Source organism: Molothrus ater, chromosome 13 (assembly GCF_012460135.2).
Source record: "Molothrus ater isolate BHLD 08-10-18 breed brown headed cowbird chromosome 13, BPBGC_Mater_1.1, whole genome shotgun sequence".
Classification (NCBI taxonomy): domain Eukaryota; kingdom Metazoa; phylum Chordata; class Aves; order Passeriformes; family Icteridae; genus Molothrus; species Molothrus ater.
The window spans coordinates 2,906,536-3,048,135 of record NC_050490.2 but is presented as its reverse complement, the minus strand read 5'-3'; the positions used below and the strand labels follow the sequence as shown (position 1 = coordinate 3,048,135).

At 51.1% G+C, this 141,600-nt stretch overlaps 1 protein-coding gene across 1 annotated transcript; it reads left to right on the top strand.

Moving 5' to 3' along the window:
* The first annotated feature begins 35,552 nt into the window (after nucleotides 1-35,552).
* HCN4 (hyperpolarization activated cyclic nucleotide gated potassium channel 4) lies at nucleotides 35,553-140,341 on the top strand. The gene is made up of 8 exons (XM_036389879.2): nucleotides 35,553-36,383; nucleotides 65,592-66,015; nucleotides 97,666-97,827; nucleotides 106,822-107,040; nucleotides 120,975-121,121; nucleotides 122,255-122,495; nucleotides 124,099-124,263; nucleotides 136,203-140,341. The coding sequence occupies exons 1-8, from the start codon at nucleotides 35,677-35,679 to the stop codon at nucleotides 137,732-137,734; spliced, it is 3,597 nt and encodes a 1,198-aa protein (XP_036245772.1). The 5' UTR covers nucleotides 35,553-35,676; the 3' UTR covers nucleotides 137,735-140,341.
* The last annotated feature ends 1,259 nt before the right edge of the window (nucleotides 140,342-141,600 follow it).

Here is a 141,600-nt window from a genome sequence, read left to right as displayed (position 1 = left end):
AGAGGAGCTGGAATTAGCTCTGCTTTTAACTCTTGCACTGATTAACTCTGAACATTTCCTAAAGTAAACCTTTACATACTGCTATATAAACACAGCAGTAAAGGGAATTCTGATTTGGACAACTCTGTCAAAGTTGGTTTCTTCCGTAAAGAAAAATCAAATTTTTTTCCCTTTAGGTTGCATTATACTGATTTTTGCAGTTCTTGCAGTGAGCTTGTAGAAGAAAATACATCTTTGATTCTTTCTTTAAGCCTCAGTCCCAGAGCTGATGTCAGGGAGAGTTATGTGTGCATAAAGAGGAAGAAAATGTCTTGAACTCCTGTGCATTCTCAAAGAAGGATATTCCCTCCTCACCACCCTAATTCTGAATTCTCTTTCTAGACTACTGGATTATCATGTGTTCAACCAAGGATTTAGTGGAGCAGGTGAAGAGAGGACTCTAAATATGTCTAGCTAGTGTAATACATCTGTGCCTCTTTGTGCCTGAATAGAATAAAATGAAACAGAATATTATCTTTCAGCTTCTGTTCCTTATATACAGCCTTTTAAAATAGAGAAAAAAATGTCTAATGTTAGTGACATGAGCTTTTGACATGCACCTGAGCAGCTGCTGTGCTTTCCAGTAAGAAGTGTGACACTGAAACCTGCCTTGCCACGTTCAGCTGTCCCTGACACCTGCCTTGGAGTCTGTGCCACATGAGAAGGAGCCTTCAGTCCCCTGAACCCCACACTGGTTAGGAAGCAAGCAGCAGAATGCTAATAAATTTAATTTACTTGCTTTATCTCCCCTGTGTTTTGTATTAATATGAATAGCATTACAGGAGCAGGGATGTGCTTACATAACAAAATGTTCTCCTTCAGCTTAAGGTTAATGTGGTTACTTGGATTTACCACACACCAAACAGGGGCTTCATCTCCTGCACCAGGAGCAGTGCCTTGTGTGGAAGCTCTGCTGTGTGCCAGGGAATGGATCTCACCTCTGAGTAGCTTCCCAAATCCTGGAATATGAGATCCTGGAGATGTTCCTGTCTCACACAGAGGTATTGTTGTTCTATTTCTAGAATCCCATACTGTTGTTATCAGATTTCTAAAGTCCATACCTCCTTGGTGTGTTCTTACAGCTGCAGATCTTCACAGCACAGACTCCTTCTTCTGCACATTGTCCTCTCTCAGGTCAGGGCTCCTCCAAGGCTCTCCCTGACTGGCTAACCCACCCCCTTTTATCCCAGTTATCTCCATTGGCCACAGCTGCAGCCCAGTGAAGGCCATGGCAGCTGCAGCCCATCAAGGACAACAGGGACCTCTGGGGCAAAGCCTCTATACAGATATTCAAGTACAATATTTCTATTCTGCCACCTCTCAAAGGCCACCTCTGCTATACAGAGGGAATGTGGAGAACAGTATTGATCCAAACATGGATTTTCCTTGTTTGCTTTCATAGCCTAAAACACAAGTAAAGGCCTGATTTTCCTCTGTCACTCAAAGGCTCCTGCCTTGCTATTGGATTGCATATGGTGCAGTGTAGAAATGATGCTGTGCTGTAATGTACACTGGTCTGGTTTTGTTAATTAAAATGAGAGAGATTGATCATTTTTCCTGTCAGCACTGGGGGTCAGGTTCCCTTCAGCCCACCCTGATGGAGTCTCACTGGTGACTGCCCTCAGCAGCCCTGCAATGTTTGTCTGACTCACAGACACCCAAGGCAAGGGGATGTGCCTCGACTTTATCCCCTCTCAGTCAGCACCAGGCACAGGGAATCTCCCTGGTTTGGGGTGCTCTCTTCCTGTACATCATAAGAAATTAATCTGTGAAGCTGTAACAACTTCAGCTATGAATATCCCATCCTCCTGCTCTCCTCCATTGTCCCTGACTTGACAGGGGACATTTGCCAAATGGGCAAGCATGATTAAACTTTGGACATGTCTCCAGGATACAGTTTTGTAACCCAGTTTATCTCTGAGACTGCTTTTGTACCTCTTGGACGTGAGCTGGCTTTGTTTTCCTGTCCTTTTATAGAGCCAAGATAATACCAGCATTTCATAGGCATGGAATAGCTTCTCTGTGCTCCATGTTTTTGTTAATTTTGAGACAGAAGGCAGCTGCTCAGTTCAGTCTAATTTCTTTTCTGCATGAAAATTGAGAGATGTCTCTTGTCATTCTGTGCAGAACCTGGGCATGATTCTCATCATCCAGCAACTTCACAGCCTAATTTTGCCAGTTTCAGCTGATTCCTTCTGATACTGTTTGATAGAAGGAAGAGTGAGAGCCTCACTGTTGTGAGTCTTATTTGTGGTTGTTACACAAAACCTGGATGGACAAGGATGCAAATAAATCCAATCTTAGTTGTTATTCTCAGCAAAATATCAAGTGTGATAGCTGGAATGTCATTTGTGATGGAAGAGATTTTGTTTTCCTATCTCAGCTTTCCAGAGATAGAGTGTTTGCTAACGTTTAACAACAGCCTGATGTCAGTGGGAAACTCAGATGCCATTTGACATAAGCTCTCACATTAATCAAGAAAAATGTAAGTTCTGAGAGGCATTTCTGCTACCTGAACAGAAATGAGGCTTGGGGTTGCAGTGCAAGGTTGGAGATCATTCTCAAGCTGCTTTTTCTTGCCATGCTGCAAAACAGTGTTTTCAAAACACAGCCCCTTTCCAAAAACAAGCATTTTCATGGCTTCACTGCATTAATGATAAAGGTAGATGTAAAAATGTCTTAATCCCAGCAGTGCTGATGTCAAGTAATTATTAGTGCTTTAAGAGGCTGATGGAGAAGATTTTGAGTTGAGGGTAAAGGACTGGAAGGGAATGGTTTTATATTTCCTGTGCTACCATTCCCAGTGCCTCAGAGTCTGCCTCCTGTGCTGTGTGGTGTGACTCTGGGATTGACAGCCACTGCTGCAGAGAACCTGCAGATCACCTAAACTGCCTACCATGCTGGCATGTATTTCTTCCCCCAGGAGATGACTTTGGTGTCATCCCTGCCCATCCTTCAGCAGGGATTTCATGCTCCCTGTAGAAATAAGGGATCACCCAGGCTGCTGGATTAAATTCCCTTCAAGGCAGAAAGCAGTTTGCTGGAATGCTGCAATTGCCTGTTTGTCTGGGAACCAGCCTGGAAGTTGTCTCCAGGATTTGTGCTTCTGCCATCAAAGCCCAAAGTGTCTCAAGGACACTTCAGTGCCACGAGGAAGGTGCTGAGTGAGGTGTCCCTGCCTTTATCAGGGTGAGTGCTGTCTTCTTCTGTAGACATCTCACTAGTGGAGCAAAAGCCATGATACCACAGCAGAGTAACAGAGATAGTAACAGAGGCACTTGGAAAGTTTTGAAGGTATTATTGGACTTGTGTTTGTAAGTGAAGTCCAGCACTGTTCTTATTAAGAAACAATGAACTTTTAAATCCCATTTTTTAAATTCCCATTCCATTCAAAGCCATCTGTAGCTGTTCTCCTCCAGTAAGTTATGCAAGGTTTCTTAAAGTTTTATAAAGTAGGATGCATTAATCTGAGAATTTCTTGTAAAACAAAAATGTATTCTGTGCTTTAAAAGGTTTTATTATTTTTAAGAAAAATGCATAAAAATACAGAGCACACACCTGACTCTACAGAAACAAACAATTCATCTGCTGGTCTCTTTGCCATTGGGTGTTGTGGATGCCAAATGTTTATGTGGATCTGAAAAGTAATTGGAGAAATGCCAGGGAAGAAAGCTGTGATGGGCCATTACAGGTGGAGAGGATGCCCCTTGGAACCAGAGAGCCCTGGAGCCAAAGGTTGCTGAAGGTTTGAGACTTTAGCAGGGAAGTGTTTTCATAGGATTTTCCTGCCAGAGACTCCCAGGAGAGGCCACTGCCCCCTCCTCAGGGTGTCCAGGGAGGTGGGGGATTCTGAGAGGGGTTTCCCAGGCACTTCCTGGTGCTATGGAGAGCAAGCTTGGCTGGCAGGAAAGTGTTAGTGCAGCTCTGGGGTGAATATAAATGAGAAATGGGGAGATACAAGCAGGGCTGGCAGAATGCAGCCTGGCACACCCACGGGGTGTGGTGCTCTCCCTCCTGCCCAGAGGAAACAGGAGTCCCTGTGAGGAGCATCAGGAATGTGCTGGGCTCTAAACAGATCTTTACTCTGCACCTCTATGGCTGTTCATCAACTTCATTAACATTTTCTTAGTCAAAATCCCATTTTTCTAGTTGCTTCTTTGAGTGATAGAAACCATAGAGAAATGTATGTTGTATTAGCCATGTATAATATGCAGGAAATCAAATCAGGCACAAAACCCAGGCACCATCTTTATTAATACTACAGTTGGGGGGCAGGGAGGGAAGCTATTTTATTCATGCTTTTTAAAGGAATGAATAAAATCCCTTTCTTCATTCTTATAAAATATCCAGACAACTCAAACTAAAAGCAACTCTCAGCATATCATACCCAGCAGCTGGGGAAGTGAATTTTGCACAGAGCACACACATTATCCATTCCAGCAGCGTGCACACCTTTATCCTCTGTCTCCTACCTGCTTTCATAATGAGCCTTCCAGAAGCAAGAACACATGTCCTGAAACAACTTCTGAGGGTTACTTAATTGCTCAGTGACCTTTTCTAGATTTGCCAAACCGCTTAAGCTCAAGCACCACTCGTCAGTATTTAATGTATACCACGAAGTGCCACTCAATTTTCAAATACTCCGTTCTGAACTTAGTTATTATTTCCGTGAAGAAGGATTTCCAAATTGCTCCCTGTTGGCAGAATGAAAGCAGATAAAACTGGGTAAATCCTCAGCTACCTGAAATATGCCAGGGGACAACCAGCAGGGTCACTTTGTCACATGTTTTGAACTCGGAATTTTGTCTTAAAATGGTTGTAAATTTGTGGAAATGACCTTCAGAATCAGAGGGTCAGAGACAATGCTTGGGAAAAAGTGTGTAACAGATGATGTGAGCTTTCTCTCATTGAAACACATGCAAAGCAATGTCTGCATGTCAGTATCTGAGTGTTGTCATATGCTCATAGACATGGAAATGAATCATATTTCCTCCTGACCAAGGTCTCTGAAAGAAATACTAATGGAGAACTGACAGGTGAGTGTTAAAGGGTTCAGCCCATTGCCATGACCTCTGCAGCTGGTGATCCCTGAGCAGAGTCCTGTGCTCTTCCCTTCCAGGAGCACTGCAGGCTAACTGGGAGTTGTGAAGTGGCACTGAGATGGTGCAAAGCCCCAGCCTTCCCCAAGTTCCTCTGGAATGGGCACCAGGAGGCAGCTCCCTTGCTCCCCTAAGACCACCTTGCATTTCACATGCACTGATGGACAATTTTCATATCAGCATTAGTGCATGAGCTACTTCATCCCCTCTTTGGATGGCACAAGCTTAGACACTCCTGGTGTGTGCATAACATTTTCCAAACTCCACTTTGTGAGTCTGAGGGCTAGAAATGCAACTTTTATTTACAACAAGGGAGAGAATATCTCTTAATGATGTGACTCTAAAAACTGAAGACCTCAGCAAATGTTATAGCTTCAGAATTTAATCTGGGTCTTGTGCCATAGTGGTCCTGATACTTACTGTTAATGAAGTGTATGGATACATTATTGCAAGGGTGAGAAGAACATTCCAGAAAGAAATGTCCAAAAATGGGTTAAATAGAAAGAAGATAAAATGCTGCTCTAAGCACTTCAAACCACTCCCTAAAGCTGTGAAGATCCAGAAGACACTGGCAAGTCATTGCTGATTAAAGGGAACAAGCCAGGGTGCTCAGGTTCCAGCTGATGACTTTTCTTATATGAGGGTTTACAAATTCCATTACACTCATGTTAACTTCAGAATTGTTCTTGTTACCTTCCTCCATTGAAGTGCATTGCTTGAAAGTTGATAAAATAGCAAAAGTAATTATAAATTTGGCTGGGAGACAGACAGGAGCTATGTCTGCTTGGATCTGTGGCTGTTCAATATTCATTTTTCTTCCTTTTGCACAGTGACAGGGCACAATTTATTTTTACAATTGTATTGAGATATTTTGTGGATGCCCTCAGAGGAGCAGTTTAGTTGGAAATCTTCTCTCTGTACTAAGATGCTGTTGTTGATCAGTGCTTTTATTCATACAACAGGAAAAAAGGGCTGCACTAAGGAAGAGCACAGCTCAGGATGCAGGTTCCTGAGGATTCAGGACTCTGTTGGGAGCATGCAGCCTGATTTGGAGGTGATGTCAAAGTTCTTGAATGAAGTAATGGATCCAGGGAGGCCCTGGCTGATGGCCTGCAGAGCAGGATAGATGGAGCAATTTCTCTGTCAGGCATTGAGAATTTCTTGTAAAACAAAAATGTATTCTGTGCTTTAAAAGGTTTTATTATTTTTAAGAAAAATGCATAAAAATACAGAGCACACACCTGACTCTACAGAAACAAACAATTCATCCACTGGTCTCTTTGCCATGGGGTGTTGTGGATGCCAAATGTTTATGTGGATCTGAAAAGTAATTGGAGAAATGCCAGGGAAGAAAGCTGTGATGGGCCATTACAGGTGGAGAGGATGCCCCTTGGAACCAGAGAGCCCTGGAGCCAAAGGTTGCTGAAGGTTTGAGACTTTAGCAGGGAAGTGTTTTCATAGGATTTTCCTGCCAAAGACTCCCAGGAGTGGCCACTGCCCCCTCCTCAGGGTGTCCAGGGACAGCTGCTCCTGCAGGTTTCATGCAGGTGGCAGCTGCTGGGCTTGAAGCAGAAAGATGTGAGTGTAACAGGATTTCAAGGGAGAAACTGCAGTGCCTCAAAGCTGCTGTGAGTTAGCTCTGGTAGCAATGATTCTTCTGCTGGCTGCTGGAGAAGGGTGATGGAATCCTTGTCCACGTTGTGAGGAGTAGCTGGGGGTGTGTGTGGTGGACATTGCTGTTACCTAGCCAGGGTGCTAGGAAATCTAACAGCCTCCCAGCAGTGAGCTGAGGGGAGGGACAAGTCATGGCAGTACACAGGTGCCAAACCCACTGGAGCCTCCTGGAGGACATGCAGGAAAGAGAAGGGACCAGGCACCTGAGCCAGGCCCTCTTGTGTGAGGCTGGCACTGACTCCTGCCAGGCTGTGCTGGGGTATTTTTACTGGAAAAGCACAGTCTGAAAAGGCTAACTTGTGCCCTGCCTAGCAGATGACCCGTCTGCTGAGCCACCTGGAAGGCCTCTATTTTTAGGCTCTTTCCTGGGAGCAGTTGTAACTTGAACTGACACATTGTTAGCCACAAGCGTGGCACACCAGGCAGGAATATGTCCGCTGATTGTTAGCAGCACTGGGAACAGGGGCTTGGCAAGAGGCACTTTGCTTTTTCCAAGTGGGAAAGCAAGGAAAGCAAGCAGCTAGGTTTAACTAGGGCAGAGCTGGCTCTCAGCAGCCTGAACAGGTCAGTTCTGAGCTCAGGGAGGGGCAGTCCAGTGAAGGACACCTTTGAGCTGCGTGGGCAGAGTCCAGCCTGGCAGGCACCAGTTGCAGTGTGAGCACACCCAGGTGCCTGTGGCCTGGAGTACACTGCTGAAGCCTGAGCTCTACATGGAAGGAATGAGGTTTTTGCTAACATTTTACAGAGGTTTTTATTTTTTCTTAATTAAGACATCTTTTCCCCAGATCTTCACACTTATTCCTCACTCCCAGCTGCTTATAGTCCATGGTCACAGAAGCCCCACAACCTCACACAGGCAGTTCTTTCCAAGGCCCCTGTCAGGGTACAACGCCCTAATCTTCAGATATTTCTGTATTTTCTTTCTGGATGTTTGACTTTGAATATTGCTGTATTATATCACACCCTATTGTGCCGACAGATAAATTGTTTTTTATGACTTTGCAAACCTTTGTTTCATTCCCACAAGGAACTGGCAAAGCTTTCCTATCTGTGGATCCTCAGGAAGTTAATTTGAATTACTTTATCTGTGTGTTTCTCTGTGGGTGCAGGTGGACATTTCTTTTGGTAAGTTTGCTTTCTTACCATTATTAAATGCTGGATCCAGGGAATTTTGGTTCCTTTTCCTCCGATCGGTTTTGACAACTCCACCATGACAGATTTGCTTGGAAATCTGATTTCCTGTTCTTGCTGTGTTTTGAGAACAGGGAAGTGTCATTTCTGCCCCATATTCTAGTTCTACAAGAAGCCAGTGGTGAAGCTTTGCTGAACAGTATCCTGTGCATTCCCAGGAAAGCACAAGCACCTGCAGGTGTTGAGCTCATGTATTACTTGTACAAATGTTTGCAGTTTAAGTGCTGGTTTTTATTAAACTGTAGGCAAGGGGCTACTTTGATTCCACTCAGTCAATTTGCAACATCCTTTCCTTGCTTTGAAGCGCTGTCAGGATCTCAGTAGTCCATACCCTGCCTCTGAAAACATGCATTCATTGAGTTTAAAATGATTTCCACTTAGCTTTCTGTTGGGAAGGCTGTCAGACCAGTGCATTAGCCAGCAATTGGAACTGACTGGAGGAGTTTTTTCCTGTAATACTTCTCTGCAGCAGTAGCAAGGTGAGGAAGTCAGCAGAATGCTGGTGTGTTTGGTCTCAGGCTTTTTGTGGAACTGCTGTGTGTGCTCCAGATGTGCAGAAACAAGGACTGTGAGGCACCTCAGTGCTGCTGAAGTACAGACCTGCTGATATATAAATACATACACACACCTCAGCTCACCAGCGCTGCAGCTGCTCAGAACCCGGGGTAATTGAGGGACACACTTTGACCCTACTTGTCAAAACAATCAGTAACTCAGGGAGAGGATTCTACCCAGGCTGCAGCATATTCCTGTGGGATATGGCAACTTCTCCCGTGTGTAATGGAGGACGTGATTAATTCTGACTGTGCTGACACAAGAAGGTTATTGAATAGGATTTCCTTGTGAGTGGCACATCCATTCCCAGAAAAAACCATTACAGAGATGTCAAACACACTCCCATTGTGTTCTGAACACCCAGCCCAAGGCTGCACTAAACCAGCTCAGGTGTTGGTAATTAAAAGCTGCAGAGAAGCATCTGCAAACTTGTTCATTTCATAGTAAAAACAATCGGAAGACTTATTTATTGAGGGAAATATAAACTCTGCAGCCTCCCCGAGTCTCCTCAGTCTCTGTGTTCTCAGTAGCAGTGCAGCTGTGCCTGCATTGACTGTGGAGAGAGATGAGTCAATGACTTAGACCTGACTGCAGGCACCCGGCCCTGCTCAGACAAATCACTGATGAGCAATGCATTCATCTCTGTTACCCTCTGGAAAGGAGCCAAGGACCTTGACAGGTCTGGGCTCCTCCTGCCTCAGAGCGAGGTGCTCAACATCCTGACATCTGACACCAAAGCTGGGAGCTGGAGCTGGCTCCAGCTGACCTGCACATGCTTTCCCCTGCTGAGAGGATGGAAGAACCAGTGACAGGTATTACTCACGGTGCTCCCAGCACTCTGAAAGGTATTTTGGTGCAAGGTAATGGATGCAGCATTCCCAGTGAATTCCCGAAGATTTAAGTGTGCATTAATGCTGCACTGACACAGCTCCCCTCGGCAGCACTCACCTTGCTGTTGCTGCATTCAGCTCACTGCAGGCAGTGGAAAGATTTGCAGCAATTAAAAACCAGGCAGAGGAATTGTTACCTGTCTGTGAAGTTCTGAAATGCCCCTGCAGCAGCTGTTGGAAAGCTCTGCCCATGACTCACAAAGGCTTCTCTCTCTTTGTTCTGGCAGGGCCATTGTGGTGGAGGGAGCAGGGTGTCCTTGGGGAAGGCAGGGACAGCCAGGGATGCCATGGGACACTGTCCTGGTGCCATGAGAGAAGCAGGGACAGCAGCACAGGGCCCTACAGCAGGATTGTGTCACTGCAGGACCCTTCTGCTGCCTGCTTTATTCCCTTGGAAGCTCCATGTCATTCCCTTGGAAGCAGCTTCTCATGGTCATGGTCATGATACAAAAGGTGCTTGACAGAGCACAAGTCTCAAGCAAGAAAAACAAATGGATTATTTGTGCCATCTCATGCACAGATTGGACACCTCACCAGAACATAAGGAGGATTCTGTGAAGGATCAAGAGATCCTGTGCATTTTCTTTCCATAAGAAGTTTCAGGTATGTGGTAGGGAATTTATTGATCAGCACCCTGAGTCCCTGCTGCAGCTTTCTAGGAGCATCAAGCACCTTAGGAGAATATCCATTAGGATACTGGATCCTAGTAGAAGTCTCATTGTTAGCAGAAGAATGAGACTAAGATTAAGAATTAAAAATTATTAACTGTTCATGCACATTCAAAAACTCAGGGTATAGAGCCATTGGAAAGGAACTAGTTCAGAAAGTTTCCTGTCCTCCAGTAGTCAAGAATTAGGCTGGAAGGGTTTTGAATTTCAAGTACTTCTTAATATTTCAAATACATAAGTGCTGGATATAACCTCCAGGTCACTAATTATTCAGTAGCCACTAATTAAACCCTGTAAATGCATAAATCAACTAAATTATGTTATTATTTTTGTTGTTGTTAGTGTAAAATCCTTGAATCATCCTTTTACTTGCATAGATCTTAACTGATCAAGTAAGTTTTTTTCCAAGTAAGAAGTTCATAAAATTAAATGTTATTTTCAGTGCTGTGCTTATTTTAGAATTTAATGGGATTCCGGGCAGCTGCCTGTTCTATTTATTTCTGCTTTTGTATATTAATTGGTTATATCATTCCTTCTGCCTCTGAGGTCTGGAGGTGGAAGCTTTACAGCTTAATTAATCAGTGCTTTTGCTGTATTAATGTCATTGTGGAATCTGGAATTGGATGGGGTCCTGTTTTCAGCAGTGGTGAGGGCCATTTGTGTGAAGCTTCTTTTCCAAAGCGTGCTCAGCTTCGCCTTCATGGGCTTAGCTCTGCTCTCAGGCTCATTGAGCAAACAGCCAGGAATCCATCCCATCACTGCAGATACTCCAAAATATCTTGCATTAAATCAGATTTTGAAGAATTCATTGATCCACATGCTGTGGTGGCATAAGGAATTCCAATTGCCTGGGGCCATCTGGAGAGGACGCCTGGATCATTTCTCCCATGTAAGCAACAGCACACTTGGAGAAATCTGATGTACTTTGAGTTTGCCTCTCTGGCTGAGCTTGTCAGCTGTGGCAGTTTAAACACAGTTCCTCCAACAACACAGTTAAATCCCAACTTTTTCTTTCTTTTTATTTGGAAAGCATTTGGTCCTTCTTGAATGCAGCACCTTCCAAATTGAGAGTACAAGGTAAACATCACAGATTCGTGTTGTTATTTTGGGCGATGGTGGTGAAAGACAACTTTGTAGATGTGGAAAAACATTGAGTGAATTGTTAGGCAGACATTATTTAAAAGGTTTTGTGTCTTTCATGTGTTTGCTGTTTAATGAACATCACACTTTAGACTCTTTGAGAGTTCTGCTTCCATATCCCCATCTTGGTTTTGACAAGATAAAACACTGGACCACCAATGCTAAGTTCAGCTCGAGCTAAAAGACCAAGTTAGAAAAATCAGAATTTGCTAGTAAAGGAGCACAAGAGGAAATGTATATCAGACTCAGGCCAGGGAGGCATGCAGAGTATTGTCAGGGCTGGGTGGTACTATCTCACATACTTTATGGCTAATATATACCTCAGACAAACTCAAAAGAACCTCAAAAGTGTCACTTCGGTGGGGGGAAAAGAAGTGAAAATACATGGTGTAGAAAATGCCTTTTTATCCCAGTCTGATGATCAACAGGGTCCTCTGTCCAAGACATCATCAATTATACCTTTTCCCCCAGAGCTGTTTACTGATCTATTTTCAGAGCTCTGTGTAGTAGCAACAACAACAGGAAGAAGAAAGGCTCAGCAAACAGGCTGTTTCCCCTTCAGGTACAGAGCAGAGCATCTATTAGTGGGAGGAGATGCTATTTTTGAAGCATTCCCACTGTCCCACTTATTCACTGGTCTCATCCATCCATCTACCTCTCAAACCCTGTAGCAATGCAGGCACAAGCCTTGGCCAGCTGTGTTTAATGGGTGTTGGCTGAGTGAGCTGAGAGGCTCCTTCGTGTCAGCCCCTGGCCCGGTTCCTGCGGGAGGGGACACAAGGATCCCGCTGGCAGGGAGGCACAGCAGTGCTGAGGAGCAGAGATGCTCTGAGTTAATGAACTGCCAGGAATGTCGATTATTCCTAACTGCTCTGATGAGCTGAGCGCTCCAAGAGCCACAGTCCCATGGGTGTGACCCCTGCTCCAGAGCTGCAGGCAGTGTCCTGCTCTAGGGGGCTCTGTGTTTCTGTGTTTCCATGGGGTGTGAGGCTGTTTGAACAGCTGAACTTTGATCCAGGCTCTGTTGTCCAACAGTTCTAGAAGCTGGAAGTGCCCAGAGTTCAGGGCAGGAATCCTGACCTTCGTTTTCTCTGGATGAACTTAGGAGCAAGGCAAGCAAAGGGGCCCTGAGTGTGTGACAAATCATCCTCACAGACAGATCTGCTCTGGCTTTAAGGCAGGGCTGTTCCTGGACATCTTCCCTACACTTGAAATTTACTTTGCTTGGGAACTGTCTATGCTTGGATTGGAAACCGACATGGTGTAACCTTGGGGGAGTCATGGAATTGCATATAACCCTATTTGCAAGTTTGGGATATTAAAATCCTCCTTCTTGAAGAAGGGCAAGAAGTCTATTAAGTTCCCTAGGAGGCAGACTGCTGGGAAATGAGCATCATTGCAATTCACATGCTTGAGTGAGACATGAGTACAATTTGCTGTGAGCTCTGCAGCATGAGCAGCATTTTCTTCATTCTGTTGTACTGAGATTTTATAATTTCATTACTTTAAATTGAATAGGACATGAAGGCAAATCCATCTATGGAATTGAAGCATACTTCAGTGCATGCACTCATGCTTTAATATCTTTAGACAGGGGCACATCCCATTGGAAGTAGTTTGTGCTTATGTTGTGAAAAGCTTAATCTGGGAAACTGAGGCATGCATCCTTCAGATTACTCACCTACCTAAAAGCTTGTGCCTTCTTTTCAAATGATGCTCCCACTGAAAATGGATGGTTTTCATAATGATAAATATTTAACAGCCCTGAAGAATTCCAGAATTTTGCATATTTATCAACTGATTCAAGCAGAAAACCTTGTCCTATCCTTGCATATGCTACTCTAAAAAGGGGGGAAAGTTTGCTTTCCGTGGCTCATTCAGTTCTCAATAGGCAAGGCAGTTTAATTCTGGGAGCAGACCTGGAGTCATTTAGTGCTCTCAGGGCAGTCATCAGGTGCAGGCATTGGTTCTGGCTCTCTGCAGGTGCAGCAGTGTGAGCTGGCTTTGCTCTTGAGGCTCTGGTTGCCATTGCCATTCTCCAGTGGCTTTTTAGAACCCTGTCCCAAATTCATGAAACACTTTTTAGGTATCCCCCACCCCAGTTAGTCCTGAGACCACAGTTTCATTTTGTTACTGACAGTGAATTCCATGAGGAATGTATGCAAAAGGAGAGAACTACAGAAGAGAAGGTGATCATGCAAGAATTGCTTCTTCCACCCCACTCCTGTCAGGCACACACCCCTTGCCCTCAGGAAGAGGTGGAATTGCTGAAGGAGCAGAGCTGTAACACAGGGAAGGGCAGGGCAGCAGCTGAGGGAGCCCAGGCACAGGCAGGGGCAGCATCCTCCCCAGTGGGGCACAGCAGCTCAGCTGGGAAAGCAGGACAGGGCTGGTGACCACTGCAGTCCAGGAAAGTGAGAGAACTCAGGAGCAAACATGGAGACAGCAGAGCTCAGGCAGAACTGGCTGCAGGAGCCAGGAGCCCCACTCCAGAGCTTGAAGAGAGATCTGGTATTCAAAGATGAGTGCTCCCTTCCCTGACTCCTCCTGCAGCCTGCCTGGCACTGGCAGTGCTGGGCTGCTCTCCCTTCATTGCAGTGACATGAATCTCCCAAAGCCAGTCACAGCCTGACCATCACAGGCAATTTATGGGAAAGCACTTCTCTTGTTTGCTGAAGTGTCACAGCAAGCCAATTTGAAATCCAGGTTTATATTCCTATTTCTTTAACTGCTGTTTCCTGCAAATTCACAGCACTGAATAAATGAAGAGCACACAGCAATAAATCACTCTTGTTGAGGCTGCTCTGTGCCCAAACACTGCAGCCAGAAAGAGATGTGACACCTTTGCTGTGGTGACAGTGGAGGCAGTGAAGGATGGTGCTGCCCCCTCCCTCAGCACCAGGCAGGAGATTCCAGCTATCATTATCATATCTCTTCAGCCCTTGATGTGTGCCAGCTGCCATTCATTAAGCAGCACTGGAGAATTTGCATCCATCCCCAGCACATCTGATTTACTGACCAAAGATTGGGAGCCTTTCTAAAGGAACCATTTTTCCTACCCTCCTTCACACATACAGCAGCTTGATGTGGGGATGTCTTTTCTTCCTTAATTCCTAACTCTTTAATTTCGAGTCAGCCCAATAGCTGCCTTATTTCCTTACCACTTTCAGCATTTTCATAATTCACAAGCTCTTCCATGGACAGCTCCTGAGCTATCCTTTTAGACATGGGAGCTTGGCTTCTGCTCCACAGGATACTTTGCTGCAGTTCAAGGCTAAATATTAGGCTGTTCCCCAAAATTTCCATGGGGTGCTGCAGCTGAGTGCTGAGCCCGTTCAGTCCCACACAGGAGAAGCACCACAGAGGTTGCTTGTTAAGGGAGCAGCCACATTTTCTCATTTGGTACTGTTTAGTCATGGGTCCTGTGCCTTGGGGCTGCCTGAGGGATTGTCTCTACAAAAGCTGTTTTAAAACAGACTTTGCATCAGATTTCTGAGAGTTAAAGATGATCTGGCAATGTTTAGTGCCATTACTGTTCTTCTTTGTGCTCCCTATTTTAGCAGGTTCTTAGGAAGATGGCTTTGTGATAATCTCTCCCTAATCCTGCAGAAACCTGGTTTTTCCTGGGCTGCTGAGGGCTCTGGTGAGGAGAGGTTGCATTTGGGATCTAGATGCACTTGGCAGTTTGGTCTTTCTTACACCTGATGGACTCCTCCAGATCAGAAGGATGATCACTCTGATTCTCAGCCTCTTCTTTGTGACTCATGTTTGGTTACTCAGAAGTGTCTTTGAAAGCAAGGGATTCTACCTCAGCTAAGCCATCATGGCTTTACAAACCTATTGGGCTTCCTTTTTGGTTTTGATGGGAAATGAGTCCCACTTCTGCCTTCAATTCAGTGATCAGAGAGGAGGCAGCTGCCTGAGTTGCAGCCCATGTCCTCCAGAAGAAGCCAAACACTCCTGTGGAGGTCAGGACATTGAGTTTTGTACCAGTTTGAACTGAACTACAGCTGGCAGCCCAGGAGCAGAGAGGTGCTGCATCTTTTTGTTCTCCCAAGACATCTAATTTTCTAGAAGAGGATATAAATATTAACAAATAATTGCTGTTCTGGTTAATAAAAGAACCCATTTTCCATCATCCCAGGAGCAGGCATTGATTTTTGTAGAAATTCAGCAATCTCAATTCAGCAATTCAGAGAACAGACCTGTTCACTATTTATGACTTACACTGAATGGTTTTCTAAAAAATAGAGTCAGGGATTTGATCTTGAATGATTCATGGAAATCAGAAAAAAGGTCAGTCCCCAAGAAAGTCTGATAAGTATTTCAGAATTGCAGCAGCACCTTCCCAGACTGTATTCCTGGCTCAGTTATCATCTTTGAACTCTCCATTAGTCCCTGATTTCTTTCTGTCTTGCCCATAACCATCCTGACTAAATCCAGGGACAGGCAATTCCATCATTGTCTCTGTTAAGCTCCCAGCACTCTGTTCCTGAGTTACCACAACAGCAAGGATTACGTGACAAGCAAATGAAGAACCAGTCAGATAATGGAGTTTTTTAAATGGGGATTACTGGTGCCGAAGATGTAATGGCCTCTTTGATGCTGTTACTATCTATAGCACAAATCCTTCTCAGTCTTTGGACTATTGACCTGACACACTGAAAAGGCTCCTTTGCAGCCCCCATTGTCCGGGGAAAGGGAGAAGCTTTGAGCACCGACGCCTTCAAGGCACAGGAAAAACACAAGGCAGAGAGATAAGCTCGGTAATTTGAAAGCATTTGATTTCTTTCAAGCACAATCCCAACGTTTTAGCTGAGGGTGATATCCTGATTTTATCTGTGTTGTTTTTTCTCCAAGGTGTGCACTCAATACTTTGTAATTTCCAAAGATACTCTGAGCTGATCTTCCAGCAGCTTGCAAATCAGATGGAAAGAACTGTCTGAGGAGATTCTGGGGAAAAAGTTGTCCCTGACCCTTGGGCCATTGTTCCTTCTGGGGTGTCTACAGGTTGGACAGCATGACTGGATATAGACCTTTACTACCTAAGAACAAATCGCTGGATTTGGGAATAACTGGGCTGATGGTTCTTGGTTTGGGAGGTTTCACTTAATGGCACAGGATAATGTGCAGAAAGGGGAAGTTTTTTACCCTTTGTCCATAACATAAAGCTGATTGTCTGCAGAGCTGCTAATGTCCAGGGAACCTGAACAAGCATCAGCCCTTTGCTCTTTCATCCAGAGAGTCCTGGGCTCTTTTGCAAATAGGTTATCAAATTCATAATATTGTGAGGAAGTCAGGGTTTGTAATGCTTCCCATTTTACAGGTACAAGGTGAAATTCTCTCCTGCATTATGGCAACATTGTGCTTTCTAGCAGAGTGAGGAAGGCTGCCTGCAGGAACTGAACAGGTGTAGCCGTGCTTCACACACACCCTCCCCTGCTTGGGTCTCTGATTAGTCCCTGCTTTTGTGAGAGCTCTGTGGGATACCAGGCAATTAGCAAGTGTTGGACCAGTTTCAGTTTGCTCTGAGACTGAACACATGTGCAAAAGAAAACTGAGGGGTGAGGCTGAAAGCTGCACTTGTAGAGAAGTTGCCTCCCTCTGTTTTGACTCTGCCCCTCAGCTGCATTCAGGGCCAGGCTCATGGAAGCTCAGCACAGTGGGAGCCATTCAAGTGTCCTCTGAGGAGATCCTTGTCCTCAGTGTCCCCACGAGCTCTGTCCCCAGGGCTGCTGTCCCTCCATGTGTGCACAGGCCTCTGCTGATGCCAACACCTCTGCCTGGGTTCACAGGGGCTGCTGCTTCCTTTCCCTTGGTGCCTCTTCACAATTCAGGGCTCAAAACACTTATCCAGGAGTTTGACTTCTACACCGGCTTCAGGGCATTTTCCCTTCCAGTGTTGCAGTTCTGGGTATCAGAGCTGTTCCAGCATTTGTGGATTTTTATTTCCACAAGCCTTGGCCATGTCTCTCTGCTCAGTTGCACGGTTCATGGAGCATCAATACATCACTGGCAGGAGACTCCTGCCTTTAGCCTTGCTGCCTTTGCTCCCTTCCCTTTCCCTTCTCATGACAGCACTCTGTAACAAACTGGATTGCCCTTCCTGTATTCAAACCCTTCAGCTATTTGCAGGTGGTTTTCAGGACCCCCAGTCACTGCTGAGCCAAGCTCTACATATTTAATTGTGTTAGTTTAATCTTTCTTCACAAGTCAGTCTTTTCAGCTCCCTCATCACTTGTGTCATTTTTTTCTGAACTGCCTACAAACTCAGTCAATAAGGAGCCCATGACAGAACACCATTTTATAGATGCAATTTCAGCACAGTGGCAAAGAAGAAATTTTACTGTTTCCTTCTTCCTTAATGCAGTGTCACTGCAGATTCTCCCTCAGAATTCCTTTGTTTTCTCTTCCCTTTTACTGATATATTTAAGTGAAAACTTAGTGCCAGTTTCTCCTGAGGCTCCAGGTGTTGCCCAGGGTCACATATAGTACATAGGATGTGGGGAAACTATTGGCCTTAAATTCAGAGCACCAGAAGAATGGTGGGCTTATCTGTCAGAGTGGAGAGAGGTGCAGGTAGGGGTCCCCTGGGGCACAGCAGTTAAACAGAGTTCAGGTAATGAGTCACAGCCAGAGCTGAGAACACAAGACAGGAGCTCTGGTTGCTATTTTCTGCAGCAACCTTTGCCCTCACAGCCAGGCCCCTGTGTCGAGTGCATGCTCTGAGCTGCCCTGGCAACCTGAGCAGCAGCACTTGCACCCTGTGTGTGTGCAGGCACACCCGAGCTGGGCACAGCAGGGTTATTCTCAAACGCAGCCACACCCGCTCCAGGCTGCACTGTGGGACCTGATCTGTTCAGACTGGAGCTGCTCTAGGTGTGATCTCTCACAGAGGCAGTGAAATGGAACGTGAGTGTCACAGCAGAGCCTCAGTGCGGGTACATTGAGCTGCCTTGGTGCTCAGGGCACCCTGCCCTGCACCTGCCTCCACCACTGACTGACTGTGGGAGCAGGACTGAAGCACCTTCCCAGCCTTGGCCTCTCTTTGCTCCCTGACCCTTCATCTAGAACATCAGCCCTCTCAAACAGCAGCTTGGAGACTGTTTTTATGCAGTGCCTAAGCTGCAGGGGCTGGGTTTAGCTGGGTTTAGATTCTCTCAATCACTCTAATGAAGCCCATCGCAACAGAACAAACAAAAGCAGAACAGAGTGGTAACCCCTCACTAAGTTATTAGAATTGCAGCAGGACTAAATCCCACTCAATCTGCTAAAGACAAGGCTGGCAGCAAGGGAATTTCAGTAATGTAATACATGTATTTTTAAACAGGGAAATAAGGGACACTACAGGCCAGGCAGTCTCACCTCAGGAGGCAGCAAGATGGAGCAGATCTGCACTACAGCAGATGCAAAGTAAGGAGGTGATTGGTGACAGCCAGCATGGCTTCACTAGGGGCAAATCCTGCCTGACAAATGTGGTGACCTTCTGTGACAGGATTATGGTGTTGAGGGGTGAGGGAAGGACAGCTGAATCATCTGCCTGGGCTTGTGCAAAGCATCAGACACTGTCCTGCATGATCCCAGTGTCTGAGCTGGGAGACATGGATTTCATGGGTGGGCCTCAGGCTGGGTAAGGAGTTGGCTGGATGGTCACACCCCAGGAGCTGTGGGCAGTGGCTCAGTGTCCAGGGGACCAGTGGTGTCCTCAGGGCTCAGACTGGGGCTGGTGCTGTTGAACATCTTTGTCAGTGACAGGGACAGTGGCATCCTGTGAAAACCCCCAGCAGGTTTGCCAAGACACCGAGCTTGTGGTGTGGTGAGCCTGGGGCGCTGGCACAGGGTGCCCAAAGCAGCCCTGGCTGCCCCTGCATCCCTGGGAGTGCCCAAGGCCAGGCTGGACAGGGCTTGGAGCAGCCTGGGACAGTGGAAGGTGTCCCTGCCATGGCAGGAGGTGGCTTTAAGGTCCCTCCCCACCCAAAGCATTCCATGGTTCTGTGTGTGAGTTAACACACACTGGGACAGGAGTACATGGCCATGAGTGCCCCACAAGTAAATTTAGGCTGAAAAGTTGGAGAAGAACTTTCTAAGCATCAAGCCAGGTATGTGCTGGAAGAGTTTCCCCCCAAGGAAGTTGGAGACAGATGACATAACCTTTTGTACTAGCTCTGAACCCTTTTAACTCTAAAACATGGGCAACTAATGAAGTTTAGAGACAGATTCCTACTCCACATGTCCCTTTCTCAAAGCCATCTCAGATCTCCATTTCCTTTGTTATTTTCTATCTTTAATTCATACCAAGCATTTCCTTTAGTTAACCTGAAAAAGAATCTAAAACAAATTTGTTAACCAAGCTGAGGTCAGATCAGAGGGTTTTGCCTGTCCATTCTAAACCTGAGAAACTGTGGCTGCTTAGTGAGGACTTCTAAGAGGATTTTTGTCTGAACCACATTACCATAATGGAGATAATTTGTTCCTTGATTGCAGCAGTCCACTTACGGAGGTTTGCAGCTGAAGTGTGCAAGCAAATGCTCCTTGTTCCCCACAGCAGGAAGGGAGGCTGTGCTCTCCTGCCTGCCACCTCGGGTTCTGCAGCTCTGCAGGCTGTGCCTGTGTCCTAACTAGGTCAGGCAATATGGAAAGGGGAACCTTAGCTGGTTATCACCCTGGAGAAAAGTGCTGGCTTGGGTTTCAGCACGAGCTGCTGATCCATCCTGTGGGGAAAATGACTTCAGTGGAAAAAACTACTTTTGTGAAGGAACAAAGCAGAAGGGAATTGGAATGGACTTTAGAGTAGCTGAGAAACTCCACTTGGTACCTGCCTGCCTTTGTCCCCCTGTCCTTCCTGTGCATGTGCTCTAAAAACACAGAGCAGAACAAGCTCCTTGGAGTGTAAAATGCCAGGAATTCTGCCTGAATGGATGAGTGTCACTCCTGTGCCAGTGGCTTTGACAGGGCTGCTGGATGCAAACATCCAATCATGGCCTCCAGGCCCAGGCAGCACTACCTTGTAAGAGCCAGCTTGGCAGCATCCCCTTCCAGGAGGCTTTGCAGGCAGGCAGAACAAGCTTCCACAGACCCTGCACAGGATGTGGATTGGGAAATGCACTCTGCATCCATTTGGGATCTGCCTTCATTGTGTCTTCACTGCTTGTCCTTTCTCCCGTGATGAGATGAAGGCAGATGCTCTGTGCTGCTTTCCAGCAGTCACAGCTGAAAGCAGAGTCCTGAGCCTCCCCTGAAGGCACCGTCTGACAGTGCCCAGGCAGAGCCCAAGACACAGTGCTCTGCAGGGCTCCAAGCCCTTCTTTCTCTAAACATCCCAGCAGCTTTCCTGGCAAGGAGCCCCTCCCTGGCATCTCCACCTCACCTTGCTATTCTGTGTGGCACAATGAACCCCAGCCAAAGGGGGGAGCTGCATTTCCCCAGCCACCTCCCACACTCTGCTGCTTTTACTGCCTCTGCCTCTCAGCAGGGCTTTAAAAACTGAGGGAGTTTTCTAAGCTGGCAGGCAGCTAAGGAACCAAAACAAAAAACTCTTCCATTTCTGGACTGGGAAATAGAAATGTTAGTGAAAGTTTCCTGAGTGCAAAGAAAAGGGAAGGGAGAGCAGAACTGGGGAGTGAAGAACAATTTCAGCATCTGCCAGCTGGTAAAGTTGTAGTTTCAGCTGTAGTTTCACCCTGTATTTTCTAAAGCATCAGGAAAAACTGAAAAGCTGAAAACACAGAACTAATTTTCATGGTTCAGAGAGATGTCTCTCCTCAGGTTGCAAAAATGCCTACAGTATAATTATCACAGACCACAAAGCACATGAATGCAGTGTCCTTCATTCTAGGTACATTTTGGCAGAGTGCAGCCCCTAATGGTGAATATTCTGCTCCTTGGGTGGCATCTAGGCTAGAAAAAATAAAGAATTAGCTTGTCCCAGTGGAGCACAGGGTGGTGTACTGCTGTGAGAACTCCCACCTGTCACTCTGGATGCAGGCTGTTCTCTCATGCTCCATGTTCACCCTGGAGAACCTTCTCCTGCTCTCTAGTGGTGGAAGCACAAAAAGGCCAAAAATGTTCGGCTTCTTCCCAGGCATCTCACATTTTCACACCTCGTTGTTGCTGCACAGCCCCAGAAATGGTTCCCAGTTCCAAGCTGGATAGTCCAGTGCAGTACATATCTGTGTGCATAGTGCTTCTTAAGAGTGTCAGAGCAATCGTTGTGCTGCACTCTTGAGACTTTAAAGAAGAGTAAAGTCCTTGCCCAGCTCTGCCTTTAGCTCACTGTTCCATGCAGTAAAAGTGGCAGTAGCAGAGAGGCTCCTTGGCTGCCTGGCTGCTGAGGACACAGTCCTTAAACTCACACCTGCAAACACACCTATAAATAAGGGTTGAGTGGTAGATCTGGATTTTAAACATGCAAACATTTCAGAACAGTGTCCTGGATTATAAACTAAACAAAAAGTTCCCTTTAAGGCTTGCTTTAACACAGACAACTCAGAACAGATGAGTCAGTGCTGGAAAATTGCAGATTATTCTCTCATTCATCCCATCCAGTGGAAAATAAGGGATATAAAGTTTTTCCCAGTCATCTGCTGACGTGTGAGTAACATGGTTTGATACCTGGACAGGCAATCCTCAGCTTAACTGCCTCAGTTGCTGAAGTATCCATTTGAATCAGAACTGCACAGCACCCACTTCTGCTGAGAGGAGCTGAGCCGTGGAACTCCCTGGGCTGGCTCTTTTCCTGTCTCTGATGGGCATTTATACACTGAAGAGCAAGGCAAGTATAAAAACTCAATTACAGCAACTAGGGCAGAATCAATAAAGGAATGAGAGGCTGGCAGCTGCATGGATGGGGCTTTATCTCTGCAGCAGAATCCTGACACACGACATTACAAGAACATGGAGTGCTTAGATGAGTTATGAAGATTGATATTTATGATTATGACTTGCAATTGTGCTATTTTAAAAACCCACCTATTTGGTAATGAAAACCTGCTGGCAAGATCTGCTCAAAGAGGTGAAATTGCAGGAAGAGTAAAATCAGATCAGTAAATCAAATGCTCTAAATCATCAGTGAGACACACTACAATTAGGGTTGGATTCAAGCAGGCAGACCTATTGAATTGCAAGCATAAATCCATGGCATGCATGTGCTGCCACTCCTTCTGGGAAGCACACTCTCACCTCCAGCATTCCAGAGTGACCTCTGCCAAGGGCAGGAGGATGAGGACTGTCTCCCAACATAACAGTTCCCATGGACTGCAGTGTGGGTCAGTTCTCCAGAGGATCCCCATTTCCTCACCTCAGGCTCTTGGGGCACACTGGTGGATGGGGCACAGAGCTCTCCTGGAGGCTCAGAGCCCTTGGCTGACTCTGCCTGATCTGAAATGCACAACAACCTTGGAACAGCAGGGCCTTCTCCTTTTCTGACTACAAACCTTGTCTCCTTTTTTTGTTACTCCCACTTGCTGCATTTGCCTTAAGAAGACTCCCAGTTCCTGAAGACCTGCTGGCCAGGGCATGGAATGGGCAGCACAGGAGTGGAAGGTGCAGGAGCTCCTCTGAATAATGCAGTGGGAGCTCCCCTGCAGGACCAGGCTCAGGTCTTCAGGTACAAGTGGTGCAGCAAGGGGCTGTGAGGGCACTGTGGGGTGGGGGGAAATGACAGCTTTACAAGAAAAGAGGAGGAAGGACAGACTCCCTTAGCCTAGCAAATGGTGCCTGTGAGAGGAGATGATAACCTGCTGCCAGCTCACATGAGAGGGATCATGGAGGAGAGCAGAGCTCCTTAGAACAAGGGGCAGCTCATCAGAAGGTGTTGCAGACCTTAAATGCCTAAAAGAACTCGGTACTCTACTCATCTTGCTTTCAGTAGGAAATGGATCTTACCCTTTCCTTACCCAGCCCAGAAAAACATGAGACTGTCAGGTGATGAAACTGCAGCCTGGGCTTTCCCTGCTGCCCAGGGCCACCTCCTCAGGACGTGGCTGTCAGCTGGGGATTGAAGTGACTCTTCCAGTGGCAGCTGGCTCATCAGCTTCAGTGCAAACAAACCTGCCTTGGAATGCATTTAGGGAAATGCTTCACAAAAGCTGCTTTCAGCTCAGTGGCAACAGCTGGATTCTGGGTTTAAGAGGCAGCATTGAACAAGCACAAGTGGAGAGGAATGGTTTGTTCCAGTGGGCTGATTATGGCACAAGGAATTAGGAAATCCTGCATTATAGTTCCTAGCACTGCTTTGCTAAGAGGCCTTGGTGAAATCTTTTAGATTCTCTCTAGTGAGCATCTTCCTTATTTCACCTCCTGTAGCAATAAAACTTGCTTCAGTGAACAGTCACAAAGGCTGGAAGCTTGACACACTACAAATGAGCCTTGCTCAGAAAATTTAAGCAGGGCATATGGTTTCCCTGGTTTAATTTTTAGTAGAGAGGAAAATTGTCCCAGGAGTACAATGGGAGTGATAATATCTGAGAATTTCCTGTTCTCACTGGAGGAAAACACAGATCTAAGAGCACTTTTGTCTGTTTTCTCCTATTTCAGATCCTCTCTCCTTGATCCCTTTATAAAGAGGAATTAGAATAAAGAGTAGATTTATGAGGAAAGACCCCCTCCAGTTAATTGGGATTTTTGCTACAGAATGGTGAGGGATGATTTGAAAGTGACAGCAAGACTGTTGCAGGTTTTTAATCCTGAGTCCAGCATTGATTTCATTGTGGTAATCTGGCCGAGGTAACCATTCTGCCTCAGTTTCCCTACACAGAAACCTCACAAGGTGCTGAAGTGAATTTGTGCTCCTACTCTAAGCAGCACCTTTGGTGCAGAGTAGTTATTTCCGTGGCTCCTTGATGTTCTTTGTGTGTATCCTGCAAAACTGCTGGAGGGAACTCAGTAAATGAATGGTTACTTGTCATCCAGCCTTGGGAATGGCTCCATCAGTTCTCCAAAGTGCCAGTTTATTACTCATTTTACTGAGCTACGAGGCATTAATAAAACATGAAGGCTGAAGCTGACTTCACTGCACTTGGAAATTCATGCAATATAATTACCCAGGCTGGGAAATCTCATTATTTTGCTTTCAATTTCTCCAGGAAAACAAACATTTTGAAGCAACAGAATTTACTATTTGTGGGTTTCAGTTTGGATTCACCATCCCATCAGACTGCCATGCTCCCAGCAAGATCCTTGCAAAAAGCAAAGGCACAATCCCCAAGAATTCATTGGGAATCTTCCTTTGAAGCAGACTCAAAGAATGCTCAAATAGATCACTGCAACCAAACCCAGAATCCTGAATTCTGAGCACACAGAACTCCACAGGACAGGAGCTTGGATAAAAAGGATCTACTTGGTTCCACTTGGGAAGGGTCACAAGGAGTCCTGAGAGTTTCCAAACCTCTTAGGCATCTTTGAAGAGTCATCAATAAATGAAATAGCAAGATCTTATTTATACTGTCCATTGGAAGTTTCAAAAGGCTTTGGCAAATCCATTTTTTGAGGAAACTGAGCAGCCAGAGAGGGCAAGGGAAGGCCCTAACATGGGGAGACAAAGAAAGGGATGGAGCCCCACCATAGTGCCAGAGGGATCCTTAGGGATTTGTGCTGCATGTAAACAGTAGAGCATATTCCCAAGTGACTCAGAAGAGGGTGTGAGCATTCTAGTCACTATTCCTGTTCATTTGCCTCTCTGTTTTCCAGGATTTAATATAGAAAAGAACATTATTAACATTTACTCTGGCTTCCTTTGCTGGGACGAACCCAAATTGATTGCAGCTTCAAATCTAGCATCTGGGATTGAGCTAAGGCAGACCTTTTATAAAAAAAAAATCTAATCTTCTGCTTAAAATTTCCTGTGACAGAGAATCTACGAGAACTTCATCGTGTCAATCTAGAGGTTAGTTGCCCTCAACATGAAAAATTATTAACTGAATTCTGGCCTGGAGGCGTGGAGCTCGCAGGCAGCATCTCTTTTGCAACTCCATCTGCTGGTGTGAGGAGTCCTCCGTGTTCAGGTCTCCACCTCTCCATGTGGGTACTTAGAGATGATTATCAAATAATTACTTACACTTCCTTTTGCTTAACCAGAAGAGATTACACTGCCAGGATCTTTTCTATTAAATCTGTCTTCCAGTTCTTTTCCACTGAACAGGATCTTCAGCTTGAATTTGGTGCAAACACCCGCTCCCACAAATCCTGAGTGGAGTTTAATCACCTTGGTGAGGGTCTTCTGCACCTGGAAACCCTTCCAGCCAAGGGCAAGTGCAGGATCTTTCTCTGTCCATCCAGTCTTGTCCCTGCCAGGAAAACTTAAGCATTCCCTCATACTGAAAGGGCAAACACCTGCTCTGAACCCTTTCCCCTCCTGAGAAGTCTGAATTTCTAGAAGCAACAACACAATAGTGAGCTTTACCCCCATTACTCATGAAGGAGGTGTTTCCATCACCACACGTTTCCAAAGAAATCCTGTCACCTAATCCTAAGTGAAGCCTGCAAATCCAAGGAAGTGGAAGTTTGTTGCTTCACTGAAATGAGGATTTGTGAAAGGTTTTGCAGAAAGGTGAAAAACAAAGAATTAACAAGCCCAGAAGTGGCTAATAACATACACAATTATTCCTGGAACAGACTTTGATCACAGCTTGGCAAGTGTCTGCTGTGACACGAAGTTTCTCTGAAGGGGGACAGCAGTGGCTTTGTTATTGTTCAACCTGAAGTGCTTCCTCTGGGATGTCCCCACTCCACAGGGCTCGTCAGCCTGAGCCCTCTCTGTGGGAGGAGATGGTGGCAGTGTCTGGGTGGGCTTTACTCAGCTGCTTTCTGGATCTGTGGATGTGAACAGAGGCAGCAGAAATCAATGTTTTGTGCCAGACATGTGGGAGCACAGATAACCTGGGGAACTGTGTGGGCACACGGCCTGTGCCACCTGGGGCAGGGTTTGACCCAGCCCAGAGAAGGCTGGAAGGGCAGTGTGTGGGTCCTGGGGGCAGCCAGAGTGGGACACTGGACCTCTCTGTGCCCTGGTGGCTCTCTGGGGACATGCCAGCCTGTGTGCCAAGCAGGGAGCAGCTGAGCCATGAGGGAAATGCTGCCCAAATCAGGTAACCACAAATGGCTGCTCCCCATCATCCACCACAGATCAGCCACATGTGGGGCTGCATGTGCTGTCACACCATCCAGAACCCTGCCAGAAAGACTCAAGCTTTTTTACTAAAACACCCCAAAAACCAGAAGCATTTTCATTCTCCTAAATTGCAGCTGGTGAAGCAAATGCCCCTTCCCTGTTTGCCTGGTGTCCCACAGGAAGCATCTTGGTGAAGCTGCTCCATTGAACAGAAGATTGAAGACACCATCAGGCAGTAGGGAGAGCACAGGAGGGAATTTGATTCTGTCAGATAATGGTTTGGGGGGAAATCAGGAAGGCCTGGCTTCTGTCCTGCTCCAGGAATGTCTGTGCAATTCACATGGGACACAGCCTTGTCTGAAGGCAGCCCAGGAAGGAGCATCTAGAGCTGCTGGGTGTTGTCCTGCCCCTGCCTCAGCAGCACTGAGCAGTGACAGCTGCAGTTTCTCATTGATTCCACCAAAAAAAGCTTCAGTATCCACAGAGGAGCCAGGTGAGGGATCCCTCCCCTGCACAAAAACACACAGAAGGCTGCCATCCACCCAGGCAAATTGATTGCAGTGATGAACTGATACTATCGAGGCAGCAGCCTCAAGGGTCTGCAGAGCTTTGTTTAAACCCTCACACAAAGGTCAGCAGAGTGTTGAAACAAATGAAAGCACAGGCTGTGACAGTCAATCCGTGGGGAGTCCCTGGGTGGGCTCTGGGAGCAGCAGGGGCAGGGCTGGGCTCTCTGCCTCCCTGTGCTCAGCTCTAGAACACCCCAGGATTTGGCATTGTTGAACCAGGATGGCACTGGGAGGAGCAAAGCTCAGTTTGTCCTTGGCCTGGGAGCCAGGGAGGTGCCTGCAGGGTAGAATTGATGAGCACAAGGTGAGGGGCATGCAGGAAGGGCAGGCACAGGCAGGGAACCAGGGAATGAACCTTGTGCCTCCCCCCTCCTGGCTTTGCTGGGCGTTTCACCTTTGTCAAGTGAACAGCACCAGAACTTTCCTTTATTAAGGAGTCCTAATCTAATTTTGTTATTAACCACTTGAGTAATTCACTGCCTCCTAAACTACCATTTTAAAAAGAGAGAAAACCATGTTTTCTCTTGTTTTTTCCCTTTTGTTCACAGACAACCTTCTTGTTTACAAGGCCAGCAGGTTTTGCTTTATCTTTCAAAAGAAGGAAATTCCCTTTTTGGTGAAGATAAGGTGTTCAGAATGTCAGCTTAGATAGCTGAGATGAAGAATGGCCACAAAGCAGCTTCTCATGGAAGTTCAGCTTGCCCTTAATGGTGGCATTGCAGCACAACTTCATCATGCAGTGCAGACAATTCCCCCCCTGCCCTCTTCCCATGTTCTCATGGAGCTCTGCCTCCTCTTCTGCTTTGGATCCCCCTTCTGTGTCTTTTCCCTGCTCAGTTCCTCTCACCACAGCTTTCTCTGAACCTAAACAAGCAAAAATGAAGCAGCTCTCAGCTGGCATTTGGAGCCCATGAGCTTGTTTCCTCTGCTGCCATATTCTGTTCTCTGCTGGATTTTGACATCAGCAGGATTTTCTGTAACACCTAAAATTAAACAACAGCAACAAATGACACACAGATGGGAGATTTTTGATCCAGAATTGAAGGCAAAGCTTGATCAGCACAAGCACAAATGTGCATGTGAAGACACAGGCAGGGGCAAACTGCAGGGAATAACCTTGGCTTTAGGATAACCACAAGACCTTTCTGGTGCTGAGTGGGCTACAGGCAGTGCCACCCAAGGGTGGGTTCTACTGCAAAGCCCAGACAGAGCTTTATTTTAATCTCAGTATTATTTGCAGCCTTATCAAGTGAAGCCTTTTGCCTTTCCTGTCCTTATCTCCTGGCTCCTGAGGCACTGGGCTCTGCTGACACTGCTGCTGAGCCACACACATGGTGGTGGCACAAATCCTCCTTTCCCTGCAGGAGAATGGGGATGGCTGGGGGACTCAGGCTGCCCTAACCTGTTTGCTTGTTTGTAGAGGATGTGCTTGTGCCAGTGAGAACAAAAGGCAGGCAGAAAAAAGTACTCTGTGTCCCTTGGCTGTGTTTTAATGGCAGTGAAGCTCTACTGCACTGAAGAGTGGGAAGGATAACTCGTGAAAATCCTCTGTGCCACCATGGCAGGGGTGAGTGTGAGGGATAACTCCTGAAATCCTCTGTGCCACCATGGTGGGGGTGTGTGCATGGGATAACTCCTGAAATCCTCTGTGCCACCACGGCAGGGGTGTGTGTGAGGGATAACTCCTGAAATCCTCTGTGCCACCATGGCAGGGGTGTGTGTGAGGGATAACTCCTGAAATCCTCTGTGCCTCCATGGCAGGGGTACCTGGGATGGGCAATGACCAACAGGCATCTGCTTGAAGCTCTTCTACTTCAGATGTGCTGAGCAAGGTTGGCTTTGCAGTTTGGCTGTTTTCACAAGTCCAGGGATATTGAGTCAGAATGGAAATACCTTGAGTTTGGTCTCCCAAATCCTGACTTCTTGCTGCCTACCTGAAGAAGTGAACCTTTGCAGAGTCATGCCCTGTATCCATCATTGTGTCAGTTCCCTCCTACTAATATTTCAACCTGTTTGATCATTTAAAACTACTTTGACAGAGAGATTTTGCCTCAAAGTGAGTATCTTCCTACATAGTTCTGGAAGTAGGTGGCTGGAGTAAAGAGAGAATTCCTCCTGAGTCATAGCATTATAGAATTAGAGAGTAATTGAAGTTGGAAGGGATCTCTGAGAATCTTCTGCTCCAAGCTGCTGCTCATGGCACCAGCATCAATAACTGGGCAGACACTGGAGGATCCATGTGCTGTGAATTATGGACAGAATGTTTGTGTTGAATCCTGCACACTGGGCATGGGAGACTCCACTCACAAGGAATTTCTTTTATGGCCATTTTGCTTGCAGAGCATCTTGTTTCTAATTAGTCTCTTATTTCCAATTTTTCAATCTTCTGCCTGTCTTCAGCCAATGGAGGGAGGGAGGCAATGCTAAGGTACATCCCTGAGGATTATGAGTTCCTAAAATACAGCTGTACAAATGCCTGACAGGCTGTAAAACTTTGGGTTGGAAATGTGCTGTTGAGTTTGATTAACCTTTTCTGAGAAAAAGAGAGGTTTAAAGTGAGCCCAGACCGAATGCAGCTCACCAAGAGCAGAGTCTGGACTTGCCAAAGCTGGAGCTGCCATGGCTGTGTGGGAGCAGTGGCACATCTGCCATCCAATCCAGCACTGCCTGGCCATGCAGTGCCTGTAAGAGGAGATCCAGCAGCAGGACAGGCTCCACAGAGGGACCCATTCTTGTCTGGGAGGCTGCAGCTCATTCAACACTGCTGAAAGGCTCTATTTTGAGAAGGACTCTCATAAGCACTGAGCTGATCCAGTTGGAGCAAACCTCTCCTGAATAACTCCAGATCAGGGGAGGAAAAGAAGCTAGTGCTTGGTTTTAAAATAGAAATTTGATGGAATCTATATCTGGAAGGCAAATTTTGTTGAAGTCCAAGATATGTGCTCAATATAAGCACTCTGAATATTGGAGAATTCATTTGGTGGAGTTTAGACAGAAACTTTGTGAGTTAATTGTGACTAAATCCTGCAGCTGCTCTCATCTCAGCAGCTCCTCTGAGCTCTGTCATTTCGCTTCCTTACAGCTCCATCCATGGTTACCTGTGTCTGTTTTCCTATTTCTTCCTATTGTGGAAGGTTCCTATTCTCCAAGGGGAGTATTAAAGGTCAGGTGGCAAGATGCTCATGCTAATCACTCTGTTCCTAGCTGGGATTTTCAGCTGCTTGCTCCAGTGAGGATTACCATCTTCTGCAGAAAATCCTGGAAATTTCAGGGGCTTATTTGCTGCAGAGTCTGGGAATTCTTTCCATAGCCACCAACGTGGCTGAATTTTTGGATAATGTCCTTTTTGCAGTGTGCTTGCAAAGCTGTTTGTTGGTTGTCAGCACATTCCCAGCAGCCCCCTCACACCCGTGACAAATATTCACATTTTGATCTTGGTTAGGAGGCTGCTGTGGATTTATTTCCCCCTGGGAGCTGCAGTCAATATTGCTTTCCAAGCACTTCCTGGGAGCAGCTTTTCCATCCTGCTGTGTATCAGCTCCCGTGGCAGGCTGCTCGCTGGGGATCTGGTCAGTGTCTCTGTGCTCCCACTGATGGACTTTGAGCAGTTCTGCCTCCAAACCCACTGCAGCCCTTCCTTCCACCCTGCCAGCAGCTCTGGGGCTCTCCCTGCCTGTCCCCCTGCCCAGATCCCAGCACCCAGGCATGGATGGATCTCCCTTCCCATTGCTCCTTGACAGTGGGGCCTCTATCCAGGCTACCCTTAAGGATATCCAAGGGATATCTAACCATGTCTAAAGAATATCCAGATATCCTTTCTCCTTAACCAAAGGACATGGTCTTTTATCCAGCCTGGTGCCCCTTAAATCAGCCTGGGTTGTATGTTGCAGTCCCCGACTCTGCAGCTCCTCTAAGGAACAGAGCAGGAGCAAAGCCCAGGCTGAATTTCAATGAGTGCAGTGTGACAGCACACCTGGGTAATGAATAGTGCCAAGGGTGAGTGAGGATTTGTTTATTTATCACGATTATTTCTTCATTATCTCTGAGCTATCAGGGAGCTGTGGAGTGCAGCCTCTCCCACCAAAACTCCAAGGCAGAATTTCCCTGCTTTGTAGTGTTGAATATTTAATGAGTTTCAAATGCCAATTATGAGTTACCTGCTGCCTGCTAGGAACAATAGGCAGCTTTGAAAAGACTTGCTCCATTCTTCCAAGCCCTGCCACATGTTTAGTGACTCCTTTTTTACCTGAGAATCCAGAGGCTCAAGGGTGATGATGGGAACTCTCAGCCAAGCCAAGGTGGGCCTAAAAGACCAGCTTGCACTGCTGTTTCTGTACCCTGAGCCACAGGATATCAGTTCTTATGGCTCTCAGTCCATTCTTCTGTAGTCCTGAGCTCATTTGGAATGGGATTTTTCACATCTGCAGTGTAGCACTGGATTTTTATCAAAATACCATATATATGTATATATATACATATATATATATAAATATGAGCTGGCAAAATTCCTTAAGAAACAAATGAATCATGGGCTGCTTCACCTGCATTCTCCCCACTCAATCCATTCCCTTTGTATCTTTGCCAAGTCCCTTGGAATAGTATTGACAAATATGGTTAAAAAGGACATAATTTCCCTCAAAACTAGTTCTGCCTTATCATGACAGGTGACTTCTCCATCCCCCCATTGAATGTACTGTGCAGCCAGTGATACTCAAGACAGTGAAATATTCCAAAAATCTGCTTCTAAAGGTGCATTTGCTGCCCTGGAAAGCACTGCCACAATGCTGGCAATAAATTCCATCTCTGATAGTGGTTTCATACCATTAGACAAGGATAATTCCCATCCTCTACACTTAGTTCTTGGAAGGCTCTCAAGTAAAATACCATTACTTTGAAGTTCTCTCAACACAAAATTGTCACTACATTTTAAAGAGTCGAGAAATTCCTCTGAGTTTGGCTACCTGGCACTGCTGGAGCCAAGTTTTTAGAAGTTTTTAGGAACCCACACTTGGAGACAGAGGTGCACAAGGAGGCACCTTCTGGATTTAGCACTTTGGATGACTCCATGAACTCACAGAGCTTCCTTGGATTCATCTTTATTACACAGAGGTGTAAAGGTAGCTGTGGTCTGTAGGTGAGGAATTCCACCTGTAATGTCCAGCCTGGCCAGTGGGACTGGGGAATGCCAGGCACAGGGATCTCTGCATCCCTCTGGAATGGTGCAGTGTGTGCCACAGCCTGGCTCAGCCTCTGCTCCCCATCACTTCTGTCCTCCTGCGCAGGGCATGGAGCACAGTTCTGCTGCTGCCTGCCTGTGCTGTTCTCGCCCTGCCTCAGGGCTGGAGACAGCCTGACCCTGTCACTGAACCAGGCACAGCCTGACCCTGGCACCAAACAAGGCACAGCCTGACCCTGTCACTGAACCAGGCACAGCCTGACCCTGTCACCGAACCAGGCACAGCCTGACCCTGGCACCAAACCAGGCACAGCCTGACCCTGTCACTGAACCAGGCACAGCCTGACCCTGTCACCAAACCAGGCACAGCCTGATCCTGTCACCAAACCAGGCACAGCCTGACCCTGTCACCAAACCAGGCACAGCCTGATCCTGTCACCAAACCAGGCACAGCCTGACCCTGTCACTGAACCAGGCACAGCCTGACCCTGTCACTGAACCAGGCACAGCCTGACCCTGTCACCGAACCAGGCACAGCCTGACCCTGTCACCGAACCAGGCACAGCCTGATCCTGTCACCAAACCAGGCAGAAGCTGACCCTGTCACCGAACCAGGCACAGCCTGACCCTGTCACCAAACCAGGCAGAAGCTGACCCTGTCACTGAACCAGGCACAGCCTGACCCTGTCACCGAACCAGGCACAGCCTGACCCTGTCACCAAACCAGGCAGAAGCTGACCCTGTCACTGAACCAGGCACAGCCTGACCCTGTCACCAAACCAGGCAGAACCTGACCCTGTCACCAAACCAGGCACAGCCTGACCCTGTCACCAAACCAGGCACAGCCTGACCCCATCACCAAACCAGGCACAGCCTGATCCTGTCACCAAACCAGGCACAGCCTGACCCCGTCACCAAACCAGGCAGAAGCTGATCCTGTCACCAAACCAGGCACAGCCTGACCCCAGGCACAGCAATGCCAGCCAGGCCAGGGGACAGTGGTGGCATTTTCAGGTGCCAGGCAGAGCAGCTCTAGCACAGAGAGGACAAACAGCTTGGTTCCTTGGGCACGTCCTTTCCTGCTCTGTCATTCCCTGGAACACGAGGGACTACGCTTCAGAAGCTGCATCAGTTTCAGATGTTGGTGCACCTCATTAATCAAAACACATCCTTTTGGAAGGCAGTTGATTGCAGCTGAGGCACAGAAATGCTTACACCTCAGCATCCCTGGTGCCTGCAGGAGGGAAGAAAAACAGGGAAAAGACCTTTAATGCTCTCCCTGGCTTAGTTCACATTATCTAATCTACAGGAGCATTGGAAGAATAAAATTTATTTCCCCATAAAAGCTCATTCTATTAGAAATTGTGATGAAAATAATAATATGAAATGATATTTGCACTGTGGAGTATTTGGAATGAGTCACAGGCAGTCTGGCTGTGCCAGGAGGTGGGAGTAGAAGAGGAGCAGGTAGCACACATGGGAGAGAGGATTGGGGAGAGGCAAACAAAGATGAGGAAGCATGTGCTTGGTGTGCTTGGTGGAGTCACTGCTGAGCAGCGTTTCCATACCCTGGGGCTGCAGGAACGGCAGTCTGTGAGGGATAACTCACCACGGTCACCTCTGGCCAGTGGCTCCTGCAAGGGAAAAGGGGAATATTTGCTCCCAAAGCAGAAGCACAGAGGTGAGGTGGGGATTTCCTCCCTGCCTGCCGTGGGCATTCCTTGCTGTGCTCAGCCTCCCTGCCTGCGCAGTTCACGTGGTTTCCTTCTCCTAGCAGGTAGGATTTGCAATGTCTGAAACAACAAACGTTCTAGAAAGCCTCAGATGCTCAATCTCTGCAAAAATATACACCAAAATCTCTCATATGGACAAACAGATTCCTTATTTTACTCCAGTGGTTTCACAGTCTGGGCGCTAGGAACTATTTGAACCACATTATCAATCTAGAAGCTTTTTAAGCAGGATAAGCAGCCATTCCCAAAGAAGCACAGGCAGGGCTGATTGCCACCTCTTTCCCTCTTTTTCCCCAGAAAAACCCTCTCCAATATCAAAAGGCAGGGAAATGCCAAATTGTAGCCGTTTTCCCCGCTGCTTTTGCCTCGGTTGCAGGAGGTGCCCTGCTCTGTGGTGAGGGGGAGCAGCGTTCCCAGGCGGAGCCGCGTCCCCGAGCAGCCTGGGCGGGCAGTGCTGACTCAGGAGCCCCCTGGGCCGTGGGGTTCCCCCGGCGCGGGAGAGCCCCCGCAGCGCCAGCCCAGCCTCCCGCAGGCCGGCGGCAGAGCTCGCCCAGATGCAGCTGCTTTTTACTGACTGGGGTTTGGATGATTTCTGCACATCCAACCCCGCAGGAGAGCGATAGTACCGACAGCCAGGGAAGAAGGGTCCTTCCAAGGCTCCGGCACGCTGCGGACGGGGGCTAAGGCAGCGTGTTCCCGGCAGGCAAACTTCTGCTAGGGAACACAGGCACTCCCGAGCCCCTGCTTTGCATGCAAGTGAGATTTTCAAGGTGAACCGCTGGTTTTCCTTTAGATTTGGGTTCGCCCCTTCCCACAAAACCCCCCGTGCCTTCACAAGCAAACCTGCCCCCAGCAGCCACACCTCCGGGCGGAGCAGGGAGCGCCCGCATCCGAGAGAAAAAGGAATATTCTCGCTCCTATTTATTTACTTTGTCATGTTTACGATGCTGCTGTTGATGAGCTGGCGGCAGCTCGGCGGCCGTGGCCGCTAAGGCGGGGCGGGCCCGGGGCCCGGCGCTGCCCGGTGCCCGCAGCGCCCGGGGCGCGGTGCCCGCGGCGGCAGCGGCGGAGCCCGCGGTTGCCGGGCGTTGCCCCTTTAAGAAGCCCGGGTGCTGTCTCAGGTAGGCAGAGCCTGTGCGCTGTAGTCGCTCCTATGGCAACCCAATAGAATGGGATCGCTTCATGAATATTCCCAGGAGCAGGGGCTGCATGAGGAATAAGTGATGACAGTGATGTAAGCAAGCAGTGGCCGCTGCAGGTTGCAGTTCATTGTGTTATTGGCCGGCAGGTTGAGGAGTTTGAGGCTTGAGCTTCGCTTTCCGGATGATGTCTGCCCGCCGGGAGCCACGGCACATTTGCATCTCGAAGCCAACATGGCAAGGCGGCTGCTGCCGCCGCTGCCGCCCTCCCTCGCCTTCCAGCCAGAAGTGTGTGGCTCTCCTCTAGACTACTTGCCCAGTGCTCAGCATCTGAGCAGACAGGGATTGCAGTAACACTCACCAAGGGGAGACAAGCAGCAAGTAGCCAAATCGGGACAACGGAGGAGAAGGGGGAGCTTTTTGCCTTCCCTCTTTTTTTTTTTTCTTTTTTTTTTCTTTTTTTTTTCTTTTTTTTTTTTTTTTTCTCTCATTCCCTTCCCTTCTGGATGCAGAGCCTGTGTTTTGATGCAGAGCCTGTGGATGCCACAGCCTGGTAAGGAGATGCCACGCCAGTCCCTGGTCCCCCGTGCCCCGTGAGCCGGGGGCAGGGGCCTGGGGGCAGTGCCGGTTCCCCTCGCTGGGCAGAGCGGGGGGGGTCTCTCCCTGTCCCCGAGCAGCAGCAGCAGCAGCAGCGGCCATGGACAAGCTGCCCCCCTCCATGCGCAAGAGGCTCTACAGCCTGCCCCAGCAGATCGGACCCAAGGCGTCGATCATGGACGAGGAGGATGACAGCGACAAGGACACCCGCAGGAAAAGCATCAGGCTCAAGCCACTGCCTTCGCCCTCTGCTGGGAGCACCCGGGCCCTCGGGGGGGACCCCGGCCGAGGGGGAGACCCCGGCCTGCTGGAGACGGAGGCCGGCGGCAAGGGCGCCAAGACCAGCACCAACGGGGACTGCCGCCGCTTCAAAGGGAGCCTGTCCTCGCTCACCAGCAGGCACCTCCACGACGCGGCCGAGGAGAAGCGGCTCATCGGCGGCGAGGGGGAGCCGGCCTCTCCCGGGGAGGACAAGAGCCCCCCCGGCAGCGGGGAGCTGGAGCAGGGGCTGCCTGGGCCCCCCCCACCGCCCGCCTCCCCCCCGGAGCCCCAGCAGCCGCCCCCCCGGGCCTGCTCCTCGACCTCCATCAAAGTGGAGGGAGGTGGAGGGTGCGACCAGATCACCCCAGATGAGGAGCAGAGGCTCGGCCAGGCCGGTTTCATGCAGAGGCAGTTCGGGGCCATGCTCCAGCCGGGGGTCAACAAATTCTCCTTGAGGATGTTTGGCAGCCAGAAGGCCGTGGAGAGGGAGCAGGAAAGAGTTAAGTCTGCCGGGTTCTGGATCATCCATCCCTACAGCGACTTCAGGTACATCCCCCCCTTTCCAAACCCCCTTTCCCGGCCCACTCCAAAACAGCTGGCCAGCCCTTGCCATGGCACCTCCTGCACAGGGCACCCACCCCAAACAGAACTTTCCTGGGTCATTCTAGCCACAGGAGCTGGAGGACACGGCCAAGATCTGCTCCACTCAAACCAGCTGCAGATTTCCTTTACATTTCACCTTAATTTTAGTGTCCCCACACTATTAGTAATTTTAAATTGTTTTTAAACCAATTGTCTTTGGGTTTTTATGATGGAAAGGCTCTCTTTAAGTTCGTTGTAAATGGGAAAAACTGTTCCCACCTGATGCACAACTTTAGATCTCTGATCCTAACTAGTCCTGCATCTCCATGGATGCTCTGCCTGATTGATGCTTCCCATTTTCACACCTCCAAGTCCTCTCTCTGCTCCTTCCTAAGACTTAGGCAGGAATGTTGCTACTGTTGCTGTTGTGTAGGTGTCTTACTGCAGCATGGCTTTTCGGGATTTGGGATGTGCAGGGGATGGCAGGTTCATTAACAAGGTCCTTAACTGAGAAAGAGCCCCTTTTGCATCTGTGCATCCTCATTTGCAAAATGAGTTTGGATTGGGAAAAGTTAACACTGACTTTGCCAAAGTAATGCTTGCTCTCACTCCACACCAACATTTCCATGCAGGTTAGTAAGGAAATGAACTTGGAAACCCTAGAGCCAGTTTTGGTAAAGTCCTGTATAGTCCTGCATAGAGGGGCTGTGTTTGGGTATTTCCGAGCAAAGTACTGTCTGCTGCACAGGTGAACTGTCCTCTGCAATATGTATGTAAAGCACTGCAATCAATAATTAATTACTGAGTGCAATCAATGGCTAAGGTTTATTGCCTCAACTTTAATTACAACGGGCTTACATCTCACATTTAAAAGCACACAGGAGAAAAATATTATTCAAACATACCTTTGTCACACTACGGGACTTTATTGAATGTGTGCACTCTGCAAGGAACCATGCATGATTCCCACAAATACACTTAGTGAGATAATTGCAGGAAGGAGTTTCAGGGTGGATTTGGCCTCCCAAAGGCAAGAATGACAGAAACCTCCTGACACCACCTATTAGGGATTTAGCAAGCAGCCCACATGCTTAGCAGATTCAGCACTGGCACTGACCAGATTCCTTGATACTTGCTTGGATTAACAAATGTTATTAGAAGGCTCTGTGAGTTGGAAGACTGCACTGTCATTTAAATTCAGTGCATTCAAGTGTCCCAAGCACACAGCTGACTGAGCTTAGGAGGGTTTCCAGCAGCTACAGCATGATGCAGAGTCCTTGCAAGCACAGCCTTACCCAATCCCACGCTGGATCCAGGAGAAAGTTGCCTCCCAGTGAGACTGACCAAGTAATAGCTCCCAAACACTGAAATGTGAGAATGAGCGGCTTTCAAAGGAACAAATCCAGTTTGGTACTCTCAGCTATATTTGCAGTATTTGCCATGAGTCTGGAGTGTAACTGCTGTGTTTTCTTGGGTTATTCTAGCAAGGCGTGCTCTGCGTGTCGCACCCGCAGGAAATTTGGGGTTTAGTGTCTGCGTTGGATCTGGAGTTAGGCAAAAGCAGTGTTCAGCTTCCATGTCCTTCTGCCTCTCTAGTGGGTTTGTTCCCTTCCTTATCTGTGCCTGTTTTCAGCACAGAACCAGCCTGGCAAACTTCAGCAGCAGGAGATGAGGTAACCACCTTGCCCAAGGTGAGATGTACCCAAGAGTTTGGGATTTTAAGCTTCCTACAGAACCAGTGCTTATTCTGTAAGATGATGAGGTAACTTTTCCTTCCTCAGGCACTTGGCTGTGGGGCCTTGCCCAAAGGAATGGAGTGTACTGGTGAGCCCAGGCTCCCTGAGCCAGATGATGGCACAGAGCTGCTGGCACTGAGCTGTTTGTGCGTGCAGAGCTCTGTGGGGACATGGGTGACTCCTGGTGTTAGTAACAGCCCCTGCCCTGATGGAGCTGGGAAGGCACAGGGAGCTGCTGTCTGTGCCTGTGGGCACATTCCAGGTGGGCTGGTTTCCTTCTGAGCTGGTGTAGCAGCCCAGCCCAGCCCAGCCCAGCCCAGCCTAGCCCAGCCCAGCCCAGCCCAGCCAGCAGCACAGGCTGTGTCCCTGCTGTCCCCCTGGGCCGGGGCAGTGGGGTGAGTGTTGGGAGCCATGTGCCAAGGCCAGGAGGAGCTGGATGCACCACTGCCTGCTCAGGGGGGATATTTCCAGGGAGGCTTTGTTCACCCCTGTTTCTAGGTCACCTGCAGCAGGTCTGTTTGGACAGGAATGCTGCTTAGAGCATGGGCTTCCATGGAGAGTGACCTGTGGACAATGGCTGCCTCGAAGGGGAAGAGTGGGAGCCTTCCCACCTTCTGTTTGGCTTTGTGTTCCCTCTTGCCCTCTGCTAAAGCATATCTCTTGGAAACAGCTCCTATGAATATGGCTAACATTTTTTGACCTCTGAAATGCAGCAGATTGCACCAAAGAGCAGATCTTATCAAAATATTTGCAAGAGCTGTATCTGTGCCCCAAAGGAGGGTGTTGTGTGCTTGGGGAATTACGCAGTGCAATTCCTGCTGCTCCGTGTTCCAGCCGGCTGCGGATCCCGGAGCCTCGGCATCCTGGAGGCTCCATTATCCTGCCCTTGGCTGGCACCAAGGCTGTGCAGCAGCGTTTGCTGGTCAAGTTTCAAGTGAGGAAAGGTTCAGACCCCAAGCTGGCTTTCTGTGCCTTTGGAGAGCTGCCTTCCCTCTGTGGGCGAGGTGCATCTCCAGGGCTCCAGCCCTCGTGACTGCCGGCTCTGGGCAGCTGGAGCTGGGAAGTTTGCGTGGAACACTCCAGGCCGAGGCACTGCTGTGCAATGACATTGGTGCAGTTCCCCGACTCCTCGGAGTCGCTGCTCCTTCTGCTTCCAGAGGAGTTCCTGATTTGGAATAGAACAGAGGCTTTCATCATTGTCTCATTAAATTACCATTTTAGCATCTAACAGGGCTAATTCCAGTGGCAAATCTATGACCCTCCAAGAGTAAAACAAATTAATATAGATTCAGGCTCTGTTGATCTCTGCTTTTAGTCCATTGTGAGGGGAAAAGACATCAAATGACCTTTATAAAAATCAAGCTCAGTGCCCCTGAGTACTCCTGACTAATGCAGTGGGCTGGTTCTAGAAGCACTTAAAAGGTGTCTTAGCAATTTCTAATGAAAATTAAGAATCCTGGCTCCCGTTCTGAGGTGCAGATGTGTGTGCTTGCAGCTGGAGTTCATTTGCATCTGTGGTTGATTGCACATCAGTGCAGAGCCACACCGTATTTCCTAGATCAAGATTTATCTGTGACTTTGAAAGCTCTTCCACTGCGTAGACAGAATTGTATTTTATTGCTTAGAGGAAGCATTGATCCAGTACAATTGGTTTAATAAAAAAATTCCAAACAAACAATGATCTGTCTCGTTCGTAGCTGACTGAAGCATATGGTTGGAGCTGCTGCCCAGAATTGCTTGCAAAAAAAGTGTAGCATGCTGCTTTTAGAAAGACCTGAGAACAGATACACTATCTGAGGGCCCAAAATAGTCCCAGCAGTGGATGTAAATAGAACTGCACATTATTCACTGCCCAGTAATCTATTAACTTCCTCACAGTGAAGAGAAGCTGCTGTCTCTCTGAAAACAATGGCAAACATTCCGCTCGATAGCAGACCCAACTACAGATTTTAGAATTCTTCTTTTCACTGCTCTCCATTACTTGTAATACTTGTGTGCAAACAGATCCTTTCTTTGGTTTGCTTCTCTGCCAGCACTCCCTGGCTGCTGGGACCCTGGGGAGGTTTCTGTGGCAGCAAAAACCAGGTGCTCAGGTGGGAGGTATAAGGGGAAAGAGCAAAATCACTGCTTCCCCTCGTGCTGCAGTGTCCCTCAGCCTCCCTTCTCGGGGGGAATCAGTGGGATTTACTAATTATAGTCCTAAGAACTGAACCCTCTAGCACTGTGGGATGGAGCAGAAATGGAGGGATGTGTTTACCTTTCCCACTCTCCTGAGCAGACCTGATTTCCAGTGCCTCTCTGAGCACTGCTCTGGCTGTGCACACTGTTCTCACTGGGAAGCTTTTCCCCGTACTTTAGAAGGGTAAACAATTGCTGGAGAGTCCAGCAGTGCTGACTGACTTCGGCAGCCCCCTTGGGTGGGGGTTGCTCCCTGCTCTGAGGCAATAATGCCCTTTTGTCCATCTCCTGCCCAAAGTGCTGCTCCTTGTGCTGCCCTCCCTCCACTCCTGCCCACACCCAAACGCTGAGTCCGTGCCTTTCCCTTTGCTCCAAGCGCCCAGCACGGAGCAGGATGGGCAGCACTTGGGAGCTGTGGCTCAGGGAAGGGGCAGGGAGCAGTGGCTTTGGTGGCAGGACCTGTGCCTGCCATTGGACTCCAACAGGAGTGGGGCAGCTCCCAGACCTGGCTGCCTTCTCCTCCTCTTTGTGGTGATGGTGTGTCCCTGGGGTGGCAGAGCTCCACACATTGGACACAGATCCCTCTGCCTTTGCTGCAGAGAACTTCCCAGCCAACTCCCAAGGCACTGTGCTGGAGCAGAACAAGGGCACCCCAACAGGAATCATTCAGAGGATAATCCACATTCTGCTGAACACATGGATTGGGTCCCTGTTGTCTTCAGTGGACTTGCAATCAGGCTGCAGAAGAGCCATGGCTCTGTGGCTGTTGTAGTTGAGACAGTCACAGTAAAAAGCAGCACACTCCATTTTCAGAAGGCTTCAAATCATATTTTACTATAGCATGCATGCTTTTTATACATTCTTACAAAACTCATAAGTTTACACTTTATTCATTGGTTGCAAGAGACAAAGTCCTCATTGGAATAGGCAGTTGCAGGTTTCTCTTATTTATCCTTCTTTCTTTCTTGGTTTCTGTGTCAACGACCTTGGTAGGAAACTCTTTCAGGGGTAAACATGGATCCTCTTACCAAACTTCTCAGTGTCTCACAGAAGTCACTGTAAAACCTCTTCCACATGTGACCAAGAGCTAAGGGAGTGAAACTCCTGCATCCATACTTCCCATGCCCACAGGCAAGGCAGGCTTTGTGCCCCAGCTCACTTGTCAGTAGGCAGAGGATAAAGAATCCCACACCAGACAGTCCATGTAGGAGTCCAGCTTTTTGTAGGAAACACCTTCACATGCCTGAGCTGGAAAACAGAAAGGCCTCAGTAAAGGCAGCACCTCAGTGGGTCACCATGGTAAAATATTTTAGGACTAATATTATGTTTTTTTCACGTGGAGAAAATGAGATAAAACAACATAAATAAATAGTAAAGCAAGCATTGAGATTTAACAAAGAATGGTTGAGATTTTTTGCATAAATTTAAGCCAGGCCCTTCATACCAGTCTCTGCCAACAGATGAAGACATTATCTCTCCTAGAGAAGCTCCTCCCTCAGTACACTCAGGGATGGCTCCTTTGGGAAAAACAATTTAATGTTTTTTTTCCATCTCTTCTTGTAAGATAACATATCTTACTTATTATATCTTATTCAGATCCTGATGTGAAAAAAAGATTAATTTTCTCATGGCGTTACAAAATATTGACTATGCTAACAATGAATGTTCAATTCACTTCCTGGCAGCAAGGAAATTGGAAATATCATCCCAGGTTATAGTGAGGTGGCTCAGCCTGGTGGGGATTGAGGTAAACCCATCCCTGGCCTGGGTGTGGTGGAACTGAGGCCCAGTTGTGCAGAGCAGGAGCATCCCCTTGGTGAGAGCTGTGCCCTGGGGCTCTGCAGGGAGTGAATGGGTCATCCCTGGCACTCAGAAGGGCTGATGAGGAGTGTGTGAGGAGCCGTGGGTGCCTCCAGAGGACTGGGCACATTCTGCTTTGGACCATTTCTTAGGCTGGCTCTGTGAGCAGCCAGACTGGGAAATGGGCCCGTCCCTCCCACCCTCTTCCCAAGCCTCTGCTACTTGTTGGTTTGTCTGTTGTTATAGCAAAAAATGATCACTGCTGTAAACAATGACATGGTGTTCTCTCCCATCCTCATCTCAGAGCGTTATTGCAGCTACAGTTTGGGACTGGGCTCCTTGCCTGACACTTCTGCAGGAGCTTTCTTCCAGAGGGGGAGGCCCTGGGGCTCTGCTCACCTGCCCTGGCCATCACACCCCACCTGCAGTTCCTCCTCTCTTCCACTGCAAACCAGGCTGGGCAAGAAATGGGCTCCTACAGAAAATCCCCTCCTGCACATGCCTGCCCCAAGGCCACCCTCCCACCCTGGAGGAGGCAGGAATTCTCTGGGAAGCCCTGCTTTGATCCATGTCCTGAGTGTAACAGCACAACCAAGCTCCTGGCTGCTGTTCCTACCCTGAGCTTTTGACTTTGCAGTCTGATTTTTAATGCAGTGCTTTGTACAGTTGTTAGGATTTTCAGAACAGCTCAGTCTCTGCCTTTGGCATATCTCTGGGTTCATTAGCAGGTGTGCAGCTCTTCCAGGCTGTGCTGCACTGCCCTCTGCTCTGAATGAAGCAGTGCCTGTAGCAGGAGCTACAGCAAAGGAAGAGGCTGCACCACATTCCAGGGCTACTCCAGGCTCCAAAGGAAACACGCTCTGCCTGTTATAACTCCTGCTGGTTTTCTCCTTCTCACCCTCAGCCCCACTCTCTCCAACCTGTTGTCTTGCCCATCAAACTTGAAGTTTGTGTTCCTCATCCCACCAGTGCCAACTCCATTTTCTAGACTCTTTGTGGCAGGTGTCTTGTCCAGCAAGTCCTAGATGCCAATATCCAGCTTCTTTCTCATCTGATCACTGATTTCCACCTTGTTTGCAGTAATACCTCTGCCCCTCACCCTTGTCATGTTCCAGTGTGTTGGGTTGGCATTTACTCTGTCCACTTCCAGTCTCCATCCTTATCCTTCAGCTTTTTCTCTAGGTGGGTCTCTCCAAATCAATTCCTTCTCCTCCTACATATTCTTAGTTGCTGTTGTCCTTCCAGCTCTTCCAACAATCTCAGTTTTCTCCATCCCCTTCCTTAAGAATGGATCATTTTTCCCAGTAATTTTAAACCCTTCCACATTATCCTTCTCCTTATCCTTGGACACTGCCAATGTTTAGACAAAAGCTACCCTTTTTCTAGTTTTTAAACTTGAAAGATCTCAATCCTCAGACCTAAGCATTTAACATGATGAATTTGTCTGGAAGCACAATCTCCACTGCAGGAGAATGAAACAGATTTTATTTGAAGGAAAAATGTGGTTTCTGAGGGTAAAACCCACAGAGTCAGTGTAGGACTTTGCAGCACTATTTTAAGGAGGCAAATTTGGGGTTTTAATCCAGTGTTATTCTGGTTAGGTAACTGTGCTAGTGCTTTCTGTGGCACTGAGGTTTTTTTCTGCTCTAGAGTCGCTGCTGCTGCACTGAAATCCATTTATTATACAGATAAAAGAGTGATCTTTGTCTGGAGATAACAGTGTCATTTTAGCTTGAAACCATTGAAATTTGTCTTTGTTTCTGATGTGTTATGAGCATCTCATTAGCAAGCCCATGAATCCCTCAGTTTGCTCTCAAAACCAACTATCTGAGCTCTCATCTCTGCCAGAGCAGAGATTTCCTCCTTTCTCTTATTTTTGAAAGCTGTGTTGGTGCCAAGGCAGTTATAGGTCAATTGAGTTATTGTTGGTTCTAATTGGCACTCTAACAAGCTATTAAATCAATTTACCTACAGATGAATGTCACTCAAAAAGCAAGGTGCCAGCTCCTTTTGAGAACTTCAAAAAGCCCATTGCCACTGCTGAGTGTGAGGGAAAGGTCAGGCTGCAGGGAAGTGGCTACTTGAGATTTGCCCCCGAAGTGTTTGTGCCACTGAGCACAGGCCAGGCTGTGAGGAGGGATAAGAGCATTCCCACAACTCCAGGCCAGGAGAAGAATTAAGAACATCAGCAGCTCTGGCAGATCTCTTGCATCCCTTGCTGGGTGTGTAACAAAGCATGGGCTTATTTCCATGTGGAAAGATGCAGGTGCTGTCCTGCTCCTTCCCAGCTGTGTGTCCCACGTGCTTTCCTGTGGCTGTGCATGCAGGTGAAGTGTCCACAAGCAGCCCCCAGCTGGTGACATCATTGTCTTTTGAATGTCTGGAGATTCAGGAGATTTCCTCAAGAGTCAGAGTCATTATGGTGAGCAGGGTTGATTTAAGTTCCTTTCTGAAGGAAGGTTGGGTTGAGCTCTCCCCCCAGCAGCACTGCAGAGCTCATCCCCATGGAGCTGAGCCCTCCTTGGCTGTAAACCTGTCAGTCCTGAGCCTGCAGGGCAGGACAAGGGCTCCTGCCCAGGTATCCCTGCCAGTTCAAAGTCCAAGCTGCTGTCCTGGATGAGCATGAGGAGTGCTCAGGCCCCCTGGAGCAGGCTGGGGTTTGCTGAGGCTCAGGGCAGAGCAGGATGCAGCTTGGCTCCGTGCAGCTCTGCAGTGCTGACAGCACCAAGCCCAGGTTTGTCAGCAGACACAGCACTCAGGACTCCAGAAACACAGCAGAGGGAGCAGATGTGTCCTGGGCTAGCAAGGTGCTCTTAGAGAGACCTTTTCCATGCTGAATGCTTTGCTAGCTGGGAAGTCCCTTTCCCAAGTGGAGTTATTCATCGTGTGCAGTATCAATGTGGTCACTGCGTGCCTGGTGTGAGCAGCAGGCTGGAGGAAAAGCAGGCTCTTATCTCCCGAGGAGATGCTGCAGGCAGCAGGGGAACACAGTGCCGTGAGAGCAAAGCAGATGAGCAGCCAAGGGGGAATTCCAAGGTCAGCCTGAGGGCCCACCACTTCCATGTTCCAGGGGCACAGCAGCTTCCCCAGCCATGCAGGGTGCTAATCTCATTTGTGGTGACTCGTCCAAATGTGCTAATTAAGGATTTAACTCGCGGCCTCTTTGGATGGAGAGGTTGTCTGTGTGTGTGCATCCATTGTTCCAGAGCTCAGAGGCAGCAGAGGAGCTGCAGGGTGCCAGCTGACTCGGGGCAGGAGCTCTAACTCCTGGTTTTTTGGGGTGTTTGTGAGTGCCAGGCAATCAGGAGCTGTGCTGGGAACCACGGGGAAAGTTGCACTTTTGGGGTCTCCCCTCCTTTATTGCCATTGTGATGGGCTCCTCTGCTGTGGCTGCAGCACAGGCACTGCTCCCTCATCCCACTGTGAGCTGGGAGCACAGGAGCTCTGCTGGGAGTCACTTCTGCTCCTGCTCAGAACCTGGGCACTGTTACAGTGGGATCCTCGCCCCACCTGGGCACGGGGAGGGCATGGAAAACCCGGGGAGATCCAATTGGATGTGCTGGGTGTGGGAAAGCAGCGTCTGGCAGTTATCAGCTCTTGGGAGGAGATAACAGCTGCATTCCAGAGACTGGGGGACTCCACTCCACAAATCCTGGCCTTCCCAGGGGTGTCAGGGCAAGGGGCTCACCCAGCTCTGCTGACACCTCTCAGCAGGGCAGTCGTGGGGGCACTGGGGGCAGGGGAGCCCCTCCCTGTGCCCCGTTGTGCCCAGGTGCAGAGCCAGCTCAGGGACACCCTGGCTCTGCATTGGGCACAGCTGGGCAGTGCCAGCCTCGCTCCTGCCGTGTCCTGGGCCAGCTCTCCCAGCAGCCCAGGAGATAAGAGAAAAGATAATGATGCCTGGCTCCATGGAGCTTTTTTTAACAATAGCAAACCCACTTTCATTAAGCACAAATTCTTAATACTTCACCTTTCCCCCTTCACTTCAAAGTACTAATGCATGCACAAGTTACACTTCTATTAATAACAAGAGGAATATATTTTTCCATCCCTATTTTCCTGTGAATGGTGGGGAGGGCAGGAGGAGGGACCAGTCTAGACTGCAGATGATGGTCTGTTCTCCTTGATGCCCATACAAAGCACTCGTATGGTGCTCATTTAGCTCTGCATGCTCCTGGAATGACAAGCAGTGCCTGGCAGACAGAAGGACAAGCTGGAAGGCATGTCAGGCATACAGGTTGGACCTGTGAGCCATCCTGAGCTGAATTCTCCATGCCTTGATTGCTCCAGCTTTAAGAAAAGGGCTGAAGGTGCTGCCAGGGGAGATGGAAGATGTTGGGGGACTCTGGAATATTTTAATGTAACAGCAGATGCCAGAGGAGATACCAGCAAGGGTGGGCTTGGTCTTTACCAGGCAGTTTCATGAGGATTTCTTTGGGATTCTCCTTTTCTGTGTAGTGCTGTAGATTTGGTCTCACCTATTGTCCATCTTTTATCAGGACCCCAAAAAGCAGTGGAGCTGCGTACCAATAGGGGATTTCTGAATCATCACATCCTGTGTCTTGATAAGGGAAGAGATTACCAGTACTCTCCAGTTCCATGTATGGTGCTCTATTGTCTGGCAGGTTTAGAGCTAGGCTGGAAAAAGATGGGAAAAAGCCTGCATGGAGAGGCAGGCAAGATGGATTTTACCTTTTATGTCCATAAATGAGAATTGTGAAGCCCCTGCATGGGGTTTGGAGATGCTCTAAGAAGAAAATGTTCCATCTTTGCCTCACCAGTCACGTGTACTGCAAGTGTGCTTCCCTTTGCTTTGGGAATATGCAACTCTTGGCTTCAGAAACACTCCCAAATACCTGGTCTGGCACAGGAGCTGTGAGGTGTCAGTCCCTGCTGTGGTGTGGAAGCTCTAGCAAACATCCCTTAGGCTGGGTGGCTGGTGGCTTGAACCAGAATAGAGCCCTAGTTCTGTTTCTTTCTCAACAATGTCTGTCCTATTCTATGGCATTTCTAAAGGCATTTCTTATTTCAAAGTTTGCATACAGAAGTGCACTATGTGAGCCTTCTGTCAAGCTTTGAGAATTTTCTATAAATCCATTTCCCACATTGGATCAGGAGGTGATGTGCTGTGACCCTTGGCTTTTATTGCAAGCACCAGTGTGCTCCAGGCCAGCCTGGCTCAGGGCGGTTCCCTGTGTGTGCTGTGGCTGGGAATGAGACAAAAACCTGGCTCACAGATGTGCTTCAGCCAAACTCCAGCTGTGTCCATGGCTCCTGCTAAACCCTGAGTGCTTCTGGACAGCTCTTGGGGCTCAGTGTGTGCAACCACAGGGAAAGCTGCACTATTGGGTTCTCCCCTCCTTTATTGCCCCTGTGATGGGCTCCTCTGCTGTGGCTGTGGCTTCTCCTTGCCTGCACATCCTGCTGGGAACTTGGGCCCAAGCCTTGCAAAGCAAGGCAAACCCTTCTGCAGCATGAGCAGCAGTTTGGGCTAACACTGGCAGCTGTGGCTATGGCCTAGGACTCCTGCTTTCCAACAGGGGATCTGGAAGCCTCATTTGCAAGTAAATTCACACAGCCAAATCTGCACTGCAGACAAAAAAAGATTTGCCTTGACATCATCTGCCCTGCTCTGCGCTCCGCAGTCAGTCAGGAGAGCAGAGCACAGCTCCAGCCTCTCCAGCTCAGCAGAATTAAGGCTAAGCTTCATCATGAGCTCATGCAAGCTGTTCCCACCCCAAATAATTGGCTGCTGCATGCTTTGTGTCTGTCTAGCCATTGCTGCATGTGGGTGGGTGTGTTGTGTGTGTGTGAATGAGTCTGCTGTGGAAATGAATGCGTAACATCGGGGGTGCAGCTGATAATACAGTGCCTTGGGAATGCTGGGGCTGGGAGCAGTGTGAGGCAGAGCTGAGCCCTCAGACACCTGCACAGAGATCCCTCTGCCTGCTGCCACAGCATGGCCATTCCCACTTCAGACCACCACCACCTCTTCTTTGCTCTTCCTCCCACACTAAACCCCCTCAGGAGTGTTTCCAGCCTGTGTTTCCCATAGCTGGGATGTAAAAGCAGGACAAAAAGTGGTGTCATTCCTCCAAAGCTCAGTGCCCCCATCAGCACAAGCCTCTTTGCAGGTGAAGAGGAAATGCCAGAGGTGCTGGTGTGTCCATTGGGATGGGAGACAATGCCATCTATGAGTGTGGCTGTGGGGACACTGCTGGCTGAAGTCAGGGATGAAACTCCTGTGGGGCTTGGCAGCTGTTCTGGGGTGTTGCTCTCACAGGGCTGAGCTGTTCCCAAGCACTTCCAGTGCAATCATCACACACTCCCTCAGGAGTGGCAGCATTTCTGCCCACTCTCCCAGATAAGAGGTGCAGAGACAGGCTGTCAAAGAGCTCAACAAGGTGCCCCGAGTTGGGCCCTCACATTTCCTCAGCCCTGCTTTCTCTCCACACTCCTGTGCCCAACATTTTTTCTTCACCTCTTTGAAGTTAGGACAGGTCAGTGGAAACTTGTACCTGCCCCAAACTGGGATCCTGACATCTGCAGCCCAGTTAGGGAAGAGGAACAGGGTTGGTTATTCCTCTGGTGGTGTGGTTCAGAAAGGAGCAGGGCTTTCCTACAGCTGGGCACAAGAGGAGGGCTGAGAATTCACCACAAGCTCTTGGAAAACTTGCTTTTCCTAGGCAAAGTGTGGCCTTGGCTGGCTCAGGGAGAGGAAGGGAGGGTATTCCAATAAAGGAGTTTAGTAGTAATATAAACTACCCAGATGATAAAAGCCCAAGGCTTTGGCAGAGCCCCTGGTGACCTTTGCAGGCAGGCAGGTGACTCTGTGAGTAAGGGCAGTGCAGTTCAGATACTCCAGCTTTGCTCAGCCCCTGCCCTGGAGCTGCAGTGGTTCTGCTGCATTTCCCTCAGCTCAGCCTGGCTGCAGGGCTGGGTGAGATCATCCCTGCACACATTCTTGTGGATGCAGGAGGGTCAATCACCATTCCTGTGAAATGAGGGTCATTATTAGCCAAATTCCCAGCTGAGAATGGCCCTGGGGATGAGTTTCCCCCCTTGGAGGCACCTCAGGCTGTGTGAACCCCAAATTCCATCCAGGGACCTGCTGGTGCTGCACTGCTGTCACCGGTCCCAGATTCCACTCCCAGCTTGGTGCTTGTGCAGTGGCTCTTCAAGGCAGGATTCAGCCAGCCTGGGGCTCTCTTGCTACAGTGGAAGTGGTTCAGAGCCCTGAATTTTCTGCTCTTTGCCCACAAAACAGCAATTTCTGATTCAAGGATGCCTTTCCTGAAGGAGATCCCTAATTTACTGTCTGAATATCTAATGAGCTAATGTGGGGTTGGATGCACTTTAGAGCAGAGCTGATGTGCTCCCTGCTTTCCCTGGCCTCCAGTGCAAGACCCTCTGCTGTTCCCCACTGCAGTGACTTGAGAGCTTTCCCAGGAACCCTCACCACTGACCCATCTTCCTCCTCCTCTTCCTCAGCCTCCCTGTGGCCTCCCAGTGCCAGGGGCTCCCAGCTGGGCTGAGGCACAGCACAGACATTTCTGCTGGCATGAAAGAACAAGAGCAAAACCCTGGCTCTTGCCTTACTCTGAGCTTAAGCAGGACTGGATGAACTGCAAGGAAGCAAACCACAGAAATCATGTAATCATGGTGGAAATGCACGAGTTCCCAGGCAATTGATGTGATGTCCCAGCACATCCCTGCTGAAATCAAAGGCTGAGCCTGCTGCAATGGCCTGGAAATTGGGTCCTGTGTGTGCAGAAGGAAAAACCACAAGGATGTTTTGTGTTTTAGGGAAGAGGGCCCTCTGAGAGTGTGTTCTTCTTGGGAAAGCTGGAATTCATTGAGACACTGCTGCCATCCTCCATTGCCAAGCCAGGCCAGGGAACAGACTTGCCTCTAGGCACCACAACCAAAGGATGAGACTTGTCTTTTCTTTTAAGGCACAAAACTTAAAAGCATGGAATAGTCTTTTGTGCCTGTGACTCTCAGATCCCAGGGCATGTTTAGGTTCTTTTAGGGTTCCCTTTTCTGCACTCAGGACCAGAAGTAGATTTTTCTAGGCTGGTGGGGAGGGCAAAGTGCCCATCTCACATTTCCATGTGGTTCTTTGGGCTCAGGCATGAACAGAGCCTGTGCTGAGCTCCTGCCTTGAAGTATGGATTTAAAATTGAAAATAAACCCTTACACCACATTTAGTGGTACCTTCAGTGGCCAGGGAAGGGTTTGGCTGTCACTGCCTGGGAGCAGCTCCTGTCCTGCTGTCCCTGTGGTAACCATTCACTGTGTCTCTCATCTAAGGCTGGGGCAGTTTTGTGTCCCAAACTCCTTACAGAGGTTGTTATTTCACATTGCCCTTGTAGCTTGTCTGAGCCTGATGCCAAAGGGGAAATACAAGGGCAGGTGTTGTTATTTATTGGGTGTTCATGGCTCTCATATCTGCTGTGCCCCAGCTGTGTGTAGGAATAGCTTTGTCATATTCCTGTGAAATAGCAGGGACATCTATTCCCACCTTATGGCTGGAATAGCAATAAAGAGAAAAAACTCCTTTATTTCCTCTCATGCAGGCTGAGCCTGAGTGGTGCAGACATCACAAGGAGCTGTCCTGCCTGTCCCTGCAGTGTCCCTTTCCCAGCCTGTCCCTCTGGCAGGCTGGAGCCTTCTCCTCTTGTATTGATGGAAAATGCATCAAGCTGAATATATTTCTGAAACAACTTGTTTCTGGCAGGTTGTTCATTCTAAAAATATATTTATTTCTAATTGCTGAGCAGAATGCTTAATGAATTCTTCCTTCCCAAGAACAATTAATCAAAGAAATGATTTAGGGTTGGCACTTGCTCCCCCAGGGCTCAATGGCTTTGTTCCAGTAGAGCAGGGTAAGTCCAGCCCATAGTGGAAAAGATTTATCTGAGCATTTTTCATGGTGCCCATCACAGTTTGTCTGCCTGTCCCTGGCACTCTGTGTTGGAGGAGCAGCACTGCACAGCAGGGTCACAGCAAGTTGACAGAACCCCTGCAGCTCCAGCTTGCTCTGCAAGGTCTCTTGATGGGAACACATGGCTGGAGAGGACTCTGTGGGTCACAGACCCTGCCAGTTGTGATAGAGGAGAGCCCCCTGGGGATCCCCAGCACACCACCAGTCAGAAAGTTTGCAGTGTCCTGAAAGAGCAGGAGAGATGCAGCAGCATCCCAGGTGCTGGCAGAGGGCAGGGAGTGCTGGGTGGAAGTGCCTGGATCCCCACACACCCTCCCATGCTCCTTCCCAGGAGTGTGTGTAGCACATTCCATGCCACACAGGCAGGGAAATGCCCAATTTCCTCCTACCAGTCTGACAGGAGAGGAAAGGCCTTAAATATCCTGAATGTGGCCACTGAATTCTTTCTATTGTGATTCAGAGCATCCTCTGTGGGCAGGTGTGTGATGTCCTTTCTGGGCAGGATGCATTTCACACATCCACTGCCTGAGTTTTTCATTCTGCTGTCCCAGGGTGTGCACCAAGCCCTGCTCCTGCCCCCTCACTTCCTGCTGGGTTTCCTCATTGCAGGCAGCCCAGCACAGGAGCATTAGGAGGGACAGCCCCAGTTCCTCAGGACCTGAAGGGGCTTTGGGGATGTGAAGCTCAGAGCTCAGTGCCCTTCACACTCTGAATTCCTGCCCTCTCCTCTCCCTTCTGTTGAGGGAGTGAGGGAGGCCCTCTGCAATCTCCACCCCTCTGTGCCTCAGTTTCCCAGCTGGCAGATGCTGGTGGGGAGACTCAGGCACCTGCCCTAAAAAGCTTTGAGGTCAAAAGGGAGCCAGTCCCTGGGGAGCTCCTCAGTGCTTCAGTAAGGCAGTAATTAATTCAGCAGCCATTCCAGGGGGAGGGATAGTGGATTCACGTGGATGCCTTAGGTAAGCACAGCCTCAGTACAGTATGTTTCTTCTGAGACTGAAAATAATCAGAAGCAATTGGACTTTTTTTTTTTTTTTCTTAACTGCTGCATTTTTAGAAGGTGATTCATCTCTTGTCTGGGGTCTGGGCTACCTGAACAGCCCCAAGATCCCAGCAGCATTAGTCTTTTTGAGGATTCATTGTGCTCCATTGCAGCCTGAATAACTCATTACAAACAAGAGTCTGATGTGAGCAGCAGGAGAGCTGGGCAGGAGAAGCATTTTGTGCTTTGGAAGCTGAAGTACACACAGGCAGTGCCTTGTTACCTTTTCAGGGGCCTTACTTCTTCCACCCCACTCCTTCCCCATGGCAAGAGGCTCTGGCACCACTGGGTGTGAACCTTGTCTGGAGCAGTGGTGCCAGCAGGGACATTTCCCACCAGGGCTAAAGGATGGGAAATCCTAAACCATGGAGGATTCCCAGAAAGTGATGTGGATAATGAGGAGCTGAAGGTCTGAAACACAGTCTAGTGTGTGCTCCATCCACCCCAATCCATGTCCTCAAACATTGCACCTTGGGCACTGCCTCCAGGACTTCAGCCATATTCACCGGGTGCAGAAAATCCACATTAAAACCTGGCTATCCCTGTTGGCCAGAGTGTGTTTAACCCCAAAGCCACACTGGGAAAGAAGGGATTTTTCCAGGAGTGACCCCTCTCCTGCAGGGGTGCTTCAGCTGTGCTGTGCAACCCTCAGGGCTGTGGGGAGCTGTCCTTGCCAGGGGTGACAGCCACATGCAGCCAGCACTTCTGTCACTCTGCCTTCCCTGTCCTCACTGAACATGTGCTTTAGCAAGTTTGGAGCCTTTACAGGGAGGCAGCTTTGAATATGATCATTCCAGCAGACCATTGGAAACCCCAAACTGCTTTCTGTCACCTTTTCTGGCAGCTTTGAGCATTCCTGTGTTGCCATTAGCCAGGACAGAGGTCTGAGTGTTGTCCCTGCCCCATCTGGCATGCCCAGAGCTCACCCAGCAGGAATGTGTGCACGGTGCTGAGGTCTGGCAGATGCTGTTGCCTGTCTCAGACATAAATCCTGGGAGCTGTGCAAGTTGGAGAGAGGCTGAGAGAGCACGTGTGCCTGGGAGCAGAGCTGAGTAAATCATGCAGCTGAACAGCAGCTTCAGGTTTGATCCATCCTCAGGCACTGGGAGCTCTCCTGGTGCTTTCTGGGCATTCCTTGTGCTGTGGCTGATGTGACTGGCCCAGGCTCAGTGGGCACACACAGAGATGTGGCACCTGGGTGGGTGAGTTTCCTGGTGCTGCATGCTTCAAATGTTATGGCAGGTATCCCAAACCTGGGCTCTGGAGCCTTGGGGAGAGCCTGGATGTTGGAATGATCACAGAATCCCAGAATGGTTTGGCTTAGAAAGAGCCTTAAAGCTCATCCCATCCCACCCCTGCCATGAACAGGGACACCTTTCATTGTCCCAGGCTGCTCCAAGCCCTGTCCAGCCTGGCCTTGGGCACTGCCAGGGATGCAGGGGCAGCCCCAGCTGCTCTGGGCACTCTGTGCCAGGGCCTGCCCACCCTGCCAGGGAACAATTCCTCATTCCCAGTATCCCATCCATCCCTGCAGTGGGAAGCCATTAAGGGACCCCAGTTTCCTGTGGGGGCCCTGTGAGTCCCAGCCCTCAGGAGCACAGCAATGCCCAGGAGGAGCAGCTTTAGCATCTCGGGTGGTGGGAAGTCTTGTTCTCAGCTGGCAGATGACTTAGCAGGGTTTGTCACTTCCTTGGGGACAGCTGCAGAGTATGAGGGCATAAATATGTCAGTGCAAGGCAGAAAGCACTGCAGTGTCCCCTCCACACCCCCCACTCCCCAAACTGTGATGCTTACCTAGTTGTGTGACTCATGTCATTTCTCTGCCTTATTTTGGTGTTTAATTTTAGTAAATTTGGCTTCCTAGTGGTGAGAGTGACATCCTCAGCTCACATAAACCCAAATTATGTCAAGACAGACATGTCAACACAAAATAGTTTAGAAGCCAGCCTGTCATCCCTGTGACTTCCCAAGGAGATGAGTGTGGAAGGTCCCTGGTGTGTCCTGTGCCACTCTTGGAGCAGCTCTGAGCTGAGACATCCCCAGAGCCCCCTGCCCTGGCCTGAGCCCCAGCAGGGCAGGGGGGATTGTGCCCCTCTGCCCCTCTCAGCTGAGACCCCAGCTCTGGGGCCAGCACAGGGGGGACCTGGAGCTGCTGGAGGAGCCCAGAGGAGGCTCCAGGATGAGCAGAGAGATGGAGCAGCTCTGCTGGGAGAGCTGGGATTGTTCACCTGGAGAGGAGGAGCTTTGGGTGACCTCACTGTGGCCTTGCAGGGCCTGAAGGAGCTGACAAGAGAGGTGGAGAGAGACTTTGGACAAGGGATGGAGGGACAGGACAGGGTTAGATGGGATGTTGGGAGGGAATTCCTCCCTGGGAGGGTGGGCAGGCCCTGGCACAGGGTGCCCAGAGCAGCTGGGGCTGCTCCTGGATCCCTGGCAGTGCCCAAGGCTGGATTGCAGGACCCTGGGATGGTGGGAGGTGTCCCTGCCCAAGGCAGGGGGTGGCACTGGGTGGGCTGTAAGGAGCCTTCAGCCAAAGCACTCTGATTCTGTGATGATATGATAGATATCATATAAATCATACACATCTGCAGCATCTGTAGACAATCATTTTCCTTCCTGTCCCTGGGTACATACCAAACCCTTCCCCAACCCTGCTGCTCTTTGAGACAGCTCAGAGCTCCCTGGTGCAGATCCTCCCTGCCTGGGCTTTGACCCACGGATGCTGGACATGGGCCAGGGCCTGAACTTCATCCTGTCACAACTTATGCATGGCTTTAGGCTTTAATCCTTCACATTCCACAACATGTTCCTGATGGCTTGGAGGCTGCAGCCCTTATTGATCCATCCCTTCTCTACAACAGCAACATATGGCATGTTTCCATGGCAATGGGTCCCCCTGAAGGGGCTTCCTTCCCTTCCTCACTTTATTGGTCTTTTTCCTTATTAAATCATCAGAGAGAAATGCACACAGGAGAAGGGTCAATGTGTGGATCAATGGGCAGCAAACAAAGAGGAACTTTTCCATATTCATACAAGCAGGAGATTTCAGGAGATCAAACAATGCAGAATCACCAGGCCCTGAGGTGGCAGCTGATGCATAATTTATTCTGGGAATTCTGCAATCAATGCACATCCAACACCTTGGAGACCCCTGGGATTCAGCTGCAGGTGGGCAGGGACAGGGGAATCCACAAATGTTTGTGAGTGCAGTGAGGTGGGGCACGAAGAGAGCTCAACTCTGCTCTGTGCTAGCCCTGCAGCTGTGGCTCAGTGCTGCAAACACAATGGTGCTGGATTCTCTACCTGTGGAGGGTGTGGGGTGGGAGGCTCCTTCCTTCTCGTGGGGTTTGGTGAGCTCTTGGGATTTCTGCTGCTCAGAGTGACCCCAAGATATGCACAAGTCTCTTTTCCCAGCCTGGCAGTCAGGATTCCTCAGCTGTAGTTCTCAAGGTTGTTCATTGTTTCTTATCTATAAAATTCTTTCTCTGGCCTGCCAAGGTCCATTCAGCAGGTCAGACAGACACACTGACCACTCTCAGAGGCACTGTTGTCTTTTATACTAAAAACTACATGTACATTATTTACCATAACTTCCCAATACCTATCAGCTATGTTAGACAGTGAGCTTCTACCTTAAACCAGTCCAAAAGTGCCAGCATCACCCAGAACATGGAGGCTAGGAAGAAGAAAGAAGAAGGACAGGGCATGCCCAAATTCCTCCATCTTGGGACCCCAAGTCCCCATTCTAAACCCCCAAAAATTTACTTCTCACCCAGTGACAAACTCTTATCTACTTACTCTCTTGACTTGTAATTCTTCATATATAGGTGGTAATTTGCTGCATGGGTCATAATCAAAGTCACAGGCATCTTGGGCTCTGTGCCAAGGTCTCTGAGCCCCCTGGCAGGACAGCCAGAGGGATGTGCTGGGTTCTGACAGTGAGCCAGCCATGGAGTGAAACCTGCTTTGTCCAGTGGTGTGACCCAAAACTGTCTGAGCTTCTGTGGGGACAGGAGTCCTCTGGACATGGGGCTGAGGGTGGCTGCACTGCCCTGCTTCCCTTCCTGAGGAATCCTGTAAACCTCCCAGTGAATCTGCACCATTCCATTCTCACATGGTGTCTCCAGCCCCTGCTGCAGTGAATTCCCACTGCAGGACAATTTATATCCGTGCTCACCTTGGTGGTGCTGTGAGAACAACAATAAATTGTCTGGGTTCAGTGTGTAAATGCTGCTCCTTTGGGCCTTCACACAGAGAGGGGATGAGCTTTCCTAGGAGTAGTACCATAAAAATTTCACTGCTTCTGCAGCTTGTTGCAGGGGAATTCTCCATGAGATATTAATAGCTGTGTCCAGGCAAGTGAGAAAATATTAATAATGCTGCTTTAGTCAGAAATGGGATGTGTGCTCTATTGGCCTCCGTGCTCCAAATTTAGAGCCGGAACAAACCGAGTCTCTTGTGGCTATCTCTGGTTCTGGGAGAGAAATGAAATCTTGTTTATTTTTACTTTTCTGGGAAGATTGGCTTCTAAGTATAGATTTAAGATAGGCTTTAATTTGTTAGCTGGTAGCTGCAGGCAGGAAGGTAGCAGGAGCTGAGGACAGTGGGCATTGGCTCTGTGGGGTCAAATCCACAGGGACTTTGTGCCATGGCTGTGGTTCAGAGTGACTGGGAATGAAAGTGCAGGAGCACCTTGGCTCTGGGTGCTCCAGTTTCTGTGCAGAGCCAGGACTGGGAGCAGGTGTTCATCAAATTGAAGATAAATCCTGGGAAATGCTTATGCAGGTGCTGTGGAGCCCCTTGCAGGGCTAGGACCTCACAGATTGGATGGAGCCTCATTATCCCAGGATAGATGCAAGGCAGGCAACAGCACTCCAGCCTCCAGGAGCCTTTCTGCAAATGTGATGTGCTGAATCCTTGAAACTGAGCTTAGGATGTGAGCTCATCACCCTCAGAGGATCCCCCTCACAGCTGGGGTGCTGCTGTCCTGGCCATGGCACTTCAGTCCCATCCTCACTTCCCACTTGGCTGAAGGTGAGCACACTTCTGAGCAGGGCTGGCAGCATCCCTTCCCCTGCCTTTTCACATGCCTGAGCACCACTTCATGTGGGTGTGGTTGGTGACTGGTGCACTTGAGCACCAAGATAATGCAAAGCGAGGGGTTTTCTGAGGCAGGAAAGCAGCAACACAAGGAAGTTGTTCCAGCAAAGTCGCTGAAGGTCAGGACTGTCTGTCTTGGCTGATTCATAAAGCCTCTTTCAAAGTGAGATGGAGGCCAGGGAAGTGTTTGTGTCTCAGTGATTGGAGTTTCTGTCAAGGACAGTCAGCAGCAGCTTCTGGGGGCTCCTCTGGCAGCTCCCTGGGCAGTGCTGAGTGTCCCCCATGTGGCTGTTCTCCCTCCCTGCAGAGCTCCCACAGGGGGAAGGTGTTGCCATCTCTCCTGAGGAAACAGTTGATGAAAGCATCCTGAGCACTGAGCACTGAGCTGTTCCCTTGTTCAGGCAAACCCACTGCTTGGTGGATTGCCTTTGACATCAGCTCTGCTTTCCTGCTCCTCAGCTCTTCAGATTTCTCCAGCAAAATTTGCTGTCACGTGGATCCATAGGACAGCTTGGGCTGGAAGGGACCTTAAAGGTCATCCAGTGCCACCCCCTGCCATGGCCAGGGACCCCTTCCACTGTCCCAGGCTGCTCCAAGCCCCAGTGTCCAACCTGGCATTGGACACTCCAGGGATGCAGGGGCAGCCCCAGCTGCTCTGGGCACCCTGTGCCAGGGCCTCAGCACCTTCACAGGGAGGAATTCCTCCCCAATCTCCCATCCATCCCTGCCCTCTGGTAGTGGAAGCCATTCCCTGTGTCCTGTCCCTCCATCCCATGTCCCAGTCCCTCTCCAGCTCTCCTGGAGCCCCTTCAGGCGCTGGCAGGGGCTCTGAGCTCTCCTGGAGCCTTCTCTTGTCCAGGTGAGCACCCCCAGCTCTCCCAGCCCTCAGAGCATCTCCATGCCCCCCTGTGGGCTCTCTCCAGCAGCTCCACATCCTCCTGCTGTTGGGAACTGCAGGGCTGAGGCAGCTCTACAGGTGGGGTCTCACCTGAGGGGGCAGGGGGGGATCAGCCCAGGCCAGGGGGGCATTCAGGGCTGGGTCATTCCCAGCTCTCACCCCCAGCACCCCCAGGTCCCTTTGGCCCAGGGCTGCTCTCAATCCCTTCATCCCCAGCCTGGACTGATCCCAGGGCTTGCCCAGCACCAGCCCTTGGCCTTCCAGGGTTTGCTGAGGCTCACCCAGAGCCACCTCTGCAGCCTGTCCAGGTCCCCCAGATGTCAGCAGCTCTCCATCCCTGCAGGCAGCCAGGCAGCAGTGGGTGCAGAGCAGAGGCAGCAGCTCAGGCTGACAGAGTGCCCTGTGTTGTGTGAGTTAAAGAAAGGGCAGCACTCACAATGTACCCACTGATAATTGCTTAAATCCATCAGTGCCTCAAACGTGGTGTTTGCAAATTGTCAGCTATTACTGCTGGAATAAAAATACCTCTAAGTGATGTGTATATTTATACTTTTACAGTAGAAAAGAGAAGAAATTTCCCCTTTGCTGCTACTGATCAAATTATAGATTATAGCATGGCTGGAAACCTCTCCTGAGTCTAGACAACCACATTTGCTGGGTGGTGCTTCTACCTCTGAATGAGTTTCTTTAATCTTTGGTATCTCATGGTCTATCTGTAATATAGGATGATAATACCTTCCTAATTATATCTGCTGGGATTTAATTAATGTTTGGACATTACTTTGAAAAATGTAGGATGTTGATTATTGTTTAATAATGTAGAGTTAGATTTAAAAATTAATCATAGAGAAGCAATGAAAATACTTCCTTGCTTGGACTGCAAATGCCATCTCCAAGTATTACATAAGCAATAGCTTCCTTAATTTTCCACTTACCAAAATCCATGTAATTATATTTTAAGGTAATAATATGAGCATATGTTCTAAACTTGAAACATGGTTTGGAATTGGGCACTGCTCAGAGGAGATTAGGTGAGCAATTATGTAGATTGAAGATAATCTAAGTCAAAGGCTAAGTGCAGACCTTGGAGAATGTCTTGCCTGGGGTGAAACTGCCAGCTGAATTCGATGGCAATTCAAAAGCACAGCAGCTTTAAGGAATCCAGATGCAAAGTTCTGCCAGGCCCACACCTGGTTTGTGCTGGGATCCCTCCCCATCAGCCACGTGCTGGTGTCACCATTGCCAGCCATCACTGTCACAGGCCTTGTGCTCCTGGCAGGGACTGAGCTCCATGGGACTCCTGTCCCATCCCGTGCAGCCAGCTGAGCCCCGTGGTGACCCAGGGAAGGGACATTCCCTGCCAGCTCCTGCTGCCACCTGGGACGTGCTGTGGGTGCAGCCCTTTCCCAGCCTGCTTTTCCATGCCTGGGTTTGGTGCCTCTGAGTCCTGGAGCAGCTGGGAGACAGCAGGGCTGCAGGGGAAACAGGCATCCAGGAGATGCAGAGATCCAGGAGATGGAGAGATCCAGGAGATGGAGGCATCCAGGAGATGCAGAGATCCAGGAGATGGAGGCATCCAGGAGATGGAGGCATCCAGGAGATGGAGGCATCCAGGAGATGGAGAGATCCAGGAGATGGAGGCATCCAGGAGATGCAGAGATCCAGGAGATGGAGGCATCCAGGAGATGGAGGCATCCAGGAGATGGAGAGATCCAGGGGATGCAGAGATCCAGGAGATGGAGGCATCCAGGAGATGGAGAGATCCAGGAGATGGAGGCATCCAGGAGATGGAGAGATCCAGGGGATGCAGAGATCCAGGAGATGCAGAGATCCAGGAGATGCAGGCATCCAGGAGATGGAGGCATCCAGGAAATACAGGCATCCAGGAGATGTAGGCACGTAGGAGATGCAGAGATCCAGGGAGAAGCAGAGATCCAGGAGATGGAGAGATCCAGGAGATGCAGAGATCCAGGAGATGTAGGCATGCAGGAGATGGAGGCATCCAGGAGATGGAGGCATCCAGGAGATGCAGAGGTCTAGGAGATGCAGAGATCCAGGAGATACAGAGATCCAGGAGATGCAGGCATCCAGGAGATGTAGGCATGTAGGAGATGCAGAGATCCAGAAGCAGAGATCCAGGAGATGCAGGCATGCAGGAGATGGAGAGATGCAGGAAATGCAGGCATCCAGGAGAAGAAGGCATCCAGGGACATCTGGAGGAGGCTGGGACCCAGCAGGCTGTCCTGTGCTGTCAGAATGCATGGTTAATTAGCAGTGCTCCCAGGGGCTTTAGTCAGGATAGCAGAGTATTTGCATAGAGCGGTCAGAAGGAATTAAAACTGTTTGTCTTTTCCTTGAGCTGGGTCCTTTCCCATTACACAGCACTCAGAATATTTTTGTAACTCGTTTGACTCTTTTTCTGGTGAGTATTCATGGCAAAGAAGTTTCCAAGTGCGCAGGTCTTTGAGTAAACTCTCTATAAATAAATTAATTCCTCCCACAAGGGAATTGCTGGACTCAGAGCTGGTGAAATGTCCTTTAGTGTGTTCAGGAGCAGTGAATCACCCTGTTCCTCCCTTTATCTCTAGGGCAGAGCAAAGTCTGTGACTCTCCAGTAGAAGCAGCCTGCTCCTATCTGGGAGAAGTGATGCTCCCAGAGGCAGGGAGGGATCTCCTCGTGCTTTTTCTCTTGCTCTCTCTGTTCAGCTGTCTCTGTGAATGGCTGTTCCTGGAGTAAACTTTGCTCCCACTGGGGCTCCAGGCACCCTGACCTCCCCTAATGTCACTGACATCTTTTCTGAAAAATTCCTTTGCCAGGATTTCTTCTCCTGGGAAGCTGGGAAGCTTCAGCTTCTCCCTGTTTTGCTCCTCTGGAATGTGATTTGGAGAATTGTTTACCCAGCATGTGAATTGTTTTTGATTAATGACCAATCCCAGTCCAGCTGTGTCAGGACCTTGGTCAGTCACAGGTTTTTTATTATCATTCTTGACTAGCCTTCTAATTTATCCTTTCTCTTTCTTTAGCATAGTTTTAGTATATAATTTTCTTTTAATATAATATAATAAATCAACCCTCTGAGAACTTAGAATCAATTCTCATCTCTCACCTCGTCCTAAAACCAACACCACCACAACAATTAATGACCACACCCTAAAGCTCTTTCCAAAGGTGATTCCTGTTTCCATCCCCAGAGCCCTCCTGGGAGCTGCAGCGCGCCCTCTTCCCAGCCGGGCCACCTGATCCAGCGTGCATTCCAGAGCCACGAAAGGCAGCTGCCACTCCGGAGAGAAGCGCAGGTTTCCAGCAGCTCAGGAGGGATTTAGGAGCACTTGCTCCCCCACCAGGCAGGGATGGAGGTTCCGGGTGGGACTCAGTAGGTGGCACTCTCCTTCTGGAGTCAGCACCGAGCCCTGGGACGGAGCTGGCCTTGGCTTTGGGCTTGCTGTGAGCAAGCTGTGCTCATTAAAGAGCTGTTCTTGGGGGGTCAGCAGGGCTGGCCGCGGCCTGGGAGCTCAGTTCCAGTGCTGGGGACAATCTCCTGGGCCCTGGCACTGCCAGGCAGGTGCATTGTTATTTGTGCTTCAGCCCAGAGCTGGCTGCCCTTCAGCAGGAGCTGAAAACCCCAAAAAGCTTTGTTAATTTAGAGATGAGGCCACTCAAGGCCATTTTCTCTGGACTATGCAAGCACTGTGGAGCCAGAACAGAAGTTCAGAAGCCACAAATGCACAGAGTTTCAGTGACCCAGTGATGCTGCTGAGTCTCTCACCTCTGGGATTCACTGCTTTCTCTCCAATTCCTCACTTCCTGAGCTCATGCTCTAGAATTGCCCACGCTGCACCATGGAATGAAAAAGGAAATTTCATTTAATTGTAAAGAATGACTTCCAAAAGCATTATTCCCAGCCTGCTGTCACAGTGTGCTCTGGGCAGAGCAGAAAGATGGTCCAGCATTCCAAACCCACAAACCCATCCCTACAGAGTGTACAGGCTGTCACATCAGCTGAGTGACACAGCAGTGCTTAAGGAGCACATATTCCTGAAGTGTCTGTGCCACAACAATTCTTAGATACATTCTGTTTAAATAATGTATTGGGAATTAAGAGATCTGAGGTAGTGGTGCATGTTAAAATGTGATTTTCAGATCCAAGGAGTGTGCAGAGAGTAGGATGGAGTATAAAAACCAAGGGTGTTTGAACAAGACATCTGGTTTATATAGTGCTGCCTGTTCCCTGTGCTCTGAACTGCTCAGTTGCACTGAGTCAACTGTAATAAAACAATACATTCATATTTATTAATTTTTTATGTAGGCTTTTGGAAACAGGAAAAGAAGTGAGAAGAAGACAGGATATCAGACATCCCAGAGATGCATCTCTGTTAGGCTCTTTTGCAAGCCATACCAATGGCTTCACATCTGCTTAGGCTCAAAAATCAGATTCAGGTCCTAAGCCTTGCTTAGCCTCAGCCTTCCATGGACAAACCCCACGCTCCTCACTTTGCCATGGGGCTCCTCTGTGTGCAAGGCAGGGATAATAACTCTGCCTCTCCTGGGTGCAGCAGAGCCAATTTCATCACTGTCAGCTCCCTGGAATTCCCTGGGTGAAAGGAACAACAGAAATCCAGAAAACATGGGTTATTAATAGCTGGTGCTTGCCCTTACATACATCACATGCACTGTTAGTCATTGTGGCCAGTAATTTACAGGGAGGGGAAAGATGTTCCTGGGAGCAAATGCAAAATGACACTTGGATGGTATCAGACCTCTGAGGTGTTGCAGGCCCAGAGAGTCTAATTAAGTCTAAATGCACTGATGCCACCCTGAGCAGATCCTGCTTCCTATGTGGGTGAAATGAAAATGTGCAGGAGCTCTGCAAATCTTTAACAGGAGAATTTTAACTGCCAGGCAGTTCACGTTGGAAAGGCAGGTGCTGGACTTGGTGTGCAGGAGAAATTCTTGGTGGGTTCCAGCTTTTTCTGCCTCCTTCACAGAGCCCCAAGGTTGTCTCCTGTCTGACACCTTTATTAGAGGGATCACTGCATACAGAAGTTTCCCTTCCCTGGTTTTAAGTGCTGGCTTTAAAGGTCAGAGCTGAGGGGCCATGCCAATAATGGAGTCAGCAGTGCAGCCCTGAGGAGAGCTGTGCTGTAAGGCACACGTGGCACTGGGGCTCAGCACTGACTCCTGTGCACACCCTGCTGCTCCAGGGCAGCCCAGGGACAGCAGGCTGGGAGCTCAGGAACTGCTGCAAGTGAGGATGCAGGACAGCTGAGCACACTGGACAGGGAGAGGCTGGGCTGGCAGGGGCTGCTGCAGTCAGGGGAAAGCATTTCAAACATTTCACTGTTCTTGTGTGTGTGCAAAACATCTTCCTTGAGCTGGGAGCCATCCTGCCACTGCTGGCCATGTCCCCAAGTGTAGAAATCACCACCCAGCCTAAAAAAAGAGGCACAAAAATGCAAAGATCTCAGAAGAAAGGCACTTACCTTCCCAGCACTGCAAACCTGGCCGTGCCAGGCTCATGCCATTAATTTGAAACTTGAGAAAACTCATTTTCTTTGGGCCTATCTCCTTGTGTATTCCCTAAGGGAAATGAAGGATGGCTGGGAGGTTATTTATTTTCAGTAATAATGCACACACTGCTTCCAGACTTCCTGCTATTGTGTGATTATCCAGATTAATTGCCTGGGAAAGCTGCAGCATCATCTCAGGCCCTTATTAAGGAAGCTCACAGCACGGATTTATATTAATGCATATTGCTGGGTGCCACAGCCTTGCTCTTGGAGGCAGATGGACAAATCCCACTGCTGAGTGCTGCCAGCAGCCCTGGACCTGCAGGCTGAGGGGGGATTGCTGGCACCTTGAGAGCCAGGAGGAGAGAGCTGAGGTCATTTTTAGAAAGCTCGTTAGTGAATACCTTTGCTTATTCTAAAATCAGTTCCCATCAGCCTCTGCTGAATGATTGTGAGAATTGCTGGGATGCTGCTGGCTGCTGACCCTGCCTGTACATGGGCAAGGGCTGGAATCTTAAAGATGCTTTTAGGTGCTTTAAAGTGTTCTTACCAGGGAGAGAGGCTCTAGACAGAGAAGGCTTTTAAGGTATATTCTGCCCTTTTGGTTTCCCTGCTGAGAGTTTAACAAACCATGTAGTTGCCTTGCTCTGAAAATCCTGTTCTGCAGCTGCTCAGCCTGGTCCAGGTTCCAGCCAAACAGCCACTAACCAAGGTAGAGCTTGAGGGCTTTTAAAGCAAGTCCAGCTCTCCTGAAACATCTCAGGGATTTTGGCTGTAGAGAGTTAGACAGAGGAGCAGCATGTGCACATCCTTCAGCAGCCCAACACTTCCCTCTGATAAATCAGTGTCAGTGCAGGGTCACACTGATGCTCTCACTGCTGTTGAGGTGATTGCTCATCTCCTGTGACAAAGGGGTGATGATTGTATTAATAACTAATGATATTAGAGTAGCTGTAACTAATATTGTATTAATAACTAATGATATTAGAGTAGCTGACCCATAGTGCACAATGTAGGGTGCAGTGTGAGCCCACAGTGCATCAGCCTCTGCATGTGACACATGAGGAGAGCACTGGAGCACCATTGTGCTGGGCAGTGAGGCTCCTCAGCAAGCTCTGACACTGGGAAGGGTTTTAGTCCTCACTCTGGGGGAGCTGGCACCACATTGTCTGACTGCATCTGTGGGAAGTCTTTAACAAATCCCAATGGTATAAATTAGGGGTTCTACTCAGCCTGTGTGTGCCTTCAAAACAAAGCTGAGTGTTACAGTAAGGGCCACTGGATAGCACTGAGCTTCCACTGGAGTGAAGATGGTAGAGCTTCCTGGAGATTGTGCCTCATGGAACAGGAGTTAACTGCTGGTGTTACTGTCCTTAGAAATGGAATAGGCATCTCCAGGCATGTGACTCCAGCTTTATTGATTGTTTGTGTACAACATGGGAGCCTGTAGAGCGTGGGCTGAACTCCTGGAGTCCAGCTTGGCAGGACTCTGAACTGAAGGCTGAGCACAGGCTCCAGTTCCATCCTGATCCCAGAGCTGTCAGTGCTGGCTGCTTCTAGAGCAGGATCAGCCAGCAGGAGCACAGCCTGGTGGTTTAACCCCACATGGCTTTATTGACACACAGACTCTGAGGCCTCCCCAGTCCTCCTCTCCTTACCCAGCGGTCCCTGTAGTAACCACAGGTTTCTCAGTCTCTCCCCAGGCAGCTCCCAGGTCCCAGGAAGGTGTTCAAGCAGGCATGCCCGGCCCTGGCTCAGCTCCTTTGTGAGCCCTGGAAGGCAGAGCAGGAGAGTTCCTCTGATATTAATTAGTCAATTAGCAGCTTGTGCAGTGTGCTCAGGCGCAGCGGCAGAGCGCGGGGGATGTCTGACAGCAGAGATGGATGAGTTCATCAGTGCAGCTGACCCGGGCTCCCCCACCTCCTGCTCTGGGCCTGATCTCACATGTCTCTGTCTTGCTGTCCAGGTTTTACTGGGATCTCACCATGCTGCTGCTGATGGTAGGGAACCTGATCATCATCCCCGTGGGCATCACTTTCTTCAAGGATGAAAACACCACCCCGTGGATTGTCTTCAACGTGGTTTCGGACACGTTCTTCCTCATCGACCTTGTCCTCAACTTCCGGACAGGCATCGTGGTGGAGGACAACACCGAGATCATCCTGGACCCGCAGAGGATCAAGATGAAGTACCTGAAGAGCTGGTTTGTGGTGGATTTTATCTCCTCCATCCCCGTGGACTACATCTTCCTGATCGTGGAGACGCGCATCGACTCCGAGGTGTACAAGACGGCGCGGGCGCTGCGCATTGTGCGCTTCACCAAGATCCTGAGCCTGCTGCGCCTGCTGCGCCTCTCCCGCCTCATCCGCTACATCCACCAGTGGGAGGAGGTGAGACAGCCCTGCCTGCCAGCTCTGCCCTCCCACAGCTGCTTTCCTTGAATGCCCCTTCTCCTTCCTGCCCCTTGTGTCAAGGCTCGATGCTTTGTTGGAGCGAATTCCCGAGGGAATTCTGCAGGTTGTTGGTGCTGTGGGCTCTGGGATCGGCATCCATATGGATGATGCTGGGTGGGCTGGCAGGAGGGTGGGTACAGGTGGGCCCCTTGCAGGAACTGTGGAGCTGGTGAGCAGAGCAATCAGCCAGACAGCAAGGGCTTGCCCTCTCAGTGCCCCCAAAGGTCCAGGAGCAGCTCTGAGGAAAGGGCTGGAGACAGCTGATTTGCAGAACCTGTGGCATCTGTTTGCCATCTGCTGCTTCTCTGTGCTTATCTCTTGAATGAAGAGATAAGCATGGGCATGTGTTAGAGCCCTCTTGCTTTCTATATTCTCTGACACTGTGCTAAGGGAAAAAGGAAGGAAGAGCAATCTGCAGACCAAGGTCTGGTGAAAAGCAAGATCCCCACAAGCCCAGGACCCTGTGCTGCTCCCAGGGGGAATTCCAGGTGCAGGGTGAGTTGTCAGGAATAATGTGGGTGAAGCCACAACCTTGCAAGTAGCTTGAAAATCAGCTGTTTTTCTCCTGTCTCCGTGCTCTCCAAGGCAGAGAGAAAAGCTCCCTGCATCTCTCTCCACATGTCAGGAGCATATTTTCAGGCCAAGGAAAGCTGGTCAGGGCAATTTCATCTTCGTCCCCATACTTTGTGTTGTGCTTTGGAGCAGAGCCTGCTGCAGAGCATGATCTAATGCAGGGCATGCTCCTGGGAATGTGAAGGGGAAGCAGCCATGCAAGTCATGGCTCGATTGCAGCGAGCTGTCACAACACTAATTCATGACAGAGCTGAGCCCTTCCCTCCTCCAAGCAGCCCACACTCACAGGGAGAGGGAGCACTGGGTCATGCTTCACAAAGCTCAGGCTTCATCCTTGTGGTGTTACCATTTGTAAGGGCTTCACTTAGAGCAGAGCAGAGCCTCGTTGAGCTCTGGGATGACACTGGACAGGTGCTGAGGAGAGGCAGCCCCAGCCCTCAGGTTTATAATTCATATTCATTCACTCTGTGGTGCAGGCAGGAGTGCACAGAGAGGTGAACAAAGCACAAGTGTCCTTCTGGGGTGACTCGGTGAGTCAGGGGCTGAGCAGGCACTGACATCTCCAGGTGTGCTGGCCTGTCCCGTGGTTGCTTTGTTCCCCTCTCCTCTAATCCGAGCAGCTCAGCAGAGGTGAGGTGGTGGCTCAGGCACTCCACAGACTCACAGGCACCCACAGCAGTGCACAGCTCCCTGCTTGTTTCCCTCTGCTCCTTGACTTCCCTTCCAGGAGGTGCTTGAAGAGAACTGAAGTGTATTTGCTATTTTGTACTGAACTTGTTTTGAAAATGACAAGGCAGGAGCAGATCAGTGTTTTTCCCTCTCTCACTTCTTGTAGCTTGACCGAGCATCCATTCCCAGCTTCTGTCTCTGATGCCATTCCAGGGATGCTGTTCCTGTGCTGCTGTCCTAGGCCCTGGCACAGCACAGCTGGGTGCCCTCTGGGGCACAGGCTCCCCAGGGTGGGGCAGGGCTGCCAGGGCAGGGCAGGGCTGGTGCTGGTTGCACTTTGGGACTGCAATGCAGACTCTGTGTGCACTGCAGAGCCCAAGCAGCAAACACCACGGGCTGTGTCAGACTGGGCTCGGCCCAGGCTGCAGTTCCTGGAGAGAGTTTGACACTGGGAGCTTCTCCAGCTTCACAGCAGGGAGGGAGGCAGGGGGAAGGGGTGATCCCCTGTCATTGGTGCAGTGCCTGCCACAAAGCAGAGGGGAGACGGAGGGGGAGTGCTGCTTCATCCTTGCGTGGGAGTTGTGCTCCTGCAGCCACGCTGGCAGCTCTCTTCCTCTGAAGTGCCTACAGATGATGCCTGTCTGAAAGGCCATGTTCATCTTTCCTCCCTGCACCCATCAGTGCTGATCTGGGAGTGCCAGGACAGAGCAGTGCTGGACAGACTTACTCTGGTATGCAAGAGGGAGGAGGACCTGGGAGAGGGGGTGCTGCAGGTCTGGTCCCTGTGGTCCCCCCCTCCTATCCATGCCTCATCAGCTGGCAGTGTCTCTGTAGCTCTTTGCTTCTGAGCAGATCAGCTGGAAGGGGATGTGAGCAGGGTGTGCAGGGCCTCTGCAGAGTAGTGTGTGCCCTAGGGGAGCGTGTGCAGGGCAGAGCTGCACGGCCAGAGAGGGATCCCATGGCACTGTGTGAGGGCAGGGCACCCCTCACTGCACTGAGCTGGGGCAGTCCCTGCCCGTGGAGGCAGGGGCAGCACACACAGCGCCCTCCTCACTCAGCTCCTTGTGTTGCTGGGGCGAGGGCAGGGATCAGGGGGCACTTCCCAAGCTGCCAGCAGCCTCTCCCTTCATTCCCCTGCAATTGTCCATGCTCTGCATGAATTTATCTCCGAGGCTGCAGTGAGCAGGAGCAGCCTTCTCCAGGGCTGCAGTGCTGTAAAGCAGCCAGGCTCTCATCAGTTCCACATCAGTGCTGCTCAGGACTCTCTGGGCTCCAGAGCTGGGGCTGCAAGTCCCTGCAGCCTCTGCCATCCTCCCCAGATCCCAGAGAGGTGCTCTGGGGATACAGCTGGGCAAACAACCTGAAGAGAAAAAGAAGGCAAAAGGCAAGAAAAACAATCTAAGGCACTCGTGTTCACTGGAGTATGAAAATAAGCTTAATTCCAAATGTAGCAGTTTCATTTGCATGATGCATTTTGCATGAGTGGTCCCACGAATGAATTTACCAGAAGGGCAGAGTATAAATAGAATCTTTCTGAAGTGTCTGCCGTGTCTCCCCTGCAGTTGGGAGCTTGATTGCAGTGTAGGCAGCTGCACTCCCACTGGCTGGGCTCTGGCTTGCCTCAAATCTCTATCACCAGCCCCACTGGTGTTCCCGGGAGTTCCCCAGGCCAGGAGCACAGGTCAGAGCAAACAGGGCTGCTCCAGCCAGGCCTTGTTCTACCCCAGAGAAACTCTTGTTATCTCAGCCTTTCTTTGGGGTACCCAGCTTGGTCAAGGTTCCTGTACCTGCAGCACATGGTCCCAGGGCCAGGTGTCCCACTGTCCCACTGTCCCACTGTCCCACTGTCCCAGGGTTAGGGAGTTGGGTCTCCCCACTGCTGAGCTGAGAGTGTCCAGGGAAAGGAGATCCAAACATGAACATCCTACAGACCTCATCCTACAGACAGAAAAACAGCAGAAACACCATGGAACCCATGGATTCAATCAGGATAAACCATCCAGGTCAGACTGGGAGTCAAAACCCCCTCAATTTTCTGAGCTTTCCCTGTTGTATGCACAGCATCTACCCTGTGGTTGGTGCTGGGGTACAGTAATCTGTATTCAATATCAAACTATTTTGACTTAGGAACATTCATTGGAACAACAGCACAATCCTGCTCCTATAAATCTGTTTCCAAATAGTACACAGGGCAAGTTAACCAAAATGTTTTGATTGCAGACTCTGTGGGAGGGACTGTGATGGGAAGGAAAGGAACTATCTGGGTTTGATATATATCAAAATGGCAATACTATCATAAGTGAGGATTTTTCAGATTTTTTTCAGGAAGAAAAATACATCTTTTGGTTTCTGCAGCTGAAACCTGAAGCAAAGGACAATTTGATGATTTTCAGGCTATTATGTTATTGAAACCTTGCAAACTTGCCTGAGTGCTGTCCTTTTCTTCCCTTGAGTTTCTGTATTACAGAGAAGCTTTAGGAGGGAGGGAATGCATCCTCTCAGGTCCCAGTGACAGCTCCCAGTAACAGCTGGGCACGGATCAGACCCTCTGAAAGATGATGTCACTTTTCAGAAGCTTCAGCTGTTTAGAGAAAGGACCCAAAGCTGGAGGGCCTGTGTGGAAGGACCAGGAAAGGGCTTCCAGAGGCCAGGAGAATATGGCTCCCAAGTGATTCTCCTTGATTTGCTAATTCCCTTTGTTTCTCTGACCCATCTGTAGCCTTTCCTAAATGCAAGTACAATAATGTGGCTGGAGGCCTGGGGTATCATTTTCACCCCTAATAATGAAGAGATGGGACTATTTTGGGGTTAAGAACTATTTATGGCTTAGATAAACATCAGTCTCAGGGGCTGTGAGATTTTAGAGGGGCAAGCAGCTGGCCACAGCTCAAAGTAGTCACAAGTTCTTTGTTACAAGGCAATACAGAACTTTCTAAGCCAATGAATAGATGCCACAAGGTTTATTTTGCTTTTCTAACCCATCACCTTTACTTACATCTGCTGCACTGTGGGTACTTTTACCCAATAGGCTTCTGTCTCACTTGCACATAAATGCTTCTGTTATAACTTCTAAACTCTCAAGGTTGTGAGCTCAATCCTCACACAGGGCACTAATTTGTTGGATTAAGCCCTTTTCTGACCCAGAGATGGGGCAGCTGAGAGGTGTTTTATAAACTTCTATTCCATTTTCAGTCTCATGAGAAGGGTGGGACAATACAGATGTCATAATTCACACCACCACAATCAGAAGCCAACTATTTCCTAATTACATTGTGTTTCTGGGCCTATCAGCTTTTGTCACACCATGCTGGAAATGCTTTAGAGCCAATAATCTAAAATGCATCTTTCATCTTTCTATTTCTCCAAAGTATCTGGTTTTACCTGCAAGGCCATCCTTTGAAACTTGTTTCTGGTTCCATTTCTCTCTCCACAATGTCTGTCCTATTCCATGGCATTTCTCAGTCAGCATTTCTTATCTCAGGGTTTGCATACAGATATGTGAGACTTCTGTCAGGCTGTGAGAATTCTCTCTCTACAAATCCATTTCCCACATCAGTTTATTCCATACAACCACACCCCTACATTAGAAACCCTTCACCATTTGTCAATGCAGTTTCTCACTTATTTAAAGCATATTCTTACAGCTATAGAAACATAAGTTTATGATTTTTCTGTTTAATGTCTGTGTATTGTATTTTTACATCAATCCAAGCTTCTCCCAAGGCTGCAAATCAAACCCTTCAGTGTCTGTGGAAGTTTCTGCTTTTCTGATTCCCACACAGGGGAGTGGGATGGGATCTTTGGCCAAATCTGTAAGTGGATCCTGGGAGGGGAGGAGCTGGGCAGTGACTGTTCCCAGCACAGCAGGGTCCTGTGGCACAGGCAGCTCCAAGGGGCTGAGCAGATCCTTTCTTAATAGCATTTGCTATTCTGTCCCATTAAACAGCAAGGCAGGCCCAGGAGAGCAACTCATCAAAACCTGTGGCCAGGCTTGGGTAAAATCAGACTCAACAAACACCAGCAGTGTGGCCAGGAAGGGGACTGGGGGCTGGGCTTCTTCCTAATTTCCATTACCTCATTTCTGAAGCCTTATTAAGCACTTTCTTTAATGTGCTTGCAGGAACTTATTAAAACCATAATGCAAGATACAGGAATTTCATTCTCACTGCACAGAGTGACCCCAAACTTGAGCCATCTTTTCCTCTCAGAGAAAATCCTGGCTGCACTGAAACAAATGGCAAAACCCTCTTGTTGGAATATCAGGCAGAGGTTTTTCATTATTGTACCACGGCCTCTCACATGGAACTGTTGTCACTTGTGCAGCCCAAGTGGAGAGAGAGCAGACAGCACAAGGACATGGATGTTCTTTAATCTGTACATTGAATTTTCCCTCTCCTGCCCATGGGCATCCCCTGCTCCATCCCCTGCCCTGTGCCAGGAGAAACACACCCAGAAAAGTTTTTTTGGAGGAGTTGTTCTTTGGCAGGAAGTTCTACTGCTCTAATGGAAATTCAGCTCCCCACCTGGGCCCTGGGAATACAGTTTCAAAGAGAATATAATCAAAAATGGCTTCTAATGAATTATAAGGAGCCAGGCAAATATTTGAATAGCTGTGCAGCCACGGGGCTTGCCATGAAAAGGAAAAAGCTTTTCTTTTTTCTACACTCACCTCCTGGCAGGGCTTAATGGGTCCTGTGTCAACAGCAGGGTGTGAGCAGGGAATGCCTGCTCTGGGCTTTGGGATTGGGGCACAGTGTCTGTCTGTCTGTCTGTCTGTCTGTAGGATACCTGCTCTGGGCTTTGGGATTAGGGCAGAGAGTGAGCTGTCTGTCTGTCTGTAGGATACCTGGTTTGGGATTAGGGCACAGTGTGTGTCTGTAGGAACACCTGCTTTGGGGTTAGGGCACACAGTGTCTGTCTGTAGGAGTACCTCATATGGGGTTTGGGATTAGGGCACAGTGTCTGTCTGTGTGGTTTGGGGTTAGGGCACACAGTGTCTGTCTAGGAGTACCTCATATGGGGTTTGGGATTAAGGCACACAGTGTCTGTCTGTAGGAATACCTGCTGTGGGGTTTGGGATTAGGGCACAGTGTCTGTCTGTCTGTAGGATACCTGCTCTGGGGTTTGGAATTAAGGAACACAGTATCTGCCTGTAGGAGTATCTGCTGGGGGGTTTGATATTAGGGCACAGAGCTGTGTGTCTCTAGGAATACCTGGTTTGATATTAGGGCACAGAGCTGTGTGTCTGTAGGATACCTGCTCTGGCATTAGGGCACAGTGTCTGTCTGTCTGTAGGATACCTGCTCTGGCCTTAGGGCACAGAGCTGTGTGTCTGTAGGATACCTGCTCTGGCCTTAGGGCACAGAGCTGTGTGTCTGTAGGATACCTGCTCTGGCATTAGGGCACAGAGCTGTGTGTCTGTAGGATACCTGCTCTGGCATTAGGGCACAGTGTCTGTCTGTCTGTAGGATACCTGCTCTGGCCTTAGGGCACAGAGCTGTGTGTCTGTAGGATACCTGCTCTGGCCTTAGGGCACAGAGCTGTGTGTCTGTAGGATACCTGCTCTGGCATTAGGGCACAGAGCTGTGTGTCTGTAGGATACCTGCTCTGGCATTAGGGCACAGTGTCTGTCTGTCTGTAGGATACCTGCTCTGGCATTAGGGCCCAGAGCTGTGTGTCTGTAGGATACCTGCTCTGGCATTAGGGCACAGAGCTGTGTGTCTGTAGGATACCTGCTCTGGCATTAGGGCACAGAGCCATCTGTGGGGCAGGAGCTCAGAGCCAGGCTGTGGCAGTGGGAGCCATTTGCTGTCTCAGGGATGCTTTGCCCTGGTGTGTCCTCAGCACAGGGGTGCCCGTGTGGCAGAACCAGCTGGGCACTGCCCTGGGCAGAGCAGTGGGGTTGGTTGAAGCCTCCCTCCTGCAGGGCAGTGCCCAGTGACAGGGGGGAGCAGGGCAATGACAGGGTGCTGCTGTGCCCAGCTCTGTCAGGGGTGCCAGGGTCCCTCAGTCTGCCCTTTCCTGCTGGCTGGGGCTGTGCAGGGTTCCTAGAGCCACAGGGGAGCTCTCATCCCCTGTGCCCTGCCAGCACCAGCTGCCTCAGCTCCGTGCCCACATCGTGCTGTGCCCACATCGTGCCAGCTGCCTGGCATTTGCCTTGGGCCATTGTGTTTGGAGCCTTCATTATCACTGCTGTGCTACAATAACAGAGGGATGTGCTGCAGCCTGGCACCAGGGCTCCTCCTGCCACTGTCACTTCCCAGGGTTTGATGGAGATTTACTGATGGGGTTTGTTCCAGCTGCAGCCCTGCAGGAGCCCGGGCCCAGCCTGCCCTGGGGCTGGCACACAGGGCACAGCTGAGGAGCTGTCACCTACCCTGAGTCACACAGTAGGCACAGGACTGTGTTGGGAGGGCTCTGGAATATCCGCAGGGAGGAAACCCCAGAGCCCCTCTGGGCTCTGCTCAGGGCTGGGCACTGCCCAGGGCAGCAGCTCTGCCTCCTGGGCAGGGGCAGCTCCTGGGCTCAGTCCCTGCCTGTGGCTCTGGGGCCATTGCTGGGCCTGGAGCAGAGCCTGGGGCTGCTCTGCCCCTTCCTGCACCCAGGGACAGACAGGGACACTGAGGGATACCCTGGGACACCCAGGGACAGGCAGTACCACCCAGGGACACCCAGGGACACCTAGGGACACTGAGGGATACCCAGGGACACCCAGGGCTGAGGGCCCCTCTCAGCTGGGGCTCCTCTCCAGGCTGAGCAGCCCCAGCCCCCCCAGCCTCTCCTTGGCAGGGAGATGCTCCAGGCCCTTCCTCATCTCTGCAGCCTCTGGAGCTCCGTGTCCCTGTTGTCCTGAGGAGCCCAGAGCTGGACACAGCCCTCCAGGGTGAGCAGAGGGCAGCAGCTTTTGTGAGCTGTGTTTGTAACAGGGACAGGGGGCTGTATTCCAGTTAAAGGGAGCTTCTAAATCACAGCCCATGCTGTGAGCTCAGGAAGCAGCAAGGGCAGTGCCCATTCCCTGAAGTGTGTGGGAGCACAGATTTCCCCCTCAGAAGGAGCACTGTGAAGAGCTCTGGAAGGGCTGCACCCTCCCTGGAGCAGGAACTGAGCACCCCAGGGCGTGTCTGTGCCCCCAGCCCTCACATCATCTGTGATAGCCACACAGACAGCTGGGGACAGCTGAGGCAGCTTTTGAACCTTCCACAGAGAGATTCTTGTCACCACTTGGGCTCCTGATCCAATGCCAGCTCTGTTTTGTCCCTCAGAGTCGTGTTCTGCCAGGCTCAGCCCAGACTTGGAGGCCAGTTTGTCTAAGGCACATCAGCCCTGGCAAGTGGGTGCAGATGAATGGCTCCTCTTCAAAGCCTCTTCCAGGAAGGCATTATTGATTGCATTCAAAGCAAGTGGGAACTTTAATGAGACAGCCAGAGAGAGCAGCATTTCCCTGCCTCCCTGGCTGGGTTCAGCAAGGCAGGGCTGGAGAGGAACGTGCCAGATCTGAGTTGTGTCAATGAGGAAGGAGCTTGGCCCACATAGCACCATGGCCAAAAACCAAATTGGTTGGTGGAGGAGAAGGGGATTTTGAGCAGCAGGGCAGTGGGGAGCTGCTTTCTGCCAGGAGAGATTGAAGTCAGTTCCTTCCTGTCCCCTCAGAACATCTCCTGTGCTGTGAGCAGTGTGGAAAGGGCTCACAGCTGGTCTGTGAGTCAGAGTTGAAGAAGAGAAGCTGATAAGAGTTGCCTTTGCCCCTGGAAGGAGTTGTACCAAGAGCCATTGGTGTGGAAATGGAGGAGGAGAAGAGATAAACAAGGGGGCTGCAGTTAGATTTTGGAGGAAAACAGTGGTGGAGACCACCCTGCACCAATGAACATGATGTTGATTTATTGTGGCCAATGAATAGGTATAAACTTTGTGAGAGGGTATAAAAAGACAAAAAAGAGAGAAGCCTTGTTAAATACAGGGTGTTCTTCTGTTTGGTACAACTGTCTGAGCAACCACAGCTCAGTGCCAGCCCCACAGAAGGGTCTGGGCTCCTCCTGCCCTTCCACTGGAAGGGAAGGGCTGCTCTTCCACAGGGCACCAAACCCCTCAGAGGCCAAACTTAGAAACCCCCAGCCCTGAGCTCAGCTTTGGTTTTGACCCACTTTTCTCCTTGCCAGGAATGTGGCAATGGAAGAAAACAGCAGTGTGAGGTGAAGGAAGGAGAAATCTTTCTTGGGAAGGACAAGAGCCAGGCCCAGAGAGGTGTTGTGAGGGTTTAATGGGCAGCAGCCTCATTGATGAAGTTATTTTCTGAGCCCTGCTGTGAAAAGAGCTGTTTGGGAGACAGTTTCAGGACATGCAATTATCCAGTTTGCCAGCTTAATGCATTCAACTTAACCTCATTTTTATGAAGCAGAAATCAATGGGGTAACTTTTTCAGGGCTAAGAGATGACATTTTATTCTTGCTTCTCTCATAAGGAGGCATATTTTTAAGCTTCATTTTCTGCTGTAACTCCTCCCTCTCCACTTTTGCTTAAGCAGGAATACTCCAAGGACTAGAGGAAAGAGTGAGGCAATTTCCACATTCCCAGAGTCACGTTAGAATGGAAAATATTTCTGAAATCTCTTTGCAATGCATGGAATCATTTTCCTTCTTGGAAAAGGACTTGGAAATGCATTTAGAACTTCAATACAAGCACATTTTCATGAATTCCATCCAAGCACCACTTCACCTGGGAAGGATTCTGACAGTGCTGATCTTCCCCCCAGTTTTTCACTCCAAGGAGTGCATGGCCCTGTTCTCTGTTGTGCCAGTGCCTCTCACCCTCTCTGCTCCCACCTGGGCAGGAGTATTTTAGTCTCAGGTTTCTGTGGCTGAGATGACGCCCAAGGTATTAGAAAGCCCCGTGACTGAAGAAGTCAAGATTTGTAGTTCTGCTTCTCTTGTTTATTTTCTCTTATCTGTTCCATTCTTTCTCTGACCTGCTGAGATCTGTCCAGCAGGTTGGGTTGTGGCACAGTCCCTGCCCTTGGGGTGGTGTTGGCTTTTTATACTATGAACTACCTGTACTTTATTTACAATGATTTTCCAATACCTATCACCTATGTTAGACACTCTGTCTTTACTCTAAACCAATCCAAAAGTGTCACCATCCCATCAGAAGATGGAGGACAAGAAGAAGGAGAAGAAGGACAGGATATGGCCAGATTCCTTCATCTTGCTTCTTGAACCCCCATTCTAAAACCCCAAAATTCTACTTTTTCACCCTGTGATAAATCAACTATCATTCTACTCAAACTCTTGTGGCCTGTAAATCTCACACAAAGTTGGTAATGGTTTCCATGGGCTAAAATCCAAGGCACAGGTGGTTTTGACTCTGTGCCAAGGTCTCTGAGCCCCCTGCCAGGGTCTGGAATCACCCAGGGCAGCCAGAGCAATGTCCTGGGTCCTGACATTTTGGTACCTGTTCCTCCCCTGTGTCTCCTTCCCTTCCCAAGCCAGAATTCCTGCAGAGCAGCAGCTGCCAGAGCTTGTGCAGAAGCTCCCCAACAAGACTGTGCCATAGAATTGGAGAGAGCAGGTCACTGCCCTGCTCCTCATGGGCATGGCCACGGTCACTGCCCTGCTCCTCATGGCCATGGCCATGGTCACTGCCCTGCTCCTCATGGCCATGGCCATGGTCACTGCCCTGCTCCTCATGGCCATGGCCATGGTCACTGCCCTGCTTCTCATGGCCATGGTCACTGCCCTGCTCCTCATGGCCATGGCCATGGTCACTGCCCTGCTCCTCATGGGCATGGCCACGGTCACTGCCCTGCTTCTCATGGCCATGGCCATGGTCACTGCCCTGCTTCTCATGGCCATGGTCACTGCCCTGCTTCTCATGGCCATGGCCATGGTCACTGCCCTGCTTCTCATGGCCATGGTCACTGCCCTGCTTCTCATGGCCATGGGCACTGCCCTGCTTCTCATGGCCATGGTCACTGCCCTGCTTCTCATGGCCATGGTCACTGCCCTGCTTACCATGGCCATGGTCACTGCCCTGCTCCTCATGGCCATGGTCACTGCCCTGCTCCTCATGGCCATGGTCACTGCCCTGCTCCTCATGGCCATGGTCACTGCCCTGCTTACCATGGCCATGGTCACTGCCCTGCTCCTCATGGCCATGGTCACTGCCCTGCTTCTCATGGCCATGGGCACTGCCCTGCTTCTCATGGCCATGCCCCCTGTCCAAGCCCTGGCACTGCTGGCATGGTGGCAGCACACACAGGGAGTGTCAGTGACACGTGCAGGGTCCTGTCCCTGCTGAGCTGCTGCTGCCATGCACTCTGTGACACCAACACACCTCTCTGCAGGGTGCCCTGTCCCCAGGGCTGGGTCATCAAGAAGCAATCAGAGCCTGTGTGTGTTGGAGCAGAAGGAGGCTGGTCTGAGGGCAGATCTTGAGGCAAGGGGTGAGTCAGGAGCTGAGGATGGCTGAAGAGAGCAGAGCCTGGGAGCAGGGATCCCTCCCCTGGGACCACCTGAGCTCTGCCCCAGCATGGAGGAGCTCCAGAGGCTGAACTTTGGGAGAGCCTCTCTCTGTGTGGCACTGACAAGCACTCCAACGAGCAGCAGCCCTGCTTCCTTGTAAACACAGGAGAGAAACTGTGAGGATAATGTCCCTTAAAGGAGCTGACAGGCCTGCTTTTCCTCAAGTCCCTGGAGAGGGTGGAGAGCAGTTAAGACGCAGCAGCTGTGTTTGTTTTTTCTTCATTTATATATTTTTTTCACCCAGCAAAGTGCCGGGTGTTAATTCCTCTTGATTTGCTCCGTGCAGCCCAGTTTGGAGAGGCTGTCCCTGGAATAGGGCTGATTAGCCTCCTCCTCTCCAGTGTGCATCACCCAAACAGCCACTAATCACACTTTATCCCAACTGTGTGCCTCTTGCTGAGGCTGCAGGGAATTAGGCTGGAATTGTGCAGTTCATGACACCAACTTGGGGTAGCCAAAGTCCAGAGGCTTCTGTCAGGCCCTGTGCCCAGCTGGAGGGGATGTTCCTCTGGTGGTTTGGAGTAAATTAAGGCACTGCTGAGCTCTGGGTGTTGTGAGCCTCTCCCTGGATCTCCCTGTGTCCAAGGGAAATGCAAAGTGGAGCAAGCACCTTCCTCTCCTTCCCATCTACTCTTGAATGCACAGGAAGGATGACAAGGGCTGTCCTTTGGAAAGAGGAGAAAAATTCATTATTCAAGTGCAAAATCCCTGATCCATGGTGGTCATTGCTTCTCCAGTGTTCCTTCCCACAGGAATGGGGATGAGCCTTGTCCCTCTGCACTCTGAGCTCCCTGCCCAGGTCTGTTCCCTGCCAGCAGTCACAGACATCCCACCAGGAGCCTCTTCAGCTGATAAATCACCTCAGGCTGGTGGGAAAGACAGATGAGAATTTCCACTTCAGCTCTCTTCCCTCCAGACTTGAAAGACACGTTGGTATTTTGTGTTGAGCATAAAGCAGCCCCAGTGCAGCTCTGGAATGGGAAAGGGAAGCAGCAGGGGAGGGCAGCAGGATGGAGGGGCTCCTGTGAAAGGAGGCAGGAGGAAGGAGAGCTGGGCAAGGCCTGAGGCATCCCCCTGTCTGTCCTGGCAGGGAATGTTTGATCTTCAGGGGCTGGTGTCAGATATTCCAAGCAGCAGTATTTGTCACGTTTTTTGGGCTGTCCATGCAGCAGTTCACCCCATGATGTGGTGGGAAGAGTGCAGCTCCACTGCAGGGAATTTGAGGGGTCCTCCCTGGATCTCCTCTCATGTCCCATGCATGGCAGGAACATTGCTGGACATGAGGTACAAGCACACAGGGATGATGCTTCTCATATACAGATTTTTTTACCCCTCTCCTTTTCATCTTCAAGGTCATTTGAGCTGCTGGCAGGGAAGGAAGAACACAACCCACTTTGGGAAGATGGAAAAAACCCTTCAGTTCCATCCTGGCTGGCTGGGAGTGCTGGGAATGCAGGCAGTGAGGTGTGGAGCCAGGCTGGAACATGTTCCTCTGGCCTTTAGCCTCTCCCTCCTCCCCTCCCCGAGCCACAGCACGCAGCAAACTCCTGCAGGAGCCTTTGGAAGGAGCCTTATCTCAGAGCACTGCCCCCTTATCTGCAGCCTTCAGCCTGGCCTGCTGCACGGAGTGCTGGCTGGGCACCTGCAGCTGCTGGCACTGGGAGCTGGCTGGACCCTGCTCCCAGCCCCTGTGCAGCTGCACAGCCAGCCCAGGGATCCCTGCTGCTCCTGGAGCTTCCCCAGCACTGCAGAAAACCGGGCTGATCTCTGTCCCTCTGGGTGTCGGTGACATCACAGAGCAGGGACCTCACACAGGTCACAGCCCCTGCACAGCTCCTGCTCCTGGTGCCAGCACAGCCCGGGCTCCAGGAGCTCCCCAGGGTGGCAGTGCTGGAGGGCTCTGCCCCTTCTTGCCTGAGGAACGGCTCCCCAGGATGTGCTGCAGCTCCAGCCTTCCCTCCCCACCTCTGCAGGCACAGGGGCAGAGCTGCAGAGCCCAGCAGTTGACCCTGATCAGCTAATGGGGGACTGGGAGGGGAGAGGAGCTGGAGCTACAATCAGTGAGGCAGTGCCTGTTCTGATTAGCCAGCAATTTTTCTGGTCATTTGGAGAACAAAATTTGCCTGCCTGTGCTCCCTTGTGCTCCCTCCCTACTGGGGGAGATGTGAGCTGTTGGGTGCCACCCCAGAACTCCCTCTGCTGGTGGGGAACTGGGGAGAAGCTGTTTCCACAGTGACTGGAGGAGAAAGCCCAAAGGGCTGGGGAATATTTTACCCCAGGCAAGGCATTTCCTCAGCAGGAGAGCTGGACATCAGCACCCCACACAGGGGCTTCTCCCTGCTGCCATCAGCTCTGGTCTGCAGCTGGTGCAGAGCTCCCTGTGCCTCCCAGCCAACAGCCCCTTGCCCAAGGCTGCTGCTTCCATGCTCTGTGGAGCCAGGAAGGTGGGAAGGCTGCACCCCTGTGCCAGCTTCACTGACAGCTGGCACAGAGCAGGGCATGTGCTGATGGATGGGAGGCAGCTGCCAGCTTCAGATGCCAGCCCTGGCAGCAGAGAAGTGACAGGACACGGGGCCAGGAAGGAGTGGGGAAGAGCCTGGGACAGCCCCATGAGGGTGGGTGGTGCCTGGCTCAGGTGGAGTCACCAGGTGGGGTCCCCACCTGCGAGGTGACCCTGCCAGGACAGCAGTGTCCCAGTCCTTGGAGCCTCCTGGGAGTGGGACAGCAAAGCTGTGCCCTCCCCTGGGCCCTGCTGGCTGCACTGGGAGCTGTGCCAGGTTCAGCTCCCACTGCAAGGACGTGGCCACACTCCCTGGGATGGCCAGGAGAGATCCTGCTGCTTCCTGGAGATCCTCTGAGAGCAGGACATCCTGCCCGTGGGGGGGTGTGGGGCTGACCCCCAGCACAGCCCTGCTGGCCTTCCCTGGGGACTTTGCCAGGCTTGCCAGGTCACCTTGGCTGCACTGAGTCACAGCCAGGACGTGCTGGCTTGGGCAGATCCAGGTGCAGCCACAGCCGCCCACAGGAGCCTCCTGTGCTCCCCATCAGCCCTGATCCCCAGTGCCCCAAATGTGTGGGCTCCTGCCTTTCCTTTAGCAGGGTCATGGAATCATGGAATTCCAGGCTGGTTTGGGACCTTAAAGCTCATCTCATTGCACCTCCTGCCATGGGCAGGGACATCCTCCATTATCCAGCTGCTCCAAGCCTGGCCTTGGGCACTGCCAGAGATGGAATAAAGACCCTTCCAGTCAGTTTTTTTTCCCCTTGAGGTTCAGTTTAGGGTTTTCTCTGATTGCATCCTAATACATTCTGCTCCAGCCCCTTCACCTCATCCTTCATGTTCCTCAACACTTCCCTCCTCACCTCCCTTTCATCATCCAGCAGATCTGAAGAAGAGAAAATCACCAATTTCATTGTCTTGTCAAAGTCCACAATATCCTCCACGATATCTGGAGCACAGCTGGAGTCCAGAATGAAATCCTGATGCTCATATCATCTCTTGTCTCTGTGCTAGGGAGCTACAGAGCTCAGCCTCAAACACCAATCACTCATTAAACATCTGAACACCACTCCAGTCCTTCCAGAGCCTGAGGTTCCTGGTGGTTTAGGGAGATCCAGACTAATAACTGGGATATCAGACATCTGTTCCTGACTCCATTTTCAGTCTTCCCACTGGGGCTGTGCAATTTCATCCCTCAGATTATTTTGTTTGCTGCCCTTGGGAGTGCCCACACCCATCCATGTGCTTCCAAGCAAATTCCCTGCAGAAAGTCTCCAGGTCTAGGTGGTCAAGGAGAGAATCTTCACTGAATTCCCAGCTCTCAATACCATGGACACTAAACTCTGGGAGATGATGGTGCTGTGAATCCAGGTTTAGTGGAAGGACACAAACTTTTACATTCTTTGGAGTTTCAAGGCTATGGGACACAGAGCTGGGATCTCAGGGTTCTGAGCCCTAAACTGTCAGGGCAGACTCACACCTGGGGTCTCCCATCCAGGCTTGGAAATCTGAAGAGGTCAAGTTCAGTGCCCTGCATTTGCCTCATCCCATGCTCAGTTTACCCTTGGTTTTTTGATGTTCAGAGCCTTCACAGGCTGCTGAGAAACCCCAAAGTTCTGGCTTTTGGAAGAGCCCAACTTGCTCACCCTGTGTTGCTTTGGCAGAACTCCTCATGTGCAGCTTAATCCTGGTTCCATTTGTGGAGGGGAGAGCACCTTAAGTGCAAAGAAAGAACTTGTGGTGTTATTTGAAACAGGAAATCACTGAGTGCCAAAGCTTTCCCTTAATGCTGCTTAGGAGGTGTCCCTGCTTCCCTTGCCTGATCCCATAGGGTGCAGCTGCTCCCATTTCCTGCCCTGCCAAAGCTTTCTGGGGTCAGGGATCCACCTTCATTCGTAACCCTCTGACACTGAATTATAACCCTCCTTGGGTTGGAAGGGCTCTTGGAGAAGACACCCATTATGGGAATGCAAAGCACTGGAGCCCTGCACTGCTGCCTTCTCCATCCCTCTGCCAGCAGGATTTGCTCTCAAGGGCACAGATCCAGCCCTGCTGTAGTTTGACCACTTCAGTAGGATTTTTTGGGGGGAGAAAAGGCAATGTCAGCTTTCCTCAATTCCTGCTGTGGGTCTGAACCTCTCCTGGAGTCCCAGCTTGTGTGAGATCTGCAGGGTGTCAGTACAAACCCAGACATGGAACAGCCCACAGCCTTCATGGAATGATGGAATCACAGAACCCTTGGGTTGGACAGGGCCTTAAAGATCCTCCAGTTCCACCCCCCTGCCATGTGCAGGACACCTGCACTTCCCCAGGGAATGGGCTGGGTGCTGTCCTTAGCACAGCTCTGGAGAGCTCAGCACTGGGGTCACCAGCAGTGATTTCCTGAGACCCTGAGGCCTCCAAATGCACTGCTGTGAGCCAGTGCTGCAGCCAGGTGTGATTCCCTGAGCCCTCCCAGATCCACTGCTGTGAGCCAGTGCTGCAGCCCTGGGACCCTGAGCCCTCCAAATGCACTGCTGTGAGCCAGTGCTGCAACCCTGGGACCCTGAGCCCTCCCAAATGCACTGCTGTGAGCCAGTGCTGCAACCCTGGGACCCTGAGCCCTCCAAATGCACTGCTGTGAGCCAGTGCTCCAGCCCTGGGACCCTGAGCCCTCCCAAATCTGCTGCTGCTGCTGTGACCCTGAGCCCTCCCAAATCCACTGCTGCTGCTGCTGCTGCTGCTGTGAGCCAGTGTTGCAGCCAGGAGTGATTCCCTGAGACCCTGAGCCCTCCCAAATGCACTGCTGGTTTCAGCCAGTGCTGCAGGCAGTGCCAGGGTGGAGCAGGGAGTTCTCCACATCCCCAGGGCTCAGTGCAGCCCTTCCCTGTGTTCCAGGGCAGGTGCAGCCCCGTGGGCACAGCCTGGAGCCCCTGGAGGCACAGCCAGGGTGGCTCTGCAAGGCTCAGAGCTGGAACCCCCCAGAATGTCTGTGAATGACCCCCAGAGGTGCCGAGGGGGAGGCTGGGCTGGGGCAGCTGCTGGGGGCTGTAAGGAGTGCTCAGTGCTGCCATCCTTGGGCACCTCATCCCCCTGGACATTTCTCAGTACTGCTGCCATCATTTTTGCTTTTTCTGATGGGGCAAATTTCCCTGCTGCTGGCCTGGGGGTTCACAGCAATGAGGTGTCATTAAATCAGCTTGGATTGGAGAATGATCCAGACCATGGAGGGCAAGGCAGGACAGGTGCACTGAGCAGGTTTTAATTCCCCCAGGACTGAGTTTCCTTTACTGAACAAGAACCAAGCAGAGTAAACATGAGTGAGTACACAAAGCAGCTCCATTTGTGTTTTGTAGTGAAGCTTTTCCATAGAAGCTGCTTCTCCAGAACTTCTTCCCTTCTGCTCCTCTACTGGAGGGGATGAAAAGAGAACAGGGATTGAGGGAGCACAGGGTGGAGACAGGCACTAAAAATAATATAAATGGCCATTGTAGGTTACCTGAGTCTAAAAATAGTCCAATTTTAGTTACTTGGGCTACTTCTACACTAGAGAGTAAATTGAATTCAGAGAAATCTGATGAGAACAACCTGGAAGAAAAGAAAAGCTTGGCATTCTTTCCTTTAAAGGGAAGAGATGAAAAAGAAAACCCTGCAAAGTAATAAGTCAGCTAGAAAAAGATGAGTTCTGTATTAATTTTTCCTGATATATTCAGCAAAGATATATTCAGCAAAGATCAATTTCAGCCAATGAAATTGAAAAGGCAGCAAATTCCAAATTCCATGGCTCCTTGAGACAGCAGCTACTGAGCCATGGGAGCCCCTTCTAGAGGAACCCCTTCCAAGGGCTCCTCTTTGGGGTTCCTGGAGGTTCTCTCACAGGGAACCCCTTCCAAGGGCTCCTCTTTGGGGTTCCTGGAGCTCCTTTCACAGGGAACCCCTTCCAAGGGCTCCATTTTGAGGGTTCCTGGGAGCTCCTTCCAAGGGCACTTTGGGGGTTCCTGGGAGCTCCTCCCACAGGGAACCCCTTCCAAGGGTTCTTCTTTGGGGTTCCTGGAGCTCCTCCCACAGGGAACCCCTTCCAAGGGCACTTTGGGAGTTCCTGGGAGCTTCTCCCACAGGGAACCCCTTCCAAGGGCTCCTCTTTGGGGTTCCTGGGAGCTCCTCCTTTGGGGAACCCCTTCCAAGGGCACTTTGGGGGTTCCTGAGCTCCTCCTTTGGGGAGCCCCTTCCAAGGGCTCCTCTCTGGGGGTTCCTGGGAGCCCCTCCCACAGGGAATCTTTTCCAAGGGCACTTTGGGGGTTCCTGGGAGCCCCTTCCAAGGGCTCCACTTTGGGGGTTCCTGGGACCTCATCTCATGGGGAACCCTTTCCAAAGGCACTTTGGGGGTTCCTGGCAGCTCCTCCCACAGACACAGGGATGGTTTATAACCCCTGAATTTTCCTGCACCTCCAAGCCCCTGGCCAGCTGTTGTTGCTGTTTCTGGGGTTGCTGGGATCCCGGTGTCTTACACCCCTCAGGGAGCTGTGCACATCTCCTCCTTCTCCCTGCTGGGGCTCCTGGGATTCCTGCCCTGATAGCTGTCATCAGGCAGAATTTCCTGTTGGATTTCTAATTAAAATGGCAGCCTTTGGGGACTCTCTTCCTGCCCAGCATGTATTAATGCATGTTAGAATGTTTTAGGTAGAGTTTAAATACTGCTTTTCAATGTCTTTGTTCTGCCTGAGTACATTTTTATATAATCTATGAAATCTACATACAGCCACAGCAGGAATTAATCCCTCATACTTTCACAAATATCATCTAGGCTGCTTCTTTGTTAAAACCAGTTTTCCCTGCCCTAGATTCTTCAAGGAAATCAAGAATTCACCCAGCACTTCCCCCTTTTCTCTTCTGCTGGCATTGGAGCAGCCTTGGGTGTGCATTCCAAGGTTATGGGAGCTGCAGCTCCTCAGGATTCACCTTCCCAGTGCTGTTCCCGTGGGATTTGTCCCCTCTCAGGTGCAGCAGGAAAAGGTGACATTGCTGTTGTTGTCCCAGCAGCGTGGGAGGACATTTGTGTCCCTGTCACTTGTCTGGGCTGCCTGTGACATGTGACACTGCATTAAGATACATTTGTGTCAGTCTGGGCAGGGACATTGTCGCTGCTGAGGTCCCCCAGAGATGATCCAGCCCTTGCTGGGGGTTCTCACTCTGGTCTCAGGAAAAACCCAGCACTGACCAACAAAGCCCCTGGGGTTTGTGCTCCCTGTGCCCACAGCCTGGCACAGCTCTTCCAGTCCCCCCAGGGCTGCAGCCAAGGATTCTGTCCCTGGGGTGGGAGGTGACCCAGTCCTTCCTGTCAGGTGACAGACAGGTGCCCCAGTCCCTTCTTCTGCCCTCTCTGAAATGCAGGAAGAGCAAAGAGTGTCCAGAGTGGATCCCATGCAGAGGAGGGCTCAGCCCTGTGCCAGCCAGGCCCTGGGGCTGAGCATCCTCTGCTCCCTGTGTGGGAATCAGAAAAGCAGAAACTTCCACAGACACTGAAGGGGTTGATTTGCAGCCTTGGGAGAAGCTTGAGTTGCTGTAAATATATAATACACAGATATTAAGCAGAAAAATCATAAACTTATGTTTGTATAGTGGTAAGTAAGAATATGCTTTAAATAAGTGAGAAACTGCATTGATAAATGGTGAAGGGTTTCTAATGTAGGGGTGGGGTTGTATGGAATAAACTGAGAGTTTAGAAGTTGTAACAGGAGCATTTGTGTGCAAGTGAGACAGAAGCCTATTGGGTAAAATACCCACAGTGCAGCAGCTAAAGGTGATGGGTTAGAAAAGCAAAAGAAACCTTGTGGCATCTATTCATTGGCTTAGAAAGGTCTGTATTGCCGTGTAACAAACTTTCACAGAATTCACAGAATCACCAGGTTGGAAGAGACCTTAAAGATCATCAGGTCCAGCCCAGCCCCACACCCTGGCCCCAGTGCCACATCCAGGCTTTGTTAAACACATCCAGGGATGGTGACTGCGCCACCTCCCTGGGCAGCCATTCCAGAACTTCATCACCCTTTCTGTAAAAACCTTTTCCCTGCTATCCAACCTGGATTTCCCTTGGTGCAGCTCGAGGCTGTGTGCTCTGGTTGTGTCAGTGCTGCTGGAGAAAGAGCCCAGGGCCAGCTGAGCACAGGCACCTTTCAGGAGCTGTGCAGAGTGAGGAGGGCAGCCCTGAGTCTCCTCTTCTGCAGGCTGAGCACCCCCAGCTCCCTCAGGGGTTCCTCACTCACAGGGTTTGTGTTCCCAGCCCCTCTCCAGCCTCGCTGTCCCCTCTGGATGTGCTCAGTGTCCCAAAGTCCTTCCCAAACTGAGGGGCCAGACTGGACACAGCACTCCAGGTGTGCCCCCAGCAGTGCTGAGCACAGGGGAAGGGTGAGCCCTGCTCCTGCTGCCCACTCCATTCCTGCTCCAGGCCAGCCTGCTCTGACTTTGCTTGTGACTACTTTGAGCTGTGGCCATCTGCTTGCTCCTCTAAAACCTCACAGCCTCTGAGACTGATGTTTATCTGAGTAAAAAATTGTTCTTAGCCCAAAAATAGTCCCATCCCTTCATTATTAGTACCCTGAGCTGTGCCCACACTCTGCCCCAAGCCACAGGAAACATTCCCAGCTCCAGGCCTGCCAGGAGCTTCCTCCCTGGACATTACAGCCCCTGGCAGCCCCCAGGAGCCCAGGCTGGAAGTTGTGCCTGGTTGCTGTGGCTTTAATGGAATTAAAGCTCAGGATTGAGTTAGGTGGGAGCGCTCAGCGTCCCTGCGGAGCACAGAGCATCCTGGCAGGCTGGGCCAGGCTGGAGCAGCCCCAGGTGCTGCTTTGGGACAGCAAATAATCAAATGTAACCCAAGGGCTGGGCCAGGGCCTCACCTGCCCACGCTGCCCCTGCTGTGCCCAGCACAGAGAGCCTTTCACAGACAAAAATGCTCCTTTTGGGGAGTGCATTTTTGGCTCTCTTCTTCCCCTGTGCTCCTACAGACCCCCAAACTGGGTTAGCAGAGGGGTAACAAGTGTGTGCTGTGCTGTCTTGATTGAAATTCAGGTAGCATCAAAGAAATAATGTTAATTGATCAAGAGGAAACTGCAGGAGTTCTGTGGTTCTTCAGCAAGTGTGCAGTTCCAGGGTGGAACCTAGTGAGTTCATATTCAATCTCAGCTGTTAATCATATGGATCCCTAGGGATCAAACTTGGATTTTAAAAAATCTGTTCTGAATTTTAAAGAAAAAATTCAGGTGGGACTGAAAGGAATAAGAAAACAAAGGTTGCTGGTGATTTCTTGATGAAATAGGGAATGAGAGCTGTTCTACAAGCAGTCAGAATTTTGAGAAGACAATTCTCTTTCTCATTGAGGAGTCTGTTCTCTTGCTGTGACTGTGTTGCTGCCGTGTCCTGGTGCTGTGTTTATGGATACAAACAGTCCCTGGCTGCCAGGTCAGGCTCTGGGATGGGGACAGGGAGGCACCTGGGGCACACCAGACGCTCCTTGAATCCGCTCTCAGATGCTGCAGAGGGAGCATCAGCTGAGCTCCAGGAAAACAGCTCTAAAACAAGAAATGATTTCATTGACTGGTGTTTAACTTCCAGCTCCTGATCAGGGCCCTTCAGGCTGTGCTGGAGCTGTCCCTGTGGAAGTCAAACAGCTTCCAAAGAGCCATGGCACAGAGGGAAAAGGGTTGGGATCCCTTCCTTAGCACAGCTTCCCAATGTCCTCTGGCATTGGGCAAGGGGCAAGGCTGGCACTGCCCTGGGCACTGCCACAGCCTGAGCAGGGACAAGGCTGGCACTGACCTGGCACAGGCTGAGCAGGGACAAGGCTGGCAGTGGGCTGCCACAGGCTGAGCAGGGACAGGGCGGGCACTGACCTGGCACAGGCTGAGCAGGGGACAAGGCTGGCACTGACCTGGCACAGCCTGAGCAGGGACAAGGCTGGCAGTGGGCTGGCACAGGCAGAGCAGGGGACAAGGCTGGCACTGACCTGGCACAGGCTGAGCAGGGGACAAGGCTGGCAGTGACCTGGCACAGGCTGAGCAGGGACAGGGCTGGCACTGACCTGGCACAGGCTGAGCAGGGGACAGGGCTGGCAGTGACCTGGCACAGGCTGAGCAGGGACAGGGCTGGCAGTGACCTGGCACAGGCTGAGCAGGGACAGGGCTGGCACTGACCTGGCACAGGCTGAGCAGGGGACAGGGCTGGCACTGACCTGGCACAGGCTGAGCAGGACTGGCAGCAGTGTTTGCTCTCTCTCAGTGCTGCTCGTGCCAGCTGCCTGCAGACTGTGGGCCTGGCAGCTCAGAGCTGATTTCCCACTTAGCCCAGGCAGGCTGGCTCAGACCACAAATGAGCCCTCCTGGCAGAGGCTGCAGCCTCACCTGCAGCTCCTGGCTCAGGCATCCATCAGCCCCATGCTGCTATTCCAGGGGGAGTCCCTGGCACCAGCCTGCACCTCTCAGTGCCCCTCTGGAGCCATTTCCAGGCCTGCAGGCCCCAGTTTCCTGTTTTCCCAATTTTGTGTGCCTTTCCCAGGGATTTCAGCCTCCTTTCCCCTCAGCATCCCAGATATTCCTTTCCCTGGCACATCTATGTATAGCTCCTGAGCAAGGCAGACCTTTTGTCTGGTGACTGTGGTCATTCTTAAACGTCCAAAAAAGCCCATGACCTATTTCCAGCAGTGATTCATTGCAAGCCTCTCAGAGGGACTACAATTCCCAAAGATGCAGATAAGAGCCCTGAGAGATTAGAGCCAGCCTCAGCAGGTAAGGGATCTAATTCCCCTTGAGAACCAGACACCCAACCTATTTACAGCTCTGGGGGCTTGTTTTCCTTCCCTTTTCCAAAGGCACCGAGAGATCCTGTGGAAAACCTGAGCTGGGGGCGTGTGGGAACATAAACCCCATGGAAAAGCAAAGCAGAGCTTCCTCCAAAGTCACAGAGCTGCTGGAAAAAGCCCTGGCCCCAGTCGTTGTGTTGCTGTTCCTGGAGGTGACAGTGTCACCATCCCTCCTCCCTGGAGCTGCTGCTGCTGCTGTCTCACACCCAGGGCAGTCTCACACTCAACCCAACCCCAAATGTTTTTTTTCCTGGAGGTTGAAAGGGAACTGTGCAGGAAAGACAGTCGTTTGAGTTGTGCTAGAAAATATTTTTAAAAGTCTGTGTCACGTTGCCGTGGTGACAAAAGTTCTTAAAATGATGAAGATTAAAGTCTAGGCTGGGAATGGTGGCATGGGGAGAGGAAGGGGGGCTGCTGTCATGACAACCTCAACTCTGAGAGTGCAAGAGGCAAAACACACGGTGGTGGCAGGATCTTTGGGGTTTATATATATCCATAAACATCTGCCAGCTACGCCAGCCTTCTCAGTGCTAATTAGTCCTGCTATTTCACCTTTCTCTGCTGTAAATATTTTCCAGTAGACACAAGTCTCAGAGGGAGAAGGCAAGAAAATGCCATTTTTCTCTGTTTCCTTTTGCTCTCTGATGTTCTCTGTCTCTGTTCCCTGAACTCCTGCCTGGGGAAGAACTTCCAGTGGCCAGGAGCAAGTTGCCTGGGAAGAGTTCAATCGTCATCATCATCTGAGGAGGAGGAGGAGGTGGAGGCTTAGTGGTCCCTTACAGAGCTTCCCAGCCCGGGCTGGGGCAGGAGCACTGGCTGTGCTGCCCTGCTTCCACACACACTGAGGCACCTCCTCGGGCCATCCCACAGCCCATGAGCAGCAGATCAGAGCTGCCAGCCCGAGGTTTGGCTGAACACTTTGCCCTCAGCTTCCAGCGCAGGAGGTTTTTCCCTGTTCCGTGCCCTGCTGGCCCCTCCGGGATAGCAGAGCTCAGGGAGATTGGGAGCACAGCAGCTGAGTGTCAGCACAGCCCCCGAGACCTGCAGAGGAAAAACTGCCAGGGCAGCACAAAGGATTCTTGGATTTGGAGTGTAAAATGTGCTTGGCTATCTCTGCTAGCACCTGGGCCCGGGAGCGCTCCCCTCCCGCGGCCCTGCCCTGCCCCGGTGAGTCACGGCCGGGCTCCCGCAGCAGCATCAGCAGCTCTGCTGACATTGCTCGTGTCACTCGCTGCAAAGCAAGCACAAAAACAGAATCAACCCCAAACTCTTGCCTTCATCTAAAACTTGATCTTCTGGCTGCTGGCTGGCTGCTGGCACAGCAGAAAGAGGGTGAGCACAGCCCCAGCCCGTGCTGGAGTGTGCACACAGCCTGCAGATGTAGCTGTGCTCCACAGCCCGGCCCTGCTCAGCCCATCTGCTGCCTGCTGCTGCCAAGCCTGGCCCAAACAAGCTGCATCCCAGCTCCCTCCTTGTCCCAGGCACTCGGTGATGGGCACAGCCCAGAGCTGTCTGTGAAAATCACGTTCACTCTCCTGTGAACATTGAAAAAGTTTAATAAAGGACAGTAGGAGACAAGGACCATAGAGCAAAGGTTATTACTAAGAAAAACAAGTTTATTCTCCTATGAAAATGTAAAAAGTTAAAAAAAGGACGGTAGGAGACAAGGACCATAGAGCAAGGGTGATTATGGCATCAGCCAAGAGCCCCCTGTTATCTTTGGGGATATGTCCTGGTTTAGGGCAAATTTAACCCTAACCCCTTAAAAACCTTTTAATTACATCAGCCCTTTGCATATTCACAGACCCTTGTGCACAGTAAACTTTTCCCCAAAGTGGTTTACGTGTTCCAGGAATTGTTTAGCACATCTCTTCTTTGGATCTGCTTTGTTAGAGCACGTGGATTCCTGGATTGTGGTTTCAGTTCCTTTTTATCCCCTCCAGTTCTGGGCCCTGGCCCACACTGCCCTCAGAGGGTGAGTGCTGCTGGCTGGCACAGCTGTGCAGGTGTGCTCACCCTGTGTGTGGCAGATGTGTCCAGGTGTGCTCACCCTGTGTGTGGCAGATGTGTCCAGGTGTGCTCACCCTGTGTGTGGCAGATGTGCCCAGGTGTGCTCACCCTGTGTGTGGCAGATGTGTCCAGGTGTGCTCACCCTGTGTTCAGTGGGTGTTATCCCATCCCAGCAGGCACTGTAACACTGCACACTGACAGCAGCTGCTGCACTGAGCCTCATGAACAGAAATGAAATCCATATCTTTATAACAAAGTCACTTTAACACCACACATCTAAAATCCATTTTAATATTTGCCAAAAGCCAATATTAAAATGTGTATCTATAAGATGTCTGACTCAGTGCTGCTCCTTCTAAAGGGATCCTGCTTCCTGAGGTGTCAGTAAACCCAACTGTGTTTCTTTAGGGGATTCTTCTTCTTCCCCAGCTCAGCCTGTTGGCAGCAACAATTGCCTTGGAAATTTGGAGTTTCTATGTTTGTATAATTTAGTGGCTAGAACAGCATTTTGTCTGCTCTTCCAAAGAAAAAAAGTGTGTCCATTCTTCCTAAAGACCAAAACCTGAGGAGCTGCTCAGGACAGGAAACCTCCTGGAGTCAAATTTGACTATATTTTGATGCAGCTTAAGAATGACATCACTGGGAGAAGAAATAGGAAGCTGGGGAGGGTGAGGAAGGAGCAAGGAGCAGGGGATGATGCATTTCCCACAGCAGCATCAGGAGAGGGAAAGGAGCAGCTGAGATGTTGCTTTGCCTTGCTGAAACACCGTGTGTGCCAGCAGGGTGGGTTCATTCCACAGTGCAATTCCTGGGGGAGGGACCCCTTCCCTGCCAGCCCTGACTGCTGGGTGTGCTCAGAGTGGCTCAGGGCTGCCCTGTGTGCCCAGGTGTGCCCAGGGCTGAATCTGTGTGCCCCAGGTGTCTCAGGGTTGGATCTGTGTGCCCCAGATGTCTCAGGGTTGGATCTGTGTGCCCCAGATGTCTCAGGGCTGCTCTGTGTGCCCCAGGTGTGCCCAGGGCTCCTCTGTGTGCCCCAGGTGTGCCCAGGGCTCCTCTGAGTGCCCAGGTGTGCCCAGGGCTGAATCTGTGTTCCCCAGTTGTGCCCAGGGCTCCTCTGTGTTCCCCAGTTGTGCCCAGGGTTGCTCTGTGTGCCCCAGGTATGCTCAGGGTTGGATCTGTGTGCCCAGGCTCTGTGTTCCCCAGGTGTGCCCAGGTCTGGCTCTGTGTGCCCCAGTTGTGCTCAGGGCTGCTCTGAGTGCCCTGGGTGTGCCCAGGGCTGAATCTGTGTGCCCCAGGTGTCTCAGGGTTGGATCTGTGTGCCCCAGATGTCTCAGGGTTGGATCTGTGTGCCCCAGATGTCTCAGGGTTGCTCTGTGTGCCCCAGGTATGCTCAGGGTTGGATCTGTGTGCCCCAGTTGTGCCCAGGTCAGCTCTGTGTGCCCCAGGTGTGCTCAGGGCAGCTCTGTGTGCCCCGGGCAGCTCTGTATGCCCCAGGTATCTCAGGGTTACTCTGTGTGCCCCAGGTGTGCTCAGGGCAGCTCTGTGTGCCCCAGGTGTCTCAGGGTTACTCTGTGTGTCCTGGCTGTGCTCAGGGCAGCTCTGTGTGCCCAGGCTCTGTGTGCCCTGGCTCTGTGTGCCCTGGCTGTGCTCAGGGCAGCTCTGTGTGCCCCAGTTGTGCTCAGGGCAGCTCTGTGTGCCCTGGCCACACTCAGAGCTGGCTCTGTGTGCCCTGGCTGCATTCCCCAGGGCTCCTGTGCCTCAGTGCCCTGGGTGTGCCCAGGCTCTTTGTCCTCCTGGGGAAGCCCACCCTGCCAGTTCTGTGTTCTTGTCTCTCCCTCGCTGCAGCTTCCCAGGATTTGGGTCTGCTCATGAGGGCTGCCAAAGCCTTCCCCTCCTCAGTGAGTTGTGTCAGTCAGGGCTCACCCTGGCTGTGCAGAAGGTGACATTTGCCACAAGAACTGGCACTGATCCCCAACCCACCGTTTTATCAGTGAGCTGCCTTCAGTTTGCACATTGGCTGGAATGAGCTCGTTGTCCAGGCTGGTCTTGGGACTAAACAGGATGAGTGGTTTTGGGTGATCCAGAGCCACAGCAGCTGCTGCTGCAGGGCCTCACTCAGCACAGCCACCCTCAGTAATCTGGCTAAACTGGATTTTAGGCTCAGAAAAGCTCTTTGCAGCACCCACCTATCCCCAGTCTATGGGAGATTAACACTGAGGTTTAAAAAGGCAGCTAATGCCTCTGTGAAGAAAATGGATCTTTACCTCTGTTATCTTCAAAAGCCAAGGAGAGAAAGGCAGACTGAAAGACATGTCAACTTTCTTCCCCACAGCCCACAAATACTCTACTTAAATGTGAGTAAACACGTTTTTCCTCACAGCAGAACAACCTTAACTCTGACCCTGGAGCACTCACAACAGCATATGAGACTGTTTTGATTCTCTTTTGAGATTTGTATTTCCTTCTCAGGTCTGTGGGTTTTTTAAGCCATAAATGAAGAGTAAAATCTTTGCTTCTTTTAAGCTGGAGCAGTGTCACAGCTCCTTGATTATCCCCAGGGGATTTATCACAGTTGTATACTAACCATGGTGTGGGCACAGACACCAGCACTGGCTCGGGACCAGGCAGGATGTGGAGCTACAGAATTCCTGCCACGTTGGCAGTGCAGTAGTGAAGGGCAACAAGCAGTTTCAGTGCTTTCCTGTGGAGCAGAATCTGTTCAGGAGCCCCATGGATGGCAGTGAGTCCTGCCAGAGCCAGCACTCACATCTGCTGGCTCACCCTGCCTCAGCCAGGATCATTGGGGTGCCTCTGCATCAGAGCCCCCAAAGGCCTGGGAAAGCCCCTTGGCTCCAGGCACAGCATATCCAGAGGGTGAGAAGCCAGCAGGGATGTGCAGTCAAATCCCAGCAGGGATGTGCAGTCAAATCCCAGCAGGGATGTGCAGTCAGATCCCAGCCTGGATGTGCAGTCAGATCCCAGCCCAACTGTGCCAAGGGCTGGCCCTGGCAGGGTGTGCCTGGAGCAGCTGCTGCCCTGCCCAGCACTGCCCCAGGATGTCCCCATGGACAGGGCAACCCCAGGGCCCCAGATGGAGCAGAAGGATGGTGGTGGCCCCAGCTGGAGCCAAAGGATTGTGGTGTCCAGCCTGGAGCAGAAGGATGGTGGTGGCCCCAGCTGGAGCAGAGGGACTGTGGTGGCTGTGGTTTGGACAGCACCTGAGCCTTGTGCCAGCACAGGCCAGCAGGCCTAATTAACCTCCCAGCCTTGACTGGAGCCATTGCCAGAGGCAGGCCCCACTTCTCCAAGGTGTCCTTGGTTCCTTCCAGCTCAGGTGCTGAGTTTGGAGGAATGCTGCTGCAGCCCAGATGGAGGAGGCCTGCACAGGTACTTGGGGCTGACAGGATTTCAGTCTGCTCCTGATAGCTTGTGCTGTACCAGTGGAGTTTCTGAGACTGAGCTCTTACATAACCAGAAACTACTTTTGGAGGGAAGTTTTGGTCCTCCCACTTTCCCAAGCTGTCCTTTCCACAAGAATTGCAAGGTGAACTTTGGCTGGAAGGACAGAGCTGATTTTGTAGCAGGGATGCTGAAGCCAGAGATTGTTTTGGTCTGTCAAAAAAACAGGGATATTCTCTATCCAGGAATATCCTTTAAATGGCAATCCATGCTCTGCTCTTCTCCTGGCTCCCTTTTTCCCAGTGCAAGCAGCAGAAAGTCAGGAAGCACAGGCAGTGCTGGGGTGGAAAGAGCTGTGATGCTCTGGGACCCAGCCTGGGTTGTGTTACAGCAGGACACAAAGTCCTGAGTGTTCCTGATGGAAACCAGAGAAGTTGCAGTCACACCTCGTGTTCCTCCGAGCTCTTCTGGAATGTTCCTGGCCCTCCTCTCCCTGGTGAGCCAAGGAAGTGCTGGAGGGCACTGCAACACCTGGGACAGAATTCCCTGTGACACCAGCACCTCTTTGCAGTGGGAGCTTCTCAGTGGCAGGAGTTTGTTCTGAGCCCTTCACAGTTATTCCTGCACCAGGACTGCTCCTGCTTTTCTCCTGCATGGGAATGCAGATGTATTCCAAGGAGTGGGCAGGAGCTGGGAACTCCTGAGACATTTGGAATTAGAGTTGTCTCACCTGCAGCTCAGACATTTGCAGTTCATAATCATAATTACTTCTGGGAATCCCTGAGCTCCTTCTCAGGTGCCACAGCCCAGATGTGTCACCCTCAGGGATCTGTTCCCATCCAGTGGCTCTGGTGTTCCAGTCTGGATCCCAAGGTGCAGAATAGGAGCTGAATCCACCCTCTCCTCTCTCTGCATGCACCAAATGAAGCCTGACTAGGATGGATCCCAACCCTCCTCTCAGAAGCTCCATGTCCATCACCTGGTCCCTGAGCCATCCATGCCCTCGGGCTCTTCACTGTCTGCTTTTCATCTATCAAAGGAAGGGAGGCACATCCTTTGTCAGTCTGACAGGGCTTCTCCCTGCCCCTGGCTGGAGCTCCCTGCGTTACAGCAGGGCTGGAGCTCTTTGAAAAACACCCGGAGGTGTGAGAGGAAAAGTCATTAGCACAGAAAAACCCTGGTGGCACAAAAGATCCTTCTGCAAACTGCTGCTCCAGCTTCATTAAAAGCACAGCTCCGGGCTCTCATTCCAACAGGATGGATTCGCTCTGGGTTATCTAAATGAGAATGATCATTTCTGCAGGGGGAGGAAAACAGAGGAAACCAAGAGGAATTATTCTGTATGAATTATGTGCTCAGCTTTCATACTGACCTATTGAGTCAGCAGTGAGAGCTGGATTTCCTAGAACAGCCTTTCATGCTGGATTTTGGAGATATTCTTCTTTTCAGCCCTGAAAGATCACTCAAATGGCCTTTCTCACACTGGCAGTGTGGCCTCCAGCCTGGATGCAGGGAAATAATGGAGTTAGCAGCAGTTTTCCAAATCATTCATCCTTCTGGATTCCAGCATCCTTGTGCTCCCTCCTGGCAAGGCTTGGGCACATGGGCATCGCTGTGGGCGTGTGACCCAGACATTCCAGCTGGACAGCCAGCTCCAACAGCAGCAATTCCAGCTGGGAAAATGTGATTGCTTTGCTGATAACAAAGGTTTCCTGCTGTTTTAGCTGTTGAGCTGCCTTCCTGTGGGATGAGAGGCTGATGTGTGGTGTGGGCAAAGGTGGCAGGCACACGGTGCCATGGTGAGGGGAGGAGCAGGATTGTTCCTGTTGGAGAAGCCAGGAGGTGTATGGATTTGGGCACACATCACACAGCCTGTCACCTGTGTCACAAACCACCCTGACACTCACTCATGTCCCTTGGAAGGTGATGCCACCTGAACCCCCCTGGATCAGGGGCTGTGTCACTTCTGACCTGTAAGAAAGTTGTGTTTGCAGCTTTATTTTCCACGTGAAGAACTGACAGATGAGGAAAACCATGGTTCTCTTTTCCTTGCTCACCTGGGCAGGAGTGCAGCAGCAGAACACAAGGAGTACAAGAAAAAAGATGAATCAGATCCTCTTCCAGAAGCCTCTGCTGAGTTGGAGGCCGTTCCTTGTTGCATTTGATTCATGCAGGGACTGCAGCTGACACCCAGCACAAAGGCAGCTGCCACCATGGGTCACTGTGGAACACATATCCAGCAAGAACAGAAAGCAAAGAAGGGCATTGCAGCTAAAAAATAGAATTACAGAGTTGATTCCTGAGGAGTGGCTGATGGTCCAGAAATATTTGCAACCAGCTTGTTTTATAGAAGGAGTTATGGAGCTTTTAATGGCAAATTAGAAGGCAAAGGTGCAGGGCAGGAGTAATAGGAGCCTCCACGAGCCAGATCTCATAAGCTCTTAGAGGTTTATTTCTCACTCCAGATAGCTCAGCTACCTTTGGAGGCATAAAATGAGCAGGGTGGCTTCTGTTGCAATGTTGGAAAGAAAAATGTTTAATAAAAGGCAAAATAATAAACTCTTTACAGAGAAAAGCTGATCTAGGTGCAAGAGGTTCTTGCCCCTGGTGAAACACCTCAAAAAAACCATTTGTTTCTTTATTCTCTTCTTTTTCTAGTAAGTTACTTAGGTGGGACTTTTTGGCTCCTGTCCCATTGGCTATCCTTAAGTGTGAGGTGAAGTCCCCCAGGCCTATGAGATGCATTTTTCACCTAATCGAGGAGAGAAACTTCTGAGCTTCTTTCCTTTTTAAGGGGACAGGGGATAGTTTTGTCACTGTCAACAGGGGGCACATTCCTATAGGAGGGGTGACTGAGGATGAGTTTGTATTTTGGTTTTTAAGCTGTTTCTCAGCTGGTTCTGTTTGCCTAGCTCTGTATTTTGGTTTTTCAGCTGTTTTTCAGCAGGTTCTGCTTGCACACTGTGCCTGAGCTGAGCTGGTGCAGTTGTCTGTCCCTTCAGCAGGGTTCTGGAGCCTGACACTGTGTGCAATGACGCTGGGGGCTGTTTGGGGGAGCTGCTGTCTCACCTGGCCCTGTGTGCCCGCAGATCTTCCACATGACCTACGACCTGGCCAGCGCCGTGGTGAGGATCGTCAATCTCATCGGGATGATGCTGCTGCTGTGCCACTGGGACGGCTGCCTGCAGTTCCTGGTGCCCATGCTGCAGGACTTCCCCGACGACTGCTGGGTGTCCCTCAACCGCATGGTGGTGAGTGCTGGCCAGGGAGCACTTGGACCTGATGTGTTTCCTCCTTTCTTCCCTGTTTTATCTTTTCCCCCTGCTTCCACTCTCTTCCTCTTCCCAAAGAGTGAGGCCGATGCCAGGTGTTGTATATTTCATTCCCTTGATCAGCTCGTAATAAATAATTAAAAATAAATATATATATATAACAAAACATATATAAAATACAATATATATATATAATATATATAGTATATCTTAAATATACAAAATATTATATATAATATAAAATATATAATAAAATTAAAATATAATATATAATAGTACAATAATATAATAAATAATATAAAATATAGAAATATAAATAAATAATATAATATATAGTATGTAGTACATAGTATATAATATATAATTAATATATAGTATCTAGTATTTAGTATATAACCTATAATATATAATATACGATAGAAATATATATTTTATATATGTTATTTCTATATTATATATATGTATATATGTGTATATGTATATATGTATATGTATACATCTATCTATACATATCTATACATATATAGATAACATATATAAAATATATATTTCTATTGTATATTATATATTATAGGTTATATACATATATATAGATATACATATATAAACACATATACATATATATACACATATACACATATATATAATATATATTTATATTTTTATATTTATATATATATAATTAAATACAAATAACCTGCTCAGAGATGGTGGGCGGGGTCTCCCCTCTGGAGCATCCCACCTGCCATCCATGCTCCCCATCGCACCTCTCAGCCCTAAACGCAGCCCCTGGGTGACCCCCCTGCAGCACCCACTGCCATCCCCCAGCTTCCCGTTCCTCCTTTCATCCCCCGGGGCCGTCCTGCCGCTTCTCGGGGCTGTGGCCATGGAGGCAGGTCCTGCCGGGACACAGTGCCGGGGTTTGGGGGCAGGTCCTGCAGGGACGCAGTGCCGGGGTTTGGGGACAGGTCCTGCAGGGACGCAGTGCCGGGGTTTGGGGGCAGGTCCTGCAGGGACGCAGTGCCGGGGTTTGGGGGCAGGTCCTGTAGGGACACAGTGCCGGGACAGGGAGGCAGGTCCTGCAGGGACAGTGCCGGGACAGGGAGGCAGGTCCTGCAGGGACACAGTGCCGGGTTTGGGGACAGGTCCTGCAGGGACAGTGCCGGGGTTTGGGGACAGGTCCTGCAGGGACACAGTGCCGGGACAGGGAGGCAGGTCCTGCAGGGACACAGTGCCGGGGTTTGGGGACAGGTCCTGCAGGGACACAGTGCCGGGACAGAGAGGCAGGTCCTGTAGGGACACAGTGCCGGGTTTGGGGACAGGTCCTGCAGGGACACAGTGCCGGGGTTTGGGGACAGGTCCTGTAGGGACACAGTGCCGGGTTTGGGGACAGGTCCTGCAGGGACACAGTGCCGGGGTTTGGGGGCAGGTCCTGCAGGGACAGTGCCGGGGCTCGGAGCAGGACTGGCCCCGGCAGAGCCGCAGATGGCAGGAGCCAGGCTCCCTCTCCTGGCACGTAGCAGCAAGGCGCAGGCATGGAAGCTGCTTCCCGCTGGAATCTGAGTATGTGGAGTCCCAGAGACAGGGCTGGGGCTGATCCATAATTGCCATTGCTGGTCCCCTTGCCCCATGTCCCCTGGAAGGGTCGGTGTGACCCAGCACCCTGGAGTGAGCCAGGGTCACGGGATGAGGAGCCAGGCTGCCCAGTGCCATCCCAAGCTGTGCCCTGCTGTTGCTGGGAGGGACTTGGACACCATATGGCAAAGGCAGGGCGAATTCATGGTACCTTTCAACCATCTTGCTGAGAATCCAGGAGCTTTTATTCAAAGGGACAATGTCCAGTTGATTAAGCAGCAAAAACTGACAAAGCTTAAAAAATTGCCTGTTACTACAGTTCTTAACCTCCAGATTCCCCCAGCCAATTTCTTCTTGAATAAAGGAAATAATCAAGCACTGGGGAAGAACAGAACAAATGTAAAATGTATCAAAGATGTGCCAGCCTGCCGTGCCTCCCACATGCACGGCTGTGGGCACAGGCTGCCTGTGCCTGGAGGAGTGAGCATCCATGGAAAAGTCATCTGTTTGCTGTTTATTTATTCATTTATCTTCTCTGCAATGATGGTTCTCTTCCTGCTGCTGCCAGACTGCCACTTCTGGAGCCTGGAACCCTCTGCTTGTCTCCAGCAGAACAACAACTGTGCAGCAGCTGCCTGGGCTTCCCCATGCTGCCTTTTCTTTATTTATGGGGCAGGAGCAGTCAGAGATTGGGGCCCCATTGTGCTGCTCAGGGCCAGGAGGACACTCAGCTGCTCATGCCAGGGAGCTCAGAGGTGCAGGTGGCCTCATCCCCCTCCTGGGGGTGCCTTGGCCATGGCAGGATGGCTTGAGAGCAGCAGATTTGGAGCACAATTCCCTCACCTCAACGTTTGGCTGTGATGGCAGCAGCAGCTCCTGGCTCTCCTCATCCATCCCTCAGGGCAGAGGTGCAGGCTGGGCTTGAAGCTGCCAGCTGTAGTCAAAGGGAAGGCTCTGCAAAAGTGGCAAGACATGGGACAGAGGAAGAAAAGAGGCAAATCCCAGCAGCAAGGCTGGGGAGAGGGTGGAGGATGCATTCCAGAGGCAGGAATGCTCAGCAGGCTCCAGGAGGGCAGGGCAGGGAGCTCCTCTCCAGAGCAGAGCTTTCCTCATGCTGCAGCCTTGTCTTCGCAGCCTTGAGAGCCTCTGAAGCTGGGAATTAAACTTGCCTTGGGAGATTTTTTTTTCTGCTTCTTCCCTGCAGCTAAATCCCCTTTTTTTTTTTCTTTTTTTTTTTTTTTGTTCCACTTAAAAGAAGTGAAAAAAAAATCATTATCTCTGAAAATGGAGCTTCAGGAAAGTGGGTGAAGAACTGGAGAGATGCCCCACCTAGAGTTTAGGGGGCTTCCACTCCAGAAGCTGTTCAGGAATATGCCAATTCCAAAATAGCCTGGGATTAGAATATTTAACAAAGAGTGCAGTAGTTCTTTGGGGAAAAATAGGTGTTTTTCTCCCAGTAATGTCCTTTATTCTCCTGAGAAGATTTCCAGGCATGTCACTGGGACCAGCAGTGGATGTGGATGGTAATATCAGTGAAACAATTTACATCTGATCTGGAGGGGAGTACTGAGAGAGGCCAAGGAGGCAGGAAACAAGGAACTGGAGCTCTGGGCTCTTCTCAGGCTTTGGTGGCAGGATGAGGATGGAAGGTTCCAGCATGGCTCTGTGTGATGGACACAGCTGGGAGGGGAGAGGCCAGGGTGGCCTCTGTGCCAGGGATTTTGGGACATTCTGTACCAGCCTGGTGGGAGCTCTGAGGAGATAAATAAATATCCTTGTGCATGGCTGCCCTGATTGCACACAGGAGCCAGAAATTTGGGGAAAAGGGGAATCTTCTGAAGCTGCTGCAGCCAAGGGGAGCTGGAAGTGAGGTCCAGATGCTTTGGAGGCTCTGTCTGTGAGTGTGTTGGTGCTGCTCCTCCTCTGCTCTGGGGTTTCCCACCACTTGGCACTCTGTAAAACCAGCCCTCATTTCCATGCTGCAGGGAAAGAAGATTGATCACCTCCCATCTGCTTCCTAAAGGTTTGATCCTCATCCAGGGGATTTGTGAAGGGTCTGGTGTTGCCAAAATCATCTCAGGGCCTCGATAAATCCCCGAGTCTGGTTCCTCTGGGTGTTTTCCACATGCCTCATGTTCCATTTCAGCAGCCGTGGAAGCAGTGGGTGTCTGGCTGCTCCTGGAGCTGCAGGGCAGGATGTTTGCAGTATTAATTGCTGAGTCCCAGTCCCAGGGGCTTCAGCATTAGCTTTCCTGCCGTGCATTTTATTAAAAACTGGAAACACTGGTGAGTCAGCTGCAGAGTGTGTGATGCTCCCCCAGAGCTGACCTGGCAGCTCCTCTCCCAGAGATCTGAACTCTGCTGAGCCCTGAAAGCTGCTGGGAACACGTGGCCTCCTCCCCTGGGTGCTGTGCTGACCCCACACACCCTGCAGGGAGGGCAGAGATCCCTGAGGGCAGGGCAGCAAACCCTGCTCAGCCTCCCCTCCAGCAGAACACATCCCCGTGGAGCTCTGCTCCTCCCTGCTCCCTGCTGGGGGCTGCTGATGGAAAGGGGCAAGAGGAATGGCTGCAGAGTGTGGGAGAGAGCAATCCTGCATGGATCTGCTGTGATTCCCAGCTCCCCCCGAGCCTCTGGGCCAGCCCAGCCCTCCTGCTCTCCCTCAGCAGGCACAGGAACCTGCAGCAGATTCCATGTTCTAGAACAGCTGTCAGGAGCAGCTGGAGCAGGGCTGCTCCATGGGATGGGATCCTGGATCCCAGGGTGACAGGCACTGGGAGTGCCCTCCCCAGCTGGGGCCAGAACCAGTCCAAAGCAGGATGGGCAGGGCAGAGCAGCCCATAACTGGGAATATTGACCTTTCCAGGGAAGGCAGGGTGCCAGGCACTCCAGGACTGCCCAGGGAGGCCAGCTGGGAGCAGCAGCAGGGATGGAAAGGAGGCAGAAGCACTCTGTGCACAGCCCTGGGTACAGGTACCATGCCCAGGCAAGGTGTGGGTGCCCAGGTCTGGATCTCCAGGAGCACAGGGTGCTTGGGAGGGCTCCAGGAAAGGCTGCCTGGGACCACTGGGACTGGGGCACTCAGAGAAGATCCCTGCTGTCAGGTGGAGGCCATGTGAGCTTCCCTTGGAAACAAGCCCAGAACAGGCAGGTTCTGTCCAAAGTGAAGTTTAACCTGTCATCTCCATGTGTTCCTCACTACTCCCACCCTTTCAACTGGATCTGGAGGGGTGTTTTCCCAGCCCAGCAGTTCCAGAGGTGAGCAGGGATGGTCTGAGACAGCTCCTGGGTTCTCCAAGTGTTAATGGTGTAAGTCAGGCATAACATTGTTCTTTGGGGACTTGGTCTGTGACAAAGCTGGTGCTGCTCTTCCTCTGCTCTGGGGTTTCCCACTTGGCACTCCATAAAACCAGCCCTCATTTCCATGCTGCAGGGCAAGAAGATTCATCACCTCCATGATAGGATTACACCCCTATCCCAAGAACTTCCAGTACTTCTCCATGTCTTTACTCATCCCACTCCTCCTCTCCAGGGAGGATTCAAGCACACACACTCACATGTACATCAGAACCAAAATACTCTGTCAGACACCACAGTTTGCCTCCAGGTGCTTCTGTAAGGTATTACAGAACCCAGCAGTGCCTTTGAAGTGTTCCAGGGAAGTGCCTCCAAGTATTCAAAGGTGGATCTGAGCAGGCCAGACTCTAATGCCAGAGAAGCCCTTCCAGCACTGCCAGTGTGGATGTTAAAAACAACCCAGTCAGAAACTGCTTCAAAGTCATTTCACTGCCTTTTGCAGAGTCTCTTGGTGCCTCTGAGATAACCCCCTCTTGACTGTGAGCAGGCACAGAGCTGTAGCTCTGCTTTTGCATGCTTTGGGATTTGCTTAACGAGGAGTCATTTTCCCCCTGCAGTTTAAGGCCTCATTTCCCTGCCCTAATGGGCCATTTTAGCCACTCCAGTATCTGTGGAGTGGTGCTGCAGTGGGGGCTGGTGTAGGTGGGTGTTAGATAGGGTATGGCTCTTACAGCAATGAGCTGTGGCAGTGTGAGACACCTGGTGCTGATAAACCCGTGGCCACACTGCATCTGGAACCTCTTCTAGCCTGGCCTAAAGTACTGAGGGCTTGACCTGTCTGCTCATCCTGGGGAAAACAAAAAACCTGAAAGCTAAAGAGGTACCAGGACCTGTAAGTGAAGAATCATCACAGAGCATCCAGTGCTCTTCACACTTGGTACCCTGAAGGTAATTGCTCTGAAAGGCTTCCCCTTCACAGGAGTGCCTCTCTCTGAGCAGTCCTTGATGTGCTCTCCCAGCAGAGCTCCGGGTTTGTTTGGAAAGCTCTGTGTTTTCCTGCAGCTCCCACCCCCCCAAATCTGTCATCCCTCAGCCATCCCTCAGTCTGGCACCCTCAGCCTGTCCTCACAGGAGCCCTGCTGCTGCTGGGGCTCAGAGCTGTGCAATTCCCAGGGAGTTCTGTGCAGGCTGCAGGGGCTCTGCATGCTGGATGTCAGACTTTTGGATGACTAATTCCTACAAAACACTGGCAAGCTTCCTTGTAAACAGCGCTCCTCAGTTGCTGGAAGAATGGCTTTTAAACCTCCAGCCTGCCTGGTACCCAGATGTTCACAGCCACTAAAGAGCCTGGCAGCCTGTTTTCCAGCTCAGCTATCACTGCTCTGTCTGCCCAGATTCCCTTTGGAATTCCCTCAGCTTCCTTTGTCCCTGCTCTCAGGTCTGTGCTGCCCTGTTAAACTACTGCCACACTGAACTCAGAGGGCAGCAGCATCCCTGCAACAGCCAGAGAGGAATGGGGAAGGAATTCCTTCAGCAAGGGATGGGACAGGGCAGCTGCACTGCTCCCTGTGCCCCACACCATGGACTGTGAGACTCCACAGCACTGGCAATGAGCTCCCACCTTTGCAGGGATGTGGCATCTTAAGCAGAGTGGCCAAATGTGACAGCTGCCTGCTGCTGCCTCAGCATGAGGGACAATGGATGGGCTAAAGCCAGGGAAGTCACAGCAGCTGCCATGCCCTGAGTGCAGGACCATGGCCTCAGAGTGCCAGGAGTGCAGGGCTGAGGGAAGGGGGCTCCTGGAAGGGCGTGATGCCTGTGGCAGCTCTGTGGAAGGCCTGGTGCCCACACAGAGCACAAGTGGCTCTGGAAAATGCCACAAAACCTGGGATTGGAAACCAAAAATGCCACAAAACCTGGGGGTGGAAACCAAAAATTGCCACAAAACCTGGGGGTGGAAACCAAAAATGCCACAAAACCTGCAGTCACCCAGCACTTCTTGGCCAGGCTCAGAGCCCAGCCTTGAGGCAGAGGAGCAGGAGGGGTCACTCCTTTGGCCTCACACCTCTGGCAGCTCCCGTGGCCAGACCCTTCCTGTGCCCTGGCCAGGGGACAAACTCCCTGTGCCCTGTCCTGTCCTGTGTGCAGCTCCTTTGGGCTCCTCACACACGAGCCTGGGGCACAGCCAGCAGCACTCACCAATGGCCACTTTGTCTCTGGCCCCTCTCTCTTGGCTGCAGGGTGGTTTTTCCAGGTTCCTGCTCTGTTGGGAGGTGAGCCCAGACAGGCTGGCACCAGCAGCAGGAGCAGTCCCTGCTGGGCTGTGGCTGTGCCACTGCTCCCTTGTCAGCTCTGCTGTCACTTGTGTGGCTTTGCCCTTCTTGCTGCAGTGGGAATCAGGCCTGGCTTGCATAATGAAACTGAATCTGGCCAGGTAATGCTCTCAGCTGCCTTTGTCCATGTGCTTATCTCCTAACCCAGCATCAGCCCTGGGCAGAGGTTCTAGCCCTGTGCCCAGCTCCCAGCCAGCTCTGTCACTGTTTGCTCCCTGTAAGGTCCATGAGAAGTTTCCATGGGCATCAGTGGCACTGAGAGCTGCCTGCAGGGAGGTCATCAGCCATCCCCATGACTGTGATGAGACACCTCCAGGAGGTGCCCAGTGAGCTCCAGAGCTCCCAGCACTGCTGGCCACTGGTGCTCTGGATGGAGGTCACAGGAGAACTCCTTGTTTATTGGCAAGCCAGCAGCAGCCTGTGCAGTGACCTTCCAGGCTGCCACAGCACCTGTGTCTGCAGAGCTCCATCCGTAACCTTGGTCCCTTCCAGGAACAGGGATCAGCTGAGCAATGCCCAGTGCTGTCAACCCAGCAGAGGCATTTTCACATCCTTGTAGGAGCCATGTGTGATGCCAGAGCAGTTACTTGCCAAGGTTTCACAGCAAGAACTTGCTGGCAGATAATACCCACAGGATGGCAAATGCACCTCGAGCTGTTCCATGAGCTCAGGCTAAGCCTGAGTGCTGTCCCACCAGGAACCTTGTGCTGGTTTTTCTCTCTGTGCCATGCTGAGGTGCTGCCTGTGTGAGCTGCAGTGGAGAGCACAAGGTGTCTCAGCACTCTCTCCTGGCAGGATGTTGCTGCTCTCAAATGAAACCATTTGTAGTTCCTCAGCTCTCTGAAAAAGCCCAGTTTTGCACTGAGAAGAACTTGCTGTCCAGACATTACCAACTTCATTTTCTGCCCTTCTCATCTCTCCAGGTAATGACCAGAGACCCTGGCCATTTCCTAAATTGCTGGGCAGTGATTTTCCTCACTCTCAGGTCCTGCTGCTGGCGGCCTTGCTCAGGCTCTCTGTTTCAGTTCTCAGTTCAAGTCCATTTCCCAGGGGTGGAAATGATTTGCTTCAGTTCCCTCTCCCACTTGTGGGTCATTGTGAAAATCTCCCAGTGCATCATCTGGGTTTATCCCAGGTTACCAGCAGGGTACACTGGCTGCCTTCCCTGCTGGAAAAAGCACATGGAGTCTCTAAAAACCAGGGCCAAAGTGGTGATCTCAGATCTGGGATCTGGGCTTATTTTTCCAAATGGACTGAGCTGGGCTTGTGGGGCCGTGAGGGCTCTGAAATTAAATTTCTTGTGTAACAAAGAGTAAATTTCTTGTGTTGAGGTGCCTCCAGCAGGGATTTTTGGGTGCAGTTGAGGGCATTGAGGTGTAGGGTATTAGTGAGGGATACAGGAGTTATGGGGGCTCTGAGGGCATTGAGGTGTAGGGGCTCTGTGAGGGATACGGGAGTTATGGGGGCTCTGAGGGCATTGAGGTGTAGGGTCTCAGAGATCTGGGAGTTATGGGGCTATGGGGGCATTGAGATGTAGGGGCTTAGTGAGGGATATGGGAGTTATGGGGGCTCTGAGGGATTTGGGGCTTGAGACTCCATATCCCTCCTTGCTTTCAAAGACCCCCCATCCCTCCAAGCTACCTAAGAATTATATTTCCTGTGTAACACATCAAAGTGCCTCCAACAGGGATTTTGGGGTGCAGTGCCAGGGGTGCTTTCCTGCCCCCTAGCCCTGTCACCGTGCTGAAGCTGTGGCCTGTCCCTGCAGAACGACTCCTGGGGGAAGCAGTACTCGTACGCCCTGTTCAAGGCCATGAGCCACATGCTGTGCATCGGCTACGGGCAGCAGGCGCCGGTGGGGATGTCGGACGTGTGGCTCACCATGCTCAGCATGATCGTGGGGGCCACCTGCTACGCCATGTTCATCGGCCACGCCACCGCCCTCATCCAGTCCCTGGACTCCTCGCGCCGCCAGTACCAGGAGAAGGTAAGGACAGCCCTGCTGGGGTGGGCTGCTCGCTGTGCTCTTTGGGGGAGCACAGGGTGGTCTCTGTGCTCTCTGGGGGGAGCCCAGGGTGGTCTCTGTGCTCTCTGGGGGGAGCCCAGGGTGGGCTCTGTGCTATCCAGAGGGAGGATGGGGTGGTCTCTGTGCTGTCTGGAGGAGGATAGGGTGGTCCCTGTGCTGTCTGGGGAGAGCCCATGGGGTGGTCTCTGTGATATCCAGAGGGAGCCCAGGGTGGTTCCCGTGCTGTGAGGAGGGAGCCTGGGGTGGTTTCCTTGCTGTGTGGGGGGAGGCTGGGGTGGTCTCTCTGCTGTCTAGAGGGAGCCCAGGGTGGTCTCTGTGATATCTGGAAGGAGGCCAGGCTGGTCTCTGTGCTGTCCAGAGGGAGGATGGGGTGGTCTCTGTGCTGCCCAGGGTAGTCTCTGTGCTGTCCAGAGGGAGGATGGGGTGGTCTCTATGCTGCCCAGAGGGAGCCTGGGGTGGTCTCTGTGCTGCCCGGGGTGGTCTCTGTGCTGCCCAGAGGGAGGATGGGGTGGTCTCTGTGCTGTCCAGAGGGAGGATGGGGTGGTCTCTGTGCTGCCAGGGGTGGTCTCTGTGCTGCCCAGAGGGAGGATGGGGTGGTCTCTGTGCTGCCCGGGGTGGTCTCTGTGCTGTCCAGAGGGAGGATGGGGTGGTCTCTGTGCTGCCCGGGGTGGTCTCTGTGATATCCACAGGCAGCCCAGAGTGGTTTCCTTGCTGTGAGGAGGGAGCCAGCACTGTCAGTGTGAGAGGCCAGGGCGCTGTTCCATTCCCCCTCATCCCCATCCATCCACTCCCACACCCCTCAGGAGGAAACAGCAGCAGGATCAGTTTACAGCAGGGCAGGGAGATGGTTGTTGTTTTCTCTGCCTGTCATTGTACACCAACGTTATCAATGTCACCAGTACCTAAAATTTTAAGTCACTTCTTCCTTTCCCACATCTTGTTTCAAACCCCAAGTGAATGTTCCAGAATGTGCAGCTTTTGTTTAGCAAGTGCTCTCTTTGAAAGTATCCAGATTATTCACTCCAGTGCTCTGAGTGAAGCTGCAGAACAGCCCCCAAAGCCCAGATCAAGGCTCAGAGCTCAGAGCATTAATTCCCAGGTAGCTGTGGAATTAATGGCACCATTGTTGGACTGCAGAATGGAGGGCACAGCCAGAAATGTCACATCTGATCAGACTGCCACAGTCACTGAATCTGGGAGCTGGGCAGGGCATCCAAAAAATGCAGCTGCCCTCAGTTATGGGGCTGGGGAGGTTTTATGGTCAGGGTCTTGTGGGTCTTTGAGCTGGAGATTAGGAAGAGGAATTGTTCCTATTCTGACCCTGCCAGGTGCAGTTTAGTGAGAGGGGAGCTGTGACTCAAATGGGGAAACTGTGACCAGCAGGCCCTGCTCAGGTGAATTTTAAGTTCAGGGAAGAGGTGGGATGACCTTGGAACAGGTTTGGGACACAGGAATTCCAAAGGGAGAAGAGCAGGGCAGAGAGGGAGAGCAAAGGAGACCAGAGGTTGACTCATGCTTGGAGCATAGGGAAGATCCCAAACCACAGCTAGAGCTAAAGGAGGGGGAATGCCCAGGAGAAGAGTGTGGGGGCCTGGCATGCATCCAGAGCATCCAGAGTTTTAGCTCTGTGTCACAGCTGAGCCAGGCTGATCCCCACAGAGAGCAGGGCACGCCAAAGAGAAGGACACTGCAGCACTGGGAGTGCAGGCTGATCAAATCTCAGGATGCAGAGTATTTATTCAAATGTGTTTGAAGTAGCACAGAAGTCAAGGACTGATCTGCAAAGCCAACCACCTGGGCAGCCTGGCACAGCCAGCCCTGCACCTGCAGCACTGGGCACTCCAGGCTCTGCCTCCAGCCTGTGCTCTCACAAGGGCACAGCTTGACCCTGGCACTTGGATCCCAGGCAGAGCTCAGGGAAATCAGTGCCCAGGAAGGCAGCAGGGACTGCAGAGGGGGTGGCAGGGACAGTGAGGAGTGTGAAAGCCTCATTAGAACGTGGGGATGTGAGTGAGAGGGTTAACAGACCCAGGAGAGGAGCTCTGACAGAGGGGAGAGGGTTGAACCAAGGGTGTATTTCCTGTGGCAGGTTCATCTCCCAAGTCATCCTGCGAGGATCAAACCCTCAGGGATTGAGTGCATTCATTTTCCTCTTGCAAATGGGACAAGTGATGGCCTAAAAACAAATATGTATTTACTTTGTGCATTCCTTAGCACTTGAATAGCCATGATTAAAATGAGGCTGCTGCGTGATTTGCAGCCCTGCAACTCAATTTAGTTCAGTCCTCCTGGGACAAAGTGTCTGCTGAAGCAGATTAGACAGAGAATCTCAACAAGTTTGGAGGCTGAGTGGTAGAAGCCAGCAGCAATTGAGAGACCTCTGCTGGGCACCCTGTGGGCTCTGCCTGTCCCTCAGCAGAGCCCAGCCTGCAGGGGCCTGGGGAGCTGTGCTGGGAGTGGCCAAGGAAAGGGACACCGTGGAGAGGGAGAGGAACAGCACAAACACAAACAGGAGAGGAGGTTACAGCTGGAACTGCCCTGGGAGGCTCTGCTGTGCAGGACTCTCAGGACAAGGTTCAGGAGTGGGGTTTTGGGGAGGTTTCAGATTGTCCAGACTTCTGCCAACCCACTGGTTCTTCCCTTGGACAAGCAGGGCTTTGGAAAAGAGGAATAAAAGCCAAGCTGTGCTGTCTGTTGGCTTCAGGAGCAGGCTTGTCTCACTCTGCCTTGGATTCTCTGAACACTGGGATATTCAATCCCTCTCCTGTCAGAATCTCCTCCTGGATCTCTCACTTCATGCTGTGCTGGTTGTGCAAGGCAGGGCTGGGTGGATCCATGGGGAATTCAGAGGGAATGGCCCCCTCCAAGCCAGGGAGGTGCTGAGGTTCCTGGGTACCTGTCCCCTGTGGCACAGAGCCCTCCCAGCACATGCAGGGGGCACAGCCATGGTGCAGGGCCAGCCCTGGCCCTCCAGATGGGAGCAGCTCTTTGGATGGGGCTCTCTGAAGGGACTGTTTGACCTCCAGCCCTAGAGGCAAAGTGAGGAGGGCCCTGTCTGTCCCATCAGAGTTTCCCATGGTCACAGAGTCAGCAGCAGGGTCAGGAGCTGATCTTCCCTCTTAACCTCACCTGGAGTTTAACTCCACAATATCCTGGCATGTTTCCTGCACATGAGACACCACCACCACAGCTCCTTCCTGAGGGATTCTGGCAGAACAACATCCCCAGGTGCTGTTGTGCAGTGTGGTGTTGTACCTGAATGGATGTGACAGCTCTGACCAAGAGCTGAGCCTGTTCTCACCCAGGGCTCCCTGGCCCTGTGCTCAGCTGGGCACACCTTCCTGGCTCCCCAGAGCCTCATCTCTTCTCCCACATTCATTTTCTGTCACATCAGTGGGTTGAAAGAGATTATTTTTGAGCCCATGAGTGCCAGAGCTGGTGCAGGTGCAGGTGAAGGGGGTCAAGGACAGGAGCAGGGGTACAGGACCCTCTGCAGCTGTTCATGGATCAGCTCCAGCCTTTATTCATCACTGGCTGCAGAATTCCCCCCCCCCCGGCTCACATCAGAGGGACACTGTTCCCTGCCCAGGAGAGGAACAAGCTAGCCAGATATGCCTGTTATTTTCCTGCTTTTTGCAGGTTCTCCTAATAATTTCTTTCCCTAATCCTGCAGCTCAGCTGGATTAGTATTTCTGTCAAGTCACCCTCTCCTCCTCCCCAGGGCTCTGTAACCTTGAGGGTGGGGAGGGTGATGGTGCTGCTCTCTGCAGCTCCTTGGAGCAGGGCAGGGATGCTCAGCCCCCATTGTGAGAAATGATGTTCACTTCCAAAAATTGAAAAGATTTATTAAAACCTTCTCAAAAATACAACAGAAGACTGAATAGAGAAAATATTACAGCACCAGGAGCAGAGGATTTTTCCCACCATGTGCTCATCCACACAATGGAGGTTTTGCCTTTTAACCCTTTAGTTCCCCCAGAGTTCTGTCCATCTGCCCAGTGGTGGAGATCCCTTCCTGACATCTTGATTGGAGCTCAGGAGCCGCCACAGTAAGGAGCTGACCCTCCCAAATGTCCCAACGCAGGCCACCCCTGATAACAACACAAGGGGAGTGAAATTTAACTATAAATCTGTAAAACTTCTTTTAACACATGTACATGATATTTACCTTTTAATTGTGAGAGTCAGCCATGGCATCACTCATCTATCCCAATCAGGGTCACTCTCCCATCCCAGTGGGTGCAGGGAGGCTCAGCTCCCCAGAACACCCAGAGCAGGGACTGCTGCTGATGCCTTGTGCAGGCTGACCTAGAAGAGAGACTAGACTGAGCTAAAGAATAAAGGAGGGATTTATTAAAAGGATATCCTCAATGGATCCACCTTGGGCAGCACAACCCAAAATGGCCACAAAATGGACCACAGGTCATGGGGTCTCAGACTTTTATAAGTTTTGGTCTATTTGCATATTGGAGTTAATTGTCCAATTCCAGCTCCAGCCCATGCAGTCCCATCCTTCTTGTTTTCTCTCTCCAGCCCACATTGTTTATGCCCTTGGGCCTGAGATTTGGATCCTTTGTCCTTGGTGCCCAGCTGGAGCAGGAATTGTTTTGTCTCCCTGCTCTGTGCAGAGCTCACCATCCCCTAACATGAAGCCCAGACCCACCCACTAAAGCAGCACAGAATCTAAAAAATATAAACCCCAAAGCCTGAGGCATCACTGAGAGGCAGGGCTTGCTGCTGTCAGCACTGCAGAGCCCACTGAAGCCCCAGTCTCTCCTTCCAGAGCCTCCTCTCCCCTCAGGATCTGCTCTCCTCACTCCTCCTCCTCCCTGAGCAGTCCATGCAGTTCCTCTTGTTCTTAAAATACCTCTTGGCTCTGGGTAGGGCCTTGCACTTTCCCTTGTCACTGGGCTCTCCACAGCCTCTTTGCCTGGGCTCCCCCAGCCCAGGGCAGCTTCACAGTGGCACCCCAATAATGCTCCTGTGGAAATCCTCATGTTCAAGGGTTCCTTTTGTTTTTAAAGCAGAACTTTCAAGCATGGCCAAGGTCTTTACCATATTTAGATCAGAAGTGTTACCCAGCAGTGTCTCTGCAGCAGGATTGCAGCAGGACACTGAAGAGGGAATCACTTCAGAAGCCCTGCAGAGCACTGCCAGCACCCCTCAGCTCCTCACACCTCTGCACAGCCCACAGCTGATCCCTGCTCTGCCTGTCCAAGCACTTCATTGTGCAGCTGGAACATTTCAGCCCTTCTCTCAGCACCCTGAACTCAGCAAAGAGAAACTGGGGAAGGTTTAGTCATGGCAAAGGCTGAAATAAAACAACTGGAATGTTCTATCCCCGTTGGGGATGCTGGACTAGGATTTGTTGGGGGAAAATCCAGACAGTGCCCTTGGCCTGCCCACTGCTCTGAGAGGTGGGGACCTGTCCTGGGGCTCAGGCAGTCCTTGCTCCTTCTTGGACACCAGTCTAATAATAGTAAAAGAATAGTTTTAGTTTAATAGTAAAATAATAGTTTTATTAGCAACAAGTTTAAAGAATGATTTGGGCTTTTTTATGGTCCATGAGGAAACAGTGGAACTCGCAGCTCCAGGGTGCTGCAGAGTTCCAGAGTCCCATTAACCTCAGAATATTTAGACAAATTGACTGGAGGAAAACCTTTCAGGTGTTGCTGAGTGCCCAGATGCAGATCCAGCCCCTGGCCTGGGAATCCCAGATCTGCTTTGTCAGTGGGCAGGAGCTGGAGTCCCTCCCTGTGCAGGGAACTGGGGGCACAGATCCTTCCTGGATTATCCCATAAGCTTGGCACCGTGCCCACAGAGCTCATTAACCCTTTGCTGGAGCTGTGGTGGGCACAGACACACTGTGGTGGCTCTGGCAGCTGCTCTGGGAGCCTGCAGTGGGCACACACTGCCACAGCTCCCTGCCACTGAGCTGCCAGGGGGAGCTTCACATGCTCTGCCACTCTGGGCAGGGTTGGAAGTGACACTCCTGAGAGGACTGGTCAGCAGGAAGTTCCCAGGGATTGTCCCCACATTCCCTGAGCTCACAGGCATTCCGGAGGAGTCTCCTCCTGAGCCAGCACCCAGGGTGGAGGTCAGGGGAGCTGCAGAGCTCATTCACTCCTTGGGTAATGTGTGTGAAGGAGAGGGCAGGGAGTGCAGCACTCCAGAAATTAAAGGTGTTTGCAGCACTTAATCAAATGCAAAATGTAATCAAATTTCCTAATTGGAAAAAGTTTGGAGAGCCTGGCTTTATCCTGTCATGCCAGCACTGGGTTTTTGTTCCCTCTGTGCAGAGATGGCCTGAGCACTGCTGTGTCCCACACTACTGTCAATCAAAGCAGCCTGGGCTGATAACAAGGCTGATAAATGATGGCTCCAGTGATTGTGTCAGGGCTTTTCTGCAGTCAGGGGGTTCTGCCTGCTTTGCAGAGCCAAAAGAATGCAAGAAACAGGTAATGGGGTGTTCATGTCAGCCAGAAACTCAGAAATTGTGTCAGTTGGTTTAGGTTTGTTTAATCCTTTCCCTGAAAGAATCCTGGCTTGGTTATAAAACAGAAATGTTTCAGAATGTCTTGAGGTGCAAACGGCTTAACCAGACCAGGGTTGAGCAGTTCCTGCTCTTGCAGGAGGATATGTCTTAAACTGGTGGATTTAAACTTAGTTTAATGGTTGACCCATTCCTGAGAGCAGGCTCACTCTGAGGCTGTAAAACATGGCAGAAACAGTGGGGTACCAGCTCAGATTGTGACATCTCCACCCGGGGCCTGGGAGGCAGACAGGTCCTTCTGTCCTATGACCACCATGTGGCACCTGCCTGTGTTGTCATGGCAAGGGAACATCCCTGCCTTGGCAGCTCTTCCACCCCAGGGAGGGGTTTCAGGCTTCAGTATCAGTTTGGGAATGAATGTTGGCACTGGAGCTGTACACAAATAAATAGATAAATAGATAGATAAATAAATGAATAACTGAAGAGCTGATGCTGCAGCACAGAGCCTCCCCCAGGGCCATCTGTCCTGCTGCTCCCAGCAGTGCTGGTCCCTCACTGCACACAGCCCCTGCTCCCCTGTCCCCATCTCCAGCCTTTGGGGGCACATCTCACCTCATTCCCCCCCTTGTGCTCTTCTGCACAGAGTATTGCTGGTCCCTTTGCCCTGTCCATTCTGGATGTTTGGCTCCAGTGACCTGACATCTCCACAATGTTCTGGGATACTTCTACAGATGAATTGACCATGGCCAGAAGTGCCCTGTGCTGGCCTGGTGCCCTCTGGCAGGAGGTGGCCTCTCCAGCCCAGCCAGGCATTCCCTTCAGGGCCATTCCCAGGGAAACCAGGCTGTTCCATAGCCCTGATGTGAGCTTTGTCCATATTGCATTCCCTTGGCATGCACAGGATTAGACCTTAGACCACAACATTTCATGCACAGGGATTTGTCCCACAGCTCCTGCATTTGCCTTCCTCAGAGCCCTGAGCAGCAGAGATGGTCAGAGGCAAACAGGGGTTTCATCAGGCTCATTATTGATCCTGCTCAGCCACTGCCACTTCCCAGCCCAGGAATGGGACTGTCCAAAATCCCTGCCTGAGCAGGAATGGGATTGTCCAAAATCCCTGCCTGAGCAGGAATGGGATTGTCCAAAATCCCTGCCTGAACAGGAATGGGACTGTCCAAAATCCCTGCCTGAACAGGAATGGGGTTCTCCAAAATCCCTGCATGAACAGGAATGGGACTGTCCAAAATCCCTGCCTGAACAGGAATGGGACTGTCCAAAATCCCTGCCTAGACAGGAATGGGATTGTCCAAAATCCTGCCTGAACAGGAATGGGACTGTCCAAAATCCCTGCCTGAACAGGAATGGGACTGTCCAAAATCCCTGCCTAGACAGGAATGGGATTGTCCAAAATCCTGCCTGAACAGGAATGGGACTGTCCAAAATCCCTGCCTGAACAGGAATGGGACTGTCCAAAATCCCTGCCTAGACAGGAATGGGATTGTCCAAAATCCTGCCTGAACAGGAATGGGACTGTCCAAAATCCCTACCTGAACAGGAATGGGGTTCTCCAAAATCCTGCCTGAACAGGAATGGGACTGTCCAGAATCCCTGCCTGAACAGGAGCTCATTCTTGGTCCTGCTCAGCCCAGTGCCATCTCCCAGCCCAGTAATGGGATTGCCCAAAATCCCTGCTTGAACAGGAGCTGATGGGACTGAGGGGAGGCAACTCACAGCCATCCCCAGTGCAAGGAGTGTGGACAGGAAGTGGGAGAAAAGCTCCAGGAATTGTCTGTACCACAGCAGGAGATCAGGAGCCTGAGCCTGGGTGAGATAATTCCCCAAGGTACTGTGCAGTAAGGGAAAGTGTTGCAGGTTTCCCAGGAGGTGACACTTAAAAGTCATTTTCTGGTGGAAATCTGACAAAATGAGCACACTGAGCCAGGGCCATGGTACAGGAATCAATGAATGCAGCCTTTGGAAAGGCTCACAACCAGGACATCACACAAAGCTCTTGCAGAATGGAGGGAGCTGCCAGGTTTTTGTCACAGAACTTCTGTTGTTCCTTAAACCCCTCCTGTGACTCCATGAGAATGACCATGAGTAAGCTGTAGGATAGAATTGATCCTGAGGGTAGGAATATGTATGGCTTAAGAGAGAAAAAACTCCAGAAGTCAGCATTTCCTTGGGTTTGATGATTCCTGAGTGCTGGGGAGCTGCACTCTTTGACTCCTAATCAGAGACCAGGGAAAATAAACCAAAGATTGCACTGTGTGCTGTCAGCAGGCTCCATGTGGGGATCCCATGAGCTGATCTTCCCCCTGTGGAGCACTGCTCCCCTTGGAGAGCCCAGCACTGCTCAGGGTGGCTCCTAGGGGTCCTTCCCTGAGCTGAAATGCTCCTCTGGAGCCTCCTGCTCCTTCCACAGGTGCAGCTCTGGTGACTTCTGTGGGCTCCAGATGTGGAGATATTTGTGAGTGGGATTAAACCCAGTGCCACAGTGATCTCAGGCTAATCCTGGAAGGATCCAAGCAGTGCCAGAATCATGGAATGGGCAGGGTTGGAAGGGACCCTCAGGGATCATGGAGCCCTGCACAGGACACCCCAATAATCCCCCCTGTGCTTGGTGGTTTTCACCTTCAGAACTGGGGCAGGATTGAGCCTGTTCAGTGATTTATCCCTGATGGATATTGAGGGCATGGAAGGAGTTGAAAATACTCAGTTCTTTTTGGGCTGTGAGTGTCAGAGCTTTGGTAGAAAGGAGGGAAAGTGACCAGCTAGAGGAGCAAAAATCCTCAGCTGAATGGTTTTCTTTTGATATATTAATACCTCCTTCAAGGGCTATTTGAGGAAAAACAGACTTAAGAAAATGAGCTGGGATTTAAATGGGCTCGATTGCCTTCAGAGAGATTGAAATAATTCCTAAATGAGTGTTTTTAGTTGAACTCAGAGAGGCCACTAAGCTCTGAGCACAGGTCAGGCTGGGGACAGGGAGACGAGTGGGAGGCTGAGCAGAGAGGAGGAGGAGGGAGGAAGGGAAGGCACTGTCAGGGGGGCCTGGCCATGGCTGGAAGGCAGCAAAGGGGCACCAAGTGGCTCTAGAGAGGGCCAGCTGAGCGTGCCATCATCTGCCTGACCCCACAAGAGTGGGGCCTTCAGCAGCTCCAAGGGAAGGGGGAAAACCCCAATGAATCCTCAGTTTCTCAGGCATGGAAAGAAGGGGTTGATGCTTTCAATTCTGACCCCATCTCTGCACAAGGGAGAGCTGAGGGCCCCAAAACCCTCCTGGCTGAGAGGAGGGAGCACCAGCAGAGGCAGGAGAGACAAGATCTCCCTCTCCTTAACCATGACAGAGAATGATGGTTCCTTATTTCACAGCTTGCTTTTATAACCCTGATTTCCATTTGCAATGGGAAGCAGCACCTTTATTTGTGGGGGAGTAAATTTGTCCTGTTTTCCCTGGGAGCCTTATCTGGGGACAGCGGTGACAGGGGACTTGGACAAGCCCTGGGGACACTGCAGAGCAGTAATTTATTGCTCTTTGTTGCAAAGCCATAAATCCATGTTCAGTGGTGAATAAGCAGAGTCCCAGTCACCCCATCCAGCCCGTGCTGGTGCATTTTTGGAGCGTGGGGATGTTTTTCCCAAGGAGCAAAGGGCAGTTAAGATGGACAGCAAGTGCCAGTGGAGCAGAGGACAGGGACACAGGGGCAGGTGGCTGCAGCAGGTGAGGAGAGGCTCCTGGTGACACTGGTCACTGCTCCAGCTCAATCACTGCACTAAAGCTGACAGCCTAAGGGGATATTTTTGGCAAATCATTTATTCAACAAAAATGCAGCATTAAAGCAAGCAGAGCTCTTGGTGGATTTTAGATGAATTTAATAAACCTGAGTCAGCAGAAGCTCGTGCCTCATGATTTCCCTTTCCCTGGTGAGAGTCCCATACATCCTGTGCCGGGTTTGCCAGGTCCCATGGCTGTCTCAGGCTGCAGTGCCTCTCCAGTGGCAGGAGACATCAAAACCCCTGAAACCTTCTGCTTGGAGCACCATAACCTCCAAAACTCTCTCTGGGTGAGTTGCCCACAAGGGAGCTGCTGTCCTCCACTCTGCTGCTGCTTTCCACTTCCTTTCCTGCCTCATTTCCTTGGGGCACCCAGCACATCCTGTCCTGCCACAGCCATCCCTGCAGAGCCTGAGCCACACAGGTGACAAAGGCCCAGTGGGACGTGGGGACTCCTTTGCCTTTGGCCAGGCTGGAGGGATCAGGAGCATTTCCAGGCAGTTGCTGTGCTTTGGGAATGCCAGGAAGCCCCGAGTGTCCCCTCTGCCACCTTGGCTCGTTGGAGTGATGCCCTCTCGTGCATGGTGGCAGTGCCAGCACAGGCTGTCCCTGGAGCAGGGCCTGGGGCTGCAACGAGCACAACTTCACTAATCAGGCTCTCCTGCACTAAAGGGACATTCAGGGACACATTTATGAGGGAGAAGAAGGGAAATAGGGCTGGGAAAGGAGCAGCACAGTCCTTTTGTCAGCAGTTAGTGCAGTACACACTCAGGATTGTGTCCTGTACTGAGAGGAGCGTGACCATTCCCTGCACACACCTTGTCCTGCAGCACCTGCAGGGCAGCAGGACCCTGGTACAGCCCTGGCCCTTGGGGGAGTGTCCTTAACTCACAGAAAGCACCATCCATCCCCAAAGCTCTGCCATCAGAGTGTGCCCTGTATTCCACTGGAACTGACACCATGGAAATGTGAAAATGTGGAGGGATTAGGGCGAGTCCTTGGGGCACAGGAGTGAAGAAAAGGGGAAGAAAGTGATGGGAAAGCAAAGGTTCCATCATGGCAGGGTGGGCAGGAGCACAGAGGGGAGAAGCAGAGGCTGGGGACTGCAGCTCCAGCCCAAAAACCAGGGTGTTGATCCAGGTGTGCTCCTCTGCTGTGAGCCCACAGCCAGGGCAGGTCCTGTGCTTGCCCTGCCACAGCCCCTGGGACTGTGACAGCCCTGGAGCCCAGCTGGCCCCTGTCCTGCCATGTGCCGTGGAAAAACCTTCCTGGGGTGTGGGTTTGTGATTCACACTAGGTGAGAGTAAAAGGAACAGGCTGCTGCTGTGCCACACTCCAGTTTTTATTCTGGATTCTTCTAAGATCTTGTGAGAGTTCCAAGGGGATACAGTGTTATCTCTGCTGTGGTAGCAGTAGTGGAACAGCTACTGAGTGGGATCTTGAGTAGGCAAGGAGGTAGTAAGTGAGCAGGAAGGGTCTCCAGCATATATAGTATAGGTTAAGTATGATTCTAAACTAATGAGTTTAATAGAAGGTTTTAGTTTTGCTTTTTTATCCAATCATGCCCTAATTCTAGTGGTCTAAGATTTCACACAACATTACTAGAGTATTACTCAGAACTATCTATGTATTTCTGTCAGTTTTTGTTGTTTATGGGAACACTATAGCTAAAAAATGTGAACAACAGGTTAAATTTACATTGGGTCTGGGGTAGGGTAACTTTATGGAAATACCACTACTATGGTAGAATTGTGCCTAAGGACAAAAAGGCCTCTGCTCTCTGCTGCAGCTTTTTAGATACTCAAGGCACTTAGTGTAAGTTTCTACTAAAAGCTAAAATCTATGTTTCTATTCCACTTAATGGCTTCATATATCTCAGTTTCTTCATATCTTCATATCTCATATATTAAGATACCTTCATATCTCAGTTTCTCTGGGGTTTCAGTTCAATCCCTGGGTCTGGATTTCTTTCTGGGTCTGTGCCCTGAGGGCCTTGCACCCCAACACTTGGGGGCACTTGGGCTCTCCTGCTCCCACCCTGCACAGCCCTGTTTGCTGGGAGGGCACTCCCAGCCAGGCACTCCTTCCTCAGCCCTGCTCCCACTGGGGCTGTGTCATGGTAATTAGCCCCCAGCCAGGTGATAATTAGCATTGACTCCATGTGTTACAGAAGGCTGATTAATAATAATCTTTATTAAGACACTCATTGCTTTTTTATAGACAGATACAGGTTGACCTAATTGGTCCTCTAGTCCAAACACCATCACCATTGGCTAATTAAGAAACCACAATTGATAAACAAATCTCCATAACACATTCCACATGTTCACAACAACAGGTGCAGCAAGTGAAGATAAGAATTGTTTCTCATACTTTTCTCTGATCTTCTCACAGCCTTTCCCAGGACAGTGCCTGGGGAAGTTGTGTTTCTCTCTCTCTGTCCAGAGTTGGTGCCACAGGGCTGTGTGGAGGGGAGCACAGGCTGCTCAGCACCCAGGCAGTGAGCACAGGGCACCCAGCTGAGGATCAGTTTAAGATTAAACCACGGGGCAGCCATTTGGGGAACACTCCCCATGGATGGAACAGAGCCTCCCTGCTGCTGCAGGGGCAGGGGGCAGGGCCACTATGTGCTGCCCATGAGTTGGTGACATGTCCTGGTGGCCTCATCTCTCCCTGCTCAGTACAAACAGGTGGAGCAGTACCTGTCCTTCCTCTGCTGCAGGGGAAGGGAGCAGGGTCAGCACAGGCTGCCCATGAGTTTGTGACATGTCCTGGTGGCCTCATGTCTCCTTGCTCAGTACAAACAGGAGGAGCAGTACCTCTCCTTCCTCTGCTGCAGGGGAAACCAGCACAGGCTGTCCATAAGTTTGTGACATGTCCTGGTAACTGGTGGCCCTCGTGTGTCCCTGCTCATTACAAACAAGTGGAGCAGTACCTGTCCTTCCACTGCTGAAGGGGAAGCCAGCACAGGCTGCCCATGAGTTTGTGACATGTCCTGGTACCAGCTCATTGACACTGTGTGTCCCTGCTCAGTACAAACAGGAGGAGCAGTACCTGTCCTTCCTCTGCTGCAGGGGAAGGGAGCAGGGCCAGTATGTGCTGCCCATGAGTTTGTGACATGTCATTGACACTGTGTGTCCCTGCTCAGTACAAACAAGTGGAGCAGTACATGTCCTTTCTCTGCTGCAGGGGAAGCCAGCACAGGCTGCCCATGAGTTTGTGACATGTCCTGGTAACTGGTGGCCTTGTGTGTCCCTGCTCATTACAAACAAATGGAGCAGTACCTGTCCTTCCACTGCTGCAGGGGCAGGGAGCAGGGCCAGCACAGGCTGTCCATGAGTTTGTGACATGTCCTGGTACCAGCTCATTGACACTGTGTGTCCCTGCTCATTACAAACAAGTGGAGCAGTACCTGTCCTTCCACTGCTGAAGGGGAAGCCAGAACAGGCTGCCCATGAGTTTGTGACATGTCCTGGTACCAGCTCATTGACACTGTGTGTCCCTGCTCAGTACAAACAGGAGGAGCAGTACCTGTCCTTCCTCTGCTGCAAGGGAAGGGAGCAGGGCCAGTATGTGCTGCCCACGAGTTTGTGACATGTCATTGACACTGTGTGTCCCTGCTCAGTACAAACAGGTGGAGCAGTACATGTCCTTCCACAAGCTGCCCGCTGACATGCGGCAGCGCATCCACGACTACTACGAGCACCGCTACCAGGGCAAGATGTTCGATGAGGAGAGCATCCTGGGGGAGCTGAGCGAGCCCCTGCGGGAGGTAAGAGGGCAGCCATGGGCAGGGCACGTCCCCAGCACCTCTGGCAGCTCTGGAGCTCCTGGGCCAGGGGCTCAGGAAGCTCCCACCTCTTGTGTTTGGTTAAAACTTGGCATGGAGTGCTGGCATCATCCATGCCCTACCCAACCGGGGGGTCACAGGAAGAAGGAGCCTTCAGAGAAGCTCCCTTTCCTTCCCAGCTGAAGCCTGGCAATGCAGGTTGTCCCTGGGATGTCACCAGTGTGTCACCCACCAGCTCTAGAAGGGGCCTGCCTTCTGTCTTTGTCTCCCAGCAATGTCCCTCCATGGGAGAGAGAAGAGCTGAGCAAGTGCCAGCCAGGATTTAAAACTAGTTTTGCTGAAGTCTCAAAGGACACCCCTCTGAAAACCCCCATGGGGGGACACAGATGCTTCCCCAGCTCTCTCTCTTCCCGCTCCAGTTATCCCTGTTCCCATTGAGTGCTGTGCTGGGTGATGAGCTCAGTACCACATCCTGAGTGGGGGCTGCTGGGACACAGAGCAGCTCCTGAGCTGTCACCCCTGCGAGTGAGACAGAGCCCCAGGGGAGGCCCAGCCTGGCTGTGGTGACAGCTGAGCAGCTGAGCTGGGCTTTCTGCAGCCAGGGTTGGTGATCCAGCCTCTGCCCAGTGCCTGGTGAGCACCACTCTCTCCTCTCCTGACACTGTCCCCATCTGCCTGGGATCATTCTCCTCCTGGGCACATTTGTGCTGTTTTACAGCTCATTGACAAGCAAGGGCAGCAGAGAACCAGGGGCTGCCAAGGTGAGTTATGACACCTGCCCAGAGAGAAGCCCTGGGCTTTGTCAGACAGCATTTCACTGCTCTGTGCTCCCTCACAGCCCAAGGTTTCCTGCAGAAACAGGAATGCTGTGTGTGTTTGGGAAGTTGAGTGTTGTCCCTTCTCAGGGGAGGCAGAGGGATGAAGGCAGTGAGCGTGGTGCTGGCTCCAGCACTGCTCTGAGCATCCAGAGCCCATCCAGCCAGACCAAGGCACGGCCACTTTATCCCACTTTAAATGCACAGGTCAGGTGGGGATCTTCACAGGTCATTAGGTGTTGACTAACATATGTGCATCCTCTCCTCTTCCTCTCTCTCCTCTACACCCCACCTGCTCAGGAAATCATCAACTTCAACTGCCGCAAGCTGGTGGCCTCCATGCCCCTGTTTGCCAACGCAGACCCCAACTTTGTGACGTCCATGCTGACCAAGCTGAAATTTGAGGTGTTCCAGCCCGGGGACTACATCATCCGGGAGGGCACCATCGGCAAGAAGATGTACTTCATCCAGCACGGCGTGGTCAGCGTGCTCACCAAGGGCAACAAGGAGACCAAGCTGGCTGATGGCTCCTACTTTGGAGGTGTGTGCTGCTCACTGAGCCTCCACAGGCACAGGGCTGCTGTGCTCAGCCATTCCTGGATCCACGTGGGACTGACCCCAGCACCTCCTTCTCCATCTCTGGGCAGCTTCCCAGACAGGGGATGTGTCGCTGGCTGGGGGCTGTGTACAAATCACAGACAGGATGGGACTGCTAGGAACGTGCCTTGAGCTGTTTGATTTTCCAGCATCACTCTCATTACATGGTTATGACAATGGGAAGATGCCAGCAGCTCACATCCCAGGCATGTTTTTGGCCTGTCAGTTCTGCACAGTCATGGAGATTGGGTTCTTCTCTAGAACCTGCTTTTGTCCTGTTGATGTTGGGTATCACTGGCTGGGGTCTCTGTACAAATCACAGACAGGATGGGACCGCTAGGAACGTGCTTTGAGCTGTTTTAATTTCCAGCATCAGCCTCATTACATGGTTATGACAATGGGAAGATGCTGGCAGCTCACATCCCAGGCAGCAGACAGGCAGGTTGCAGGACAAGCTCTGAGTGCACCACCTCTGATGATCTGCTATGGGGAGACAGAGCAAAACCTGCCAGGCCTTTCCTCTAAAAAATTCCTATTATGCATTTCCCACACTCGTGGTTCATGTGGAACAACCTGTCTGCACCTCACTTGGGTACAAGGGTTTTGCAGCCTGGCATTTGGAGCTGGAGGGTTGGAATCAGGGTCCCCTGACTGCCAGATGGGATTGAACTTGTCTGTGACATTCCATCACAACTCCTCACACACGTGGCACTGTCTCCTAAGCAGCATTTCCTTGGGAAAGCAGCCTGGGAGGACACTCAGAACCTTGTGGTGCTGCTGGAGCAGGGCTTTGGGGAGCCTCAGCATGAATCCAAGGAAAGGTGCAGGAGGATTGGCACCCAACACCCACAGGGAGCACAGTGCTGTCACTCTGCAGCCCACACCATCTGTCCTGAGGTGCCTGTCTCTGCTGCCCAGGCTCTGTGCAAGCAGTGGGAAAGCGGGATTTGGGAGCTCTCTGTTGGGTGTTCAAGGAGCTGTGCTTGAATGCAGGGCTTTGTGTTCAGTTACCAGCTGAGCACTGAGGAGTGTGTGACAGCAGTGTAAATACACCCTGAGCTGGGAGAGACACTGATGTGGCTTGCCCTGACAGTGCTCGTGGCATAGACATGAAAATCCTTGAAAACTCTGGAAAGACAAATATTCCAGGTACAGAGATCAAAATTACAGCCAGGCACCAAAGGCACAGATCAGCACAGAGCCTCTCTACAAATCTAGAGACAATTGGCTTCAATGAGAGCACGGCTTGACCTTCTGCTCCCAGTGCCCACAAGGAGCTGGAGAAACACAGCTCCTCCAGTGTGAACACACAATGCTGCCTTTGATAATCCCCCAGAACAAACCTTGTGTGCCTGACTGGACCAGCAGAACCCCTGAGGGCAGCTGTGTGTGGCAGCTGCCCCAAGCGAGCAACGTCGGTGTGCACACAGGATGTGAACTGTGGCTGGCTTTGCTGTGGGAGGGAAGGCTGGGAGGGCACTGCAGGGAGGGTGGCAGGGGTGCTGTGGTGGTGCCCATGCCCTGTCTGAGCCTCTCTCTGCCTGCAGAGATCTGCCTGCTGACCCGTGGCCGGCGCACGGCCAGCGTGCGCGCCGACACCTACTGCCGCCTGTACTCGCTGTCCGTGGACAACTTCAACGAGGTGCTGGAGGAGTACCCCATGATGAGGAGAGCCTTTGAGACTGTGGCTCTGGACAGGCTGGACAGGATTGGTGAGTACAGGGGGGAGAGTCTCCTTCCTTACCTGCTGCCTTGGCAGCCCTTCTCCAGGCTCGGTGCTCAGTTCTGGGAAGCGATGGAGATCCCAGCCTGGCTCTCCTTGTCCAGCTTCAGCTCCCTCAAGGACTCCAATCTAAACCTACTAGGGGTAAGTTTAGGTTGGATTTTAGGGAGAAATCCTTCCCTGTGAGGGTGGGCAGGCCCTGGCACAGGGTGCCCAGAGCAGCTGTGGCTGCTCCTGGATCCCTGAAGTGTCCAAGGCTGGGTTGGACACTGGGGCTTGGAGCACATTGGGACAGTGGAAGGTGTCCCTGCCCATGGCAGGGGGCCTGGACTAGATCACCTTTAAGGTCCATTCCAACCCAAACTATTCCGGGATTCTGTGATGGTCACAACTCACAGTGACCCATCCCAGCATGCTCCCTGTCCTGTGGGAGACACAACCTGTGCTGCAAATATCCTTCCCAGGTGTCTCTTCCCCAGCTAAAGACCAGTATAACATTCTTTGGTCACAGCCAGAGGTGTGTAACAGACATGAAGTGACTCATGCAAGGTCATGCAGGAAGGCTGCAGAGCTGAGGAGCATTTTGGAGTCCCAGTCTAACTCCTGCAGCTCCTTGTCCATCCCCTCACAGTGACAGTGCCTGCATTCCCAGTGCTTTCCTCATGGAAAGCTCAGTGGAGCTCTGAGCACAATGCAGAGGGCCAGGAGGGTGGTGAGGGGAGGGGGATAGGGGCTAAGCTGGCATCCCAGCAAGGGGTGCAGTGCCTCTGGGGCTTCTCCTGCCAGGGACATGGGATTCTCTGCATCTCATTACCTGCTGTGGGACCCCTGAGGAAAAGGCTCTGAGCTGAAGACCAGCTTTGGCAAAGGTCAGGCTAATGAGGGCCTGGTGGAAGTGGCAGTAGGCCCAACACTTGGGTTATTTCAGTGAGGCTGTACAAATGACAGAGAAAATGTAAAATCAATGCAGGGATGGGCCAGCTTGGCTTTACCTCAAGTTCTGCAGGTCTGGGTGCTCAGTGCTGCTCAGCTTTCCAGCCTGGTGCTCTCTGGGACTGTGGGATCAGGTGGGCAGAACATCCTGTGCTTCCTGTCCTGTGCTCTGTGCCCCTGCACACGTAACTGAAATCCGTGGAAAATTCTGACCCAGCACAAAGAACCTCACGTGCTTCTTCCCCTGAGAGAGCTCCCGTTCCACAGACAGCTGCAAATGTCAGCATAAGGTCAGAAGGTGACACACAGCAAGTGGAACAACAGGCCCTTTGCTGCAGGGCTCTGCCACTGCCCCCCCTTCCTCCTGCTGCTCCCTGTGCCACTGAAAGTCCTGCTGTGCCCTGCTTTCCCTGGCACTCACCCTCAAGAGCTGCCTGCTCCCTTAACTCTACATCTGAACTGTTGTGAAATGGCTCCTCCATAGCCCTTGGTGGTGCCCAGGTCTGCTCAGCTGTAAGTGCCCCAAAGAGCCCAGGGGAGCTCTGGGCACCCCACTGGAGCTGGCAGATCCCATGGAATTCCCTGGCTTTGTAAATAAGGCATTTCTTCCCTTCCTCTGGAATGTGCACCTTCCAGAAGGAGCAGTGCAGTAGTTCTGTACCAGCCTGTGGCTTTGGAAGGAATTCAAGGTTACTGCCTTCTGCTGAGGCTCTCTGGAAGTGCAGGAATCATTCTGGAGGACTGAAGTTGAGGAACAGCAAGCAGTTCTTGAAAAGCAGGGATGAACAGAAGCAGGAGCAGTTTTGATCCTGTCCCATCCAGTTCAGGATCTGTGCACAAGGAGGAAGCAAATGGAAGGCTCTTTCCAAGTCAGTGGTGCATTCACTGGCTCCCTTCTGCCCAGGTGACAATGTCCTTGGGGAGCTCAGGGTGACAATGTCCTTGGGAAGCTCAGGCCACAGTGAGTACAGGAGATGATTCAGAGGGCCCTGTCACTGTTCTGGCACCAGAATAAGATCCATCCACTATTCCCCCTGTGCATCAAGGGAGTAGGGAGGAAAATCTCAGCCCATCCAGTCCCACTGGGAGATGTTTATGGGATTTCTGGCCACGGGGGGGTTTGGAAAGGGTGGTCTTGTAGGTACAGAGTTTGTGGTGATTGGGAGTGGAGCCTCATCCCCAGTGGGTGCAGCTGTGAGCAGCAGGGGAGCAGCACTGCCAGCAATGAGCCATGGAGTGCCCAGGGGCACTGAGCAACCACCAAAGGGAGCAGAGGGCACCCAGGGGCAGTGCATAAATACAAGGGGTATAAAAGGTTGGGCTAAAGAACAAGAAGAGCAGATGTTTGCAGCTTCCTGAAGTAGTATAGTGTTACTCTGTATGGACAGACACCTGAAGGCTTCTGATGAGGTCTGGTGTTACTATGGGGTGAAGCCTTCTGGAACTGTATGGGGATAATCTGTATATTGTGGCTATCTCAACTGGGACATGGTCTCAGCTTTGTGGGTAGCAGAAGGAGCAGGCAGGGGCTCAGCCCACGCAGCAACAGGAGCAGGACTGGTTGATTGAGGTGGGATGAGGCAGTCCCACAGCAGGGCTGAGCAGTTCGGAAGCAGTGGGTGGGCAGAGGAGAGGTGCCAGAGCCCCCCAGCCTGTGCTGCCATGGCTTCCTGCAGGAACAGGGGCTGTGCATGGAGCTGGCAGGCACACAGAGCCCTGGGCAAAGAGCTGAGGTGTAGCCTTGAAGCTCTGCTCCTACTGGGAACTGATCCTGGTGTCCTGCCTGGGTTGGGCAGGAAGGGATTCATCTCCATGACTTGACAGAGGCTGGGAGGCTGCAGAGATTTGTGGCACTGCTTAAGTCTGAGTAACTTGAGGCTCTGAGAGCTCCTCTACCTGCAGAATGTCACACACATGTGAAACTCCACAGACTCAGGGCTGGAAGTTGGGCACTCAAAGAAGCTGGTTTGAAATCCAGAAATCAGAAAAAAAAAATGGTCTGAAATCAGAAATCACTGATTAATCATTTTCTTCCTGATGAAATCAGCTCCTCTTCCTTGTTCCTGGCCTTCCTCTCAGGCTGTGTGCCCTTGTTCCTGGGCAGGCTCTAAGGTTGTGTGTAGTGTCTGTGGTTGCAGGGATGCTGTGCTCTCTGCAGTGAGTAATTCTCTGTCTGGCAGTGTTGGTGAAGTGCCCCAGTTTGCCATGCCCCATTACATAAATCACACCCTTCTGTTCCTGCCTGCTTTGAAACTGGTTTGCAGTGACCACTGAAGCTTAAAATGAGATTTCCACAAGTATTTGCACTTGTAAAACACCAGCACTCAAATGCTCATTGAGAGGAAGCCCAGCAGGGGTGGTGAATGCTGTCAAACCCAGGGAATAGCAGGGACAGTGCTCTGCCCCTGCTCCATGTACTGTGGGACACCCAGAAATGCTCCCACCCACTGCAAGGGCACTGGGGAGAGCTGAAAGCCTCCTGGGAGCCAGAGGAAGTTCTTGTTTTCATTTTCCCCAGGAAGTTTTTGCCACATGGTTTGAAATGCACATACTTTGAATGCCACTTGTGTATGTTTTGATACAAGGATCCCAGTGAAGTCAGGATTAAAGATGCCTTGAGTTTCCTTCAGGCATTGCAGATGCCAAAAAACCAAAGAAAAGCCAAGACAACACAATTCCAGCCTCTAAATATAATTTATGATATTATCACAGTATGAGAGTGTCAACAACATACTACAGTGGTAGAAATGTTAAAAGCTTTGTCTATAAACAAACCACAAAAATAGCTGTTCCCAAACTCTTGGCCTGCCAGCTCGTGACCACAGTTGTGCAGCTGAGATGCTGTTGGCTTTGCAGGCCTGCTTGTCTAGTCCTGACTAATCCCCTGGGCTGTGCTGCCTCCAGGCAGGGCTGGCCTGGGCCAGGTGAGCCAGGGAGAGCAGCTGGGAGCAGTGCCAAGCTCTGCCTCACATTCCCTGCTTGTCCTTGTGCTGCCTTTGCTGCCAGCCTCAGCTCCTCATCCCTTCTGCAGGGACAGGGATGCTCACAAAGGGGGAGCTGGGATGTGTTGGGGCTCCTCCCTTTGGCACTTGTGAGGACTTGTGAAGGAATTTTGGACGAGTTAAGAGACAGGACCTCTGAGTTGCTTTAATGATGTGATTTATTTTCCTTCTGCATAGGCAGAAAGGGTGAGTTTGGCTCTCATCTTCACTGCATGGCTCAGAAGGTCACAAGACCTCTAGTTTCAAACCTTTTAAGGATTTATTAACCAATAAAACACTGCCAACAAGGATATTTATGTTTTTGACCCAACCCTTGAAATATTTCATCTTAAGGACTCATGCTACAGTGTGAGCTTTCTTAGCCAATCATGTTGTGACACACAAACCTACAGTACTGTACTTTAAAACTCTAAACTTCACCTAGCTTAACATGTCTCTGCTTTAAACTATAAATCCACATTCTCACTTCTATCACCTAAGTTTGGAAGGCTTTCCCAAAGTCTCAGATCAAATCTTGGGTTTAATTCCAAGCTTTGGCTTACAGGCCCAAAGTTCTGAGAGTTTTCTGCATTTTGGATTCCAATTGAATGCAGATAACTCCAGTTCAACACCAGCTTTCACTTTAACCAAATAAAGTCCCAGGTTTGTTCAATGGGCAGGGGAGTAACCCCCACAGGTGAGAGGAGCAGGATGCTCTGGCCATCAGGAGATAAATACAGCTGGAGATACAGAAACAGCTCTGATTTGAGGCTGTGGTTCTCAGTTCTGATCTGGACCCAGTGATGCAAGGAGAGAAGTGTCTGTGGCCCAGGTGTGCAGTGGTAGAGGGTGGCACAAAGCTTCCTTTAAATTCCCAGCCCTTGGCACAGCTGAGGTTTCTTATCCAAGCCCTGAGAGCTGCTCCTGTGTGGTGTCCTCTCCCATCAGCTGAATAACCACAAATCTTACTGTCCATGAGGAAACAAAGTTCAGGTGCCACTTGTGCATTTCTCTGTCTCCCTTCAACACCCCAGTGGGGATCTGGGTGTGCTCAGCACAGAGGAAAAGGCACTCAGAGTGTGCTTTGTCTCTCCTGAGGTGGCTCAGGTGAGTCACACCTGGAAGTGCTCCCTAGCACAGGTGGGAGCTTGGACTTGAGCAGGAACTGAATATCTGAATTTCCTTTTCTTTGGAAGCCAAGGCCCAGCCTGGGAGTACTTTGTGTTTAGCCTAAGGAAAGGGGTCAGTAACTCACCAGCCATGGGGAATGTAAATCACTTCAGCTCAGTGAAGGGCACCTGGCAGCCCTGCTCACCTGAATATGAAGTGCCATTCTCCTGTGGCTCAGGGGAGAGCACAGCCCCAACACCCCAGGAGAAGTCCTCAGCACCCTGCTCCATCTCAGGAGCTCCATCCCTGACCTTGCTCTTTGCTGCCCACAAAGCTCTTTGCTGTCTGCATGGAGATAAACCACCTGCTCAGGGAACATTTTACAATTCCAGCACCTTTATAAATAATTTTCAGCCCTCTTTTTAATCACATGAAGCAGGAGCTGCTCACAGTGACACCTCTCCTCCTGGGGGCCTCTCCCTGCCTTGAAGGCACTCCAGGAGCTGTCTGCAGCCAGCCCACACTTGAGAGCAGCAATGACAGTGCCAGCATGTCCAGAGTGTCCCAGAGCCTGTCCTGTCACAGCTGCCACCTCCAGCAGGGCTCTGGGGAGGGCGTGCAGGCACCTTGGCACTGGTGCCAGTCAAGAAGGCACCTCTTGGCTCCAGTCTGCAGTGATGAGTGAGAGCCCCCTTGGGTGTCCCAGCCTTGGGAATGCCACATCTCCTCACCCCTCCCTGGACAGTCACAACCTACCCAGCTCTAGATATTCCATTTTTTCTTCATCCTGCCAAGCTCTGTGTGAAGAGTGGGAGGGAAGAGCTTCATTTATCTGGAGTGTAGCTGTGCTGAGACTCACCAGGTGACATCATTCAGGGTGTGTTGGACCTGCAGCAGTGTGGCTGTGCTCTGGCTGTGCACAGGGACACCACATTTTTTGGGGGATAATTAAGTTTATGGAAGAGGGGAAGCAATCAGAGGCAGGCCTGAGCTGTACAGGGAGGGAAGAGAGGGAATTGTTCATTTCAAAGGTACCCCCAGAGTGGAGAGGATCCAGCCAGGGAGAAAGGGAGGGGCAGGATGCAGGGAGAGCTGCCCTGGCAGGTGTCAGAGCTCACACATCCATGGATTTACACAGCCAGGCTCTTGGGAAGTGACTCAGTTTCCAGAGCAGTGTTCTGGGGATGCTCTTAGGGCTGATCCAGCTGGCTTTGCTGGGCTCTCCCCCAAGGGCTCTGAATTCTGAGCAGAAACCTCCCCACAGAGGGAGTGCAGCTCAGTGGGGCTTCACCTGCATCTTTGCAACAGGGAAAGAACCCATAGCCTGGGGGTTAAGAATCATTTTGAATTCTCTGTTCCAGCTCATTTCCCTGTGCACACAGACTCTGAAACTACAGCAGAGCTGGAGCAGCTCCTCCCAACCAGGAAACTCCTGGGGCAGGGCAAAGCCAGCCCTGAGAGTGGGCTGGGTACCCCCTCTGGGGCTGAACTTCTGCAGGAGACAGCTCAGGAGAACCCCTGGCAAGGAAAGCCCAGCTCCAGGGCAGAGCTGGGATGTGCAGCCAGGCTCCAAAGCCAGCCCTTGGTGCCAGGAATAATCAGTGAAGACCTGAGAGAAACCCCTGTGGTGGGAGCAGCCACACTGACAGCAAGCCAGGGCAGAAGGCAGCCTAATAAAATGAGATTATTTCAAATACATGCAAATTCAGAAAGCAATTTAATGACCTGAATTCTTAAAGTGCAGCCAGTGGGCTCAGAGAGAACTGAAAGGAGAAAGGAACAGAAAGTCACAGCTAATTTCCCCTGTGTCTGGGCAGAATTTTAACAACAGAAAGCTAATTTTGATTGTTTGATAGAAGAATTATTGTTGAGTGCTGGCTCCTTTTATGAAATCACATGAGCCTTTCTCCCTGTTCTTTTGTGTGCTATCTACAGTTGAGGAAAATCTGACTTTGCAGTTCTTAATTAGGGGAGCAACATCTGTTTGCTTCGTTTCCATAATTTTACATACCCCCCTCCACTTCAAAGCACCAGGAGCTTTGCTCTGAACATCTCCAAGGCTCTGAATATCTTCCTTTTCCCCTTATATTTAGCCCATTGTGGCAGTGAGGCAAACAGGGAGTTCTCAGAGCCCAGAGGGGAGGGAGGGGAGCTGGAGCTGGGGCTGGGGCTGGGGTGGCTGCAGATGCTTCCTCTGTTCTGGGGTGTCTCAGTGAGTTTGGTGCAGCCTTTAGCAGTGATTTGGGGTGGATTTTTTTATCTCAGCACCTCACTGTGCCCAGCACTTTGATTTCTGTGGGATGAACATCTCAGAAGGACAAATTGCAATCCTCCCTGGTTGGATTGCAGGGGACCAGGAGCCCTTTGGCTTCTCCTGATGAAGCTTCCCCATGGCTGAGCAGGAGCACAGGAGTGACTCCCTGGGGTCACTGAGCAGGGCTGGGGACAGAACCTCATCTCAGGGGGGTCCCCAAACTCATCAGCTGCATCCCCCTCCCTGCCAACTGCCCTGCTCTCCTTCTGCCCAGTGGCTGGGACAAGGAACCCAGGCCAGGAAAAGGGGTTGGAACTGTTTCCTCAATCCCATGAGGAGGAGGAATAATCTCAGCACCAATCTCAGCCCAAGCAAAGTCAGTCCCACTCCTCTTTTCTGTCCCACTGCTGGTTTCTGTCTCATGCAGGACCTCAGGAATGTTTGTCCCAGCAGGACTCTGCTCTGGGGCTGCTGGCAAGCAGGATTTTCTCCAGAAGCAACTCACAGGGCTTATATTGGCATGTGGAAACACTGTGTAAATGAGGCAATTCATTAGAGTGGGGAAGTCAATTAATTTCTCAGTTTGCCAACCAGTTACAGTTTTAAAAAATGGTTTTGAAAAGTCCCTCTCCCCTTCCATGGCTGGAAGAACGTTTTCAGTTATCTTCTGCAGTGTTCTGGAGGAGAAATTTGATATTTTCTTGGCAAATCAGAAGAGAAAAATGTGATCTAATGGAACAGCTAATAGAGGCAAGCTGGGCTCAGGAAAACAGTGAAGTGTAATGTGATTTCAAAGGGAAAATTGAGTGTTCTGGTTTTAAAAACAACAGAAATAATCATTCCAAGGTTTTTACTGCTATTACTTCATCAACTTGACACAAAGCTAAGGAGCTTTGATCAAACCACTTCCAGTAAATATCAGGCACGTTTGGAAAGCATCAGCATGGGCTGTGTTCAGCTGGGCTGTGGAGCCCCTGGAGTGCAGCTGGGAGACACCCAGGGTGATTTCCCCTGGGAGTCACAGAAATGCACCCACAGAAATGTTCTACAAGGGCAGGTTTGAGGCACAGCATTATTCTCTCCCTAGTGATGAATCCACATGCAAACACAGACCTCTAGAGCACTGAGCAGGAGACCCTCAAAGCTGGATCCCATCTCATGCCCCCCATTACTTGGAGCAGTTTCTCCCACCTCAGTAGCCCAGGTTCACAGTCCTTGCATTCACTCTTCACCCAGACTGCAGGGGCCAGACATCAGTGGGGCTTTCCAGCCAGCTGAGATGGCCTGAGAGGGAGGGAGACAGTGCAGGGCTTGAGGGACACCCTGCTCTGGGACCAGCCCCAGAGCCACAGCCAAGGCACTGGGACAGGAGTGGGATGGGGTTTGGGCACTGGGACAGGAGTGGGATGGGGTTAGGGCACTGGGACAGGAGTGGGATGGGATTAGGGCACTGGGACAGGAGTGGGATGGGATTAGGGCACTGGGACAGGAGTGGGATGGGGTTAGGGCACTGGGAGATGACTGGGATGAGGAAGGGCACTGGCAGAGTGGGATGAGGTGTGGTGACAGCAGCACGGAGCCATGGCTGCTGTGGAGCTTTGGGAAGCTGTTCCTTGTGCCCCTGCTCTGGCCCTTCCCCTCAGGCTGGATTTATCTCAGGACAGCAGCTTTGTCCCCGGCTGCTTTGAGCTCAGCGTGTGTCCCAGGCACAGCCTGACCTTGCAGTGCTGCAGGGGCTGCACATGGCCCATGCTGGGATCTGTCCCTTCAGCTCTGGGAAGGGCAGGATTGCAAAGCTGCAGTCCCAGTGCCTCTGTGACTCTGGAGTGCTGCAGTCTGGCCACCTCCTCCCTCACCCGCAGCTGCAGTCAGGCAGGTTCTGCTCTCTCCACGCACAGTCTGTGTCTCTGAGTGTGTTTAAGCAGCTCTGTGGAGTTCATTTGCTGTGATTTTAGCAGATCTGGGTGGGAATGACTCTGTGTGTGTGTGTGTTCAGTGACCTTCTGTGCAGACCACATTTAAAGGTGGCCCTGGTGCTGCCTCTGCTGTGCCTGCCTGTGGGAAGGACTGGGGTCTGTCTCTCTGGGGTATCCAGAGCTGTTCCACTCCAGCCATTAGAGAATTCCTACACATGTACTTCTAGCATGTCCTTCCTGGGCTAGGATCTTGCTGAGTGGGAAACAAAAGCTTTTCTGCCTTTTTCTTTTTTTTTTTTTTTTTTTCAGGGAGTGATTGGCAGTAGGTAAAACAGCAGAGCATTTATCATCCCATCCCACTCCCCACAGCAACCAGGTCCTGGGTGCACATCCAGGATCAGAACCCTGGCAGCATTTCAGTGCAGCTCAGCCCACTGCAGCTTTACCCACAGAGCCCTCAGAGCCACCCCCTGTCCTTTGTGGGGTGACAAAGGCTTGATTTGAAAAAGGGAAGGGAAAACCTTCAGCATGTTCTGGCAGTATCTGCAATTACAGATTGCTCCTTCCTTTTTTATGGGCTTGGCTCAAATCCTGTCTGCTGGTTCCTCCTGCAAGGGAGGGGAAGGTTTGGGAACAGCTTCCTTTGTCCCTGAGCTCCCTCCTCAGCTGTGAAATCACCTCTATTCTGAATGTGCTGTGCTTCCTCCCTGATGTTTTTCATGGGGCTGGTTTCTGTACACTCCATGCTTTGCAGCAAGAACTAAACACATTTTACCTTCCCAGCATCACGGTGAGAGTGACTGGGATCTCCCTCCTATTGTACAATTTCCTCTTTATTGGTGCAGGAGTTGTTTCACCTTTTTCTGGTGCTGGATTTGGAGCTCAGTGAGTTTTGTCCAAGACTCTGCTGTTGCAGAGTGGCTCTTTAGGAGACCAGGGTGCCACCTTCCCTCTTCAGTGCCATTCCAACTCTCTCCTGCCAGATGTTTGATTTTCCATTTGGCTGGAGTAAGAAGCATGTCCTTAAACTCTTAACTCTTTTATCTGCTGCACACTTAAAAAGCTACATCATGAAGTAAAAAAACCAACCAACCATCTGGATGTCATCTAGATGTGCCTCAGATCATAAAGATCTGAGAGCTGGCTGGGTGGGATCAAAAGGAAATGCCTCTGGTGCCAGGCCCTGCCCTGGCTGGCTCTGTCCCTCAGCCCAGGAGTGATCCCTGCAGTGCCAGCTGCACTCCCAGGCTGGACAAATCATTCCATGGCATTTTCCAGCCCATTGCAAGGGCAAAGAGCGGAGTTAAACTCTGGCTGCAGGCTGGGAATCCAGCTGGAACATTCCCTAAAGCTGGGGCTGCAAGGGCACAGGAGCTGCAGGATGCCTGAGGGTTCTACCTGGCCCAGCTGAGCTTTTCCAGCTCATGAATAGAATCACAGAATCATTCAGGTTGGAAAAGATTTCAAGACCATCAAGTCCTGACTCACAGGGAAATCTCCTTTTCACATCTCCTTCTCCTCTATATTTGACTCCAGAGTGACCAAGGCACCAGAGACAGGTGAGGAAAAGGTGAAGGAAGGAGACTGGCTGAAGACTTCACTGATTTTATATTTTTGAGGTTTTATTCTCTTTTTCTAATGGAGGCTCAGGTGCAAAATGGGAATCTTCCAAATCCATCAGCTTTTTGCTGCCAGTCTGCCCCGCTTCCCAGCAGTGCTGTTACTGCCCAAGGATGTGTGTCCTGTTGGACATGCAGCTCTGTGCTCCAGCTCCCAGCTCTGAGGGACCTGAGGTTGCAGAGAAGGAGCAGATGTGGTGTTTGCCATCTCACTGCTGGGGCAGAGGCTGGGCACAGACCCCGAGGGCCGTGCAGGGCACCAAGGGGAAGCATTCGGGGAAGTGGAGCAGGAAGCTCCACCTGTGCCCTGCCACCCACAGGGACCCTTTGTCACAGACGTGTTGTATGAAAAATCCTTTCCTTAGGATTTTGTTCCTGAGGCCTCTCAGCTTCTCAGGAGAAAAAAATGTAAACAATGATTCTCTGCTGCTGTGGAATGCAACAGGTGCATCTGTGATTGGTCTCATGTGGTTGTTTCTAATTAACAGCCAATCACAGTCCGGCTGTTTCAGACTCGATGGTCAGTCACAGGATTTTGTTATCATTCCTTTCTTTTTCCTTGCTTGCTAGCCTTCTGATGAAATCTTCTTCTCTTCCTTTAGTATAGTTTTAATATAATAAATATATTATATCTGTTACATATATAATAATTATATAATATATTAAATATAATATATATAATTATATAATATATTATATTGTATATTTAATATATGAAATATATTTTAATATATTATATTATATATAATTATATATTATATACATTATATAAATAATGATATAGTAAATAATTAATATAATATAATATAATATAATATAATATAATATAATATAATATAATATAATATAAATATTTCTTCTTTTATTATATATATTATATATTATATATTATATATTATATATTATATATTATATATTATATATTATATATTATGTATTATATATTATATGTTATATATATTTCTTCTATTCTTTTAGTATAGTTTTAATATAATATGTATCATAAAATAATAAAGCAGCCTTCTGAAACATGGAGTCAGATCCTCGTCTCTTCCCTCTTTCTGGGACCCCTGTGAACACCACCATAACCCTTTCTCTCCTCCCTTCCTCCACAGGCAAGAAGAACTCCATCCTTCTGCACAAAGTGCAGCACGACCTCAACTCGGGGGTGTTCAACTACCAGGAGAACGAGATCATCCAGCAGATCGTGCAGCACGACCGGGAGATGGCTCACTGTGCCCACAACGTGCAGGCGGCCGCGGCCGCCGCCTCCACGCCCACGCCGGTGATCTGGACGCCGCTGATCCAGGCCCCGCTGCAGGCGGCCGCCGCCACCACCTCGGTGGCCATCGCCCTGACGCACCACCCGCGCCTGCCCACGGCCATCTTCCGCCCGCCCGTGTCCGTGCTGGGCTCGCTGGGCCAGCAGCCCAACCAGACCCCCAGGCAGCTCAAGAGATTCCAGTCGCTCGTCCCGTCCGCCGGCCCCTCGGCCGTGGGCTCCCCGTCCAGCACCCCGTCCCAGCTGCACACGCCGGGCGCGGAGACGCCCTCGTCCTCCTCCTTCCACATCCAGCAGCTCGCCGGCTTCTCGGCCGCCGCCGGCCTGGGCCAGTTCCAGGTGGGGTCCCCTCCCGGGGGCTCCGGCCAGCCGGGGCTCAGCAGCGCCTCCTCGGTGGGGCTGAGCCAGTTCCAGAGTGCACCCTCTGGGTCACCCTTAGGCGCGGCTCAGCCCCCGCAGCAGCAGCAGCAGCAGCAGCAGCAGCCGGCCCTGTCCAGCAGTGGATTTGGGCACTTCCAGCAAGCCACAGCCAGCTCCCCATCGACATCGCTCACCCAGCTCTCATCAAACTCCCCCCCCAGTCTCCTGAACCAGTTCCAGCCCACCACGAGACCACTGCAGGGGGGACAGTCGCAGCAGCAGCAGCAGCAGCAGCAGCAGCTCTCGGGCAGTGGGACCCTGGGGGGATTGAACCACTTCCCAGCCCCTCCTTCTTCCAACTCTCCATCCTCCAGCCTAAGCCAGCTGGCGCAGGCCTCGGGCGGGCCGTCCGCGGGCCTGTGCCAAACACATCCAAGTGCTTTAGGATCTCTGACTGGAACGATAGCCCAGCTCCACCAGGAGCGGCCTCCCTTCGCCCCCGCGGCCCCGCTCCAGCAGCCCGGCATCGCCTCTCCCTGTTACACCCCTTCTGGCCTTAGTCCTCCCAGCCAGAGCCCGGTGGCCACCAGAACTTTCCAGAGCGGCGCCGCGGGGCCCTCGGGCTCGCACGGCTCCCTGCTGCTGCCGCAGCCCGCCAGCCCCCCGGCCCAGGCGCTGCCGCCGCGCCTCAACCAGGACATCAAGCTGATCTCGGCATCCCAGCCCTCTCTGCCCCAGGAGCTGGCTCAGACGCTGGGCCGCCACAGCTCTCCTCATTCCTCTAGAGAATCTGTTTCCAGCTTCTCCCCTTTCCCCGGCGGTGGCGGGAGCGGACTCCTGGGCAAGCCTTGCAGCTCGGTCCCCGGGCGGGTGACGCTGCCACGCCAGATGTCCTCAGGTTCTCTGCCACGCCCGCTGGCCTTGGCCGCCGGCGGGCGCAAAGAGTCCATAGTGCTCACGGGGGATCTGGAGCCCGTCAGGTCCAAACTGCCCTCCAATTTGTGAGGACTCCTGCAGGAGCTGCTCGTGCCAGCTCTGCCCATCAGTTCCTGATGAGTTCACCGAGCGATTTTTTCCTTTCCTTCCCCTTCTGCGCCACTCCTGCTTTTTCTTTTTTTCTTCCATTTCTTTTGTTTAGGTTTAACTGTGCTTAGAAACAAAGAAAAAAAAAACCCACATGAAAAACAACGGGAAAAAAAAAGAAGATAACCAGGTATTCTTAGAGCTATAGATTTTTGGTCACTTGATTTTATAGAATATTTTAATACACAGGAAAAAAAAGGATACGAGCAAATTTAATCCAACGAGGTAACGCACAGCCGGGGCATGTGCCTGAGCTGGAACACGTGAATGAGCAGCCATAGAAGCCACCAAAAAGGTTTTCCTTTTGAGACAAAGACCCGAGGTTGATGTGGGCCACAGAAGGGGCTGTGGGGTCAGGCCTGGAGCTGGTGTTTGTAGAGCAGCCCTGGTGGCCTCAGCTTTGCCCCAGCTGTGACCCTGGGGCTGGGGATGTGGGTGGCCCAGCACATACCACAAGCGTCCCTCTCTCCCTGCCAGGTGTCCCTCCCTCCCTGTCCTCAGCAGGTCACAGAGGAGCTGGGAAGGGGTGAGTTCACTCTTGCAGAGCCCTCGAGGGATTTCCCATGGGCTGAGGTTTGGGTTGGACTCCAGCTGAGGAAGATGAAGGTGACCAGGAGATGGACGGGCCTCGCTGCAGATTGTCCCTTTCTTACTCCACTGATGCTGCAGTGGGAACAAGGAGCAATCCCCTGCAAGGCACAGGGAGGGCAGGGATGATCCCTCTGTACTTTGGCATGTGGGCAGTGGGAGCAGAGCAGGCAGACGACCCCAAGTTTCAGCCTCTCCGTGGTGTATGCAAACACAGGAGGGATGAAGGAAGAGGCAGTGCTTTAACGTCCCCTCTGTCACTTCAGTTTCTCAGTATCCCTGGGTGACTGCTCTGAGGAGAACTAGAAAGGACTGAGCAGTGGAGTGCAGTCCCAAGCCCTCCTCCTCCTCCTCCTCCTTAGCCCAGGGCAGTGGGAGGCACCAGGACAGTTCCAAGATTTATAATTCTGTTTTTACCATTAAAACCAGATCAGCCCAGAAATTTGGCCAGCCATGGTCTGTGCTTGTCCCCTGCTGGGGGAACCGAAATCCTTTGTTTGATTTCACCAGCAATAAGAGCCTGCACCTGGTGGGCTTCCCCTGCCACCCTGCAGCAGCCCCGGGCACACCTGGGGCACCTGGGGCTGGGCTTTGGGTCCCCGCCTGGGGACACTCCCAGTGGGGCGGGGACAGAGCGGGGCCAGCAGCACTGAGAAGCCACAGCCTTTACCTCCAGGGCAGACATCTCCTTTTGTGTCACTTGGTCCTTCCTCTCTCTCTGTTTGGGGTTTTCTTAGGCCGAGGGGTGTCTGTGGCCACCTCACTGTCCGAGTCAGGTGCTCAACTTTTCTACCACTCCTTAGAGACACATCCAGCCTCCCTCTGTCCCCAGCCCTCAAGGGGACAGAGACTCCATGCAGCAGTGCCAAAAACTTCCCTCCCCCCAGTGCCCAGCCCCTGGAGCTCCCTGTGCCCTGCCCCAGCCCTGGCTGATGGTTGTTTTTATACCGACTCGTCTGCAGAACTCTCTGCCACGTGCCTGCACCTTGAATGTTGCATTCCTGGGCACTCCTGCTTCACCCTGCTTTGGTGGCTCTGAATTCAGATGTGATCAGCTTTGGTCTTCCTTAAAAAGGGTCAGGGGAACTCTGGAAATGCTTTTTCTACTGGCTCCATACAGCTCTGTCTGTGTGAGTGTGGTGGAAGGGTGAGTGAGTGTGTGTGTGTGTGTGTGTGTGTGTGTGTGTGTGTGTGTTTGTATAGATTTTATAGATGTATCTATATCTACACACCTGCTTTTCTATCTGTAGGGTAGTCACACACATCTGTAGTCTATTTATGCACATGTGTCAGCACACACACACACACACATATTTATATATATATATGTATATCCTAGTTTTAAATTAAAATACGTGTCAGTTCTGACCCTCCTGCAGGGCTGATTGGCAGGTGACAATTATAACCTCTAGATCCTGCTTTTCCAAATATGTACAGGTTCATCTTGAAACAGGAGTTGAAGCAGACTCACAGACCCTCTCATGTTTTCAGAGGTAGAAGGAAGACTCACAATATCCTTTGCAGTTTTTTGGGTTTTTAGCCAGCCTTTCCCCTGTGTGCCAGAGGGCTCCTGGCCGAGCACCTGGAGGGTTTGGGGTGGGCTGGGCAGGCAGGGGGGAAGGGGCTCCAGCCCTCCTGGGCTCCTGTCCTGAGGCTGCTGCACTGCTCCTGAGTCCTGGGCACCCTGGGGACCCTCAGGGGACAGCCAGGGCTGGCACTGCCCGGCCATGCCCCCTCCTCACTGCAGGACATCCTCCTTGGCTTTGCTTCCCTCGGGGATCTCTTTGGGTTTCCAGCTCTCAGCACTGCAGTAGCCAACTTTGAGTTATTCTGACTGGACCCCAGTCAACACTAGGCTTGTCTCAGTAGGTGGAACTATATTTATTACTATTATTATTATTATTATTATTATTATTATTATTATTATTATTATTATTTGGTTTCTTTGGGGGGGGAAGGGAGGGGAAGAGTTCTAGGGGTGGGGTTTGCAATATAAAACACACAATAAAAACCTTAGTAAATAAAAATGTGAAAAACCCACCCCTCTGACTTGCTGTGTGCTTCACGTGGTGAGCTCCAGGCAACACGAGATGAGCTTTAAAAGAGAAAAATCCCATTTCAGCCCTTTGCTTTGTCCTGTCTCTGTTTTCCTGCAGCCTCTGGAGCTTTGGCAGGGTGTTCACCACCTCACACGTTCTCTGTATCGAGCTGCTGACAAAAAGTTTAAAACTTCCACCTACACCTGAATTTTCACCAGGCCAAGGGAGAAATCTGGCAGTTGTTTTGCAGATGTTTTGCACGAAAATCCTTCACTTTAATGCAGACATGGAAGCTGTGGCTGCCTGTGGGATCCCTGGAGGAGGAACCCTGCACAGGACACAGCCCCTGGCAGCAGGACAGGAGCCACACAGGGAGGATGCCAAGGCCAGGAGCTGAAGAGTTGTAGGAAGGTAAAACTGGCCTGAGCTCTGAGCTTCCATTGCTCCTGCAAGGCCCCCTCAGGTCTGTGGGTGACTCCTGGTGGGTCACCTTCTCCTGGAGTTTCCACAAGGGAGTTGAGGCACTGAAATGTTGGGGGTGCCTTTTGGAATGGGTTTTTAGGCCAGGCTGTTTTCCATGCCATTCCTGTAAGAGAGGGAACAGTCCTGCCCAAGACAACATTTCTTTTAAAATTGAGATTTCTCAGAAGATTTGTAAATTTGCAAGGTTGGATTGGAACAGAATCCAAGTTTTGAGCTCTCAAAGCACACTTGGAAGGCCTGGCTGGTTCAGCACATGGTGCTGCCTCCTTGCCTCATTGCAAGGACTTCAGGGATGATCCAGCTGTGGGGAAACCATCCCCAGAGCCAGGTCACTGCCCTCAGTGGGGTGGGTCAGCCCCTCATCACCACTGCCTGCCCCACAGAGCCTCAGGAGCCCTCCCAGGGTGGGGCAAAGCAGCAGCAGCAGCTCTGCTGGTCTCTCCCTTTGCCCAGCCCCAGTCTGGGCAGGAATTCATGGGAATTTCAGCCTGGCCTGGCTGCCCACCCAGCAGTGTCTGGCACTGGGAGGGGCAGCAGCTCCTACACTCATGGCTCTTGCACCCTGGGGGAGATTTTGGGGTGTGGGAGCCCACAGGACCCAGCAATTCTCAGCAGTGCTTTCCCAGGGCACTGGGATTGGGTGGTCCCTGCACCAGCCAGCCCTGGGCAGAATGAAAG

What these genes read in the sequence shown, in the direction of transcription:
- HCN4 (XM_036389879.2), top strand. Translation starts at nt 35,677, where the DNA reads ATGGACAAGCTGCCCCCCTCCATGCGCAAGAGGCTCTACAGCCTGCCC. An exon ending in CATCCCTACAGCGACTTCAG is followed by an intron (nt 36,384 to 65,591) that starts GTACATCCCCCC and finishes CTTGCTGTCCAG; the next exon opens with GTTTTACTGGGATCTCACCA. An exon ending in GCCGCCAGTACCAGGAGAAG is followed by an intron (nt 107,041 to 120,974) that starts GTAAGGACAGCC and finishes GTCCCTGCTCAG; the next exon opens with TACAAACAGGTGGAGCAGTA.